The sequence below is a fragment of the Natrix helvetica genome (genome assembly GCF_964273705.1).
Source record: "Natrix helvetica genome assembly, chromosome: 1".
In the NCBI taxonomy this organism is placed as follows: domain Eukaryota; kingdom Metazoa; phylum Chordata; class Lepidosauria; order Squamata; family Natricidae; genus Natrix; species Natrix helvetica.
The window spans coordinates 348,049,655-348,193,833 of record NC_138548.1 but is presented as its reverse complement, the minus strand read 5'-3'; the positions used below and the strand labels follow the sequence as shown (position 1 = coordinate 348,193,833).

At 43.0% G+C, this 144,179-nt stretch overlaps 2 protein-coding genes and 1 long non-coding RNA gene across 3 annotated transcripts; 1 reads left to right on the top strand and 2 right to left on the bottom strand.

Moving 5' to 3' along the window:
* Positions 1-39,039: 39,039 nt before the first annotated feature.
* Positions 39,040-51,082, top strand: LOC309383127. The gene is made up of 3 exons (XR_014173773.1): positions 39,040-39,148; positions 39,249-39,416; positions 46,551-51,082. It is a non-coding gene; the product is annotated as an uncharacterized lncRNA (long non-coding RNA).
* A 7,767-nt stretch (positions 51,083-58,849) lies between these two features.
* On the bottom strand, positions 58,850-77,388 carry LOC309384206 (vomeronasal type-2 receptor 26-like; the record flags this gene model as incomplete). The annotated part of the gene is made up of 4 exons (XM_081937432.1): positions 58,850-59,751; positions 62,203-62,312; positions 73,114-73,283; positions 77,107-77,388. 4 exons carry the CDS (start codon positions 77,386-77,388, stop codon positions 58,850-58,852), a joined length of 1,464 nt encoding a protein of 487 aa, XP_081793558.1.
* Positions 77,389-87,731: 10,343 nt separating this feature from the next.
* Positions 87,732-132,397, bottom strand: LOC309384205 (vomeronasal type-2 receptor 26-like; the record flags this gene model as incomplete). Its single annotated transcript, XM_081937431.1, has 9 exons — positions 87,732-88,642; positions 95,699-95,825; positions 99,919-100,149; positions 101,655-101,864; positions 102,276-102,467; positions 104,684-104,920; positions 126,018-126,248; positions 128,219-128,614; positions 132,116-132,397. 9 exons carry the CDS (start codon positions 132,395-132,397, stop codon positions 87,732-87,734), a joined length of 2,817 nt encoding a protein of 938 aa, XP_081793557.1.
* Between the last annotated feature and the right edge of the window lie 11,782 nt (positions 132,398-144,179).

The window sequence follows — 144,179 nt, the reverse complement described above, 5'->3', positions numbered from 1 at the left end:
AGAGGTGTAACATGGGAGCACCTAGGTACCCCCATGACAACCCGCGCAGCCGCATTCTGGACCAGCTGAAGCCTCCGGGTGCTCTTCAAGGGCAGCCCCATGTAGAAAGCATTACAGTAGTCCAGGCGAGAAAGGACGAGGGCATGAGTGTCTGTGCATAGAGCATCCCGATCCAGGAAGGGGTGCAACTGACGTACCAGGTGAACCTGGTAAAAGGCCCCCCTGGTCACGGCCGTCAGGTGTTCTTCTAAACTAAGCCGCGTATCCAGGAGGACTCCCAGATTGCGAGCCTTCTCTGAGGGGGCTAAAGTTTCTCCCCCTATCACCAAAGATGGAACAAGATGTACAAATTGGGATGATGGAAACCACAGCCACTCAGTCTTGGAGGGATTGAGCTTGAGCTTGTTCCTCCCCATCCAGATCCCCACAGCCTCCAGGCATCGGGACATCACGTCGAGGGCATTGTTTTGGTGGTTTGGGGTAGAGATGAAATGTTGGATATCATCAGCATATTGATGATACCGTACCCCAAAACCATGGATGATCTTGCCCAGTGGTATCATATATATGTTGAACAGGAGGGGTGAGAGAACCAACCCCTGGGGCACCCCACAAGTGACGCACCTTGGGGTCGATCCCTGCCCTCCAGTCAACACAAGCTGTGACCGATCCGACAGGTAGGAGGAGAACCACCGTAAAACGGTGCCCCCCAATCCCAACCCCCCGAGTCGTCACAGTAGGATACCATGGTCGATGGTATCGAAAGCCACCGAGAGGTCTAATAGGACCAGGACAGAGGAGCAGCCCCTGTCCCGGGCCCGCCAGAGATCATCAACCAATGCGACCAATGCCGTCTCAGTGCTGTACCCAGGCCTGAAACCCGACTGAAACGGATCCAGGTAGACAGCTTCATCCAGGTACTGGGGAAGCTGACGGGCTACCATTGTCAAAAGGAAAGAAAGAAAATGCTTTTAAAAAGTGAAAAAAAGGCAACAGAAAAGAACAAAAAGTGTATCGTAACAGTAAATGTTTATTTTCTAAACATACTTATGTAATTCAAATATTCATGTCTATATATTTCTATGGTAACACACATGTGTGTGTGTATGTGTGTGTGTATGTTTCCCAAAAATAAGACAAGGTTCTATTTTTTTTTGACCCCCGAAATAAGGGCTTGGCCTTATTTTCGGGGAGGTCTTATTATTTTTGAAGTGCAGGAGGCAGCGAGCCTGGTCACCTCATGGCTGCTGCTGTGTTACAATATTTTTGGCGAGGGCTTATTTTGGGGGAGCGCTTATTTGAGTGCATGCGCTCAAAAGCCCATTTGGACTTATTATCCTGGGAGGTCTTATTTTCAGGGAAACAGGGTATTAGGCAGTGATGTGCAGTCAGGTGAGGCAAGTGAGGCACAGCCTCACCGCTCTCATCGTGAAAAGAAAAAAATGTAAAAGGAAAAAGCTGAGCTAGTTGCTGCCTCACCATGGATGACTCTGCTTAACTGTTAAAAAAAGCCTCTTAAAAAGCACCCTCTACTATGAGGCAGGAGAACTGCATGCCTCATCTAGTCTGACTTTAGGCGTTTTATGATCACTCGAGTAGAGTTAAGCAAGGGTTAAAAGCCTAAAAATTCCTGACGTAGGTGAGGCACACAGTTCTCCTGCCTCATAGCAGAGGGCGCTTTTTAGAGGCTTTTTTTAACAGTTAAGCAGAGTCATCCACGGAAGCCAAGAAAAGAGCCATGCTGTAGCACGCACACTTTCCCCCAGCCTCTTCCTTTTGGAAGGCTCGGATCGGCTCCCCTCCGGCTTCTCTGCCTCTCCTCACACCCCAGCCTGCCAGCATGAGGTGAGTGGGTAGGATTTATTGCGTTTCAGGCATTTCCCACCCAGACAGCAGACTGCATTTGCAATGGTGGAGGTGTTTGGGGAAGGCAGCAGGGGATTGGGGTGGTGGTGGCAGAGGAGCTGCTTTAAAGCCACTGGAAAAGATATCCAATCCAACTTGTGTGTGTGTGTGTGTGTGTATGTGTGTGTGTTTGAGAGTGAGTGAGAGAGGGAAGGGGGTAAGAGAGATAGTCCAAACCAACTTGTGTGGTGTGTGTGTGTGTGTGTGTGTGTGTGTTTGTTTGAGAGAGGGGGAGGAAGGGAGAGAGGGAGGAAGGAGGGGAAGGGAGAAGAAAAAGAAAATGAAAAAAGGAAACATTTTGCAAAGGAGAAAAACAAATGCTGTCGTTTTTAAATCGGAACTGAGCATGCCTGGCTGTGGAATTCTGGGAGTTGAAGTCCACAAGTCTAAAAATATTTGAAACCCACCACTGTGTCAGTGCCTCACCAGCCATAAACCTCACCGCACGTCACTGGTACTAGGGGTATATACTGTACATACATACATACATTTGAACCATCTTTCTCCCATTTACCATCTTTGCCTCTCTCCACCATTTGAGATACCTGAATACCTCCCATTTCCCCCCCCCTTCCTCTAAAGTTACCATCTAGACATCATTTACCATCTATTTACCATCTATTACTTACCATCTTCCTCTGAAGTTACCATCTAGACATTATTTATCATTATTGACCATCTAGACTTTAAGACTCTGGTCCTTCAATGAGATCCTAGCCCTGCCGGCTATTACCTATTAACTTTGTTTTATCTGCACCTTACCCTACTGGGACTTTTATTATTCAATCAATTTACTCGAGGTTAGACCTGCTCCACCTGCGAGAAGCCCCTCTCTCGCAGGTATGGCCCCTGGCCCTTTCAAGGGCCAGCCTTGATGACGGGTTTGTGAACCCCGAGAGGTGGAAGAAAAGGAAGCTGAGGGGCTTTTTATCAAAATGTTTTATTGTGTTTTTAGGGGGTTCTAGGAAGGGGAGGGGGGATAACCAGGCCAGGAGGGAAGCCAACGCCAGACGAACAGGTGAGTCTACGAAGGAAGTGAGCGGGGTGAGGGGGGAGAGGGAACAAGTTATTCCAGTAGAGGGTTGTTTTATTACAACGGTCGCGGGGAGGGGGGGATGCGAGGACAAGAAAAGATCGCAAGGTTGGTTGGGAGACCGTGGCTGCTGGCTACGCCCGGTCGTTTGTACCAACCCCCGCAGCCTAGGTGGTCGGGAACTACAGAGCCAGGGCCTGAGGCTGATGCTCTGCAATGCAAGGTCCGTGACCAACAAGGCCCCCCTCATTAAAGAGTTGATCTCGGAGGGGGAGCTGGACCTTGCAGGGATAACGGAGACCTGGTTGGGTCACGAGGGTGGTTTACCCCTCGTGGAAATGTGCCCACCGGGTTTCCGTGCATTCCATCAGCCTCGGGCCCTGGGTAAGGGTGGCGGGGTGGCGGTAGTTTTACGGGATTGTCTAGAGCCGAGGGAGTTCACTGTTCCTCAGATACCCGGGTGTGAGTCGCTGGGTATGAAATGGGGCCCAGGGAGGCAGTGGGGTCTGCTGATTGTATACTTGGCTCCTCGCTATACGTCAGCGGCCCTGCCCGAGCTCCTCGAGCTGGTCTCGGAGACGGCAGTTGAGATACCCAAACTTCTGGTTATGGGGGACTTCAACCTGCCGTCGACGGGAGCAGCGTCCGAGGTGGCTCGGGAGTTCATGGCTTCCATGACAGCCATGGGCCTGACCCAACTAATTCAGGGCCCCACACACGAAGGCGGCCACACACTGGACCTTATTTTTGTATCTGAGCAGTGGACGAGTGATCTGGGAATAGGGGATTTAGAGATTACGCCCCTGTCATGGTCAGATCACTCATGTCTCCGGCTGGACTTCCCTGGCGCTACCCTCCACCGCGAGGAGGCGGAGCCAGTTTGTTCAAGCTGGTACCGCCCCAAGCACTTGATGGAACCGGATAGGTTCCAGACGGAGCTTGGGCCTTTACCTGTAGCCCTGACCCGCGCTCGGTCGGAGGACCTAGTTGACGCCTGGAATAGGGCGACGGCGGGGGCCTTGGACCGGGTTGCGCCTCTGTGACCTCTCCTACGGCAACGACCCACCCGGGCTCCCTGGTATACCGAGGAGCTTAGGGTGATGAAGCGCCATAGGAGACGTCTAGAGAGCAGGTGGAGGTCCTCACGCTCCGAATCTGACCGAACACAGGTAAGAGCCTATTTACGGACCTACCTTGTGGCATTGAGAGCGGCCAAACGTAAACATTGTGCCGCTCTCATTGCGTCTGCGGATAACCGCCCTGCCGCCCTGTTTAGGGTGACCCGCTCTCTCCTGTCGCAGGAGACGCGGGAGGCACCCTTGCAGGGAAGAGCAGAGGAGTTTGGGGAATATCTGCAAGACAAAGTCGCTCAGATCCGAAGCGGATGGGCCCCCCCCCAGTGGACCGGACGAGCCGTCATCAGTGAGTCTTGTGAGCCCACTCTGGGAGGAGTTTGACTCTGTTGCCCCCGAGGATTTAGACGGGCTGCGTGGACGGCTGCGACCCACCACATGTTCAATGGACCCGTGCCCCTCCTGGTTGGTACTGGCATCCTGGGAGGTGACGCGAGGCTGGCTTCTGGGCCTGGTGAACGCCTCATTGGGCGAGGGTTCCTTACCGACTGCCTTGAAAGAGGCGGTGGTGAGGCCCCTGCTCAAGAGGCCTTCACTTGACCCAACGGAGCTAGCTAATTATCGTCCAGTCTCCAACCTCCCCTTTTTAGCGAAGGTTGTTGAGAATGTGGTGGCGCAGCAATTTCCACGTCACCTCGACGAATCCGTTTATCTAGACCCACGCCAGTCCGGCTTCCGACCCGGGCACAGCACCGAGACAGCCTTGGTCACGTTGGTGGATGATCTCTGGAGGGCCAGAGATAGAGGCTGCTCCTCTATCCTGGTCCTATTAGACCTCTCAGCGGCTTTTGATACCATCGACCATGGTATCCTATTGCGCCGGCTGGAGGGGATGGGAGTCGGAGGCACCGTTTTACGGTGGTTCGGCTCCTACCTCTCCGGCCGGATGCAATATGTGTTGACTGGGGGGCAGAGGTCGACCCCGAGGCCACTCTCTTGTGGGGTGCCGCAAGGGTCGGTCCTCTCGCCCCTTTTGTTCAACGCATATGTGAAGCCGCTGGGTGAGATCATCCGTGGTTTTGGGGTTGAGTACCATCTGTACGCTGATGATACTCAGTTGTACATCTCAACCCCAAGCCACCCCAACGAGGCTGTCGAAGTGATGTCCCAGTGTTTGGAAGCCGTCGGGGTCTGGATGGGGGACAACAGACTCAAACTCAACCCCTCCAAGACTGAGTGGCTGTGGCTACCGGCACCTCAGTTCAGCCAGCTGATTCCATCACTGGCCATAGGGGGCGAACAATTGCCCCCTGTGGAACGGGCGCGCAATTTGGGCGTCCTCCTAGACGCCCGGCTGTCAATGGATGATCATGTGGCAGCCGTGGCAAGGGGGGCGTTCCACCAGGTTCGCCTGGTGCGCCAATTGCGCCCCCTTCTGGACCGTGATGCCCTACACACAGTCACTCATGCACTGGTGACGTCTCGCCTGGACTACTGTAACGCTCTCTACATGGGGCTTCCCTTGGGACGCGGCCGAAGACTGCAGCTAGTCCAGAACGCAGCCGCGCGGGTAGTCATGGGGAGTACTCGGTACTCCCACGTAACACCTCTCCTGCGCGAGCTGCACTGGCTGCCTGTGGTCTTTCGGGTGCGTTTCAAGGTTCTGATCACCATCTTTAAAGCGCTCCATGACATAGGGCCTAGTTACCTGCGGGATCGCATCCTCCCACATACATCCCTGCGGCCAATCCGCTCTAACAGGGAGGGCCTTCTCCTGGTGCCATCCACGAGGCAATGCCAACGGGCGACACCGAGGAGTAGGGCCTTCTCTGTGATGGGCCTAACCCTCTGGAATGACCTCCCCCCCGACATTAGAACCACTACTGACCTCCGCTCCTTCCGACAGAAACTGAAGACACACCTGTTCCGACTGGCTGGTTTGGCATAATTTATAACGTCTACCTCCTGGCATACACATTCGTACTGGTTTTTAGAGGGATAATGTTTTAAATTTAACCTGATATTTTAAACTTTTGTATTGATTTATTTATTTAGCTGTACAGTTTGGTATATTTTATCCTCCTCTTATATATGTATTTATGTAACTATTTCTATGTTTTAATCTGTTGTATTTGGATACGGACTGTACACCGCCCCGAGTCCCTTTCGGGAGAGGGGGCGGTATATAAACGCTAATAAATAATAATAATAATAATAATAATAATAATAATAATAATAATAATAATAATGTGTATGTGTGTATATATGTATATGTATGTGTGTATGTATATGAATGTGTGTGTGTGTGTGTGTGTGTGTGATTCAGTGTCTAAGACTCTGTCGATCAGAAAGGTTGGCAGTTCAGCGGTTCGAATCCCTAGCGCTGTGTAACGGTGTGAGCTCCCGTTACTTGTCCCAGCTTCTGCCAATGCATATTAGTGCTTCTTGTTTCCCCAGCCCTCAGAGATCAAAGTGGTACACAGCGGGTTGTATTTATCAATTTTTGATGCTTTTCTATGTACAAAATGGTTCCTATTGATTGTATAGCCAAATACTGATCTGACCTGCGTAGCTTAGAGCTTAGGAAGTTGGTCTATGAAGCCATCAGATGATTATCTTGATTTTCACTAAGTAAATTGGATACAAAGCCTTCCTATTTGTGGGCAAACTTTTATTTCTCATGAAAAGCAAATTCAGCATTAATGAACCTTTACCTTTATTTGTATAATTTAATCATCAGAGACTGCCATCTACTGGGAAGATTTTAGAACTGTGATCAATCAAAAAGCTCCCCCCCCCCCAATGATCAAATCTGCAAAAAAAAAGCAGAGAATATAACTATGTCTTAAAAACATTAATACGGAAGAATATGCAAAGTGTGTTCTCTTGGATGATTTAAAGTAAAACATTTATTACCTCTGTTGGAAGTTAAAACCCACCCCTCTCCTAGAGAAATGAAATATTTTAGGATATATGAAAAGGCAGAATATTTCCCCTAAAAAGAGTAGAAACTCAAGAGAGGCAGAAACTCAGCCACCCCCACCTTTGTGAATGAGCCATTAAGGCCTCAGTCAGTCTATTCTACATAACAAAGATCTCCCCACTTCAGCTCCAGGGTGATGGGATTAAGGCATGACAGTATTAGTCCTTTACCGATCTCACTACAGGGCATCTGGGAAGATTACCCAGCAAGTCAAGCAAGCCTAGTTCCCTGCATGGCCCCATGGGAGTCTGAAAACCAATCAGAATACAAGCTCAAGATTAAAGGCCAGAGAGGGCATAAAACCAGGGACTTTCAGCACCTCTGCCCTTTTTCTTCTTCACCCAACATCTTGAAGTATGCGATTCCCCTTTTCCCCCCAGGACCTCCAACCATGTGATCCTTGGAAAATTATCTTTCCAAGCAGCCTCCATGTTTCCAGTGTCTTTTTCCCCACTTGCAACTGAACCCAGAAGGACATTTCTTTCAACACCTCTGACCATTAGCCAGATCTGGAGGACCTATTTGATTAATTGATTTTATAGTTTCCTTTTTCCGCAGAAGTAAAATATCTCAAACAAAACACTCCTTCATTATTATCTTAACAAATAACTGGGTATAATATATTAAGCTGGAAGATAATCTCTTCCTCTTTCTTAGATGTACATGTTCTTCCCTTTTCCTAGCAATTCAGTGTCATTACATTGCAATTTCCTTTATGTTATTCCCATAAAAGCAAACAAGTGAAATTATGGACAGAGACTGGATGACCAAAACCACCCAGTGAGTTTCTAAAGTACAAATAGTCCTTGACTTATGACTACAATTGAGCTCAAAATTTGTTGCAAAGCAAGACAGTTAAGTGAACTATGCTGTCCAACATTGTAAAGAGGCTTATCAACCAAAAAGGAAGGGAGGTTTAAATCCTTATGAACTGAAATATAAAACGAATTGTGTAGGATTCTCAACTTTTTTTAAGCTGTTATGCTACTACACGTTATATTAGAGAAATGGGGAAATAATTATATATTTTAATTTAAATCAATGATATATTCATTATGATCCACTATATATTCATGTGTATCGTGGATCTCACTCATAAACGTTAGGTTGTTTTACAACTGTGGTTCAACACTATCTAATATTTAGTGTGTTCATTATCTATACGACCACAATAAACTGGAACGGAATAAATCTATCAGTACTGTATAATGCTGTTCACACAATGCAGCTGTCCACATTTGCACAAAAATGCACGTGCATCCTCAGATTCTAAGCCTCTCTGACAATCTCCAAGATCCACCTGCAAAATCCGGCAACCAGGTTCTCATTACGTATCTTACAACCCCTGGCATTTGCCCAGCTTCGAAATGGAACTGAGCATGCGCCTCATGCCTGGTAGCATTGGCTGATAGACGGAGAGGGCGTGTGGTACATAAGGGGAGTTATAGAGGCGAGGAGAGGAAACAATCGCCCGGTGGAATTTATCCTCTCTAGGAAGAAGCGCTCTTTCATTTTAACCCTTCGAGTGACCGGCCTCTTGAGAAACGGGCAAGCGCTGAGAAGTGATCTCAAGCATAAAGTCCCGGCGTGTCTTTGCTCTTAGAACCAGTGACTGCCGTGTTGGCTGTCTGGAAAGAAAATACCAAAAAATTAAGTGATGGCAAATATTGAAAGGGAATCTGGGTGGCGGGAGAGCCTGGGAGGGGAGAAAGCTTCTAAGTTCTCTTTCCGTGTGGGGTGCAAGAAAGAAAAATGCACGGTGCAAAGTTAAAATCTGCACATGTGCAGCCCCATAGAATGGAGAGGATTCCTCCGTTTCTTAGGAAAATAGGAAGAGATCTGGTCGTTGCGAGGAGGAAGGGCATTCTTTTCTCTTGCAAAGTCCGGGCGAGCAAGAAAGGGGAGAGGATGCTCCTTGTGATTATTTATTTATTTATTTCATTTGGCTTGTCAAACATGTACAAGATAACAGGTAGAAGTATAAACATGTACATGAGCACAGGAAATGGGTACGAATATGAATGGATTATGAATTATGAATGGAGGATGAATGGACAGCCTACTTGCAGGCTTCAAAGTTGTTGTTAGTTGCGAACTCGTGTCCGACTCACTGTGACCCCATGGACAACTTTTCTTCAGGCCTTCCTGTCCTCTACCGTCCTCTGGAGTCCATTTAAGCTCAAGTCTACTGCTTCGGTGACTCCATTCAGCCACCTCATTCTCTGTCCTCCCCTTCTTCTTTTGCCCTCAATCGTTCCCAGCATTAGGCTCTCCTCCAGTGAGCCCTTCCTTCTCATTAGGTGGCCAAAGTATTTGAGTTTCATCTTCAGGATCTGGCCTTCTAAAGAGCAGTCAGGGTTGATCTCCAGGACTGACCGGTTGGATCACTTTGCAGTCCAAGGGACTCGCAGGAGACTTCTCCAACACCAGAGTTCAAAAGCCTCCATTCTTTGGCGCTCAGCCTTCCTTATGGTACAAGTTTCACAACCATACATTGCAACTGGGAAAACCATAGCCTTGACTATGCGCATTTTTGTTGGCAGGGTGATGTCTCTGCTTTTTAGTATGCTGTTTAGATTTGCCATAGCTTCCCTCCCCAGGAGCAAGCTGCAGTCCCCATCTGCGGTGATCTTGGAGCCCAGGAAAATAAAATCTGTCACTGCCCCCATTTCTTCCCCATCTATTTGCCAGGAATTGAGAGGGCCAGATGCCATGATCTTAATTTTCTTAATGTTGAGTTGCAAGACAACTTTTGCCCTCTCCTTCTTCACCCACCTCAAGAGGCTCTTTAGTTCCTTTTCACGTTCTACCATTACAGTGGTATCATCTGCATAGTAAAATCAGCTAAAAGTGTCCCTGACACTGGGGAAAAAACCCTCCCCGAACTACTTTGGTGTTTGCGGCAAAACTAACTTTTGTGGATTTGATTCAGGCTAATACATTGTTTATTCTTTCCTGCCACAATTTTTTTTAAATTCCTAAAGCTATGCAGAAAGATCCCTTGATTGTCTCTAGCCAGTAGGTGACAGGCAACAAAGAGTTTTAAAGTGTTTGTATCTCTGCCACATAGAACAGATTTTTTTTAAAAGTCCCTGAATCTAAAATTTCCTTTAGTCTTTTTTTTTTCTCCTTGTATGGATGTTTATTTCGATGTTGACAGTGTGAATGTTCATGGAATTGGGAGAAGAGGAGAAACTATGGGACCAGAAATAAGGTTCATATTTTCCAAACTCTGTTTAAGTTTTAAATCTCAATGTGTGGTCGTTGAATTTTCTTTTTAAATATCAGGGAAGACTGTTATTACCATAACAAATCTCCTATTAACTATTTGCAACTATTGAATGCTATTTGAGTTCAAACGCTCTGTATCACTACCCCGGAAAAAAATAGCAACTCGTTTGTTCCCCAAAGGTGCTTTTTCAAGGGGCAATTGGAAAAGGCGTCTTCTGGGGACAAGCATGATCTGGATGAATGAGAATGTCTACAGACATTTGCCAACTCGTTTCGCTTTTAATGCCGCTAAACCGAATTAAGCTGCTACCGGTAGTTCCCGCTTTCGAATCTTGAAATTCTGGCAGCTGTCTAGCTTCAAAGTCGAACTGCGCATGCGCCCCTTCTCTACCAGGCTGAAGGGGGATTTTGAACGCGAGGTCAGGAAGTGAGCTACGCTATTCCCCGCGAGGAGTGTTGCCGCTCTAGGGCGAAGCCCTCTCGTTTCATCCCCTGGAATGGAATGGAAGCTCGGGAAGTTGCTGCGGGAATAAATTTGCGTATGAGTGTAGATTTTCTTTTCTCGAAGCAATGCACCCGTCTTGGTGGCTGCAAGGAAGCAATATCCCCAACGATCAAATATCAAATGTTCATCCCCAAACATCAACATTACCAAATAGTTTTTGATATTTTATCGTTGGGTATATTAAAAATAATATCCCCAACGATCAGATTCCGGAATCTGAGCTTCAGGCTGGATGCAACTGGGAAGGGACATTATTTACCAGCGAATGATATTACTAGGAGTGATGCCAGACCCCTTGCAAGAAAAAATAAAATTTCTCTATTGGGGACAGAGAGTGCTGTTTAAAAGCTAAGCCCGCCACCTGCCGCTCAAGAGATGCAAAGAGAAATAATTTGGAGAACTACTCTACAGAGAGTTGTTCATAGATGCACATCAATTAATCTCTATCCATTTCTTAAACTGCAGGATCTGGTCTTGAGTGGGGGGAATGGGGAAGCAGATTCTTCCCTGCAAAACCTCAGAAAGCAAATCAAAAGGTCCTCTGATCTTGCTCAATTTGACACTGTTCTGCATACAGGCAGCCTCCCCCCAGAATCTAACAGATTAACAGAGTTGGAAGGGACCTTATAGGTCATCTAGTCCAACCCCCCCCTCAAGCAGGAGACCCTACACCATTTCTGACAAATGGCAGTCCAATCTCTTCTTGAAAGTGACTTCTGAAGGCAAAGCTGTTCCATTGGTTGATTGTTCTCACTGTCAGAAAGTTCCTCCTTATTTCTAGATTGAATCTTTCCCTGGTCAATTTCCATCCATTATTCCTTGTCTGGTCTTCGAGTGCTTTGGAAAACAGCTTGATCCCTTCCTCTCTGTGGCAGCCCCTTAAATATTGGAACACTGCTATCATGTCTCCCCTGGTCCTTCTCTTCACTAGACTAGCCATGCCCAGTTCCTGTAACCGTTCTTCATATGTTCACCTCAATGAACCCTGGATAATAATAGTAATTACATTCCTTCTGAAAACCTGAATTCCAGCTAACCTGGGAATGTCTCCAAGTGACTATCACTGGAGCTTAATATACCTAAAGATAGGAATTCCTGTGTGTTCTCATAACATAACTGATAATCTTTGCCTGCCAAATAAATTATCGAAAGATTTACTTTGGTGGCTAGACAACCAGAAGCACTCTTGTAGCCTATTCTGGTGTGTTGCACAGACCTGTTTTTTGTGAGAATTTCTGAAGTGCATTGCAGTAAAATTTTGCTGTTATATTTTTCTTTTTTCCGCTTCAGCCATAGGAAGTATCTGTGGAAACAAAAATGCCTAAAAATCAAAGATGCCCTATTGAGGTTTATTCATATCCAATTCATGCAATTATGGGCCCATAAATTAATGGGGGTTTTGGAGGTCTTTTGTAGCAGTTTAGAGTTCAGTTTGAAAGTGGACTAGTAGGAAAAGGATCTACTGCTTGAGTTCTGGGCAGCTTGGAAGAAGAATGGAGCAGAAGATACACAAAGAAGAAAATGTTGTTTTGGATACACCATGTCAGGACTTCGGGAATCTCCACTACCAGGAGACCCTGGGACCTCAAGAGGTTTGCAGACAACTGTACCATCTTTGTTGTCGGTGGCTGAAGCCAGAGAAGCACAACAAGGTTGAGATCCTGGAAATGGTGATCCTGGAGCAATTCCTGGCCATCTTGACTCCAGAGCTGGGAAGCTGGGTGAAGGAGTGTGGAGCGGAAACACAAATAAGATCGTAAAAATATGGGCAAAACTCACTTAACAAATGTCTCATGTAACAAATTTTGGAGTCAGTTGTGGTTTTATGTCCGAGGACTACCTATAAAGGTATATTTCGACTTTCTTCCACAGTTGGGACCAGAATTTCCGTTAACAAGCAAGGTGGTTTTTAAGTGAGCCGTGCCCGATTTTTAAGGACCTTTTTTTTGCCATGGTTCTTAAGCAAATAACTGCAGTTATTAAGTGAATCAAATGGTCATTAAGCAAATCCAGCTTCTTGCATTGATTATGCTTGTCAGAAACCAGAAATCTGTGATGCTGCAACCATCGTAAATACTGGCTGATTGCCAAATGCCTGAATTTTGATCATTTGGCCATGATCAAATGCTGCAATGGTTTTAAGAGCAAGGACCAGTTGTAAATCACTTTTTTTTTCCCAGGGCTGTTGTAGCTTCAAATTGGTCACTAAGCCATTCGCTGTAAGTCGAGGGCTACCTGTAACTCAGAAGTACATCAGTTTCTTAACAATGTGATCTGCACTTCATGTTTGGATGTTGTGATGAGGCCTAACAACCTGAAGTAAATTTATACAAGTTTAGAAGTATATCCAATATTTTTCCACAATTGTATTTTTTGGGAGCAAAGTAATGGCAATGTTCTGTAATAATACCGTTGTTAATGTATGTGGGAAAAGGATTATTTAATCTAGAAGATTATTGGGAGCTGCCCAGAATTGTGTTTTAAAGATGGGTAGCAACATAAATCATTTAAATAAACACATAACTAAAACTAGGAAAGAAAGAAAGTCGAGAGGGTTTCTTTTTTTTCCAGCACATTTCATAACAGCTGTAGAAGAAGACACACTGTCTCAAATCTCAGAGCTGTCTTGTTTTTCTTCTATTGTCTGATCAGCCAGGATGTGATATATGCGGATACGTAACAATAAATGGAATGTTAGATGAATTAAGTAGCCAAATTGGCATATCTACTGTGACCAAGGAGGCTCAGGGTTATATTTGAAAACAATGTATGTGAACAGAAAATTGTTAAGAGACAACATAAGCAAAACCAAAGCGATGCAGTTAGTCCTCGATGTACGACCAAAATTGAGCCCAAAGCTTCTGTTGTTAAGTGAGACATGTGTTAAGTGAATTTTGCTTCCATTTTACAACCTTTCTTGCCACATTTGTTAAGTGAATCACCATGATTCGTAACCTAGTAATACGGCTGTTAAGTGAATCTGGCTTCCTTATTGTTTCTGCTTGTCAGAAGGTTGCAAAAGGGGATCACATGACCCCGGGACACTGCAACTGTCATAAATATGAGTCAGTTGCGAAGCGTCTGTATTTTGATTAAGGGATTAAGGGAAATGCTACAAGGATTTTAAGTGTGAAAAACGAATCATAAGTCTCTTTTTTCCCAGTGTCGTTCTAACTTCGAATGGTCCCGAAATGAACTGTTGTAACTCGAGGACTACCTGTACATCAGAATATCCTGCCCACAAAACCTTAAAATGTTCAATAGTGTCCAGGCTGTTCCTATCCGCTAGGGGTCGCCAGACTGCATCATCAGCGTAATATTTAAGATTTTCTCATCAGTTAATACTAGAGCAGCTAAGGAGAGTTTTGAGGTGCCTCAGCCATAACAAGACAACTTTAAATTGTCTCAAACAAAGGTTGGATATGAAATGAAGGCAGGTTATGACAACATGACCCCCCAAAAAGTCATCAGGACATATGCTGCAAATAAGCCAACTACTTTTTCAGATCTTGGCAATATAACCAGTTGAGTTCTGAGGTTAAGGAAGGATGAAATTAAAACTGAAACATTTGGAGATAGGTGCAATGAAGTATACTTTATTGAAATATGCTTACAGCAGGAAAGTGACTCCAGAGCAAAGTATTCCTCAGATGATATAGGTTTGGTTAACTACATTTGAAACAGTAAGAGAAAAAGAATACAATAAAACTGCCTTCTGAATGCTTTGATGAGCTATTGAAATGATTTCCTTGTTATACTTCTTACTTGCAGTGTCCTTACTGATATTATCTTTGCTACAATATTTTTATTAAAATTTTAAAAATGCAAAAAAAAAAAAAAACCCACCCCACAACCCTAACACTAAATATATTTTTTTTAAAAAAGGAAAATATAAAATAAAAAGTGCAAAGAGGAAAAAAGGAGGAAGGGAAAAATGTATACATAGGGTTGCTTTTTTAGTATCCTTGATATTAGCTGCATGTACCTTAAACAGCAATATTGTGATTTCTTGTTGCACTGTTGCATTGCTCCTCCCTAGAAGGATAACTGTCTGGATTAGGTTATAGAATTGGGTACTAGTAAATATAAAGAAATATTCATTTTAAATACCACTACCTCTAAGCCAGTGGTTCTCAACCTGTGGGTCGGGACCCCTTTGGGGGTCGAATGACCCTTTCACAGGGGTCGCCTAAGACCATCAGAAAACACATATTTTCGATGGTCTTAGGAACCGAGATACCAATTTTATGGTTGGGGGTCACCACAACATGAGGAACTGTATTAAAGGGTCACGGCATTGGGAAGGTTGAGAACCACTGCTCTAAGCCATGATGACACAGTGGTTAGAATGCAGTATTGCAGGCTAATTCTACTCGATTTTCACCATCTCAAGGTTGACTCAACCTTCCATCCTTCGAATGATGAGGACCCAGATTGTTGGGGGCAATATTCTGACTCTAAACTGCTAAGAGAGGGCTGTAAAGAAACACTAAAGCAGTATATGAGTCTACATGCTATTGCCATGTTTAGCATCATACCTTGCAACGGGTGCACCTTGGGCCACCCACTCTTTCTCAGCCCTAGGAAGGAGACAATGGCAAAATACTTCTGAAATCTTGTCAAGAAAACTGCAGGGATTAAGTCCAGACAGTTTTCAGGAGTCAAAACTAACTCTGAGACACATAGAAACACCCATCAGTTAGATGAAAATTAGTACAATGTTTTGGAGTATAAGACGCACCTTCCCCCCCCCAAAAAGGGGGTAAAAATCTGGGTGTGTCTTATACATTGAATACATTTTTTGCCTCCTAAAACCCCGCCCCCTTCACAAAAATGGACCTGCATAGGCTTTAGGACGCTTGTAGAGTGCTCCTAGGGGCTGGGGGAGGGTAAAAATGAGCAAAAAATGGGCCATTTTTCCTCAGTTTGCTCCACCCAGCCCCCAGGAGCACAAAATCATTCACAAAAAATGAGGCGTGCAGAGGGTTTGGGAGATCTGCAGAGTACAAAAAATATTTTTTGTAATATACCTCTTCAAAATCTTGGTGTGTCTTATACTCAGGAAAATACGGTACATACATGAAGGGGTCTTTCTTGAAATGAATTTCTCCAAAGTTAACATTTTAGTTTTGTCCAGAATGTGTCCTAAAGCTCAGCCTTAAAAGAATAGTTAAATTGATTGGGTTAAGTTCAAGTACCTAAGCATCTAGTTCCTCTGCCTATTGGAAGAACCAAGTGAGTGAGTCCTGTTAGAAAAAGTTTCTAATGCAGATTTAAAACATGTGGCAATAATGACGTTCTTACAGCAATCACTGTTCAATACAATTTACCCCTCATTGAAATAGTTTTATCCCAAGTAATGGCCTCAATGAAAGGGACATCACGAACAAAATGGCAATACACGTACTACAGTTTCTAAAATCTCTGGAACGTATTTATGCAACCGCAGTATGAACCTCAGTATGAGAATAAACCAAGTACGATATATCTTAGGTTGGATGACACCATCATTGTTGAATATATCAATTCTGTTCTTCCCTTCGCCAGATTTGAAAACCATCTCTCCTTGGTCACACTCAATAATAAGGTGAGCATTCTTCTGCAAACATGATATTTCCTCACAAAATACTTCTACTGCTTTGTTGATCATGTCATGGACACGCCGAGGTACTCCCGACAGATTTCGGATTTTTGTCCGCATTTCATTCAGTTTTTCCACAGTGAGTTCATGTGTTTTGCCCTTATTCTGCTTTAAAAACGTGTCCCAAGTGTGTGATTCGAAGTTGAAATCTACTTCTCCGTCTTTACTCTGTACAATGATCTTCCAATCTTTGGAGTTTACAGATAGGTGTTGCTCATAGCAGGTGAAATCAATTTGGAGATTCTTCTTATTGATGCCAGGATATTCAGGCAACTTATCCACAAGGAGATTAAAACATGATTTGAGGCTGTCGGTGAGCAAACCCAATTGGGCTAATTCACTTTTAATTCCCCTCAATTTGCCAATGTCCAGTGTTTGAAGGGAACACGAGAAATTCTCTAGTTTGTTGTCTAAACTTGTATGTAGTTCACGGTACTGAGGTTGCCCATTGGAATGAGTAACGTCCAGTTTGTAATCTCCTTCCCCTGAGATGAATACATATTCCACATTTTCTCCATCCATGTCAAAGCTGAATTTTATCTGGGCATTATTTTGTATTTGACTCGATTTCTGGGGGAACATCTGGAGTACCAACTCAAAGCAACTCTTCTCAGCCTGAGTCAGTGGGCCAAATGTCTCCAAGTCTCTTTTCACCTTTTCTAAATGTCCAGTGCTAAGGGGTTGCTGCCGAGAGCGTAATCTGGCCAGATATCCAGATTTTGATGGGGCTTTGACGTGGAACTTGTAGTCTCCAGCAGAAACATTGATTTTCCATTCTTTTTTCCCTGAAGCAAAAGAGAGCGCTTTCCCATCATCTCCCTTGAGAACCATCTGAGCATTTTTCATTACCCACGAAGGCTCATTTGGAAAGTTCTTCATTACTTCTTCAAAACATTTCCCCATCCCCTTATCCATTCCTAAATTCTCCCATTTGTTCTTCACCTCGTTTAAACTGTCAATTTCCAAGGGATGTGTCTTTGACAGTAATTTTTGCTTCTTGAAAAAAGACACAAACAAGGCCATGCTCTTCCCACTCTGAAATAGCTCCAAATTATTTGAATGCACTACGTTCAAAAAAATACTCTTTTTCTCAGGGTTGATTGTTTGGGGGCTCTTTTATGAATCCATATCAAAATATTTATAGTCTCTTTTGTCTGAGATTTCAGGCCTTAGGTTTCAAAGGATAATCCTTCACACTGATTGTAGATTAATGCTCACAGTTCAGGATGAACATTTAGCATGCTGTTTACCTGGAATTGTTTTTTTAAAGGAACAAAACAATATTTTATTGATTTTTTTTTTAAAAATACTTGTTTATTTAGCTGCTTATTGGTTGAATGAAAGATAGATAGATAGATAGATGATAGATAGAAAGAAAGAAAGAAAGATAGATAGATAGATAGATAGATAGATAGATAGATAGACAGACACATACATATCCAGATGGTAGGTATAGGCATAGATATAGATGATGATAGCTAGATAGCTAGATAGCTAGATAGCTAGATAGCTAGATAGCTAGATAGCTAGATAGCTAGATAGCTAGCTAGCTAGATAGATAGATAGATAGATAGATAGATAGATAGATAGATAGATAGATAGATAGATAGAGCGAGCTTGATTTACAACAGTTCATTTAGTGTTCCTTCAAACTTACAACAGCACTGAAAAAAGTGACTTATGACCGCTTTTCAGTTATGACCATTTCCGCATTCCCCATAATCATGTGATCAAAATTCAGATTCTTGGCAACTGGTTCATATTTATGTCTGTTGCTGTGTACCAAGGTTCAGTGATCACCTTTTGTGACCATCTGACAAAAAAAAAAATCAATGGGAAAGCCAGATTCACTTAACAGCCTGTGGCAAGAAAAGTCGTAAAATGGGGCAAAACACACTTGTCTCACTTAACAACAGAAATGTTGGGCTCCATTGTAGTCCATTGAGCTATAAGGTAAAGGTTCACTTGCACATATGTGCTAGTTGTTCCCGACTCTAGGGGGCGCTGCTCATCTCCATTTCAAAGCCAAAGAGCCAATGCTGTCCAAAGATGTTTCTGTGGTCATGTGGTCGGCATGATTAAATGCTGAAGGCGCAGTTAATGGTGTTTCCTTTCCACCATAGGTGGTCCCTATTTTTTTTTCACTTGCATTTTTTATGTGCTTTCAAACTGCTAGGTTGGCAGAAGCTGGGACACCCCATTACGCGGTGCTAGGGATTAGAAACACTGAACTGCCAATCTTCTGATTGACAAGCTCAGCATCTTAGCCACTGAGCCACCCTGTCCCTTCGCCAGGTCCCTGAGCTATATGTGAGGCTAAAACAGAGTGACTGGTACAAAGTAACTGTCAAATGCAGGAAATCAGGAGTCCAGGCAGATTAAATAAATATAGGTTTATTGTATGCTAACGCTCGCATGAAGAGACTCGATACTGATGACATGTTTGACCCCTCCCTCAGGCTCAATCTGGTCATCTACAGAAACCTATTAAGTAATCAGGACAAACGGGCTTGATCCTGAATATCCCTCCTTCCTCATAATAACCTCTTATCACTTCTCAAGAAACTCACAATCGTGAGTTGAAACAGTGAAACTGTTAGTAAAAATAATTCAACATTAAATTTATGAATAACTATAATTAATAACTATAATAAAGAGAAAGAAGGACTAGGGGAGACATGATAGCAGTGTTCCAATATCTCAGGGGTTGCCACAAAGAAGAGGGAGCCAAGCTATTCTCCAAAGCACCTGAGGGTAGAACAAGAAGCAATGGGTGGAAACTAATCAAGGAGAGAAGCAACTTAGAACTGAGGAGAAATTTCCTGACAGTTAGAACAATTAATCAGTGGAACAGCTTGCCTCCAGAAGTTGTGAATGCTCCAACACTGGAAGTCTTTCAGAAGATGTTGGGTAGCCATTTGTCTGAAACGGTATAGGGCAGCAATGGCGAACCTTTTTTGGCTCGCGTGCCACAAGTGAAGGGAGCGCAGGGAGGTCGTGTGCGGGCGTGCCGCACCCATAATGCAATGCGCGACCCCCCAGTGCGCATGCGCGCATAACGTGCGACCCCCCATTTTTACATGCTTTTTTCGCCCTCCCTAGGGTCCAGAGGCTTTATAGGAGCCTGGGGAAGGCGAAAAGAGCCTCCCCTGCCCCTCCGGAGGCCCTCCAGAGGCTTCAGGGACCGTCCGGAGGCTTCCCTGAAGCCTTCGGAACGCTTAAAACCACCCTCTGAGCAAACCGGAAGTGGTTATAAGCGTTCCGAAGGCGTCAGGGAAGCCTCCGGATGGTCCCTGAAGCCGCCGGAGAGCCTCCGGTGGGGGTGGGGGACGCTCTTTTCGCCCTCCCCAGGCTCCTATAAAGCCTCTGGAGTCTGGGGAGGGCGAAAAATGGTTTTTAAAAAGGTGAACTCAGCTGGCCAGCGTGCGCATGCGCGCTGGCCAGCTGACAGGGCAGCGCCTCACGTGCCCTGATAAATGGCTCTGTGTGCCACTTGTGGCACGCGTGCCATAGGTTCGCCATCACGGATATAGGGTTTCCTGCCTAGGCAGTGGGTTGGACTAGAAGACCTCCAAGGTCCCTTCCAATTCTACTTTAACTTTAACTTTTATTTAATTTATAAACCGCGCCCTCTCCCAGAAGGGACTCGGGGCGGTGTACAGTCATATTAAAACACAATATAAATACATACAGATATAGATAAATATAGATAAATATAGATGGAGGAGGTAACACACAAACTGTACAATAATAATTAAAATTAAAATTAGAGATACATTAAAAACTACTCCTAAAAAACTACCCCAGAATAAAATGTTTGCCAGGAGGTTAAAAATGGGACTATAAATGGGCCAGGCCAGCTAATTGGAACAGGTGGGTCTTGAGTTTCTGTCGGAAGGAGCGGAGGTCGGTAGTGGTTCTGATATCGGGGGGGAGGTCATTCCAGAGGGTTGGGCCCATCACAGAGAAGGCTCTACTCCTGGGCGCCTCCCGTTGGGATTGCTTAATGGACGGCACCCGGAGGAGTCCCTCCCTGTGGGAGCGAATTGGTCGCAGGGATGTATGAGGTAAGATGCGATCCCGCAAGTAATTATTGTATTGTATTGTATTGTATCTGTACTAAGAACTGCAGGAACTCCTCCTGACAATTATGAGGAGTCAAGACTTGACTTGAAAGGAAGACCCCCAAAAAGAGAGGGAGCAAGAATGTAATTGATCTTAAAGTCAATCAATCAGAAACAGTGGTGGGATTCAAATTTTTTTACTTCCGGTTCTGTAGGCATAGCTTGGTGGGTGTGGCTTGGTGGACGTGGTACCAGAAGGTTACTGCAAAATCTCCATTTTCCTCCCAATCACCTGGGAGGCAGAGAATAGATGGGCGTGGAGCCAGTCAGAGGTAGTATTTACCAGTTCTCCAAACTACTCAAAATTTCCGCTACCGGTTCTCCAGAACTGGTCAGAACCTGCCGAATACCACCTCTGATAAGAATAGAGTTGGAAGTGTCCTTTGAGGTCTTCTAGTCTAGCCCCCTGCTCAAGCAGGAGACCCTATACTCTTTTATACAAGTGACTGTCCAGTCTCTTCTTAAAAACCTCAAGTGATGAAGCACCCACAACTTCTGAAGGCAAACTGTTCCACTGGTTAATTATCCTCACCGTTAGGACATTTCTTCTTAATAATTTTATGGAGGTCCTTAATATATTCAGGGAAGTGAAAGTGTAAGTTTAGTCATGTATGAAAAGTCTGAGAGATATTTCAGGAAGTATACATTGGTGTTTAGGTTGTTGTGATGATAACTAAATGGTTGAAGTAGAAACTCCTAGGTTGGTGATAGTTGCCCTTTAACTTCCAATGAAAGAAAGATGATGGAAGATTTTGAGGGGACATTTTATGACACCCTGAATTAACTTGAAGTAAGAGAGAAAAAATATTTTGCTAGAAAGCATAAGTAGATTGGTGAGCACAAGTTAAGAATAGATTGGAAAAGTGACCCTGGAATGAACAATAATTGTGACTGATTGAGGACTGGCTCAAAAACATAACTTTTGAAGACATGGTTTAAGCACAAGTTCAGATGGCAAAGGAATGCAATCAATTCACCACATGATGGTTTATGTGGAAAAAAAATTGAGGGAATCAAATTAAAATGCAAGAGTGATAAGAGAGTCTAAACAAAGGAAAAACAACTCTTTTCTCAACTTCTGAGTTTCCAGTATTTCTAGCCAAAGTCCTTTCTGATCTCTAAAACTACAATCTGTTCCACTAGCCAGTTCACTTTGTAGATGACCCTCTTGGCTAGTGGACTTCAACTCCCAGAATCCCCTAGCCACCTATGTTGAAGTTCACATATCTTTAAGCTGCCAAGGTTGAGAAACACTTTTCTTGGCTCTCTTTGGCACCTGCTGAACCTCCCACAGCAAATTCCAGGCAAGGTGTTCCCTATGATAAGCACTAAAACACAGAAGGCACACCTCCTGGATCCCACTAGATGGTGCTGTTTAATGGAAGGGACACAGAGAATATGTCAGACTAGGATAATATTGATAAACAGTTTTTGGCTCCCATGCCAAAAGCGAGGGGAGCGCAGGGGGGGGGGGGTTGTCGTCCGTGGGCGTGCCATACCCATAATGCTATGCATGTGTGCGCGACCAGCGCCCCCTCCCCCATACTTTTGGGATGTTTTTTTCGCCCTCCTCAGGCTGCAGAGGCTTTTTAGGAGCCTGGGGAGGGCGAAAGCAGCCTCCCCTCCCCCCGATGCCCTCCGGAGGCATCACAGGAGCTTCCCTGAAGACCCCGGAGGGCAAAAATCAGCCGGAAGTGACTTCCTGTTTGCCCATGGGGCCGGTTTTTCACGCTCCAGAGGGCGAAACACGGTCTCAAAAGAAGGCTGAAGTCAGCTGGCCAGCACACACATGAGCACTGCCCAGCTGACAGGGCAGTGCCTCACCTGTCCTAACAAATGTCCCTGTGTGCCACCTGTGGCATGCGTGCCATAGGTTCATCATCACGGGACTAGAATGAAGCTGCCACATCTAAAGATGGGGCAGGTAGGTAAGGAAGTAAAAAAAGGGGCAAAATTCCCGTCTAAACCCTCCCTCCCCACTAAAATCCCACCAGCAGCTACCAGTCTTGGCAATCAACTTACCCACAGCCTTCTTCATTAGGCTGCCAGGCACTAGCCACAGGGACAGAAGCTGCCAGGATCCAAAGACAAAGGATAGGCAGACTTCTGAATCAATTTTAACCCCCCAAATCCATGCTCCTGTGCAAGTAAGGAAAAGCACATCTATATTGTAACCAGTAAACTTTTGCCATTACTTTAAATTCACTGGGTTTCTCTGGGTATTCTAAATACAGCTAGTCTTCAAATTAAAACCACAGCAATTTTTTGTTGCTAAGCGGAACATTTATTAAGTGAGTTTTGCTCCATTTTACGACCTTTCTTGCCGCAGTTATTGAGTGAATGACTGCCGTTGTTAAGTGAGTTACATGGTTGTTAAGTGACTCGGGCCTCCCCATTGACCTTGCTTGTCATAAGGTCTCAAAAGGGGATCACATGACCACAGGACACTGCCACCGCCATAAATATGAGTCCGTTGTTAATGTTTGAATATTGATCACATGAACACGGGGGTGCTGCAGTGGTCCTAAGTGTGAAAAAACAGTCTTAAAAAGATACCCTTTTAATCTTAACTTCATATGCTCACAAAATGAACTGTTGTAAATCAAGAATCGCCTGCCTGAGCAGGGGGCTGGACTAGAAGACCTCCAAGGTTCCTTCCAGCTTTAATTCTGATTCTGAGGATTATCTGATCAGGTTGTCAGCTCCTTTCTTATTAAATAAAAAGGTACAAGAACCCTGCAAGTCAGTTCTAGTCTAAGGTTCTGTATCATACAGTGGCTTTTCAAATTCATTCAGGAAGCTTGAAGGCAAAAAAGGGGGAGGGGGAGAGAAAGAGAAGAAGCGAGGGAGTGAGAGAGAAAAGGAGAGAGCACAGCACTCTTCTAGGTAGACTCAATCTGAAGGCTATATGCAGCCATCAAAACTGTTAGCTTTTATAGTACAAAGCTGATTTATTGGTTCAGCATCGTCTCCAAATCAAGTCGCAGCTTCAATGTGTTTAAAAAGAGATAAGGATAAACAATAACAACAACGATACTCTTTGTCATCAGGGCACTTGGCACCATGTCCAAGAATTTTACAAAATACATCAAGAAACTGCAGCTTCCTGCAATAGCACCAGCGGAACTGCAAAACACTACGCTACTTGGAACAGCGTACATTTTAAGAAGATACTTGGGTGATACCTAGGATGTTGGCAGCAACTCATATCAACCATCAATTCAATTCAATTCAATAGCAGAGTTGGAGGAGACCTTGGAGGTCTTCTAGTCCAACCCCCTGCCTAGGCAGGAAATCCTATACCGTTTCAGACAGATGGCTATCCAACATCTTCTTAAAGACTTCCAGTGTTGGGGCATTCACAACTTCTGGAGGCATTTTCTGTTCCACTGATTAATTGTTCTAACTGTCAGGAAGTTTCTCCTCAGTTCTAAGTTGCTTCTCTCCTTGATTAGTTTCCACCCATTGCTTCTTGTTCTACCCTCAGGTGCTTTGGAGAATAGTTTGATTCCCTCTTCTTTGTGGCAACCCCTGAGATATTGGAACAATGTATCATGTCTCCCCTAGTCCTTCTTTCTCTTGGCAGTGGCAGTTCATACAGTTTTAAATGTTCAGTTGACTAAGTTTCATGAATAATAATAATAATAATAATAATAATAATAATAATAATAATAATAATAATAATAATAATAATAATATTTCTAGCTAAATGTTATACACTAGGTTTTACTTGGCCTTTTATACCACCCATCTTGTCTGCTAAACTCAAAAATACAAAGCATTGTACTCTTTCCCTGTAAAACTGCACTCCATTTCCGAATCATGTTATGTTGATTAACCTAATTTGTTGCTCTACGACAACAGTCACCTACAGCTAAACATCCACATTTCGATTGCAAATACGTATCTCAGACATCAGATCAGCACTGCAAGTGTGGCGGAAGAGAGGTGAGTAGATGAATACGCTTCGTGCAAGTTTATTTTGGAAGTTTGTATGGCTATTCCTACCTCTACAATGGCATAAGTGCGCGTTGAGGTTTACAGAGAAAGCACTCTCGGAGTGTTGTGACGCTTCTGCACAATGGGCTGTGTTTGTTTAAACAAAGCAAAAAGGTCCACACCCTGCTACACTTCCTTTGGGGAATTTCCAAGGAGCTGATTTTCAAATTTGATAGGGTTGCATTCAGCAGCAGAGACCAGGCAATTCCTGAGGCTGAGAATCATTCAGATGAGAAACCCATCTACTTTACAATCCCTGACACTCAATCCTAAAATCCCTAGGATTGAAGTATTAGAAAGACAATTAGCATTAGATAACAGTCTGTATATAATGTCAGTCTTCCAGGTCATGGTTGTCCCAAAGGTGATTTTTCAGGAGGCAACTGGACTTTTTTGGGCATGGCTGGTCTAATGAAGAGAAGGACCAGGGAAGACATGATAGCAATGTTCCAATATTTGAGGGGCTGCCACAGAGAGGAGGGGGTCAAGCTATTTTCCAAAGCACCTTAAGGCCAGACAAGGCATAACGGATGGAAACTGATCAAGGAGAGATTCAACCTAGAAATAAGGAGAAATTTTCTGACAGTGAAATCAATCAACCAATGGAACAGCTTTTGCCTTCAGAAATTGTGGGAGGTTCATCCCTGGAGGCTTTCAAGAAGAGATTTGTCAGAAATGGTGTAGGGTCTCCTGCTCAAGCGGGGGTGGGATTAGATGACCTATAAGGTCCCTTCCAACTCTGTTAATCTGCCTCCTGAAAAAGCACCTTTGGGACAGCATTAGATTATGCACATAAATGAAAGCAGCTTTTCTTGGAGCCTGGCTTGGTTTCACCGATTTAAATATTGCTTTGCAGGTAGTGCTTGACTTACGACCTCAGTTGAGCCCAATTAGCTACTTAGACAGTTGCTACTGGTGGGTGAGTGAGTTTTGAGTGAGTGAGTGAGTTTTGCCCCATTTTACGACCTTTCCTGCCACAGTTGCTAAGTGAATCCCTGCAATCATTAAGTTAGTAACACAGTTGTTGAGTCAATTCGGCTTCCCCCATTGACTTTGTATGTCAGAAGGTCGCAAAAGGTGATCACGTGACCCCCCCCCCCAACTGCCAGTTGCCCAGCATCTGAATGTCGATCATGTGACCATGGAGATGCTGCAATGGTTGTAAACATGAAAACTGGTCACAAATCACTTTTTTCAGTACCATTGTAATGGTCACTAAACGGGCTGTTGTAAGTTGAGCGCTAGCTATTGTTGGTTTGGTAGAGAAATCCCCTTCTCAAATATTCATGAACAGGGTTGGGGTTAAGGGTTATCTTCCCGATAACGGATTTACCAAATGTACATAATCGTCAAGGAGTATGATTTTTGTGGCCTACACACTACAATACAATAGTAGAGTTGGAAGGGACCTTGGAGGTCTTCTAGTCCAACCCCCTGCCCCCTGCCTACACATTTAAATAGAAATGAAACCAAATTATTGTGGAGTACTTAAGTGAAAAAGGTGGGAGATGTGCCAATCGGTGGATTAGACATAGGTGAAGGGTGCAAAAATATGCTTCCATGGAACATCCCTAACTCATATACTCTTATTATCGTCTTCCACAACAGGCAAAAAAAATCCCCTTTCCCTTATTTACTTCCCAATTAACCAGTGGAACACCTGGGCTGGATTCGCCATGTGTAGGCCATGTCCACCCCAGCTCCGTGAATGGGAAAAATGTCACATGACGGCAACATGATGAAGCGAATTTGACGTCTGTGGCCTACACTGTAGTGGGGGGATATGCAGGAGTGTCATATCTCCACCTCCACCCCACCCCACCCCCGCCGGTCTAGGATACAGGCCTAGAAGATTCTTTCGATTGCCAGAAAGGGAAGCACTGGTTTAAAGTAAGAAGGACTAGGGGAGACATGATAGCAGTGTTCCAATATCTCAGGGGTTGCCAGAAAGAAGAGGGAGTCAAACTATTCTCCAAGGCACCTGAGGGTAGAACAAGAAGCAATGGGTGGAAACTAATCAAGGAGAGAAGCAACTTAGAACTGGGGAGAAACTTCCTGACAGTTAGAACAATTAATCAGTGGAACAGCTTGCCTCCAGAAGTTGTGAATGTCCCAACACTGGAAATCTTTAAGAAGATGTTGGATAATCATTTGTCTGAAGTGATGTAGGGTTTCCTGCCTAGGCAGGGGGTTGGACTAGAAGACCTCGAAGGTCCCTTCCAACTCTGCTATTCTATTGTATTGTATTGTATAATTCAGATCTTCTTAAAGACAAACATTTTGGACTTTACCACGAAACTAAGTTGTACTCACATCCTGAACTGGCAGTCTAAATCCACTCTCCTTCCAGAACTGGAAAAGAAAAGAATTTTAGTGTTTGCCTTTTCTGCAAAAAGATAAAAAAAGATAACTAATTTGTAACACAGAGCTTTGATGGGAAGAAAGAGAGATGAAGCCTCTTATTGAAATGTTTGTCGAATAGGGAGCATGATTCTCAAATATTATGTTAATTCAGCACAACACAAAATAGGACATCTGTTTCCTGCCAGAAATTGCATTATTTTCCTTTCAGTTTCTCAGCTCCAGGCAGCAAACATCTTTAGCCAAATGATGCAGTAGACAAATAAATATCATAATATAAATATATATTATCTATATACTGTATTTACTAATTCATCCTTGGATATTAAAGTAATCCGAACTAGCCTTGAATGCAACAAACAAGCATGCAAGTCAGTAATGCCAGATGGACAACTATATAAATCGAAACAAACAAAATGTCTGCATCAAGTGTACTTAAAATGTAAGGAGGTACTGTAGGAAATTATCACCCAGCCCTCTCCCAGAAAAATGAAATATCCTAGGAAATATTGAAAAGGCAGAATATTACATTTCCCTGGATGTGAAAAGGAAGAAACATGTTTTAAATTGAGAGTAGCTCCCTGCAGCTTCCTGCCCTCACCTACTTTGTCAATGGGCCATTAAGGTGGCCAAGCCAGTCCCTTTATATAATAAAGAGTTCTCCCCTTCAGCTCCAGCGGGGTGGGATTAAGGCATGATAATATTGGCCCTTTACCCAACTCGCCACATGGCATCTGAGAACTCAACCAAACCTGGATTCAAAACGCAGCCTAGAAAGTTGCCCCTGCAACTTTCTGACAACTAATCAGAATACAAGCTGAAGATCAAAGGCCAGAGAGGGCACAAAACCAGGGACTCAGCATCGCAGCCCTGCCTTCTCTTCTTCTCCCCAACATTGAAGTAAGTGATCATCTTTTCTGTTCAGGACTCAAGCCATGTGGTCCTATCCACCATTAAACCATCTTTCCAAGCAGCCTCCGTGTCTCCAGTGTCTTTTTCCCCACTTGGAGCCGAACCCAGAAGGACATTTCTTTCAACAGTACTTTTAACTAACTCTAATAAATAACACAAAGCAGAGGGAGTCAAGCTATTCTCCAAAGCATCCGAGGGCAGGACAAGAAGCCATGGGTAGAAACTAATCAAGGAGAGAAGCAACCTAGAACTAAGGAGAAATTTCCTGACAGTTAGAACAATTAATCAGCGGAACAGCTTACCTCCAGAAGTTGTAAATGCTCCAACACTGGAGGTTTTTAAGAAGATGTTGGACAACCATTTGTCTGAAATGGTGTAGGGTTTCCTGACTGAGCAAGGGGTTGGACTAGAAGATGTCCAAGGTCCCTTCCAACTCTACTCTTCTCTTCTGTTCTTAGAATACCTTTGGCTAATCTTGTGAGGAAAAACAGTTTCCAGCCCATACCTTACATGCACATTAATTTTGTTTAATAGGAATCATTTTCTCAAAGTATGCAAACTAAGAAAAAAGAATACTTGCCTTTAAGTGCCACGGCAGGAAGTTTAGGAATCCAGTCTGAGTTAAAAATAAAACCAGTTTCTGAACAGATGAACAAAAATATGTATACAGTAATGGGTTTTCTGTTACATTTCATGCTCAAAGTATCCTGAATAGAAGTGAAATGAGTATCTTAGGAACAATTCTATAAACCTTCCTTTCCCCTCCTTTCTTTTTCCCCTCCCCGAATGGTGTCATTTACAGACTTACATTAACAAATGTGTTCATTTTAACTCTTAGTTCACTGCAAAACTCCCTGATCGTTTCAGAAGGCTAAGGGTATTATGCTTGCTTGTCTTCCTGTGCAAAAAAAAGGAGGTCTAATTTATCCTCTGAAGTGATTTGATCATGGACCTTGGATCTAAGAAAGGGTAATAGGATAGGTAGCTGGAAGGGATATTGGAGGTCTTCTAGTCCAGCCCCCTGCTCAAGCAGGAGGACCTATACCATTTCAGACAAATGGCTACCCAGTCTCTTTTTAAAAACCTCCTACGATGAAGCACCCACAACTTCTGAAGACAAGCTGTTCCACTGGTTGATTGTCCTCACTGTGGGGAAGTTTCTCCTTAATTCCAGGTTGCTTCTTTCCTTGATTAGTTTCCATCCATTGTTTCTTGCCCTACTCGATGCTGCTTTGGAAAATAAGTTGCCCCCCCCCTCTTTTTTGTGGCAGCCCCTCAGATACTGGAAAACTACTATCATGTCACCCCTAGTTCTTCTTTTCTCTAGATTGGCCATACCCAAATCCTGCAACCATTCTTCATTTGTTTTAGTCTCCAGGCTTTTAATCTTCTTAGTTGCTCTTTGCACTTCTTCCAAAGTCTCAACATCTTTTTTGTAATGTGGGGACCAAAACTGGATGCAGTATTCTAGGTGTGGCCTTACTAAGGCTTTATAAAGTGGTATTAATACTTGATGTGATTTTGATTCTATGCCTCTCTTTATAGAACCAAGGATTGTATTAGCTTTTCTGGCTTCTCCACATTAAAATTTATTTTGTGGATAGGGCCCATTGTTCAACTCTGTCAAGATCCATATTTTTTCTTATTCTTGCATCCAGGCATCTCCCTTTTGACTCCCTTTTGACCTCCCCAGCCATTCATCAACCCCTTGGATAATTCCCTCAATATTGTCCACATTTGGGACTCTGGTCTAGGCCTTTCTTCAGGGATCCACACTCAACGCAGAATAACCATTTCTCTCCTGGCACAACCAAAGAGGTTCCCTGGCACTGACATTATGGTTTTTTCCACTGCCTTGCGAAGACCATTTTATTATCTCAAGTTTTATCCTCTGTATCAGTCTTGTTTGAGACTAGGGGAGACATGATAGGGGAGACTAGGGGAGACATGATGGCATTGTTCCAATATCTCAGGGGTTGCCACAAAGAAGAGGGAGTCAAACTATTCTCCAAGGCACCTGAGGGTAGAACAAGAAGCAATGGGTGGAAACTAATCAAGGAGAGAAGCAACTTAGAACTGAGGAGAAATTTCCTGACAGAACAATTAATCAGTGGAACAGCTTGCATCCTGAAATTGTGAATGCCCCAACACTGGAAGTCTTTAAGAAGATGTTGGATAGCCATTTGTCTGAAACGGTATAGGGTTTCCTGCCTAGGCAGGGGGTTGGACTAGAAGACCTCCAAGGTCCCTTCCAACTCTACTATTGTATTGTATTGTTTGAGTCTTTTGCTGTTTTGTACTGTGATAGTTAATCAGAGGTGGGCGGCTGGGGGTTCGCAGGGGTTCAGGAGAACCTCTAGCTAAGATCCTGTTCAGTTCGGAGAACCCCCAAATCCCACTCCTCGCTGGTGCCGCCCACTCCACCTCTCCCAGGAGTCTCCACGCTGACCATTTTGGATGCAGGTAAGTGCAAGGCATGCAGGGAGGCTCGGGGAGAGTGAAAAATGGGCCTACTGGAAATTTGAGAAGGCCTCCAGAGGGCCTCCGGAGTCTGGGGAGGCCGTTTTGCCCTCCCAGAGGCTCGAGGAAAGCCTTCAGAGGCCGGGGAGGGCAAAAACGCGCCCCCCCCCCCCCCATGGTGCAGGAGGCTGACTAGGCTGTAGGTTTCAGAAATCAATCACGCAGTTTGTGTCCAAAATATCTGTCTGCCTCTCGCAGAGTTTATTTGGCTTTTATATAGTTTTTACAAGCATAGCACAGAGCAACAACACATTGTTTCGGTTTACTCCCTCAAATCTTCCCTAGTAAATCAAGAATGCTATTCAGGCCAAGGTTAACTCCTGCCTATGCTCTGGTGAGATAGTGGGATAAAAGATAACAGACTAATCGAGACCATAGCTGAAATGCGCATGTCTGTGCGTCCCCTGTCTTTATTCCCAGATCTGGTTCTGCTAATTAGGTGAGCTTGTAGGTATCCAAGATAACCAGCTATTGAGATCATGGTAGCTTCCTACTCATGTCTTTACGTAGCCTTACCTCTCATTCCTACACTAGGCCACGCCCACCATGGCTACCCAGCAACCGGGCAGAGAACCCCTTGCTAAAATTTTTGAAGCCCACCCCTGTATTTAATTATATTTACCATCGCTCCTCATTCTTAACCCATGGTATTCTCTGAATCTATATTCTCTGCTGCATTCTGTGTTCTACTGTTTCGTTTTCTTAATAAAATGTCTCACTAGATTCACAGAAGGAGAAAGTCCCCTCTTGAAAATATTTGATAGCTGGCAATAGGACAGCTGCTCTCCCTTGTTTGACTGATTTGGGAATATGAAAAGTTTCAGCGATGGTTGCTGCCCATCAGGTGTAGGGGTGTATGGTTCATAACAGCAACATTTGGTTCCAAAAATGTTTCCCTCACTCCCCCAGCTGCATTCAGCTTCGGAATAGAAAAATCCTAAGATTGAGATACTCAGTGTTTTATCTGATGAAACTCCAAGATTAGGCCAACTATTGGTTGAAGGCCATAAAAAGAAAATTGGAATTTTTCAGTGGGAACTTTGCCAAACCTTTTGTTTTTAATACCATGGGGAAGAAGCTGAGAAACGAAATGAAAGTAACTGTTTTAGAAACACACAGGAAACTCCCTCGGAGTAGATAGAAGTGCACTCTTACACACACCCATTTTTCCTTCCTTTGCCACACATTAATCTCTGGCAACAAAGCCCATGCTGACAATGTCTCTACATTCTTTATTATAAAAAAACGCCGTTTATTTCAGAAAGCCGTCCTTTAAATTCATTTAATTTCAGTATTTATAGTCTTGTTTTTGCTCTTGAATTTTCTTTTCTTAAAACAAGCCTAAAAACACAAACAAACGATGTTTCTGTTAACCCTTAGGGGCCTCTTTCACATTTACTCCTTTTTCACGTTTCCCCTTTATTTTTTCCAAGACAATAGTCCAATCCAACTTCTGTGTGTGTGTGTGTGTGTGTGTGTGTGTGTGTGTGTGCGCGCGTGCGCGCGCATGTGCGTGTGTGTGTTTGAGAGAGGGGAGAGAGAGGGAGGGAGGGAGGAAGGAGGGGAAGGGAGAAGAAAAAGAAAGAAGGAAACTTCTTTCACAAAGGAGAAAAACAAATGCTGTCGCTTTAAATCAGAACTGAGCATGCCTGGCTGTGGAATTCTGGGAGTCGAAGTCCACAAGTCTAAAAAAATTTGAAACCCACCACTGGGTCAGTGCCTCACCAGCCATAAACCTCACCTCACGTCACTGCAATATGGTCACTGCACCCATGCTATTTTATACCTTAAAAAGTCTTTCCTGCTGGCTCCATGACTATCCTTATCCTGAAAGTGGGCTTCATACCTTTATAAATTCTAACAGGCTGAGATTATTTCAACCCTCAAGTCACTTACTTAGATTTCAGTGTACTGCAGTTGCTCCCCAGGTAATGCTCAGACTTCATAGTGCTCTTAATTTGTTCTGCCAGGTCAGATAGCAATAGCAATTGCCCTTAGACTTATATATTGCTTCACAGTGCTTTTACAGCCCTCTCTAAGCGGTTTACAGAGTCAGCATATTTCCCCCCAACAATCTGAGTCCTCCTTTTACCGACCTTGGAAGGATGGATGGCTGAGTCAACCTTGAGCCTGGTGAGATTCGAACTGCCAAATTTCAGGCAGCCAGCAGGCAGCAGAAGTAGCTTGCAGCACTGCATTCTAACCACTGCGCACCCACAGCTGAGATGAGGAACAATTGGCACTCCTTCATAGACAACCATGATTTGGTAATCATGCAGCACAGTTGTGTAAATGTCAACAGCTGCAGATGCTTTAGTCGAAATGATAAAAGCAGAGTTTGTGTTGCTACGTAAAAGTTCTACCTCTTCAGGATATGTGTGTGTGTTTGTGTGAGGTCACAACACATATACTTTACAAAAGGGATGGGGCTTTTGCAGCATGAGGACAGGATGCTGTTTTTGTCAGACTAATTATTCCACCCACCACCCACCACTTCTCCCTGACACTGCTGCTAGCTTTTGTGTGGTACTCTTATCCCCATATAGAGACTAAGAATTGAGACTCCTCACTGTTCCAACTCAAAAATATTTAATCCATTTACCCTTTGTTGGTGAATTTTGCATTGCACATATAAATATTTCTTTTCTGGACATGCTGTTATGTTGGTTTCTGACTGTACTAAATGTTCATTGTTATGCCTGCTATTTTCCTACCAATATTTGCATGTTTTTAATCAACATCTATACAAATTCATCTATTTGCTCTCGTAGTGTTCATTTCACTTGTTTTGCATGCCACTTTTTTTCCAGGAACTCATGATGGTTTACAATGGATTCTTGTTTCACTTTCTCCACAACAACAATCCTGGACAGGACAAGAGGTTGTGCTAAGACAGGGGTGTCAAACTGGCCACGCTGGATGCATCACATGAAGGCCACGGCCACCCCAGCTCCACGAAGGGGGGAAAACATCACAATATGTCATGTGACAGCAATATGACGCCGTGAGTTTGACACCCGTGTGCTAAGAAAAGAGGGTTTGGTCCAACGTCATTCAATAAATTTCCATGGCTATGGAGTGACTTGATTCCAGGGTCTTAGATCAATATCTTAACTACTATGCGACAGTATAGCATACACACCTTGACCACAACACCAGATTGGTAATAATTCAGTTCATATTCACTATCCAGAATCATGAGCATGAACTTTTATATCTTAATGTATGGATCCACACTCTTTAAGGGGGTCCTTGGTCCTTCCCCACGTGTACTGCTTGAAAAGTTCTTATTTTTCCATTTAAGGATTGTTCTTTTCTCTCCAATTGTTTTGCTTTCTCAACAATTTGCACACATGGATTTCTTTATCCACATCCTTAATTCCTTTGATTCCCCAGCCCCTTTCTTTTCTTTTTCCCCTTGTGATATCATCATTGCTGCGATACAATTGTGGGAGGCCCCCTCCCCACCCCAAAGAATGAAATATTTCAGGGAATATTACAAAAGGCAGACTATTATATTTCCCTAAAGGAGAAATGGAGAAGCATGTTTTTAGAGGCAGAAAGCAGCCCCCAGCCTTTCTTAATAGCCACAGCAGATACCAGCACTTAAGATATAAATTATTGAAAGAGGAGGACAACTATCTAGAGGGCTCTATTCCTAAGGAAAGCAAATACTACCAGCAGAAGCCCATTCAAGACAAGATATTTCAAAACTCCTTGCAGCAAAGTTTGACAGCTAACAAAGGCAGAATGGTAGGATTAGAAAGCAGCCCCTCACCCAAGATCCAACATAAGATGAAAGCCATTAAGCCATAATAGCAATTCTTCGTTGCACCCCCCCCCCCCAGAAAGTTCAAACTTCAAAGTCACAGAAACCTATAAAGATCCATCCACTCATTCAACCATTTGTTCAGCTGACCCAGAACTGCTGTCGGTTCTGTTCATCATTAAACTTTCTTTCCAATCAGCCTCCAACCTCTGTTTCCAGCATCTTTCTCCCAGCTTGGAACTGGACCAGATGGATTTTCCTTCCAACACAACCAATCAAGGCAACCAAAGCACTGGCCTATTTTTCTTTCGTTTCAACTTACTTTTAGGGGTTAATTGAACCTTTCCAACAAGGAAGACCTGATAAGTGAAGCCTATAGAACTGAGGCTTTAACGCTATATAAAAGAAAAGAAAAGAAAAGAAAGAGAAACTTTGTAATACTATGGACAGGAAGTGCTAGCTAGAACATTCTTTGGCATTATTGATCAACCACAAACTATATAACTCCAGACTGATTATTTCCAGTCTATCACACTCAAATCAGAGGTGGTATTCAGCAGGTTCTGACCAGTTCTGGAGAACCGGTAGCAGAAATTTTGAGTAGTTCAGAGAACCGGTAAATACCACCTCTGACTGGCCCCTCCCACATCTATTCTCTGCCTCCTGGGTCACAGCTGATCGGCAGAAAATGGGGATTTTATAGTATCCTTCCCCTGCCACGACCACCATGCCATGCCCACCAAATCACACTCACAGAACTGGTAATTTGAATCCCACCACTGACTCAAATATATAATATAAAATATATAGATATAAATAATAATATTTGATAGCTGACAGGGTTGCTCTACCTTGTTTGACTAATTTGGGAATATAAAAAGTTTCAGCAATGGATATTGCCCATCAGATGTCAGATAATTTGGTCCTTCACAGCAACCTTTGGTTCCAAAAATGCTTCCCCCAACTGCATCCAGTTTTGGAGTAAAAAATCCCAAGGAAGAGATACTAAAGGTTGCATCTGATGCAACTCCAAGGTTACACCAACTTTCACTTTTAAGCCATGAACTGGGAATTTTTCACTGGGAACTTTGCCCAGTCTTTTGTTTTGATTCCATGGAGACGAAGCTGGGAAACAAAATAAAAAATGTTCCACAAATATACTGGAAACCCCCTCTGAGTACTAAGAGTGCAGTCTTACATGCCCCCAATTTTCCTTCCTTTGTTACATATGAATCCCTGGCAATACAGCCCATACTTAAAATCCCTGCAATACAGCCCATACTTAAAATCCCTGACAATACAGCCCATACTTAAAATCCCTGCAATACAGCCCATACTTAATATCCCTGCAATACAGCCCATACTTAAAATCCCTGCAATACAGCCCATACTTAATATCCCTGCAATACAGCCCATACTTAATATCCCTGGCAATACAGCCCATACTTAAAATCCCTGCAATACAGCCCATACTTAATATCCCTGCAATACAGCCCATACTTAATATCCCTGCAATACAGCCCATACTTAAAATCCCTGGCAATACAGCCCATACTTAATATCCCTGCAATACAGCCCATACTTAATATCCCTGCAATACAGCCCATACTTAATATCCCTGCAATACAGCCCATACTTAAAATCACTGCAATACAGCCCATACTTAAAATCCCTGCAATACAGCCCATACTTAATATCCCTGCAATACAGCCCATACTTAAAATCCCTGCAATACAGCCCATACTTAATATCCCTGCAATACAGCCCATACATAAAATCCCTGCAATACAGCCCATACATAAAATCCCTGCAATACAGCCCATACTTAAAATCCCTGCAATACAGCCCATACTTAATATCCCTGCAATACAGCCCATACATAAAATCCCTGCAATACAGCCCATACATAAAATCCCTGCAATACAGCCCATACTTAAAATCCCTGACAATACAGCCCATACTTAAAATCCCTGCAATACAGCCCATACTTAATATCCCTGCAATACAGCCCATACTTAAAATCCCTGGCAATACAGCCCATACTTAATATCCCTGCAATACAGCCCATACTTAATATCCCTGCAATACAGCCCATACTTAAAATCCCTGCAATACAGCCCATACTTAAAATCCCTGCAATACAGCCTATACTTAATATCCCTGCAATACAGCCCATACATAAAACCCCTGCAATACAGCCCATACATAAAATCCCTGCAATACAGCCCATACTTAAAACCCCTGGCAATACAGCCCATACTTAAAATCACTGCAATACAGCCCATACTTAAAATCCCTGCAATACAGCCCATACTTAATATCCCTGCAATACAGCCCATACTTAAAATCCCTGGCAATACAGCCCATACTTAAAATCCCTGGCAATACAGCCCATACTTAAAATCCCTGGCAATACAGCCCATACTTAAAATCCCTGCAATACAGCCCATACTTAAAATCCCTGCAATACAGCCCATACTTAATATCCCTGCAATACAGCCCATACTTAAAATCCCTGCAATACAGCCCATACTTAAAATCCCTGGCAATACAGCCCATACTTAAAATCCCTGGCAATACAGCCCATACTTAAAATCCCTGGCAATACAGCCCATACTTAAAATCCCTGCAATACAGCCCATACTTAATATCCCTGCAATACAGCCCATACTTAAAATCCCTGCAATACAGCCCATACTTAATATCCCTGCAATACAGCCCATACATAAAATCCCTGCAATACAGCCCATACATAAAATCCCTGCAATACAGCCCATACTTAAAACCCCTGGCAATACAGCCCATACTTAAAATCACTGCAATACAGCCCATACTTAAAATCCCTGCAATACAGCCCATACTTAATATCCCTGCAATACAGCCCATACTTAAAATCCCTGGCAATACAGCCCATACTTAAAATCCCTGGCAATACAGCCCATACTTAAAATCCATGGCAATACAGCCCATACTTAAAATCCCTGCAATACAGCCCATACTTAATATCCCTGCAATACAGCCCATACTTAAAATCCCTGGCAATCCCTGCCCCATTTTATGACCTTTCTTGCCACGGTTGTTAAGTGAATCATTGCAGTTGTTACGTTAGTAACACCATTGTGAAGTGATTTTGGCTTCCCCATTGACTTTGTGTGTCAGAAGGTCGCAAAAGCTGATCACATGACCCCAGGGCGCTGCAGCCATCATAACTATGATCTAGTTGCCAAGCATCTGAATTTTCAACCTGCGATCATGGGGATGCTGCAATGGTCGTAAGTGTGAAAAATGGTCATAAGTCACATGTCTTCAATGCTGTTGTAACTCTGAGTGGTCACTAAATGAATTGTTGTAAGTTGAGGAGCACCTGTATTTATATTCTTCGTTTTGCTCTTGAAACTTTATTATTTAGTTGTCAATTTTTTGACAACTTTCACTTTTAGGCCATGACCTGGGAATTTTTCACTGGGAATTTTGCCCGATCTTTTGTTTTGACTCCATGGAGAAGAAGCTGAGAAACAAAATTAAAAAATGTTCCACAAATATACTGGAAACCCCCTCAGAGTAGTAAGAGTGCAGTCTTACATGCCCCCACAAATTTTGACAACTCACAGCAAAGGTATAAAGCATGGGTGTCAAATTCAATTTCATTGAGGGCTGGATCAGGGTTGTCTTTGACTTTGGGTGGCTAGGTGTGTGTGGCAAAGGTGGGCGTGGCAAAGGTGGGCGTGGCCAGCTTAACATCACTCAGGGGCGCCTATGGAGGCCCAAACGCTCTGCCAGCGAAAACAGACTCCCGAGCGCTGATTTAGGCTGCGGCAGCCTCCTGCAACCCTCTACCAGTGAAAATGGAGTTCTGTTTATGCTGGCAGAGGCACTGCTGGCCGGTCCTTCACTGTTTCCAGGGGCGGCCCTGTGGGCCAGATCTAAGCACCGTATCCAGACCACGGGCCTTGAGTTTGACACCCCTGGTATAATGTATTTGTCTTTTTTTTTGTAGGGGTGTTCCCTTCTCCCTATGCTTCCTTTTTGATCTTCAAATATTTGTACACGTGAATTTCTGCATTCATTCTTCCCACACTTATCTCATTTAACACTACTGCAGACATTTTTTCTTCCCCTTGGGGTGCAATCATTGCTGTGTTGCTGCAACAATCAAAGCAATGAGAATGGCGATTAGTTTTTTTTGTTTAAACTTCTTCTTTAGGTCCCCTGAACATTTGGAACCAGGAAGAATAGATAGGACCAAGGATTTAAAGATGACAAAATAAAATAAGAAATGAGGGCCCGAAGTGCAGATATTTTCAATGGCATTAAGCCAACACTGATCAAATGTAAGAGTGTAAAAAAAAGGGGGGGGGGCTGCTGAACAGTGAAGAACATCACAGCAGTTTAAAATCCGACAGTTGTACAGGATAGTAACCAGTTAATTGAGGGGAAGGGCTGTGAAAGGCTCTGCAATCAACTAGATAAGAGCACTGGAGACCACTAATCCTGGAGGGTTTAAAACAGTTGCAGTTGGAAAGCAGCCATTTTGGATCAAAGATGGAAAAGGATTAGAATTAGAATAACAGAGTTGGAAGGGATCTTGAAGGTCTTCTCCCCCTGCTTAGGCAGGAAACCCTACACCACTTCAGACAAATGGATCTCCAGCATTATCTTAAAAACATCCAGTGTTGGAGCATTCACAACTTCTGGAGGCAAGTTGTTCCACTGATTAATTGTTCTGTCAGGAAATTTCTCCTCAGTTCTAAGTTGCTTCTCTCCTTGATTAGTTTCCACCCATTGCTTCTTGTTCTACCCTCAGGTGCCTTGGAGAATAGCTTGACTCCCTCTTCTTTGTGGCAACCCCTGAGATATTGGAACACTGCTATCATGTCTCCCCTAGTCCTTCTTTTCATTAAACTAGACACACCCATTTCCTGCAACCGTTCTTCATATGTTTAAACCGCCAGTCCCCTAAAAACAAGAGTACAGCTGCAATGGGCTAGATGTAGAAGGAGGCTTTCAGCTACTCCTTGCTCAGACAACAGTGAGTTGTCCATGCTGAGTTAAGTAGAAGTGCAGATCTGCCCTGCGTCCTACTGATAAGGAAGTATGCGAGAAAAAATAATAATCTAATACTTTGCATAAAATAAGAATTGAGCCATCAAATCAACAATTTCCTTTGAGGTGTGACGTGTTATCTTTTTCAGTCTCTGGGGTTTCTGGAAGTCAGCAGGACATGCTGTAGCTCCTCCTAACAACTACCGGAGTTTAGAAACAGAAACTCTTTTGTTTTCAGATGATGTTACTCTTTCTGCAAAGAAGAACCTCAAGTTATTCTTCTTCCAAAATATCAAATCAACTGTCTGTCTTTTCGGGTAAGTGGCTACATTTGTGTGGGTTTGGACCAGGCAGCAGAGAAAACTTTCCTAAATCCTTGCATGTAACAGGATACATTTTAAAGTATGATATGACAACCCAATATCTAAATGAAATTGGAAAGGGACCCTGTCAATGAAAGCTGTTGAAATATGTTGAGGGAAAGCCTCATTTTGTGTTATTGAATTATCTCCCCGTCCAACTCCACAAAAGGAGCAGGCAAATGCCTGATAATTCTGATTTTTAGGTAAGAGCTGCAGTTCTGGATTAATAGACAGTGTCCATGTGTTAGTGCAAAGCCATTGTGCATGTATTCCAACTTTTTCTCCCGAACAGATTTGTGTGTGGGGGGGAGGTTATGAATGCAGGGGGGAGAAGTTTTGGAAAATAGGAGAATTATAATTAAAAGTAAAGATATGTACCCTAAGAACACCCTTTAGGGGTCAATAGAATACATTTTGGGCAGTGGTGGGTTGCAAATATTTTTACTACCAGTTCGGGCACACTCCTGCCATCACTACTACGGGTTCGGCCAAACCGGGCTGAACTGGGAGCAACCCACCACTGATTTTCAGTCTTACGTTTGTAATTATTGCTTTTGTAAGTTCTGCACTATATTTAAAAGCTTAAAAATGTATTTGCAACGCAAAATGACATACAAATGCTTTGCATTTTTCTTTCATCAGTTCACTATTAAATCTCCCCAACATTTTAAAAAAGCACCTCACTGCATTTAAGCCTTTTGAGATGCAAATTTCTCTGATATTTAAATATTTGTTTGATATATCTCAGCTTTTAAAGTGCCAGGTCCCTTTTAAAACTCGTAATAAGATTTGTTTTAAAAAGTCAGTTCCTGTTCTGTGAGCTATACTGCAGCTTGCACTCGTCAATCATTTGTCTGCCTTTGGTATTTGTGTAAAAGTTATACACTTTTGCTTAAAGGAAACCAGTTCCCCTCCTTGCTCCCATTGACTCTAGTCATAACAGTGGCATCATAATTGTCTTCTTGGAATCTTCATCACTTTTGCTGCTCTGATCTTCTAATCTATTTTCTTTACGTAGTACCACAAAGACAGCTGAATGGCTAGTGCAGAAACGTTCTGTATCTGCATTGCAGCAAACAGTGATGACCCCTCAACAGATGTCACTTGTGGTGATGTCACAATGCAAATGTCCCCATTGCATGTTTGCATCCAGACATTTGATGCAAACAGACAACATGCAACATATGCTTGATGACAATCAACCAGTGGAACAGCTTGCCTTCAAAAGTTGTGGGCGCTGGAAGTTTTCCAGACAGAGATTGGACAACGGTTTGTCTGAAATGGTATAGGTTTTCCTACTTGAGCAGGGGGCTGAACTAGAACTCCCAGCCTCTATGCCTATTCCTGCTCTGCTCATCAAGCATTTTGTCATGTGTCCCTCCTCAGTGGACATACCAGTGGGGGGATTCAGCCAGTTCGCACCTCTTTGGGAGAACCGGTTGTTAACTTTCTAAGCAGTTTGGAGAACCAGTTGTTGGAAGAAATCTCCTTTTGTTTATTTCCACTTTACAGGGCTAATCCTGTAAGGAAGGCAGGAAGGAGACATTCTGGTGTTGTTTCTAGCCTAATCTTTGTTGCCCTGCTTACAGAAACTGCCTCTCCGGTTACCCCTTATTACATTGTAACAGCTAAGGCGAAGCACCCATCGACGTAACGTTGAGTTGGCCACACTCACCCAGTCACATGACCACTGAGCCACGCCTACCCAGATGGTCATTAGGGCAGAGAACCAGTTGTTAAATTATTTGAATCCCACCACTGGGACATACATATAGGTATTGTGCCATTAAAGGTGAAACAGAAGGGTCATGCAAGCAAGATAAAATTGCAGTACACAGAGGCTTCTGCCGGGGAATTACAAAATAGCCAAGGCAATTGCAGAGTTAAATTCTACTTGGAATTGTATGTATAATGAGTGAATAGCAAATAATTTATCATAATGCCCATATCTCAAACAGCAGAAATAGCATTGCTATTTTTTTTTTAAAAAAAAATCATTTTAAACTAAATACTAAATTAAACGAATGGCATTTCAACTAAAAATCATTATGGCCACAAATAATGCATCTCTGAGCTTGCTTATTTTCTGGCAGGCATTATATTGCCCAATTGTCCAGTAATGGTAATGAAAAGTCTGCAAGAAAAGAACCAAACTCAGAGAGCAGAAGGACTCGTGTTGATGAGCAAATATGGCTTTTTCAGGCTTGTGCCTCGGTGTGCATTTTTTCCAATGAGACAAACCGAAACAGGAAGATCATTTTATTACAATTTATCCGAATATTCAGACAAAAGGGATTCCTCTCATTCAAAGAGGGAACCCTGATCTTTAGCTTATATCCCCTTTTATAGATAACATAACAAAGAAGCCTGAAAGAGGAAAGTTGATTGGACAGGATAATAGCATACATGTTTATTAAAATGAGGTCTGAAGGAGAATAAATTGTAAGGAGAAAAGGTTGCTTAGGGTTCACAAGAGATAAGCCAGATCCCAATTTGTACCAACAAACTTTTCTTATCAGGAACTAGCCTCCAGCTTTTTTTACCTGTTTAGGAATGTTAAAAGCTAATAAATCTTGAACATCACTTTAAAAGAAAGAATATAAATCAGATTAAAATACAAACTATGCTGGTTAACAAATAACAAAACCCATGTTATTTGCCCCTCAATGTTAACCCTGAGCTACAAATATTTTCCTTTGTTAATAATATATCTTTTGGGGTCCATTTGACCCCAAAACTCTTCAATGTTGCTTTTTTCTGCACTTTAAAAAAAAAATCTTTATGGTTTCTTTTCCAACGGAGCTGTCATAGATTCACAAAAGATGTATTGTCCAGGTCTTTTACCGAGATAAAAACCAAAATAAAGAATACCAAATAAGGACTAGGGTTCAGATATATTGTTAAAACTATTCCTTCAGCAGCATTTTCCTCCAAAAGTCTCTTTCCTGTCCCAAAGTTACAATAGAATAGATAGAATAGAATAGAATAGAATAACAAAGGTGGAAGGGACCTTGGAGGTCTTCTAGTCCAACCCCCTGTCTAGGCAGGAAACCCTACACCACTTCAGACAAATGGATATCCAACATCTTCTTAAAAACTTCCAGTGTTGGAGCATTCACAACTTTTCGAGGCAAATTGTTCCACTTTTTAATTGTTCTGTCAGGAAATTTCTCCTCAGTTCTAAGTTGCTTCTCTCCTTGATTAGTTTCCACCCATTGCTTCTTGTTCTACCCTCAGTTGCTTTGGAGAATAGTTTGACTTCCTCTTCTTCGTGGCAGCCCCTCAAATATTGGAACACTGCTATCATATCTCCCCAAGTCCTTCTTTTCATTAAACTAGACAGACCCTGTTCCTGCAACCATCTTTCATATATTTTAGCTTCCAGTCCCCTAATCATCTTTGTTGCTCTTCTCTGCACTCTTTCTAGAGTCTCAACATCTTTTTTACATTAACTGCCAACAGTGTTGCTAATTCTTAAAAAGAGAATAGAATAGAATAGAATAGAATGGAATGGAATGGAATGAAAAGGAATGAAAAGGAATGGAATGGAAGGGAATAGAATATTGGTCAAGTGTGATTGGACACACAAGGATCTGGGCAAGAGTACAATAGGCAGATATAATAAAAGGCCAACAAGATGGGTTTGATCTGATGGCTATGGTCACCATATTGATTTGATTAACTCATCCCCCCTGATATTGCTGCTCTTGGATACTCTGAACAGAGCAGTGGTGGGTTTCAAAAAATTTTGGAACCTACTCTGTGGGTGTAGCCTCCCTTGTGGGAGTGGCTTGCCAGCCATGTGACTGGGTGGGAGTGGCTTGCCGACCATGTGACTGGGTGGGAGTGGCTTGCCGGCCATGTGACCGGGTGGGAGTGGCCAAGACGATGTCACTGAATTCTTTGCCCCAATGGATGATCTACAAAAAGAAGATATAAAAAAGGAAATTTATTATTTTGTGCACTTACTACTTAAATAAGATTAAAATAAGTACACAAAACAATAAAGGAGCTACTTACAGAAGGTAAGTAGCTTACTACTTACTACTTGTATTTCAAAGGGAATAAATACATATTTAATTTTACACATGTTAACAGCTGTTGGAATTGTGTTTGCACAACAGTGGAAAAAACAAAGATATGAAAATGAATAAATATTAGAATGTGCAGGAATGAATAAATTGACAATTAAAATCAATAAGGCTTCAAATACTTTTTCACGTGGGATTTGTTTTATCAATTGCTAACTAAAAGAAACAGCAATTAGAAATCTAAAAGTATGAAAGAAAACACCAATTATGTAAGGAAAGGTCACTAAAATGTATAAGGAAATATTATTAGTACTTGATCATTATTAATGTGTAGATAACTGCGGGACATTACACACCCACACACACAAACTATGACAGTGCCAGGAAAACACCAAAAAATAACAATTTCCCCCCAAAAGACTGCAGATGAAACCAGGTTTTTTCCCTAATCCTAAGAACAGGAAAGACAAAGCCACTGGAATAAAAACCATCAAGGCATTGTGGGAAATTATAAAGGACAGTGCCAGGAAGCTCAACAGAACCAGCAACCACCTCACAATTACCTAAACAACCAGGTATCACACAGAAACACACAAACTCTGGCAAAGCTGCCTTGCACCAACCTGGTCTGCCCATAGAAAAGCAGCCACCTTGAGACACATAAACCATGCACCAACCTGTACACTTAAAAGCAACATATTGCATCACAAATAAAACATTTGCAAAAAGAAATAATATTTCTTGTAATAAATATTCTATAAACAATAAATAAATAAAAATTCCCTAGAAATAATTCAAAACCACCAAGCTCAGGGAACACCAAGGACCCCACAGTTCTCTCCCTCCTTATCTTTTTCCTTTTTATACTTCGGCTTCTCCTCCTCCTCCTTTCCCCACAACCCCATTCCCTTCTAGCACTGATGATGTTACCTAGTTTGGTAATGAAACGTCTGTAAGAAAACCACCAAGCTCAGAAAGCAGCAAGGATCCCACTATCCCCCACCTCCTCTTTCTCCCTCTCTTTCTCCCTTTTGTCCTTTCTCCTCCCTCCCCCCAACCGCCCATTCAAAGTACGGTAGTCTAAGACACCTTCTTTTCCCCCTTTTTGAGTGGATAACATGTGATATTTCCCTAGTTGGCTATGGGAACATCTCTCACTCGCTCTCTGTCTCTCTGTCATGCACACACACATTTAAGAGCTCCCTCCCCACGCCTTCTCGCCTTCCCTCAGGTGGAACTTGCTCGCACTCACCCTCTCTCAAGGCCCTCGGCTCCTCCAGGGACGCCTTGCCGCCGCGGCTCGACAAGCTCCGGCTTCCTCCTGCTGCTGTTGCTGCTGCCGTCTGGCTCCAGCAGAACATGGCACGTGAGGGCTTGGGGACGCGGCGCGGCCAGCGCAAAATACCATCCCGTGCTCAGAAAAGGAAGCCCGGGCAAATCCTTTGCTAGCAGGCACGTTATAGGTTGCCTGCCACCACCAAAGGACCTTCCCGGAGCTATTTTCTGAGCACGGGGAGACAGAAGGCACAAAATACCATCCGTTTCCCCATGCTTAGAAAAGGACGCCCGGGTAAATCCTTTGCTAGCAGGCAGGTTATAGGACGCCTGCTGCCACCAAAGGACCTTCCCGGAGCTGCTTTTCTGAGCACGGGGAGATAGAAGGCACAAAATACCGTCCGTTTCCCCATGCTTAGAAAAGGAAGGCCAGGGAAGTCCTTTGCTAGCAGGCAGTTTCTAGCATGTCTGCTGCCACCAAAGGACCTTTCCGGAGCTGCTTTTCTGAGCACGGGGAGATGGATGGTAGTTTGCATGGTGCGGCCGGCACCTAGGAGGTCCTAGGAGACCTGCCGCGCCATGTAAGCTCCCGCCCCCACCCCCGCGCTTTCTGGCGGCCATGCAGCACTGCGCTATAAGCAAGCCCGGGATCCTTGCAAGGCCGCAAAAGGTCACTGGACTCACTTATAGTTCAGGGTCGTGGCAGGCCACTCCAGATGGCCTGCCACTGCCCCCCCCCCCACACCCCGTGCTTAGTTGCAGCTTACTTACCTCCTCGGAGTCAGCAGGCAGCAATAGAGAGCCAAGCAGGAAAAAAGGTAAGTGGGTTTAGATAGGGTTCTTAGAGGCGGGTGGGGCAATTGGTGAGCCAGCCAATCATTGAGCGGTGGGTGGGGCTAGGATAGTGCGGACGGGCAGGGGGAGTGAGCAATGGAGCGGCTTCCAGATGGGAGGGGCGAGCCAGCGACAGGGCCGGGGACAGGGCAGGCGTTCCAGAACTTACTTCTGGGTCCGGTGACGAACCGGTTCGTGAGAACCGGTGCGGACCGGCAGGAACCCACCACTGGAACAGAGTTATGTAAAAGTAGCGTAAGTAGCATCATCTTCTTTATAGTTTGAAGCTGAAAGATCCATGTGGAATTCCATCTTGTGGTGAAAGGCTGAACTTCATTTTGCAGCATCTTAAAATTACTTTGTTCATTTGTTGTTCATTTTAATCCACTGAGCACTAATCAATTACCATTTAACGATGTTAGAAGAGAATCTTAGCTAATGTTAGTCATGTTCCTCTTCCAATTCATAAATGATTCTATGGGACAGAAGCTTATTAACATAGGTAGAAAAACACTGGTGTTAATTAGGCTTTTCAATTCCCCTGGAAACAAATTATGTGCCACCATGTTGCTAATGAAGTATACGGTATGCCTGTGTGAAGACTTCACATATTTATTTTTCTTCTACCACCAAGGGTAAAATACCAAACAGGAAAAAAAAACCTAGATTAACAGACATCCAATGCTAATAATGAAAATAAGAAAAGAAAAACGAAAAAAAAGGTAAATTATTGGGTACAAAAAAGAAAAAAAACCCACAAACATCAAATAGATCTAATATTCAGTCAGGTTGTATTTTTTATGTTTAATGTTAGAAATATTCCTATGTGAGTCCTGTGTGTGTGTGTGTGTGTGTGTGTGTATACACACACACACACACACACACATACAGTATATATAGATATAGATATAGATTTTCATATATTGATAATGTGTACCTATACTTCCAGGTCTTGGAAACTGACTGTAAGAACTGCTCAAAAATTGGCAGATTTTTTTCCCCACAAAAGGTTGGGGGAAGAGGAGAACAGCTGCAGAATCATTTGGAACATGGTGCTGAATAAATCGCACTCATGTATCATGGATTATTCATCTTTTGATCATATAAACAATCCATGTTACTATGATAAGTTCATTTCAAAAGAACACGAAGTTAAGATTCCACTAATTTCAGAAAAAGACTCAGATTCATTTGGGATTCCAAGCCAATTAGAAGATTGCGATGATTCTTCAGGATCAACAGGATCTGATGATTCCTACTATCCCTGCAACGAAAGGATCCCATCTAAAAAAGACAAAAAAGATTTTTTTAAGCTTCTGAAACATTTACTTGAAGATCAGAGCATCTTAAAAGAAGGCAACAAGGAAGAATGTCCGTGTGACAATTCCAAACTGAAGCTTGAATATATGGGAAGAGATTGTAAAGCACTCATTCTGGATAAAGATGGAGAGAAAGCATGGGAGGAAATAATAGAAACAAAATATATTTACCTCAATTGGCGTGGTGATGAGGTAGAACCTCTTAGCTTAGAGAATCTCCAAACTGTGCAGAATGAATTGAAATTCCTTGGAATTCAAAACAAGAAAGTGTGTGATTGCTTCTCCCTGGCTAGAACTCAGTTTATGAAAGAGCAAAACATGGTGCAGGAGAATATGAAACTGAAAATAATTTGCTGTGAAGTTATACTGACCTTTGGTAGAGGAAAGAACGTGGCCACAGTTCTTTATGATGACATTGAGGAAATACCGAAATATGATATTGAAATAGTACATTGGTATACCAGATTATACAGGAAAGTGAAGGTATTTTTTGCTTGGTTGGCCACAATTCGTAGAACAGTTTATACATTTTTTCCCCATATTGGATGTGTCTTACAATGGCTTTGCAACCTTCTACTACTGTGCAAGAAATATAAACAGCTGTAACCAGTATACTGCTGGAGTCAAAAAGAGGGCTGTGAAAATATTTACAGACCCCTCACATCCTGGACATAAATCGTTTCAACTCCTACCCTCAAAACAACGCAATAGGGCACTGAACACCAGAACAACTAGACACAAGGACAGTTTTTCCCCCATGCCATCACTCTGCTAAACAAATGATTCACTCAACACTGTCAAACTATTTACTAAGTCTGCATTACTATTACTTTTAATTTTCTCATCGTTCCTATCACCCATCATCTCCCGCTTATGCAGAGGTGGATTCCTAGCGGTTCGGCCCGGTTCGGTTGAACTGTTTCCAGTTCAAATTAACAAGAGGATGGTTCTTTGGGGTTATCCATTTTCTGAAAATCCTTTAACTTTCCCCAATATTATCTGTACCTGCTATCAGAAAAAGGATATTCCTGTTTACTCTTAAATACTTGGTGTTTTTTTTTTTAAAAAAAGCAAATTGAAGAATTAAGTAGGAGGAATTGAGCTCTGCAGGCACCACAGCTGCTGTTTCTTCAAAACAGACTAGCTATGTTGATAGCTTGTCTTTCAGTGTTGATAAATGAGTTGAGGACTACAGAAGTATAGAAAAACAGAGTTGGAATGGACTTTGGAGATCATCTAGTCCAGGGGTGTCAAACTCACATTGTAATGGCATCCTCAGGTGACGTATTGGGACTTTCCCCCCCTTTCACTAAACTGGGCCTGGCCTTGGCCAGCACATGACACATCCGGCCCATGGGCTGGGAGTTTGATAGCCCTGATCTAGTCCAACCCCCTGCTCAAGCAGGATATCTTATACAATTTGAGAGAAATGGCTGTCCAGTCTCTTCTCCAAAACCTCCAGGGATGGAGCTCATTTCCTTAGTTCTAGGTTGCTTTTCTCCTTAGCTAATTTCCACCCATTGTTTCTAAAAAAATAAGTGGCAATCTCTGAACTAGGAGAAAGGCCACAATTTGTGGCATCTCACAGAACTACTTGAAATTAATCAATTAATCAGTGGAACAGAAGTTGCCTCCAGAAGTTGTGAATGCACCAACACTGGAAGTCTTTAAGAAGATGTTGGATAGCCATTTGTCTGAAACGGTATAGGTTTTCCTGCCTAGGCAGGGGGTTGGACTAGAAGACCTCCAAGGTCCCTTCCAACTCTGCTATTGTATTGTATTGTAAATCTTGTATCAGGTTTGTAAACCTTTCTGTAATGCCCATGCAAATGATGCTAAATAGTATATCCATTGCAAAGCTAGTAAGAAATGATTTTGTTAGCTCCTGTTGTCCAGTTGTGGGCAAGAAATCTTTTGATAGCTATTGCCCATATTTAACATGAGGGGAAGGGAAGTGTGGCACAAGGGTATGCCATCTTATGTATATGGGCATAGCTGGGAATTGACTTTTCTTTATTGTTTTCAAACTTGTTAGAACTATTTCAGGGATAACATTGCATTGCAATGTAACATTGCAAATATTTTTGTTTATTTCCTGCCTCAAAATAGTGGGAAGGTATGATATGGATTGTCAACAAGAAAAGTAGGACTAGATTCCATTAAAGGTGTTTTGGGAGCATCCAGATGTTAACCCCATATCTGTCCTGTTCTGGACAACTTTCTATTTCCAGTTTTTGCATTTCTTTGATTTTAAATGTATATTATCACATACATAAACATTTAAGAGTGGGATGCTGTGGCTCAATGGCTAGGACACTGAACTTGTTGAGAAAAAGGTCAGTAGTTCAGCGGTTCGAATCCCTAGCGCCACGTAACGGAGTGAGCTCTCATTACTTGTCCCAGCTTCTGCCAGCCTAGCAGTTCGAAAGCATGTAAAAATGCACATAGAAAAATAGTATTCACCTTTGGTGGGAAGGTAACAGCGTTCCATGCACCTTCTGCATTTAGTCATGCCGGCCACATGACCACAGAAACGTCTTCGGACAGTGCTGGCTCTTCGGCTTTGAAACGGAGATGAGCACTGCCCCCTAGAATCGGGAACGAGTAGCAAATATGTTCAAGAGGAAACTTTACCTTTACCTTTAAACATTTAAGAAATGCTCTATTACATTGTGAAATGATAGTTTGCATACCAGATTCTTCTTATAACAAGAAAGAGGCTTCATGGTTTTATCAATTTAAGATTCTTGTACCCCAATATAATGTCATTTGCAAAATGCTGCCTTTGCATTTTTAATTTTTTTTACCATAATCACTACTGTCAATAACATTATGATTTTTGATCATTTTTATTGAAAAAAGCATGTCACATATTTCTTAGATTGTGAGTTATGTATATTACACGTTTTAATTGTTTTTGTCTAAATTTTAGTGGATTTTATGTATTCTAAGTGTTTAATTGAAATGTTAATTAAAATAATGGCAACTTCCACCATTGATCTTGCTTGTTCCCTCTTAGAGATTGTAGTATCATTTTATAATTGCCATTGATATTATTTTGAGAAGGAATCAACATCAAGAACATGTAATATGTATTTCCAAAACCGATTATTTTGATGGCTTCATTGAGATGATAGAAAACAGGAGGAGGGGCAGGGAAAAAGGGAAAAAAATGGTGTAAAGAGGGAAAAAGAAAGAAAAAGGCACCAACTTCTAACTCTCTTTAGTACAGTAGAAGATAACAACATTACACCTTCAACTTTTTACTTTTACAAAACTGTATATACTAGTCATTTCTATAACAATAAACCTATTTAATTAGCAAAAACAAAATCAAAGTTTCATATTTTTTTCATTGCAAGCACAAAATCGAGAAGCATAATATTCTCTGAAGAAATATATTTGGTATTTATTGACAATATGGTGTAAGTATCAGTGGGTAAAGAAAAACAATCCTTTTGATTTTATTGAAACAGCTGTCAGACCCGGAAGCCATCTTTTGCATTGGGCCTTCAGGCCTGCCACAATTTCTATTGTGGGAAAAGGGGAGGGGAGTTATATGGAGTATGGGTGATATATAGTAAAAATAACATTCCTTTCTCAGAGAGTTAAGGCCATCTTGTCCTGCAGCTGTGATGAGGTGATTGGGAGGCATCTCCAGTTTTGGACGGTGCCTAATTGGGCCATGTGATGGACATGTGGGTGCTGGGCAGGGACTTGAACTTTCACTTGCATGGGGAAAACCTGGAGCCTTTCAAATTCGGCTTTTCCCAGATGTGCCAATATGACATCTCTAATAAAATGGAACTGTGAGGAAACGCAAGCCTTTCGGGTCTTCTTTCATTGGGGGTGTTACTTGGAACCCTGACAACAGCTGTCTGTAATAAAGATATAACTTATTTTTTATTTTAGAATTGAGTACTGTTCCACCAGCTCAATTTTAGCATAAGACAGACTCCTTAAACTTAATGCATAAAAACAAGGGTTTCTAAGAAACCAAGGGCTCTGTTGCTTCATGAAGCAGCTTCAAAAGGGAAGACCACTTCAATGGATTTTCAATTCTATTTAGTCTTTAAGTCAGTTCAACTGTATTCACAAAAGAGTTTACAGATCCAGGGTTTACAGAAGGGTGAATCAAACTCTTGGCACAACAGGCACAAGCAACAAGAGAGGAGCTCCCCACACTGGTTGCCTTCTGGGAATAATCGGATAATGTTTTATGGATCTTGGGGAAGGTCAGGCTTATGTCTGTTGTAGCTGTGCAAGGACTCCAAGCTAGGTCCCTGTTTGACCTATCCTCCCAATCTGGGTAGCAGTTTCCCAATACAAAGTAAAGTCTCCAAGAGAGCATGGTTCTTCTTTGTTTTTAATATGTTGTTGTAGTCTAATCCAGAGGTGATATTCAGCCGGTTCGGACCGGTTCACTCAAAAGGGTAGTGCACATCGTGGGTGGGCCAGCCCACCCGCCCCAGCTCTATGCCGTCCTATTTAGGCACGTTTTCAAGCCAAAGCACATGCGTGGAAGGCTGAGCACGCGCACACTCACATTTGTGAACCAGTAGGGAAAGTAAGTTAATACCATCCTGTTGTGGCCCAGCAGGAGCCATTGGAGCTGCCACCAGACTCCGAGAGTGAGGGTCCCTATGAGTCGGCTCTGGAGGACCCTGGGCAGGGTTCTGACTCTGAGCAGGGATCGGAGAGTCTGGTCGGCCAACAGGAGGTGCCTGAGGCATGGAGCAGCGGTGTGAGCCAAAGGAGGGGGGCTCCTGATGCCATGCCTTGGAGCAGTGGGGAGGAGTCATGGGACAGTGACTCAGACATAAGCAGGGAGTTCTTAGATGCCCGTTATCGCCGCGCCCACAGGCGCAAGGAGCAAGGGCACAGTTACCAGCGGTAATTGCTCTCAGCTGCTGATAAGTAGACTCCCCTTCAGTCTATAAAAGGATTGATTGAGCATACGTCTTTGCAGAAGTCAACAAAGGAACTATTCGGAAAGTTCTGTCTTGGAAGCTTAGCATGCTGGACAGCTGCTATCGTGTCTCTGTGTCGGAGGTTTCTGAGAGTCTTGTCGTGGTGGATTGCTGCCAAGGATCTGTCTGTCGGTGCAATAAATCCTGTTGAAGTAGTTTTGGTCTGGAGTGTATTCTGTGTTTTTCGAGGGAAGAAGGGGGGTCAGAACACATCCCTGGTCTAATCCTTTAAAACCAAATGTGGTTCACTCACAATATAAACCACAATTAGACAATAAGGACTACAATGTACAACAAAATGTCATGTTGCAACCCCCTGCCTTTCTTACTTTCTGAGTCTAACCTGAGACGCACGGTTTGAATTACGAACTTGTTTTGTCATTTTTCTTTCCTTCTGCAGACACTGATGAGTGAACCACAGCTTCCCACAATCCTAAACCACTGGGCTAGACCATCTGCAATAGCTTTCATCCGTTCAATTTCTCTCCCCCAGATTTTGGCTTCCAGGAATTTAACCTCCAAAAGGACATTGAAATCTTACCTCCATCTTTGGCGGTTTGTGGTTTAAAAAAAAAAAAGGTATGTCTTGTTCCAAAAAAATCCAACCCGCCTCAAAGAATTCATTAACCAAGGAGCAGAAACGTTGCTTTTGCAGGTTGCTGAAAAAAATGCTCCAAACATCGTACTCTTTAAAGAAGGGTGAGGAGGCTCAAGATCAGTGTGATGGGAAAATCTTGTCGCTGACTTATTGGATAGAGACCTGTGAAGTGACTGTTTTGAATGCTATTGGACAAACCCAATTCTCAAAACGTTTGCCAGTACGGGAGATCTACTTACAGTATGGAGGAGGCCTAATAGAGGAGACTCTCTCTGCAGAAAATCTCCAGCATGTGGAGAATGATCTAAAGCTGCTTGGAATTCAGAGCAAAGAAATCCGTGCTTGTTTTTCTCTTGCCAAGACCAAATTCATGGAGGAGCTCCAGTGTCTCCAGAAGAGCACGATCCTGAAGATCATTTGTGATGACATTATTCTGAGTTTCCTCTCTGGCGAAGGACATAACATGGCCACCGTTTTATATGACATTAATCTAGACAAACCCGTGTATAATATCAATGTGGTGAACTGGTGGGTAAGAATAGGGAGGTGGTTTTGGATAGTTATGTGTGAATTAGGGGCTACAAGCAGGGCCCTTTCTGACCTTCTCTGTGCCACTGAATCCCTGATGAAGTCACTGACTTTGCTGGTGAAATCTTTACACCCCACGGTGAATTCTTTAAATTCTTTCATTCATTCCAAAATCTCTCAACGTGACTGACAGGATTAAGGTAAACAGTTTCTGTCTGCTTTTGGTTCAGCAGCAGATTGTAAAAGCTTCTAGATAAAACTTTGAAGAGTTTGGACAATTATTTTTTTTTTAAGCGGCCAGAACTCAAACTCAAATACCTTCTCATTGCTAAGCCTTGATTTGAAACATTCCAATATCTCAAGGGTGTACTTTCAGAGATTAAATGCATTTTAGGGACGCAGTGCTACTTTTCTTGATTTGGGGAAAGTGTGGGCGTAATATGCTTCCTTTATATGGCTATCTATTTCATAGTTATAAATATTGTTAAAGATGCAAGGAGAGGGAAAAATATGTAAGGTGTGTTCTTAATCTGCTGTCCACAAACTTTGTATTTTTAGGCATTCTTCAATTTTCATGAAAGCCATGGGAAACACCTAGAAATTTTAAATACTCTATATCAGGGGTGTCCAAACTTGGGAACTTTAAGACTTGTGGACTTCAACTCCCAGAAGCTGGCTGGGGAATTCTGGGAGTTGAAGTCCACAAGTCTTAAAGTTCCCAAGTTTGGACACCCCTGCTGTATATCAATTGTGGTGCAGACGGGTGACTGGCAGCCACAGCAGAGGGATGAAAGACCCACATGCAGCTCCAGAGCTGCAGGTTGCTGAGCCCTGAACTAGAATATCTGCAATAAATCTTGGTTCTTTGTGCATGGAAAGCCTATCGTAGATTAAATGGCCTATCTTAGATCAAATGGTCAACTTGGGTCCATGCAAAGGGGGTATTGAGGCAGGGGCTGCAGATTCCCCACCTTTATTTGCACACTTACCTACAATTATGTCCATGAAAAAAACCGAGACTTACTCAAAAATAGAATGTCAACTAGGGATCTCAGGAAGCAGACGTAAAGGAAGGTCATGGTTGAGGAAAGGGCTTGAACCTGCCAGGAAGAGAACAAGAATGTGGACTTGTCTGCGAAATACAAAAAAGAAATCCAGTATTTAATACTACATATAACAACGGCGGCAAGGATTGCCTATGCCCAGAAATGGAAAAACAAACTAACTCCAAATGAAGATGAAATAATAAGAAAGATTATGGACTGTGCTGAAATGGACAAACTAACTAAAGAAATTCGGGGAAAAGAAGAATCAGAATTCTACCAGATATGGGATAAATGGTATAGGTGGATGGAGGAAAGAAACAAGAATCAATGAAGGAATGTAACAAAACTCAAAAATAATAGCTATGGGTAAAATAAGAAAGTTAAGAATGATGAAACCCAAATAAAACACAATTGAATGGGGAAAAATAATAATAAAAAAAAACCTTAGTTAATTTTTGGTGATTAATAAGTAGAACGTGGTAGATGCTTATAGAATGTTTTTGTTTTCAAAATGTTTATTCATTAACAGATAACCTATCATGACAATAATAATGAAATAATAACTCTAACTGGTAAAAACAATTTGGATATAAACTATAATATGGGACCTGGGGAAAAGATTTACTAATTTTATTAATATGGTTTTTTTTTTGTTTAGATTTTGTTATAAAGATGTAATCTTTCCTGTGTACTTATACATTCTAGTAATAAATTTTTGTCTAGATTTATTATAATATAAATGATTCTAGACAAAAGCATGTTTAAACAAATATAGTTAAATGAGAATGGTGGTATATTGATGGTATAAAGATTTCTGATTTAAAATGTACAATTCAATATGAATGAAATATAAAGAATGATTGTAGTAACGCACGAAATTTATTTGTAACCAATCGACATGCTTTCTGGAAGATGTAATGAAGAATGTTTTTGTGTGTGTGTTTTTTGTTTAATTAAAACAATAAAATAAATAAATAAATAAATCAAAAGAATGTGGACTTGTGCCCAGGTATTTCTGACTTAATAGCATACAGCCATGCACTAACAACCCATTCTCAAGGAGAAACCAGCCAGATTCAAGATTGCCCAGAAGTATTCTTGCTGCTTGTTGGAAGAAAATGTCCCTCTGGCTTCAGTTCCAAGTGGGAAAAAAAGACACTGGAAACATGGTGGTTGATTGGAAAGATGGTTTAATGGTGGACAGGACCACATGCTTTGAGGTCCTGGGCAAAATAAGAGCACATGGGTCAGAGAGGGAGAGAAATTTATACGTTGGGCTTTGAACTTGCTTCTTGTGCCTGTATCCTGATTGGTTGTTGGTTGGCTTGGTTGAATCTTGCTGAGTGATGATGTAATGAAGGGGCTTTGGGCAATTCATATTATGGTTTAATGGCTTTGTCCTGATTTGGATCTTTAGTGAGGGCTAATCCTATCATGTCCTGAGGGCCATGTCAGAGCTGTGGCTCTGAGTTTACATCTTTAGAAACATGTTTCTCCTTTAGGGAAAATATAACATTCTGCCTTTTTAATATTTCCTAGAATATTTCATCATTTTAGGAGAGGGGTCGGTGCTAACTACCTACATGCTCTCATATGAGTAACTTAATAGAGGATTTTAAAAGCTAGAAGGAGCATCAGGAGCAAGGGCGGTTTGCTCCCGGCATTACTGCTGGTTCAGTGTGCGCACAAATTTTGTTCATGCGCCTGCTTCACTCCTGCTCATGCCAGACGCACACTCCATGCGTGTGCACATTTGCACAAAAATAGGTCTGTGCATAGGAGTCTGGTTTAAATGGTTATTGCCAGAAGGAATGTTGATCTTTTGGGAGGGAAATAGGATTAGAATTAATACAGTACAGGAGGCGGAAGCCTTCATCGAAAAAAATTCTCTCCTCCTAGAGGACGAAATAGTGAAGGTGGGGGGAGGGCCAGCATGGTGCAGGATAAGAAGGGGGGGGGGCTGAAGGCTCCTCTGGGGGCAGGGAGGAAGAAGCAATATCGAAAAGGCTCAGATCGCAAAAATAAAAATATTTGAAATAAATAGCAATCAGTGATATTTTAGAAAGTGACAAAGGAAAATGAATGAACACATGGTTAACATTACAGAATAAGATCTTGTTTTCTGCTTATCTTTTGTATTTTGTTCTTAAGATTGTTAAAAATGTGAGTGCTGGATGGGTTACTAACACCAGTGTGGGAGCTGCCAAATTTTTTTGTACACCCATTTACCTTTTCCCATATATGTGTAAAAACCAATAAAACTTTTTGGAAAAAAATATATAGGTCCGTGCATGCACAAAACATTAAAAAAAAGAAACAAAAATAAATTTGTGCAATTACAATTGTTCTGCCATGCGCAGAACCCAAAATCAAAATAGCGGCCCCATAAAATAACTGTTTCGGGGGCGTGGCAGGCCTGGGTCGCTGCTTGCTCCAGTGACCCAGGCTGCCAAACCACTACCGATTCAGCTAAACCGGTCCAAACTGGTAGGAACCCACCACTGATCAGGAGGCTGATGTTTTCACCCAGATGTACTTAGGCAAAACTTTTATTACGGGATTCAAGCACCCTACTGGGAAGAAAGTTAATGGACCATTTCACTTAAAGGCCTGCAGACACTGCACTTCACTGTGGGGAGGAATATATTCAATCTCTTGGAATGGGATATTTTAGAATCTCCTTTCTCTTAAACATTTAAAGAGACCCCAATATTATATCTGCAGTTTTATTATTGTGAGCATGTCAGAATTATTCTACAATGGGTGGCCATGCAAATCTTTAAAATAAATAAAAAAAATTTTTTTTTAAAAAAACCTATCTTTAGCTGCGGAATTTTCTCAAAAAATGAGAATTGACCATATCACATTGCTCTCATGAGAAACCTGATTCTGGTAGAATTCTGATTCTTCTTTTCACTGAATTTATTTAGTTAGTTTGCCCATTTCAGCACAGTCCATAATCTTTCTTATTATTTCATCTTCACTTGGAGTTAGTTTGTTTTTCCATTTCTGGGCGTAGGCAATCCTTGCCGCCATTGTTATATGTAGTATTAAATACTGGATTTCTTTTTTGTATTTCGCAGACAAGTCCACATTCTTGTTCTCTTCCTGGCAGGTTCAAGCCCTTTCCTTAACCATGACCTTCCTTTACGTCTGCTTCCTGAGATCCCTAGTTGACATTTTATTTTAGAGTAAGTCTCGGTTTATTTCATGGACATAATTGTAGGTAAGTGTGCAAATAAAGGTGGGGAATCTGCAGCCCCTGCCTCAATACCCCCTTTGCATGGACCCAAGTTGACCATTTGATCTAAGATAGGCCATTTAATCTACGATAGGCTTTCCATGCACAAAGAACCAAGATTTATTGCAGATATTCTAGCTCAGGGCTCAGCAACCTGCAGCTCTGGAGCTGCATGGGGTTCTTTCATCCCTCTGCTGTGGCTGCCAGTCACCCGTCTGCACCACAATTGATATACAGCAGGGGTGTCCAAACTTGGGAACTTTAAGACTTGTGGACTTCATGAGAAACAAGACAAGAAGCCAAACTCTGAACAGAACAGGGCAAAACAAAGTAACTCCAAGACAGTAGAGAAGTGAGACAAGCCAATATTACTCTGTTCTTTTTTATTCATCCTGCATACTGAATGGCTATGAAGAGAAATTAGATTAGAAGAAGAGGAACACGGATCTACATTGGTGGAACAAACATGAATAACATCCTTTAAGCTAGCACACTTTATTTTCCAATTAAACAATCAAATCGACCCAGATGATCTGCAGGAAAAAAAGTGGGGACAGCAAATAACTGTAGTCATAATTGCCCACATAGAGGGGAAAAATATCAACCCATAACAATATGACAAGAAAATCAAACAAAACACATCAACATTTCATCAACATCAGCAACGGTTTGTCATCTCTTCTAAACATTATATAAAACTAAGGTGTGCTATAATGCTCTCTCTTAATTGGTATCAGAAAATATATGGTTACAGGTAAAGGTTCTGCGCATATGTGCTAGTTGTTCCTGACTCTAGGGGGCGGTGTTCATCTCCATTCCAAAGCCAAAGAGCCAGCGCTGTTCAAAGATGTCTCCATGGCCATATGGGCGTCATGACTAAACACCAGAGGTGCATGAACGCAGTTACCTTCGCACCAAAGGTGGTCCCTACTTTTCTACTTGCATTTTTACATGCGTTCAAACTGCTAGGTTGGCAGAAGCTGGGACAAGTAACGGGAGCTCACTCCATTACGCGATGCTAGGGATTTGAACTGCCGAACTGCCAACTTTTCTGATCGACAAATTCAGCACCTTAGCCACTGAGCCAGCGTATCCCTGGTTAGTGGTTAGTGATAGAAATAGAACTTAGACATATACTGCTTCACAGTGCTTTCCAGCACTCTCTAAGAGGTTTAGAGAGTCAGCATATTGCCTCCAAGAATTTGGATCCTCAATTCAGAAAGATGGAAGGCTAAGTTAACCTTGAGCCAAATGGAATTTAAATTGCCAAATTGCAGGCAGCCGACAGTCAGCAGAAGTAGCCTGCAGTACTGCACTCTAAACACTGCACCACCAAGGCTCATTTTATGATTCTTCCTAAATATGGATTGTGGTAAAGTAATGATTCAAAAGAAAATGACCTCTAACAGATCTCTAATATATCTTACTAAATCAATCATGATTGAAAGTTCACATGAGACAGAGGGAGTTCTTAACATATTTCACTTCCAAGTGATCTCCTAAAAATAATTTGGGTAAGGAAAAAAACTTCCAAACTCAAGAGCTCTCATTGGTTTTTTATCATTAAATGTTCCTTAGTGTTCATTTCAGGTCTCAGAATAATAATGTAACACTTGGGGACAAAAATACAGCCCAGTAAGCCCAGACTGGAGGCCAGGATGGAGAAGATCTGCACAGCTACCATGTATTTCCCTTTGGTGCTCAGGTAGGTGGGGACAAAGGAGATCCAAACACTGCAGAAGACCAGCATGCTGAAGGTGATCCACTTGGCTTCATTGAAAGTCCCTGGAAGCTTGCGGGCCAGGAAAGCCACGAAGAAGCAGATAGCAGCCAGAAAGCCCATGTAGCCAAGGGCAGTATAGAACATGATGACTGAGCCTTCATTGCATTGCAGGGGGATCTCTCTTGATTGAGAATGCAGGTCAGAATGTGGAAATGGGGGAGAAATTCCCAACCATGTAAGGCAGATGCCCACTTGAACTCCAGAACAGGACAAGACAATGGAGTTGGGAAGACTTTTCCCCAACCATTTTCTCATCCTGCTGTCTGGCTTTGTGGCCAAAAATGCCACCACCACCATAATCGTCTTGGCCAGCAAGGAAGAGACTGCAACTGAGAAAACCACACTGAAGGTGATTTGTTGAAGAAGGCAAGTCACTTCCTTGGGCTTACCAATGAATAGAAGAGATGTCAAAAAGGAAAGCAGGAGAGAGACCAGGAGAATGTAGGTGAGATCCCGGTTGTTGGCTTTGACTATGGGAGTTTCTCGGAATTTAATGAAGATTCCCAGAATTAAGGCAGTGTTTAGAGATAAAAATAAGGCTGTGAAAGCCAGGATGAGCCCTAACATCTCTTCGTAGGCCAGAAAAATTATAACTTTAGGGACACACTGATCTCGCTTCTTGTTGGAGTGCTGTTCATCTGGACACTTTTCACAATATGCTGCATCTGGAAAACATGAATTGCTGTTTATCTTGTGATTCAGTGACATTCTAGAGTGACATGACCAATTGACAAGAGCCAATAAAGCAGGAGATGGATAAAGCAATGAAATTTTTATTAGAGAAGATGGATTGAATATATTCAAAATAAATATCGGACTAAGAAATTCCAATTAGCTTATGAGTGAAAGAACAAGGATTGGTATAATTTATCTAAAGTTAATTTAACAAAAGAAGAGTTAAAGTACAAGAGGAGGAAGATGTTAAAGTTAGTTAGCTTATGTTAGCGTATGATTGTTAAAAGTTTATACCCTGCATTTTGCTCTGGGAGGTTGGGGGGAGGGAGGGTTGGAGGGGGGGTGGGATCGGGGTGGAGGGAGGGGAGGGGAAGGGGATATATTTGTAAAATTTATTAAAACTCTCTAATAAAAAAAATTATTTTTTCAAAACAATTTTTATTACTGGAATAATGAAATATAAAGGAAGAAATGATCTACATTGAGTAGTGGCAATTGAATAACACAAATAAATAATTACTCTACATGAATATACAGTGATTATAGGAAAACTTTGCCATCATCCTTTTCTCTTTATTTGCCAAATGCTGAGCTGTGTGTCATTTGTGTGTGTGTATGTGTATCCATATCCTCTGTGTATGTGTGTTTGTGCTTAATTTTAAACAATTCTTACTAACATCTATTTGAATACTTTCATCTATTAGTTTTGATTATTCTCAAACCTTTCTAAAAACTATGTTCAAAAGGTCTAAATTTGCTTTGTAATATGCAGTATGTATGGTACCCATTATTGCTACTTCTGCCATAAATACTATAGATATTGTATTTTTTCCATTGCCCCATGTTTTCCTATTTTACCTCCCATTCTGACATCCCTGACAAAATGTGTCTTTCCAATTTTGTGCTAGATTTATAGAATCATACCTAAAGAGCGTATTTGTCATTTCAGTTCATTTTTTTATGTTTAGGATCCCCCCCCCCCAACACATACTATTCTGATATCTGTCATTCCAATACTTTAAAAATTGTTGTTTTCCATAACCACCACAAATGATAAAATGATCCTTCCTTATTATGGCATTTCCAATAGTTATTGTTAAACAATGTATCGATTTTAAAATCAGTGATTGTTATAAAATACCAATTTCTCTTAACTTATAACCAGGAGTGAATTTTCTGAATTTTGGTATTCAATCGTTGATATTGGCTTTGTATCTTTCTAAAGCTTCTTCCATTTTTTAAAATGATTGCTTGTCAGGGTAATGATGCTTTAATAGCTGACCGGCTGCTGCAATACTGTAATGATGATGCAATGGGAGGAATGAGTCAGCAGAGTTATTTGACTGTTACCACTTTGAGATGTATTATAAAGAGGCTCTGTTGGGGCAAATCTCTCTCTGTATGTGTGCTTCCCTGCTGTAGCTGCTGATTGTTTGACCTTTGCCTAGTATGTGTATGTATATCCTTTTGGAGAGATAAACCACTATTTATTATTACAAACCTCTGATGTTATTGCTCCAGGATTGTATTACAGTCACACTGTGCGCATTTTGACATTGCTTATGAATGTTTCAGGAATTTCTGAAGACAATCATCCACCATGGTGAAATACTTTCAGTGAAATACCTTAGTTCTTGCTGTTGAAGAATCTAATCTGGGTCAGTCACCTGGTGTCAGGCCTGTAGTTATGTTCTTTTAGGATCTTTGGCCTGCCACACTTTTTATCAATTTCCTATGCTGTTTCATTAGTGTAGTAGTTGGGAGGGGGGAATAGAAAGGAGTAGGATTGTGGAATGTATTGTTGACATTCTTTTATAGAAGCCAAGGTCATCTTTTGTCTCCGCACCTCGACACCTGACCGGAAGCAGAGGGGTGTAGATGCCAGCGTGGAAGATGATGATTGGAACATGTGATGGATTATGGAGTGTGGGGATAGATCATGAACTTTCAACTGGGTGGAATTCCAGGAAGAACATTAGAGTTGGAATTCCATAGACGTGCTAACTTGCCTGTATGATTAAAAGGGAGCTTTAAGGATGATTTTGTCTTGGTTTCTGATGATTTCATACATGGTATTTAGAACGCTAACACCTGGGATCAGTGGTTTAGTCTTCTGAGCTTTCAGACTCATGCTAAGAGCCCATCCCTAGGGAACTTCTCTTTCACCAGAATGTGAGAGTATAGTTCCCTGAAGATGGACTCCAGTATGAGTCCGTATGCTCAGAAGACTAAACCTTTTGTCCTGGTGATCGTCTCAGATTGGACACTGCAACATTATCCTGGTACTTGTATATTTGCCTTTATTTGTGAGTTCTTGTTGTATTTTCAGTCTCTTTCCTGAGTCTGGATGCTGTATACTGGCATATGAGTTTGAATCTTGTTAATATAATTGTCCCTAGAATAAAATGCAGATGTTCCTTCCTTGCCCTTGAGCAACCTACCTTCCTGAGTGGAGATTGTTCCTTCCATACACGGAGAGCAATCATAGCAGCAAACCGGTTCGTCCTCTCTTGTGAGCTTGGTGTACCCTGGGAGGCAACTTTTAGTACACCTAGAAAAAGGGGCCTTCTAAATAGAAAGAAAATCAGGCAAATGTATGAATGAGTAGATTCCTTTTATAAGTGGAAGTCATTGCCAAGGTGGATTCATAAACTCAAGAAGAGACTTTCAAGATCTTTCCCCCAATATAACAGAAATACTTTTGTTTTGGTTGGAATCTTTCCACTCAAGAGTTTCATTTCAGCAGGATATAATCCCAGAGTGCACTTAAGGTTGATGGCTTCTCTATCCAGACATCATTATCTTTCTGAGTTTTTTCAGGCAGTGCAAGGTAACATGCCTTTGGACTCAAGTTCCCATCAGCTTCAGCATGAATTGCCAATAGTAATAAAAGATGGGAAAAACTGATCAAAGCCTAGGAAGCAGAAGACTGCTTCCTCCCCTTTAGGAAATGCTAGAATACCATATACCATAACGTATGTTCATGTCTTTGCCTTTTTCCAATATGGATCTTAATTTCCTACCATGCTATTCTCAAAACAGATTTTAGTTCTGAGGAAGCATTGAGTAAAATCCAATAGAAGACAATACATGGAGCTCAGGGGATAATTATGGTGTTTTGGGTTGCTCCCTTTGCTTGCTTGTTTCCTTGCTGATGTGTCATTAAACAACTACCCTGTTTCCCTGAAAACAAGACATCCCTAGATAATAAGCCCAATAGGACTTTTGAGGGCATGTGCTAAAATAAGCCCTCCCCTGAAAATAAGCCCTCCCCGAAAACATTGCAACAGAGCAGCAGCCATGAGGTGACCATGCTCGCCACCTCCTGCACCTCAAAAATAATAAGACCTCCCCGAAAATAAGGCCAAGCGCTTATTTCGGGAGTCTAATTTTCTGGGAAAACATGATAGGCAATATCATCAGGCTGTGATGATGATGTTATTAAGTTAGTTAGTAAAATGTGTGCAAGTAAACAACCAAGCTCACAGTGCTTCAAGGACTCCACTGAGTAAGACTTGCTGTAGAATCTTCAGGCTCTAAGGGCTTTGTGCGGTTCCTTCGTATCCTTACGGGCACAAGCACCATTGGACCCGCCAATATGATTTCCATCTTACCATAGGACAATGCTGGTATTCCCACAGCATGCAATAAATCTTTGAGGAGGCCCAGAACAAATAGTTGTGTGCATTGGTGGGATTCATTATTTTTTATTACCAGTTCTGTAGGCATGGCTAGGTGGGTGTGGCTAGGTGGTCATGTGACTGGGCGGGCATAGCCATGTGGTCATGTGGCTGGGTGGTCGTGTCTGATCATGTGGCTGGTGGGCGTAGCTGCTGGGCATGTGACTGGGTGGGCGTGGCCAACTTGAGGGTGCTTCTTTGCTTTAATATTTTAAAAAAATCTTTTAAAAAGATGTGTGTAAATGCTATCTACACCAGGGATTGCCTTTAGATATTTCTAAGATACCCTACCCTTCATGCAAACCACCTCCAAAATCTGAAATGAAATGTCTCCACACAGTCTGATTAATCCCCAGAGTTCTCCATCGATGCTGTCATATTCTTAGTGCACCACCAAAGTTTATATATGGAGATGTGTTATATGTACATGGTTTCCATATTTTCTATGTCTCTACATGCCTAAACTATTCACCAAAATCATATTTAGGTTTTGAAAAACTTAAGTGTTTGAGACTATTGTACTATCCGCCTTATTCTAATATTGATTTTTCTGCAAAATAATTAAAATGCCATTAACCTAGTTACACTCAGGAATGAAAAACAGTTTCATATTTTCCTTTGCAATTATAATGTGAACTAGTCTACAGGTGGTCCAACAGACTTGACAACAGGAAATATTTCTATTTCCATTTCTATTCAATCACTATTTTATTCTATTAAAAACTGATAGTAGATGAATAAGGTATGGATGTCATTTTCTATTTGAACTTCAAGGTGCCTCTCATTTTATTTCTGCAATAACACTGATGCAAATAAACCCCGCTTTTTTTCTAATATTTCACCCAATGTTTAACATATTCTTTAAACTGATATTTTAACCCTACTGACAAGGAATTTAGCTTTAACCTCAATCAATCTGAATCCAGATTAAGGCACAGGAATTTAATCCATGTTCTCTGATTTTATAGAACCACAAGAGTATAGTTCCGTGATGGCAAACCTATGGCACGCGTGCCAGAAGTGGCAGGCAGAGTCCTCTCTGTGGGCACACGTGCCATCGCCAGCTGCACTTCCATGTTCTGTCACATGCATGCGTGAAGATCAGCTGGTCTGCATGCATGTGCGTGCCAGAACCTGGGAGAGACTAGCTGGCTGCATGTGCATGCGTGTTGGACCAGCTGGTCTTTCTGCATGCACACGACGGAACCAGAGGTGTAGCTGGCCGCCACGCTCAAGCACATTAGCCACCTCTCTTCCAGATTTTGGTGCTCTGGCACACATGCACACTCCTTTTTCGGCACTCTGTGCCAAAAAGGTTAACCACCACTTGCATTGTTTGTTCCAAGAAACAAATCACACTCAGTTTAGATCATCTATTTGATTGCTATATCAAAATATAAGTAGAAAGAATGACATAACACAAGCTCCACCCAAAGGAACTTGCAACATCGTAACACATAGTGGGTACTCCATCACTAGAGGCTTTCATTAGTGCATCACTCCAGATTTTCTTCCAAGAATAACTCTGGCACCATCAGAGCAAAATCCTATTAATTTTTTGTCTAGGTAGTTCTTGGTAAGCCCAACATTATTTAAACTTTCCATAACTGAAGAACATATTGTCTCTGCATCTTGTTTTTCAACTAGCTCAAGGAAAATTGTTGGTGAGGTAACTGGATCCTCAACTTTCAAGAAAAGTATAACAATTGGTTTGCAAGATATCATTGAGGCCTCATCAATAATCTAATATATTTTCTGATTGTTTTTAATAATTTTAGTAAATAATTTTTTTATTTCTTTTGCAATGAAATCAACTATTTCCACTGCAGTTTTACATGAATGTAATCCTATTCCCATATCTAATCCATTTGTTATTTGCATGTCTATGTCATCTTCTATGTCTGAAAATGGTTTACGTCTCTGTGCCAGGCTGTAAACTCTATGAATAGTACAGTGGTGGGATTCAAATTTTTTTACTACCAGATCTGTGGGCGTGGCAGGGGAAGGATACTGCAAAATCCCCATTCCCTCCCAATCAGCTGTGACTCAGAAAGCAGAGAATAGATGGGGGTGGGGCCAGGGGTGAAATTCTGGAGAACCGGTAGTGGAGATTTTGAGTACTTCGGAGAACCGGCAAATGCCACCTCTGGACTGGCCCCAGACTAGGGTGAGAATCAGGGGTGGGTTTCAGCTGGTATGCACCGGTTCGGGCGTACCGGTTGGTGAAATTTAGCATGCCTCCTAGTACGTATTCTTCTGGAGGCCCAGTACTGGAACGCACTGCTCTGGGCTCCTGAAAAGCCTCTCTCTGCCCCTTCCTCCTCTTTCCCAAGCAGCTTGAAAACGGAGCTCTTCTCAAAGAGAAGGAAGGTGGGGGGGGGGAGCCCATGCTGGATTGGGCTTCTACGCTGCTCTGGCTTCCTGAAAAGCCTCTCTCTGCTTCTTCCTCCTCTTTCCCAAACAGCTTGAAAACGGAGCTCTTCTCAAAGAGAAGGAAGAAGGGAGAGGGGTGAAAGCCTATGCTGGATTGGGCTTCGGCACTGCTCTGGGCTCCTGAACAGCCTCTCTCTGCCTCTTCCTCCTCTTCCCCAAGCAGCTTGAAAATGGAGCTATTAAAAACTTCATTTATAAAGGGTACCTATGCCAATAATTCTGGAAATAAGATTATGAGGTCAGAGCAATTTACCAAAAATTAGGTGACCAGCGAAGGAAGGCAAGAGAGGATGAAAGGTAGGCTGCGTGGGGAAAGCAGGAGGAAAGGAGTCTGGAAAAATGCAGGCAGTTTAGGGCTCAGGCAGCAGAAACTTGGAGTCATGCAGGAGAGCAGAAAGGAGAGAGAGAAACGGGGGAAACATGCACACAGAGTGGAGGGAAGGAGCACAGGAGGGGAGAATGAAAGGTAGGCTGTGTGGGGAAAGCAGGAGAATAGGAGTCTGTGGGAAAAGCACATGCAGGCAGTTTAGGGCACAGGAAGCAGAAACGTGGGGCTGAGCAGTGCAAGGGAAGGGAAGGCTTGCACGTGTGGCAGAAAGGAGAGAGGGAAATGGGGGAAATGTGCATGGGAAATGGTGTGTTTCCATTGGCCCTTCTCTAGGCCTTGGGCACCACGGGGAAAGGCATCCAGAGCTTTTACTACTTGTTTGAAGGAATGATAGGTAACCTTACGTAAAGACATGCGTAGGAAGCTACCATGATCTCAGTAGCTGGTTATCTTGGATACCTACAAGCTCACCTAATTAGCAGAACCAGATGTTGGAATAAAGGAAAGGTTATGCACAGACATATGCATTACAGCTATGGTCTCGAGTAGCCTGTTATCTTTTAGCCCACTATCTCACTGAGCAGAGACAGGCCGCATCAGGGAGTTATGTGAGATTCAACCTTGGCTGGTAGAGCCTTCTGGATTCACTAGGGGAAAAATGGGGGAGTAAACCAAAAACAATACATTGTTGCTCTGTGCTTTGCTTGTTAAAACTGTATAAAAGCCAAATAAACTCTGCAAAGGCAGACAGACATTTTTGACACCACTGCTTGACGGATTTCTGAAAACCTACACTTGTTCATCCGAACCGACCCGAGCCAGCTAAATTCCACCACTGGTAATGTGATCTTCAACCTGTCATTTTGTTAGCATAGAGCCTCTATCAGAGTGACAAGATTGATAAACCACAAAGGCAGGTGGATATGTAGGAATGGATGAATAGCAATACCCACAAACTGGCAAACCTAGTTACCTGGTTAAAGGAAGATGGCCATATGATGGCATTCTCATCAATAGAGAACTTAATATCTGAAGAGACTTCTTCTTTTTCGATAGTCCCAATTTTCACCCCAGCAGAGGACTTGTTAGGAAACACTGCCCAGTCCATGATATCAAAGTCAGAAACAGGAATTCCAGCCTCATCCAAATAAACATCATCCGCAGAAAAATTGTAAATCTGGAAGTTTCTTAGAAAATGATGGAACTGAAAGAAAATGGAGAACTACCTGTAATCTTTTGACCCTTAAATCAAAATTGCAATAATCTCAGGTCACAAACATGTTTTACCTCCAGAAATCTCTCCATCTCTCTAGGGTTGTTTCCCCACATCTGGTATTAATGTTCCCTGAAACACATGTCTCCCATTTTTACTTCCCTGAACATCAACTCCTCCTTGGCTTGGAATAACCATCATCATCCTGGTGCTGATTCTTCAATCTCCTTTGGTGGATGTCCGAAGGCACTCTTCTTTTTCCTTCTGCTGTGTGGCTGCTGTCCTCTCTCTTTGTCCATGTCACGGGTATAAAACTCATGGCGTCACATTACCATCATGTGATATTTCATGGTGTTTTTCCCCTTTGTGGAACTGGGGTGGGCATGGGCTAGGCATGATGCAATCGGACCATGGGCCACCAGTTTGACAGCACTGGTCTATATCATTTCCTAGAAGGAATCATGCACTAATCTAGATGGTGTAAAAGGAAAAGGATGTCCCAAGACAACTGTCAGGTCCCATAGATCCTATCAGGATGCTGGCATTCTGTGAGGCAGGGGCCTTGATTCATTCCTCAGTTTATAATCTTTTTCCTGGTGCCTATTTATCCCATACTTTGTTTTACCTTCCTGGGAATGTAAGGGGGGGATCTGTTTTGCCTCAGCTCCAGAGCCTCCAGCAAGCAATGCCTGAGAAAAACTTCTTATCACCTTCTCAGCCTGTGATTCTCAAAACAACTTTGCACCTGTGGATTGGCTTATTCAACATCAGACTGAGGGGAAGGGTTAGGGTTATGGCATTCTGCCAGAATCTTCAGATCCTGCTTTCTTTGTCTTGCTATCACTTTCTCTCAATAAAAGTTTCCTTTTGAAATGCCAATTGTTTCAAGAGTTCTACCTTCTTGAGCAGAGAGGTTAGGCAAGTCCTTTCATCAACCTTGCTGCTTCTACTCTGCTTTGGGGTTAGGGGTATAGAAGAAAAGCCACAAGAAATAGGTTGAAGAAGAGAGGTATTTACACAGCCAGATGTGAGACGGTGATGCCAACAGAGCTGCCCCATTTCTGGTTTCCCCCTTATATGTCGGGTAATGTACCACAGATGTAAGTAGTATAGCCAAAGAAATTGCTGCCTTTGTCACATGTCTGACGCAACATAAAATGGATAAAACAGAGGCAATAGAAGCAGCACATTTCATACCAGTTCTTTATGAATATACTCATGGAAATAAGAGCAGTGCAATGTCACAATTTCTTCAGTTTTATTGTACTTGCAGAGTGACACCTGACAGCCCTGTTCAGGGTCACCCAGTCTGTCCTTGGGAAGGAAGGCTCCTACAATCACTTACAGAACTAAATTGAGGAATTTGTCAAACACCTGATGGATAAACTTGCTTGGATCCGTTCTCAGTTTGAAACCAAGTATGGAGTAGGATCATTAGACATGCCAGGGGAATGATTTGATCATGTTGGTCCTGAGGAAATGGACACAGTCCTTGGGACTGTCAGTGCAACTACTTGTTTCTTAGATCTCTTTCCCTCCTTATTGATGAAAGTCTATAGGATGGGGATTTGTTGGTGGGTCAAGGTGATAATTAATGCACTGCTGCTGGAGGGACTGTTCCCGGTACCATTCAAGGAGGACTTGGTCTGTCCCCTCTTTATGAAACAGTCATCGCATCCCACCTATCTGGACAATTTCCATGCACTCTGCCACCTCTCCTTCTTAGGGAAGGTGATGGAAAAAGAAGTTACATTGCACCTCCAGAGTTCCTTGGATGAAAGGTATTACATGTGGCCTTTCATTCATGTTTCAGTTAAGGGACAGAAATGACACTGGTAGCTCTTACAAATGACATCTGGCAAGCACAAGAGCAGGATGAGATTAATGCATCCATCCTTCAACTGTTTGACCTCACAGCGGCTTTCATTACCATTGCATCCTTTTTGGTCAGCAGTGGGATTTGTGTTTGGGTGGTGCAGTATTGTGCTGGTTCAACTCCTTTCTCTAATGCTTCTCACCCCCTTTCTGGTTTTTGCATTTGTTAATGCCACTCTGAATCACTGTTTATAGGAGTGAGAGATCTAGCCCATGGCCATTCCATTGTGGAGTGCCACAGGGCTTGGTACTCTCTTCACTCCTTTTCAACATCTACATGAAACTTTGGGGGAGAGCAGAGGTGGGTTCCTGCCAGTTCTAACCTCTTCTATAGAAGAGGTTCCACAAATCTACAGTGCCGTTTAGAACCAGTTCCAGCTCCCTTTCCCCTCCCCCCCGTCCGCACATCATCAAGATGAAGAGCAAGAGGAGGAATTCTGGGAGTTGAAGTCCACCAGTCTTAACGCTGTCAAGTTTGAACACCCCTGGAGTTTTTTTTTTCTAAAGAGTTAGGGGTGCAAGGGTCTTGTAACTTGACAGCTTTAAGACTTGCATGCTTCAAATGTCAGAGTGTCTGAGCCAACATTTTGGTTGCTAACCAAGAGCGTTGTTAAGTGAGTTTCACCACATTTTACAAGTTGGCCACGCCCACCCAGTCACATGGCTGGCAAGCCACTCCCACCCGGTCACATGGCCAGCAAGCCACTCCCATCCAGTCATATGGCCAGCAAGCCACTCCCACAAAGCAGGCCACACCTACAGAAGAGGTTCTAAAAATTTTTGAAATCCACCACTGGTTGGAAGGGACTTTGTCATACTGGAATTCAACATAGTGCAGGCACAAGTAATTGAACAAAATCAAACTACCATCTTAGACTTTAAGAAAGCTGTGTTCAACAAATTAAGAAAGAAACAATAGGCGAGATCATCTGATGTTATGCAATGAGATCTCATCAGCATGCAGATGATACTTGGCTTCACATCTCTGGAGGCTGTGAGGGGTCTGAATGGAAAACAAATGGCTTCAGCTGAACCATGGTAAGTTGGAATGATTGTGGGTTCAAGGAACCTTGGAACCCATTTATTTATCATCCCATAAACTGGGGGGGGGGGAATTCCCTCCTAAACTCAGTACTCCTGATCAAAGAGCAAGTGGCAGTAAGGGATAGAACATGGCCTTTGTGCAACGTCATGTTGTGCACCAGTTGTGCCCTTATTTGGATTGTGAAGCCCTGTGCATAGTCACAAACGCCCTTGTCATCCCTTGGTTGTTTGCTGAACCATGCTCTATATCAGGGGTGTCAAACTCACATCATCACAGTGCCATCATGTGACGTATTGGGACTTTTCCCCCCTTTGCTCAATCAGGCATGGACATGACCAGCGGGTGACTCATCTGCCGTCATGGAGCTACACTTGAAGAGCATCTGAAAGCTACATCTGGTTCAGAATCCAGTGGCACAGTCCGTTCTGGGGCCTCCAGGGTGATGCCTATAACACCGCTGCTGTGCAAACTGCTTTTGATCTCAATACCAGGAAAGATTATACCAGGAAATACCATCTCAATACCTGACCTCAATACCAGGAAAGATTCTGGAAAAAATAATCAAGCAACGAATTTGCGAACACCTAGAAGCAAACAAAGTAATAGCCAAAAGCCAACATGGATTTGTCAAAAACAGATCATGCCAGACTAATCTTATTGCATTCTTTGATAATGTGACAAAATTAGTGGACCAGAGGAATGCCGTCGATATAGTTTACTTGGACTTCAGTAAGGCTTCAGTAAGGCTTTTGATAAGGTAGACCATAACCTACTACTAGATAAAGTAGAAGAATGTGGGTTAGACAGCATCACCACCAGATGGATTCATAACTGGCTGACCAATCACACTCAACGTGTAGTCCTCAATGGAACTGCATCTACGTGGAGAGAAGTATGCAGTGGAGTACCCCAAGGCTCTGTTTTAGGCCCAGTACTCTTCAACATCTTCATCAATGATTTGGATGAGGGAATAAATGGGGAACTCATCAAATTTGCAGATGACACCAAGCTGGCAGGAATAGCCAACACTCCAGAAGATAGGCTTAAGATACAGAAGGATCTTGACAAACTTGAACATTGGGCACTATCTAATAAAATGAAATTCAATGGTGAAAAGAGTAAGGTTCTACATTTAGGCAACAAAAATGGAATGCACAGGTACAGAATAGGTGGTACCTTGCTCAGTAGTAGTAACTGTGAAAGGGATCTTGGAGTCCTAGTGGACAACCATTTAAATATGAGCCAGCAGTGTGCAGCAGCTGCCAAAAAAGCCAACACAGTCCTAGGCTGCATCAACAAAGGGATAGAATCAAGATCAAGTGAAGTGTTAATACCACTTTATAACGCCTTGGTAAGGCCACACTTGGAATACTGCATTCAGTTTTGGTCGCCATGATGTAAAAAAGATGTGGAGACTCTAGAAAGAGTGCAGAGAAGAGCAACAAAGATGATTAAGGGACTGGAGACTAAAACATATGAAGAACGGTTGCAGGAACTGGGTATGTTTAGCTTAAGAGAAAGAAGGACTAGGGGAGACATGATAGCATTGTTCCAATATCTCAGGGGTTGCCACAAAGAAGAGGGACTCAAACTATTCTCCAAGGCACCTGAGGGTAGAACAAGAAGCAATGGGTGGAAACCAATCAAGCAGAAAAGCAACTTAGAACTGAGGAGAAATTTCCTGACAGTTAGAACAATTAATCAGTGGAACAGCTTGCCTCCAGAAGTTGTGAATGCCCCAACACTGGAAGTCTTTAAGAAGATGTTGGATCGCTATTTGTCTGAAACGGTATAAGGTTTCCTGCCAGGCAGGGGGTTGGACTACAAGACCTCCAAGGTCCCTTCCAACTCTGCTATTGTATTGTATTGATATTAATTTGCTTCTAATTCCAATTGAATATATTGGGTATTTTTCCTTCGAAGCCCTATATGGCATGGCTTCAGGGTACCTGAGGACCCATCTCACCCCAATGAGACTATCCCATTCCCTCCAGTGCAAGGGCTTGCTATAGACCCTGTAGAAAAGGCATTGTGGCAAGCAGGGTCAAGAGAGAGACATGGGTGAAAATGATCTAGATCAGGGGATAGAAGGGGAACTCCCTTTCAACCATATTATTTTACGTTCTAAGGTTTACCTGCCATGGCTGTATCATCTGGGATGTCAGATGGTCACCAACACGCCTCCTCCTCTTACTCGTTTGGGAGGAAAAGGCAGCATTGAGGACCGAGGCCACAACCTGGATTGATGTGGAGAGACTGGAGCCGTCTTCAGACAGGATGCTTTCGACCAGAGCCTCCCGTGGGGTTTCCCAGCTCTCTTTTTCAAGGCACATATGCCAAATCTTCTTAGACCACAAGGGGATTGAATTGGAACACTGAAATGCTGCCTCCCCAAACTGTCCACTAGCAAAGAGATGTGAATTAAAATCATAATAGCGTGTCCTTTCCTTTGCCTGAGTTGTGAAGGACAATAAAAGATGGTTATGCTGGAGATTAACCATTCGATAAAAAAACCTCACACTTATATCGGACAAAGCTGTGGCAATCCAAACTCTTTCTCCAAAGTAGATACCAGTTTTTTCAATGTTTCGTATCAACATAGCAAGTATTAATGTGGCCTCAAAGTTCAATTGACAAACAATGCTTTTTACTTTAGTGTCTCTGACAATTTGAAGGATTTGCTCTTTTGGCCTTTTTTCAAGAATATTGGGCAACATTTCAGAGAAAGCAATACAGACACCTTTCCTTATGGCTGCTGGCACAAACGTTCTTCTGAACCTTTCCCCACTTTCATCGTCCACAGCAGAGAGGCCGATCCATGTCCATCGGAAATGCAGGAGCAATTTGACTATCGCCAAGTGAGGAGGTTCTTGCTTTGGAATCACCCGGTAGAAAAAAGGGAATTGATGTTTCTGCTCTGGAATGTGGCTGATGACCCCATAGTTGATCTAAGATGCAAGAGAAAAAAGATGGTCGATTGCTTTGCCATTAAGGACAAAATATAAGGGCTTTACGGGCTTTGGCTCCATAGCAGAGAAATTCCTTCCATCTGTCCTTGAGTTATAAAATGTGGCCTCTTATCAACTTCCTGGCAGTATCTCAGATTTTTCACATCAGTGGAAGAACGAAGGACAAAACATTGCAGAAATACCAGCTCAGCTATCTATGCCTCCATGTCGTGGCCTGTGGGAGATGGAATATTATCAGAACTGGAAGGACGCCGAGACCAAGGAGAGGCTGAACTATACATCGACTACAGCACTGACTGTATCAGATGCAAGACCAATGGTGCACATCCCAATAGCCACACTCCCAACAACCAAAACTAGGCATGCACACCCCTAACATCCGCCACATCCACTACTATAGACCTTAAATGAAAGCTACTCAATGCAAGAAGCTTTGCGAACAAAATCTCTGAATTCCTTCTCTTACTAAATGCAGCTTCATTTGACTTTATATTTGTCTGGGAGTCGTGGTTGAATGTATCTTTCTCAGACACCATTACCATAGTAAGTGACTATCATGGTTACCGGTCCAACCACAAAATCCATAGAGGGGGTGATGTTGCTATCTTCTACAAAAGGTCCCTAGATCTGAAAAAGATTCAAGTTACACAGGAGCTTGCTCTTCCTGAAACCATCCTCTGTGAACTGTCCCTAAATACCACATTTCACTTCTTATTATGTTATAGAGCCCCTGATTACAACCTTGTTTATGCAAACAAGCTAACTTCACTACTAACATGGGCAGCCTCCTGCCCTCACCCTCTTATCTTTCTTGGTGACCTCAATTTACCTTCTTATTAATTGGACCCTAAACGAATGTACAACTACTGAACCTCTACATGCAATCCTGTACAATACTGTTACTATGCTGGGACTGGAGCAATTAGTAACAAACAACACTTGACTCAACAGTTGCCTTGATCTCATCTTCTGCAACAGTTTAAACTCAATTTATGGTCTACAAATAAAAGAAATCTTTTCCAACAGTAACCACAGCATGATTGATTTTTGTCTCAATTTATGCCCTTGCAAAGAGGGTCACTTTTTTGTTTGAAGTCAAAAGAGTCATTAATCTATATATACCATTAATAACCCCCAAAGCCAGAAAAAAATAAGTTACCCATAACAATAAGGAAGCTCCAATCCACCCCCAAAAATATATTTGGTGAAAAAACAAAACTGGCTATGTAGCTAACTTTAAAAACCGCTATAAAACCTTATGCCGCCAGATAAAGGCAGAATGCACCAATTATCACTGCAAACAAGAGGAAAAGCTGTTACACACGAAATCCACCTGAGCCTTCTACAATTGTAAAACACCAAACTTAAAGACTTGAAAACAATCCCACTCCTAAAAGGGTTTAAGGGAGAAGACTGTAACGATGATGACATTAAGGCCAACCTCTTCAACGCGTTCTTCAGTTCAGTCTTCATCAACAGCAATGGCTCATTTCCTAGTTGTACCACAACTAATTGCAATGATCTGCTATATATTGATTTTACATAAGATAATGTTGAAAAGGTTACGCAACTTAAAACCATCTCTATCTATTGTGCGCCTACTTCTTGAAAAAGCTTTCCACTGCCATAGCCGAACCTCTAAGCACAATTTATGAGGTATCTTTCAGAACCAGCTCCTTGCCTGACCTATGGTCATTAGTCATGGTTATTCCTATTTCCAAAAAGGGAGACCCCAGCCTAGTTGAAAATTACAGAGCAATCTCATTATGTTCCTGCAAAGTCATGGAATTGATTATAAACCAATCCCTTACCCTCCACCTAGAGACAAGCAACCTAATATCTAATAAACAGTTTGGTTTCAGAAAAAAATTGTCTTGTAATCTGCAACTCCTACACTGCAAAAACATTTGGACTACAAATCTCAAACAGGGTAAAGCAATAGATGCAATTTACATAGACTTCTGCAAAGCCTTTGATTCAATGTACACGACAAACTACTGTTAAAACTAAGCTCTTATGGCATTTCCGGATCCCTGCACAAGTGGATAGCTGTGTTCCTGTCAAACAGGCAACAAGTAGTCAAAATAGGGAGTGCCCTATCAAACCCTGCTTAACAGCGGTGTTCCCCAAGGCAGCATTTTAGGACCCACACTCTTTCTGCTTTACATAAACGGCCTTTGTGCATTATAAGCAGCTGTGTCCTCTTCGCTGATGAAGTAAACTATTTAATATCACCCACAATACTTCTGTCCTACAAAGCAACCTTGACTATCTGTCAGAATGGTTGATCAATTGGCAAATCTCAACCAACAAATGCTCTGTCTTACACATTGATAACAAAAATCAGAACACCAAATATGAGCTGGGTGGATACAGCCTTGTAGACAACACTCACTCAAAGACCTAGGACAGGGGTGTCCAAACTTGGGAACTTTAAGACTTGTGGACTTCAACTCCCAGAATTCCCCAGCCAGCCTGGCTGGGGAATTCTGGGAGTTGAAGTCCACAAGTCTTAAAGTTCCCAAGTTTGGACACCCCTGACCTAGGAGTATTCATCTCAAATGATCTAAGCCCCAGAGCTCATTGTAACAGCATTGCCAAAAAAGCACCAAGAGTTGTTAACCTAATTTTGTGAAGCTTCTTCTCCAGTAACATTATATGGCAAACTAGAGCATACAACACTTTTGCAGACCTATTCTCAAATATAGCTCATCTTCCAGGAATCCACACTGTATAATGGACATTAATATAATCGATTGAGTCCAGAGGTATTTAACGAGAAGAATACTCCATTCCTCTGCTCACCTTATGCCAACAGGCTTGAAATTTTGGGCTTGGACAACCCAGAACTACGCCAATTAAGGTCTGAACTGAGCATAGTACACAAAATTGTCTGCTCCAACGTCCTACCGGTCAATGACTACTTCAGCTTCAACTGCAATAATACATGGGCAAACAATCAATACAAACTCAAGGTAAACCGCTTTAAACTTGATTGCAGAAAATATGACTTCAGCAACAGAGTGGTCAGTGCCTGGAATGCTCTACCCGACTCTGTTGTTACATCTCAAACCCCCATAACTTTAACTTTAAACTGTCCAGTGTGGATCTCACCCCTTTCCTAAGAGGTCTTTAAGGGGGTGTGCATAAACGCACCAGCATGCCTACTATCTCTATCCTACTGTCCCCATTTATTCATACCCATTCCCTGTGTTCATGACCATGTTTATACTTATACCTGTTATCTCATAGATGTTTGACTCAATCAATCAATCAATCAATCAATCAATCAATCAATCAACTTAGCAAAAAAAGTCAGCTGGGAGTGTTTTTGGTGCTTTAAGTGAAGGTAGAGGAAAAATCCACTTAAAATAACATTTTCCCTCTTTTCTTCCATTACTGTCCTTGAGATTCCCCCCCCCCCCCGATTTGATTGGAATAAAGACAAAGACATATTTTTGTCTCCAAAGTTATGTGACTGTTGTGATTGGAAGATAGGAAGAAAATAAGGCAAATGTTGCAAATTTCATGTACAGGATGGTTGAGAGCATTTCAGTTAAGCTATAGAGAAAAGTTTATTCAGTTGCAAAACCTCTATGAAACCTGGGTATCTTTATATTAAAAAACCTAAGATGTGCAATGATGTCAGAACAAAGAAATAATTATTTGACTGTCTGGTAGAAATATACTATTTCAAGTGTCCTTTAAGCTCCATACCTGACTTATTTTATGTATTCGCTTATCCTTTTGGGACTATTGGGAGATATTGCAAAGTGAAATCAGTTTCAGTAGTCATTCATACCTGGGGGAGTTTGTAGATGCTCAGCATGGTTGAAATGGAATTGAAAAGTTCAGAATTCATCCCTTCAAGAATTGCCAGCAAATTCTTTTCTTTTCCGCAACTATAGTTTGGAACGTTCTCTTGCCCCCTAGACAGCAAGGCCATCACGACATCATGCGTTATTCTTGCATTGAAAAAGTTCTCATAGACGCTGTAGCCCAGGGTGATGTTTGGTAACAGCCTTGGATTCTGGTTGATCTCATGAATGGCAAAGAAGAAGGGTAGGATGTGCCCGAATCTCATTATCTGTATACTGCAAGTTAAAAGATTTCAGTTGGACTTCATCTTGATTTTGGCTTTTCATGTTTGATTCATAAAATCAGATTGTATTTCCTGAAGTTGCTTCTTTAAGGAGAATTGTCGAATATATTTCAATCTGGAAAGTTCGGAAATCCTCAATCTGAAATCATTGATGGAAAGCATTACCCTAGATGGCTAGAACACTGTTTGCACTCCTTCAAGCTGTGTGTCATTGGTACCCATTCCTGGTCATTGTGACCTCCTGATTGGATTATTGCAATGCACTCTACATTGAAGCGCATGCTCAGCGAATGGATGAATAACAATACCCACAAGCTGACAGACCTGATGACCTGGTTAAAGGATGAGGGCCATAGGATGGCATTCTCATCCATAGAGAACTTGATATCTGAAGAGACTTCTTCTCTTTCCCAATTTTTCACCCCAGCAGCAGACTTGCAAACTCACCTTGCAAAATTCAGAAGAAAACAAGAATTTCCTGGCCACAACAAGGTCTCCACTCCCACTGTTTGCCATTAACTCTCTAATACTAACATTAGCATTCCTTCACCATAAAATAATAATTTACTTTAATTTTTATCATCTTTTCAAAATGTATACTTATAGAATAATATTTTATTGTATTAGCAACATTGTCAGCAGTAGACATTTAATGTCTTATATGTCAATATTCAAAATTCTACCATATATAGTTTTTATGTTCATATCAGCCATCGCAGAAATACTAATCCTTTTTCTCTGCAATGTTTCTGCAGTGTCATACGATGAATATTAATTTGATTATTTTAATATTTTTCCTCATCGTCTGTAAGTACTGATTCTTTCGTGTGAGTAGATGATACATTTAATTTTTGGTTCGTTTACACTGAATCAGTGATTGAATGTAATACTTAAAATGAGATATTGTTTTCACCATACCAAATCATCTAAACGTCTTTATGTCAAGGCATATAATAATATTAACCATATGCCAGAAAATTGATTTTTCTTTGAAACGGTTTAAATGACCTCTGCTAAAATCAATTCCCTTCTACGCCAAATGGATGTTGCTTTCCCAGTGTTTATACTGTACATACCACACCCAGAGACACTTAATGATGGTTCCTGCCAAGATATTTGGGTTCTTCACCCTTTTTAAGGATCTCATTAGTTTAAACAAAAAATAAGCAGGGAGATGGTGATCCTGCCATGGAAAGCAAAATGTCAGCCTCAACTCCTTTTGAGAGCCCAAGCTGCCCACAAGCCACCTTATGAAAGAAAGCCTGAGAGGGAAAAATGATAGATAGATGATAGATAGATAGATAGATAGATAGATAGATAGATAGATAGATAGATAGACAGACAGACAGACAGACAGACAGACAGACAGACAAAGATAGATATATAGATAGATACATAGATACATAGATGATAGATAGAGATGGATGGATAGATGATAGAAAGAAAGAAAGAAAGAAAGAAAGAAAGAAAGAAAGAAAGAAAGAAAGAAAGAGCTTGTTGATCAGAAAGGTCGGCAGTTTGGTGTTCGAATCCCTAGTGCCACATAACCGAGTGAGCTCCCGTTACTTGTCCCAGCTTCTGCCAACCTAGCAGTTCAAAAGCATGTAAAAATGCAAGTAGAAAAATAGGAACCACCTTTGGTGGGAAGGTAACAGTGTTCCATGCACCTTCGGCGTTTAGTCATGCCGACCACATGACCACGGAGACATCTTCAGACAGTGCTGGCTCTTTGGCTATGCAAGGGAAACCTTTACCATTACCTATAATGCTGGGTAATGGGCTCCTCAGACTGGGCGGGGACTCAACAAGCATTTGAAGAAGAGCTGGGGATCTTGACCCTTCTGCTTTTACCTCTTCTGGTGAGCTTTCTTCTGCTTACCTTAATAGTTCCAAACTTCTTTCCTTTCTTCTTTCTCTCTCCCCTTTTCTCTTTTGTTCCTAGCCTTCCTAGGTAAACCAGATGGGAAACCAAAGTAGATGGGCTAATTCTACCTTACTGCAAATTATATTAACAGAACCTTGCAAACCCGAAGGCTTAAATAGGATACAAAACACTGTTCCAGGGGTTTCCAAACTCTTCAGCCCACTGACTCCTTCTTGAAGTTTCAGATTGTTCATTGACCATCACATATCTATTATATGAAAATAATTGAATAAATGCCACTTTAACGAATAATACTAAAAATAATAGCTAAATGAGCCCAATAACAAGACACAGCTATAAAGACAATTGAGGGCCACTCTTGCTGGTAGCTGATCATCTAACCTTTTTTTTTTTTTTTTTTGCGCTCTGAACCGGCAGTAATGTCGGCAGCAGCCCACCCCTGAAATGAAGAGAGGGAAAGATGACGGAAACCAGGCATTGGGAAATGGGAATCATCCATATTCATAAGAAGGGAGGATAAAATTAATCACCAGGGCTAAGTACACTTCAGGAGTTACCTTGTAAATCTGTTACTCGGGGGCTGAAAGAAAATGTACGGTTCAAATACAGTGCTAGACGTAGATATGATTCCACTAATCAGGACATCTCCTGGTTTGTAGTAATTAAAATGTTCTTTCTCTTTTTGCACACTCAATGGGCATTTGGTCACCATTGTGCCACAGGGAAAATGAGACACCAGGAGAAGCAGCATCAGCAGAATGTCACATATCATGATGGAGATCTTCTGCAGTTCTCTGAACCAGGCAACCATCATCTTTGGTCTCAGAGCTCTCTAAAGGAGAAGCATCGTTTTCTTATCAAAGAACACAGATGCACTGACTTGGTCATGTGAGATGAATTGAAGTCTGGCACATTAAAATGCAGCATCAGATTTCAGAACTGCACAGTTCCAACTTCAGGAGTCTCCCCATATGCTCTTTGGCACCCATGTGGTCCTTATGAACCAGATTTTCATATCTTTTATCAGTGTTACTAAATAGTTGTTCATGAGAGTTAGTAAGCATCCCTACCTAGGTTTCAAAGTGACTATGAGGAGTCCCTGGGAAGAAAAAGAAATAATAGTAATTTTGATAATTATAGAGGGATGTAGGGATCACAGTTGACTCTCTGAATAACTTCATTTACCGGAGTGCAAATGGGAAAATTTTCGCCTGGCTCATGGGCAATTTAACCATCATCAAAATAACAATTCAGGAAACATTTTTATTTTCTTTACCCAAGAAACATATTTTTGAAATATTGAAGTTGAAATACCGTTTTTTCCACCAATAGGGAGGTGAAGTAGTGCCTATAGTGTAACTTTCCTCCCTTGAGACATCCAGGAAGTAGTAGTAGTAGTGGTAGTGGTGGTGGTGGTGGTGGTGGAGGTGGAGGAGGAGGAGGAGGAGGAGGAGGAGGAAGAAGAAGAAGAAGAAGAAGAAGAAGAAGAAGAAGAAGAAGAAGAAGAAGAAGAAGAAGAAGAAGAAGAAGAAGAAGAAGAAGAAGAAGAAACTGGGATGTGTGCATGCCAGAACCCGGAAAAGAGTAGCTGGCCAGTGCTCATGCGTGTGACTGTTAGCTGCACTTCTGGATTCTGTCGTACATATGTGTCAGTTGAGGTATTTGGTGCCAAAAAGATTGAACATCACTGGTATAAAGAAAAAGGTGCCCTCTGTGATGGCACATGTGCCATCACCAGCTGCTCTTCTGGGTTCTGTCGCATTCATGTGCCAGCCAGCTGGTCTGGTATGCATGCACACCAGCTAACTGCTCTCTTCTGGGTTCTGGCATGCGCATATGCACTGGCCAGCTGGTCTTTGTGTGAAGATGGAACCTGGAAGACAGCAGCTGGCTGCCGGGCGCATGCATGTCAGACCAGCTGCCTGGCGCATGTGTGCAACAGAACTCAGAAGAGCAGCTGTCGATGGCACATATGCCCAAAGAGAGGGCTCTGTGTGCCACCTCTGGCACGTGTGCCATAGGTTCGTCATCATGACTTGATACCCTTAAAAAGCCTATGCACATTTATTCATTTAGTGTATGGCATCTCATATACACACTTGCAATATGTATTAACTTTTCCCCTAGATTAAAACCACAGTAAAATATGAATGTTGAAAGTATCTATATTCAGATACCAATGTCTAGGTCATCTAACTTTTGAAGCACAGAATCATTTATTTGAAAGAAAATCAGAAACTGGACTGGTATATGCCCTCAACCTATAGCCCAGTCATGATATGATCTACAGTTTGACATGGGACCACAGCAGAGGTGGGTTCCAGTAGGCACTACTGCCGGTTCACTCATGTGAATATTGTTTAGGATTCTTATCATATGCTCTCCGTCATCCTTGACGTCTTTTTGAACTAGACCTTCAGATCTTTTATCAGAGTTATTAAATATTAGTAAAACCTGTTGATGAGAATTAGTAAGAAAGTCCCTACCTACAGTAGGTTTCCAAAAGGCCATGAGTTGTGAGGAGTCCCTAGGAAGAAAAAATAATAATTGTAATTTTGATAATTATGCAGGAATGTAGGGATCTCAACTGATTCTCTGGATTACTTTATTTACTGGTATGTATGGGGAAAACAAAACTCTGCATGACTCATTGGCATAGTCCTTATTTAACTATCATGAAAATAACAATTCAGGAAATGCTTTATTTCCTTTACTTAAGAAACCTATTCTTGAAGGACTAAAGTTGCAATATCTTTTTTCATCAGTAGGGTGGCGAAATGGGGTCTATAATGTGACTTTCCTCCCCCGGGACATCCAATAATAATAATAATAATAATAAAAAAAAATCCTGTCTGTAATTGTGAACCTTTGGCAGCCTTTTCTTCACATCTCTAAAGAGCCTGTATAGACCCATGACGCAATACCATATCTGAAGGCAAATCATTCCACTCCAAACTCGATTGCAGAAAATACGACTTCTGCAACAGGGTGGTCAATGCCTGGAATGCAGTACCTGACCCCGTTGTTACATCCTCAAATCCCCATAACTTTAACCTTAAACGGTCTACTGTAGAATTCACCCCATTCCTAAGAGGTCAGTAGGGGCATGCAAAAGTGCACCAGCATGCCTAAAGTCCCTGTTCTACTATTCCCATTTATTTGTACCAATTTCCTGTGTTCTTATTCATGTTTATTCTTATTCCTGTTATCTTGTATATGACTGACTGACTGACTGACTGACTGACTGACTGACTGACTGACTAACTAATTGTTCTAATGGTCAGGACTAGTGCTATCATGTCACCCCAGTCAATTTCTTCATTAGACTAGACATAGTCTATTCCTGCAACCATTTTTCATCTGTTTTAGCCTCCAGAGACTTAGTCATTTTTGCTGCTCTTCTCTGCACTCTTTTTAGAGTCTTGACATCTTTTTTATATCATTGGGACCAAAACTGGATGCAATAGTTCAAGTGTGATTCTTACTAAAGAATTATAAAGTGGTACTAACACTTCACATGAACTAGATACTATCCCTCAGTAATGCATCATTGGACTGTGATGGCTGTATTGTGCTGTCTAACCCACATTTTTTCTCTCTGGCAGCTGCAGCTCACCAGTGGCTAATACCTAAGTGGGTGTCCACTAGAATTCCTAGATCCTTCTCACAGTTTCTGTTCTTGAGCCAGGTACACCCTATTCTATACCTGTGCATTTGGTTTTTCTTGCCTAAGTGCAAACCTTACTTTTCTCATCATTGAAATTAATTTCATTGGACAGGGCCCTATGTTTATATCTGTTGAGATATTTCTGGATCTCGCAAATCGATCTTGTGGACTGTTGGCTTGGTGTCATCTGAAAATTTAATGAGTTCCCCTTTTATCCCCTAATCTAAATCACTTCTGAAGATGTTGAAGGGTGGTGAGCCTAAGGCAGAACCTTGAAGTACACCATTGCATGCTTCTCTCCATGTAGATGTACTTTATTTTTTGAACTATAAGACGTACCGGAGTATAAGACGCACCAATATTTTGAAGAGGTAGATTTAAAAAAGCTTTTGCACTCTGCAGGCCTCCCAAATCCTCTGCATGCTTGATTTTTTGTGTGAAAAAGAGAGCATGCAGAGAGTTTGAGAGGCCTGCAAAGTGCTCCCGGGAGCCTGGGAGGGCAAAAACAAGCAAAAAAGGCACATTTTCACTTGCTTTTGCCCTCCCCAGCCCCCAGGAGCACTTTGCAGGCCTCCCAAAGCCTATGTACATCCATTTGTGTGAAGGGGGCAGGGTTTTGGGAGTTCAAAATTGCTGCATTCAGTGTATATGACGCACCCAGATTTTCACCCTCTTTTTGGGAGGGAAAGGATGCATCTTATACTCCAAAAGTATGGTAGTTCCATTAAGAATTATACATTGAGTGTGTTGATCAGCCAGTTATGAATCCATCTGATAGTGATGATGTCACACCCACAGTTTTCTATCTTCAATCAAGTAGTAAGTTGTGTGTCAGGCCTGCAGCCATATTCCTTTTGGATCTTTGTCCTGCCACACTTTCTATTATTCAACTATGTGGTTTCGATTGTGGGGAAATGGGAGGGGGGATGGTACAGAGTTAAATGCTATGTAACCAAAATATAATTCCTTTCTAGAATGCCAAGGTCATCCTTTGTCTCTACAGCTCTGCACCTGACTGGAACTGGATGGGTGGAACTGCCAGCATGGCAGTGGAAGATTGGACTATGTGATGGATTTGTGGGTGTGGGGGCAAGATCTTGAACTTTCAACTAGGTGGGGAAGCTTTCAGATTCGGGTTTTACCAGATGTGCCAACATGACGCTCTTAATAAATTGGAACTTTGAGCAATATTTTGCCTTGGACTCTGATTTAATTTTGGATGCTATTTGGAACCCTGACATTGTGGTCTACTTTCTTACTGAAGTCCAAGAAAGTTATGTCTACAATATTTCACTAATTTAGGCAATTTGTCAAAGAATACAATAAGATTTGTCTGGCATAATCTATTTTTGACAAACCAATGTAGTCTTCTGGCTGTAACTTTGCTTTCCACTAGGTGTTAATGGATTCATAGCTTCATTATCTTTTCCAGGATCTATATCTGGAAAAGAGTGACTATAACACAGCGAAACACATATTTATTTATTTTATTTATTTATTTAATTAAACTTATTAGTCGCCCCCTCTCCCCACAGGGACTCGGGGCGACATACACAAGCAACAGTCAACACAGTGTCATACAGAGGAGGTAAAAAATAAATAAATAATTACAATACTGAAAAAGGTTAAAACCTCAATAACATTAATAGTTTAAAAACTAAAATTAACAATTAAAAATGACCTAGGGGTGGATAAGTTGTCGAGTTATGCCAGGCCGGCTAGCCGAAACAGGTGGGTCTTCAGTTTAATGCGGAAGGAGCGGAGATCGGTTGTTGTTCTAATGTCTGGGGGGAGGTCGTTCCAAAGGGTAGGGCCCGCCACAGAGAAGGACCTACTCCTGGGCACCGCCCTCTGACAATCTCTAGAGGACGGCACCCGGAGGAGACCCTCTCTGTGTGAGCGAATGGGCCGCAGGGATGTATGGGGCAGGACACGATCCCACAGGTAACTAGGCCCTATGCCATGGAGCGCTTTGAAGATGGTAACTAACACCTTGAAGCGCACCCGGTAGGCCACAGGAAGCCAGTGCAGCTCGCGCAGGAGCGGTGTTATATGGGAGAACCTCGATCTCCCCATAATTACCCGCGCGGCTGCATTCTGGACCAACTGCAGCCTCCAGGTGCACCTCAAGGGGAGCCCCATGTAGAGAGCATTACAGTAGTCCAGGCGAGACGTCACCAGCGCGTGAGTGACTGTGTGCAAGGCCTCCCGGTCCAAAAGGGGTCGCAATTGGCGCACCAGGCGAACCTGGTGGAACGTCCCCCTCGCCATGGCTGCCACATGATCTTCCATAGCCAGCCGGGCATCAAGGAGGACGCCCAAATTGCGTGCCCATTCCACCGGGGCTAATTGTTCATCCACGATGGCCAGCGATGGAATGTGCTGGTTGTACCGGGGTGCCGGAAGCCACAGCCACTCTGTCTTGGAGGGGTTGAGCCTGAGCCTGTTGTCACCCATCCAGACCCGCACGGCTTCCAGACAACGGGACATCACTTCAACAGCCTCGTTGGGGTGGTTTGGGGTGGAAATATACAGCTGAGTGTCATCAGCGTACAGATGATATCTCACCCCAAAACCACGGATGATCTCGCCCAGCGGTTTCATATATGTGTTGAACAGGAGAGGCGAGAGGATCGACCCCTGTGGGACCCCACAAGTAAGGAGCCTCGGGGTCGACCTCTGCTCCCCTGTCAACACACATTGCGTCCGGCCAGAGAGGTTTATTTGTTGTTGCAGCTCTTTTAATTGATCCTACCTGAGTGTGTAAGGAAAGTCTATCTAACATTAGATTCAAATTGTCAATTTGGGTATATTTAAAAGGGAGTTGGAAAAAAGAGCTGAAGATTTCAATGAGCATGCTGGCAATAAGCAGGAGACCTCTTAACAGAACAAAACAAAACAAAACAGAATAAGAGAGTTGGAAGGGACCTTAGGGGTCTTCTACTCCAACCACCTGCTTAGGCAGGAATTCCTACACCACTTCAGACAAATGGTTATCCAATCACTTATTAAAAACTTCCAGTATTGGAGCATTCACAACTTCTGAAGGCAAGTTGTTCCACTGATCAATTGTTCTATCAAGCAATTTCTTCTTAGTTCTAGGTTGCTTTTCTCCTTGATCACCCATTGCTTCTTGTCCTACCCTCAGGTGCTTTGAAGAATAGCTTGACTCCCTCTTCTTTGTGGCAGCCCCTGAAATATCGTAACACTGCTACCATGTCTCCCCTAGTCCTTCCTTTCATTAAAATAGACATACCCAGTTCCTGCAACTGTTCTTCATGATTTAGTCTCCAGTCCCCTAATCCTCTTTGTTTCTCTTCTTTGCACTCTTTCTAAAGTCTCCACATCTTTTTTACACTGTGGCGACCAGAACTGAATGCAGTATTCCAAGTGTGGCCTTATCAAGGCATTATAAAGTGGTATTAACACTTCACATGATCTTGATTCTATTCTTCTGGTTATGCAGTGTAGAACTGTGTTGGCTTTTTTGGCAACTGCTGCACACTGCTGGCTCATATTAAAATAATGGTCCACTAGGACTCCAAGATCTCTCTCACAGTTACTACTATTGAGGTATATATACCTGTGCATTTTGTTTTTCTTGCCTAAATGTAGAAACTTACTTTTAGATCTAACCAATCTTAGATCTTACCCATCACTTTTTACATGAAGTGCCTTAGGCTAGTTATCTTATTCCAGAATATAATACAATGTTACATCTGCAGTTTTATTGGTGTAAACCAGGCAGAATTATTCTAAGATGGGTGGCCATAACAATATTTTAAAATAAAATATAATTAAAAGAAACTATATTGAGATGTAGAATGTCTTTGAGAAATGAGAATCATACAATATCAAATTGTTCTCATGAGAACCCTACACACAGGACAAGGAGCCAGACCAGTGGTGGGTTGCTGCGGGTACAGCTCGGTATGGTGAGAGCGTACTGGTACGGTGGCTCATTTGGCCCACCTGCCCGCCCGCGCTCTATAGACATGTGCTCAAAAAGCACACTGTGCACACACACACGGTGTCTGCATGTGCCTCAACAAGCAGCTGGATGTCACAGGGGTGATGGATTGCACATGCATGCCAAGCGCATGTCAGGCGCATGCACAATGCACGTCAGGCTCGTGCATGGACAGACCATGATCAGCGTACCGGTAGCGATGGTAAGAGCAACCCACCTCTGGGCAAAACTAAGTAACTTCAGGATGGTAAAGACTTGAGACAAGGCAGTATGACTCTGTTCTTATTTATTCGTGCTCTTTATTGAAAGGATATTAAGAGAATTTGCATTAGAAGAAGAGGAACAAGGTCCTACATTGGTGGAACAAACATCAATAACCTCCTCAAGTCTAGCACTTTTTTTTTGAAATAAACAATTACATTGGCCCAGTTGATCTACAAAAAGAAAGTGTTGGCATAAAATAAATCATTGCCCAGACAGAGTGTGAAAAAAACAAAACACATCAAAACTTCATCAAGATTAGCAAATGATTGCCATATCTTCTAAACATTAAATAAAGCAAATGTGTTTCTATAATGCTCCCTTTAGTGGGTTTTAGTCTGTGTGTATGTATGTGTATGTGTGCGTGCGCTCACATTCAAAAGAACATGATATCTTACATACTGTATCTTTAGTATACATTATTTTATTAGTCATAATTGCGAGTTCATGCAAAAGAAATTTTTTTTAGAACATATAACAAAGATTTTACTTCCAACTATCCTACTTCATCTTAACAATAATTTGGGTAACTACTTTGAAAATTAAGAGCCCTCATTGTTTTTCATTATTAGATGCTCCTTAGTGTTCATGTCAGGTCTCAGAATAAGGATGTAACACTTGGGGACAAAAATACATCCCAGTAAGCCCAGACTGGAGGCCAAGATGGAGAAGATCTGCACAGCCACCATGTATTTCCCTTTGGTGCTCAGGTAGGTGGGGACAAAGGAGATCCAAACACTGCAGAAGACCAACATGCTGAAGGTGATCCACTTGGCTTCATTGAAAGTCCCTGGAAGCTTGCGGGCCATGAAAGCCACCAAGAAGCAGGTGGCAGCCAGAAAGCCCATGTAGCCAAGGGCAGTGTAGAACATGATGACTGAGCCTTCATTGCATTGCAGGGTGATCTCCCTTGTTTGAGAATGCAGGTCAGAATGTGGAAATGGAGGAGAAATTCCCAACCATGTAAGGCAGATGCCCACCTGAACTCCAGAACAGGACAAGACAATGGAGTTGGCCAGACTTTTCCCCAACCATTTCCTCATCCTGCTGCCTGGCTTTGTGGCCAAAAATGCCACCACCACCATAATCGTCTTGGCCAACAAGGAAGAGACAGCAACTGAGAAAACCACACTGAAGGTGATTTGTTGAAGAAGGCAAGTCACTTCCTTGGGCTTACCAATGAATAGAAGAGATGTCAAAAAAGAAAGCAGAAGAGAGAGCAGGAGAATGTAGGTGAGATCCCGATTGTTGGCTTTGACTATGGGAGTTTCTCGGTATTTAATGAAGATTCCCAGAACTAAGGCAGTGTTTAGGGACAAAAATACGGCTGTGATAGCCAGGATGAGACCGAACATTTCTTTGTAGGACAGGAAAGTTATCACTTTGGGGACACACTGATCTCGCTTCTGGTTGGAATGCTGATCATCTGGACACTTTTCACAATATGCTGCATCTGGAAAACATGAATTGCTGTTTATCTCGTAATTCAGTGAGATTTTATACCTCATGACCAACTGATAGAGGCAGGATGTATATACACTAGTGAAGGTGATCTTTCTGCCTTTTTTAAAAAAAATAAAAAATATTTATATCATTAAAATAATGAGATTTAAAGGAAAAATGATTTACATTGAATATTGACAGTTAAATAACACAAAAATATAGTTACTAAGCACGAATAATGTAGAAAATGATTGCAAAAAAACCATTGCCACCATCCCTTTTCTTTATTTTCCAACAGCAGAATTGTCTTTCCAGAAACTATGTTCAAAATTTCTAAATTCTCTGTGTCATGTGTGGTATGTATATTAGTTCTATCATAATTACTTTCAAAATTGTAATTTTTGCCATTGTAGCAAATTATCTCATTTTACCTTCCAATCACTGACAAAATGTGTCGTTCCAATTCTGTACCATATTTGTAGAATTATAGGTCAAAAAATATTAGGGGTTTCAATTCAATGTTTGTTTAGTTTTTTTTCTGAATATTCTGATGCATTAAATTCTCTGAATTATTTTTAGTTTGTTTGATTAAGTACCACAAATGATAAAATATTAATTCTTTGTTATAAGATTACTAACATTTATTCTTCTGTGGTTTGTCTGTTTTATCAATTGTTGATATAATTGTATACTGCAGTGATGGGATTCAAATATTTTTACTACTGGTTCTGTAGTAAAGGCTTTATGGGCATGTAGTAAAGGCTTTATGGGCGTGGCAGGGGAAGGATACTGCAAAATCCCCATTCCCTCCCTGTTGTGGCCCAGCCGGTTCCGGTGCCGCTGCCACCAGACTCCGACAGCGAGGTGTCCTCTGAGTCGGCTCAAAAGGAGGTGGGGGACCCTGGACAGGGTTCCGACGCTGAGCAGGGCGCAGAGAGGCTGGTTGGCCACCAGGGGGCGCCTGAGGCATGGAGCAGTGGTGAAAGCCAAAGGAAGGGGGCTCCTGATGTCATGCCTTGGAGCAGTGGGGAGGAGTCACAGGACAGTGAGTCAGACAGCAGTGAGCTATTAGATGCTTGTTACCGACATGCTACCCGGTGTAAGGAGCAATTGAGCAATTACCGGAGGTAATGGCTCTCAGCTGCTGATCATTAGACTCCTCTCCAGACTATAAAGGGACTGCTTGTGGACACACCCTTTGCAGGAATCAACTGATCATTGGAGTTGGAGAAGCTCAGATCTGTGTCGTACTTTGGCAGGCTGGATTGCTGCTAAAGGTTTTACCTGGTTTACTGTCAATCTGTTCCCTGGACCTTGGCTGCTAAGGTGATTATCTGGAGCTTGGTAGCTGGATTGCTGCCAAGGGGTGTCGCTGTAGCTGGATTGCTGCCCAGAGTGCTATCTTGACCTTGGCAGGCTGGATTGCTGCCAAGGTGGAACCTGTATGTCTATAAACATCTTTGAAGAGACTTTGTGTCGGAGTGTCTTGGTATACAAGAGGAGGGGGTCAGAACAGATTGATTCCTGCCCCAAACAAAACTCCATTAAGTTGCAATGGAGCACCTACAGGCTGAGACGGCCCAGTTGGCTCAACTGATTGCTTTGCTGGCTGGTCAGGTCTCTCAGCTCCAGGGGCTTGCAAACCCCCCCCCCCAGCCAAGGAGGAAATGTCCAGTGGCTACACCAGACAAGTTTGATGGCAAACAAACAATGTTTGCAGCGTTTTTGGGCCAATGCCAGCTGTTTATCAGCTTGAGAGCGGAGGACTTTCCCACCGACCGGACGAAGGTGGGATTTATCATCAGCTTGCTCTCAGGCACAGCAGCGAGGTGGGCCACTCCATTGCTCTCTCAACCGAGCCCCCTGCTGGACGATTTTCAGGGTTTTTGTAACCATCTCCGGCTGATGTTTGAAGATCCCATTAAGGGGGAAACAGCCACCAGACTCCTGAAAGAATTGCACCAAGGGCGTGGTTCTTTGCAGGATTATGTCAGCGAATTCCGGCTGCTTAGTCAGGACTCTGCTTGGAATGAGCCAGCTCTTATGGACACTTTCCAGGACGGCCTATCAGATGGCCTGCAGGATGAGCTTGTGAGGGTGGACAGGCCTCCAACGTTCGACGCGTTGGTTCATTTGTGTCTCCGGATAGACGCCCGGCTGCAGAGGCGGAGGCCTCGCCGCGTGTCCCAGGAGACCAGTAGGGTGCCGGTCCCTCACGAGACTGCAGTTGCACGGGAGGAGCCCATGGAGTTGGGTGCCGCCAAACCCCGCTTGTTGTGCACGGAGATGGACAGACGGCGTGCAGGGGGGTTGTGTTTCTACTGTGGGGATTTTGGACACTTGGCTTTGGTTTGCCCCAAAAAGGGTAGGGGGGCTGTGCGGACTGCGGCCTCCCCTCAGCAACGTGTCAGGAAACGGGCGGGGCCCAATCTGAGGGAGACTTCAGGTCGGGCACAGGCCGGAACAGAGGCGGAGGGGCCTCCACGACATCTGATTCTTGCAGCGCACATTCTCTTGTCGGGTAGTCCGCAGGGAATTCCAGCCCATGCCTTGGTCGATTCCGGGGCTACCACGAATTTTATGGATGCAGCGTTTGTCACGAAATATCACGTCCCTCTGTGCCCGGTAGACCCTCCGATGCGAGTGGAGACCATTGACGGTCGGGTGCTTCTGTCTGGGCCCATCAAGAACGCCACGCAACCTTTGTGCCTGATCCTCGGGGAGCATGAGGAGGCCATTCAATTTTACGTGGCTTCGGGTCTGCATTTCCCCGTGGTGTTGGGCTTGGCTTGGCTGCGGGCGCACGATCCCCAGATCCACTGGTCGCAGAACCGCATCTCGTTCCCGTCCTTGCAATGCGTGGACCATACCCGTCATGTTTGCGCGGCTCAGGTGCCCAGTTCGGCCGAGGTGACAGTGCCGCCGGATTTAGCGGAGTTCGCGGATTTAGCGAGCAGGAGGCGGACCAACTGCCACCGCACCGGCCTTACGACTGTCCCATTGACCTGGTACCTGATGCGAAACTCCCGACGGGCCGCCTATACTCCATGTCTGAACCGGAGTTGGCCGCATTGCGGGACTTCCTTGACAAGAACCTTGCCCGGGGTTTTATCCGGCCTTCGTCTTCGCCCTTGTCTGCCCCGGTTTTGTTTGTCAAAAAGAAGACCGGGGATCTAAGACTTTGTTGCGATTACCGGTGCTTGAACGCCATCACGATCCGTAATCGCTACCCGTTGCCGCTGATTCCCGAGTTGTTGGAGCGGCTCCGGGAGGCCGTGGTGTTTACAAAACTGGACTTACGTGGAGCTTACAATCTGGTTCGAGTCAGGGCGGGGGACGAATGGAAGACAGCCTTTGGCACCCGATACGGACATTTTGAGTATACGGTCATGCCCTTCGGGTTGACCAATGCCCCAGCTGTCTTCCAACATTTTATGAACGATATCTTTCGGGACCTTTTGGATCAGTTTGTCGTCATCTACCTGGACGACATCTTGATCTACTCTACGTCTCGGAAGGATCATCAACAGCACTTGCGTCAGGTCTTGCAGCGCCTTCGAAAGCATCGCTTATTTGCCAAGCTGGAGAAGTGTCAGTTATGGCAGACCACCATCGAGTTCCTGGGGCACCGTATATCCCCTGAAGGAATTGCGATGGAGCCAGGCAAGGTGGAGGCGTTACGAAGTTGGCAATCTCCTTGACGGATGAAAGACGTTCAGAGACTCCTCGGGTTTGCCAACTACTACCGGTCCTTCATCCCCGGCTTTGCTTTCTTGACCGCGCCCCTCACTCGGCTCCTGCAAAAGAAAGTGCCGTTTCACTGGGGGTCCCCGGAACAACAAGCGTTCGTGGCCTTGAAGCGCGCTTTTACAAAGGAGCCGATCTTGAAACACCCTGATCCCCATCGCCCCTTTGTAGTCGAGGCGGATGCGTCCGACATCGCGGTGGGGGCGGTGTTATTGCAGGCTCATGCCCCTGATGGCACCCTTTTCCCTTGCGCCTATTACTCTCGGAAACTCAATCCTTCCGAGCGCAATTATACCATCTGGGAGAAGGAGTTGCTGGCTATCAAGGCGGCGTTCGAAGCCTGGCGACATCACCTGGAGGGGCCAGGCATCAGGTCGAAGTCCGGACAGGCCATCGGAATCTGGAGTTTTTGACAACAGCGCGGAAGCTCAATCAACGCCAGATCCGGTGGTCTCTGTTTTTTGCCCGGTTCTACTTCAAGGTCACGTATATCCCCAGTGCCTTGAACCAGAGGGCGGATGCCCTGTCTAGAAAGCCGGAGTTCTCAGACCCTGCTGACTCACTGCCCCCCCGGACGGTCCTACCCGTCGAGTCCTTCGCTGCAATCCAGGAACCCGTGGATTTACGGTCGTTGATACGGAATGCGCAGCGAAATGACGAGTGGGTGGAACAACGGCGGGCAGAGGTAGGGCCGACATCCCCGTGGACCTTTGACGAGGACCTTTTGAGGTATCGGGATCGGCTCTACGTGCCTGCAGGACCGCTCCGTGGATTGGTTCTCTCCCAATGTCATGACACTCTGGCAGCGGGACACTTTGGCCTGTTCAAAACTTTGCACCTGGTTTCCCGTACGTTTTGGTGGCCTCGCCTGCGACACGATGTGCAGACGTACGTCACGTCATGTGTGCAGTGTCGACAGGCCAAATCAGCGACGGGAGCTCCTCCAGGCTTGCTACAGCCATTGCCGACCACGGACAGACCCTGGGGAGCCGTGTCCATGGACTTCTTGACGGAACTGCCTCCGTCGTCCGGTTTCACTACGGTCCTAGTGGTGGTGGACATGCTCACCAAGATGGCGCATTTCATCCCCTGCCGGAGATTGCCGACAGCCCGCGCCACCGCCCGCATGTTCATCCAGCACGTGTTCCGGCTGCACGGCCTACCTGACCGGGTCGTCTCCGATCGTGGTACACAATTCACGGCCCAGTTCTGGAAAGGGCTGATGGCCGCTCTTGACGTCCAAGTTTGTCTGTCCTCGGCGCACCATCCCAAAACCGATGGAGGGACGGAGAAGGTGATTGGGATTCTGGAACAATATCTGCGCTGCTTCATGAACCAGCAGCAGAACAATGGGGCGGAGTACCTCGCCGTGGCGGAGTTTGCGTTCAACAACTCGCAGCACTCCTCCACACGGATGACGCCTTTCATGGCGAACGTCGGGTACCACCCTCGTTTTTTCCCTCTCACCCCCGTGGACTCTCCGGTCCCTGCAGCGCAGGATTTCCTCTCTGAGCTTCAGGCGGTTCACCAGATGGTGCGCCGCTACTTGAATCAGGCGAAGGAGGATTACAAGCGGGTGGCAGACAGGTCTCGCCGTGCGGTGCCGGAATTGGCCGTGGGTGATCGTGTGTGGTTGTCCACACGGCATCTTCCGTCCCACCGGCCTACGAGGAAGTTGGACCACCAGTATGTGGGGCCGTTCCCTGTGGAGGCCGTTATCAATCCGGTGGCCTATCGCCTGACCCTCCCGCGCTCGATGCGAGTACACCCGGTGTTCCATCGCTCGCTCCTGATCCCTGAGCGGTCGGATTGTCCTCTCCGACGTCCCTCTTCGCCCGTGCCGTCGTCGCCTGAGGTGCACGCACGGCCATCGCACAGAGTGACCCGGATCCGTGACTCGAGATGGCTCAAGGGTCGGTTCCAGTATTTGGTCGACTGGGCGGACGAGGCCTCGGACGGGGGGACCTGGACCGATGCGACGGCTGTGCATGCTCCAGCTTTGGTGCGGGCCTATCATGGACGTTTTCCCTCCCGACCGCATCCCGAGTGTCAGGCCCGGGGGAAGGGCCCTGCGGTGAGGGATAGTGTTGTGGCCCAGCCGGTTCCGGTGCCGCTGCCACCAGACTCCGACAGCGAGGTGTCCTCTGAGTCGGCTCAAGAGGAGGTGGGGGACCCTGGATAGGGTTCCGACGCTGAGCATGGCGCAGAGAGGCTGGTTGGCCACCAGGGGGCGCCTGAGGCATGGAGCAGTGGTGAAAGCCAAAGGAAGGGGGCTCCTGATGTCATGGCTTGGAGCAGTGGGGAGGAGCCACAGGACAGTGAGTCAGACAGCAGTGAGCTATTAGATGCTCGTTACCGACGTGCTACCCGGTGTAAGGAGCAATTGAGCAATTACCGGAGGTAATGGCTCTCAGCTGCTGATCATTAGACTCCTCTCCAGACTATAAAGGGACTGCTTGTGGACACACCCTTTGCAGGAATCAACTGATCATTGGAGTTGGAGAAGCTCAGATCTGTGTCGTACTTTGGCAGGCTGGATTGCTGCTAAAGGTTTTACCTGGATTACTGTCAATCTGTTCCCTGGACCTTGGCTGCTAAGGTGATTATCTGGAGCTTGGTAGCTGGATTGCTGCCAAGGGGTGTCGCTGTAGCTGGATTGCTGCCCAGAGTGCTATCTTGACCTTGGCAGGCTGGATTGCTGCCAAGGTGGAACCTGTATGTCAATAAACATCTTTGAAGAGACTTTGTGTCGGAGTGTCTTGGTATACAAGAGGAGGGGGTCAGAACACCTCCCCACCCCACTAACCTGCTTTCCAGCTCCGTTCTCCTGTTCAGGGCAACAAAAGAAGGTCAACTGGGAGGCTGGGAGGCAGTGTGAACGGGCCAGCCTATTTGCTGGTTCTCCTAACTACTCAAAATTTCTGCTACCGGTTCTCCAGAACCTGTTAGAACTGGCTGAATACCACCTCTGGTACACTGTCTGTAAAATATTTTCCCTTATATTATAACTTGGTGTGGATTTTCTAGATTTTGTTTTTCCAAAGGTGCTTTCATTTTTGTATTGCAATTATTTCTTTGATTTTTGCATCCTTTATCATGCAATTGTTTAGTTGTTCCATCTCCATGTCCTTTTACTGTTTCAACAGTTTCTGAAAATATCCACTGAGGTAAAATCCTACTTTTATTGAACACTAAACACTGCTGTGTCTTTCTTTCTTTTCTTTCCTGGGCATGGATGCAGCAAACTGGCATATGAGATTAAATCTTGGTTACTCTGAATAAAAGACTGATGCACATTTTTTGCCCTTGAGCCACCTACCTTCTTGCGTGGAGATTGTTCCTTCCATGCATGGAAAGCAGTCATAGCAGCACACTGGTTCTCCTTCTCTTGTGAGCTTGGTGTATCCTGGGAGGCAACTATTGGTACATCTAGAAAAAGGGGCCTTCTAAACAGAAAGAAAATTATGGAAACATATGGATTAGGGAATTCATTTTAAAAGTGGAAGTTAATGCAAAGATGGGTTCGTGAACTCAAAAGTTACTTTTAACATGGTATTAACATGGATGAAAGAATGGATTGCATTGAGACATACTATTGACTCTGGAGGGACACGACTTACAATTGGGTTGGCATGCTTTCTTGTGGTATGGAAAAAGTAAGTTACATGATTACTTTCAAAGACATTATATAAGGAATGTATTATTTTTAGTATGAGAGAAAATTGGAGAACAACATTACTTGAGAATACTAGTTGAGCTTTCAACAATGGAAGCACTGATCCACCCAAACATTAATAACATGGGAAATATTGTTAGATATAAAGATATTCTGAATGAAAAGGGGAAACTCTAAACAAGAACTGAGTGATCAAGGAATCGACATGGAATGTTATTCCCAAGTGCAGGATCATTCTAGATATGAGAAAGATGCTAAATTATATGGTTTCTATTAAAAATTAACAGAATTAGATAAGATATTAACAGGGGCAGAAGAACGATTGATTAAAAAAGCTGTATAAATACTTATTGGCTATTAAACTGGAAGATGAACAAGTGAAGGAGACAATGATAGCATTGTCTTTGTGTAACTTTGGTTACACAATAGAATTAGATAAATGGCAGAAGTTGTGGGACAGGAACTATAAATGAACAATGTGAACTGCATAAAAAGAAAATGCGTATAAGATGTTTTATAGAATGTACCTTGCACCAGCGAGGTTGGCAAAGATGTTTAAAGGTAAGTCAGCTAAATGTTTAGGTGATTTCTGCAGCATATGATCCCAGAGTCCTCTTAATATTTAGCAAAGATTAATGGCTCTCCTGTCCAAACATTTTTAGTCTCTGTTTGTAGACTACCGAAATGCTATGGACATATCATACTTAGGTTTCAGCATAAGTGCACCAGTGAGCCTAATGTCCCTGTCCTATTGTCCGTATTTATTTGTACCCATTTCCTGTGTTCTTGTTCATGTTTATTCTTATCCCTGTTATCTTGTACATGAGTACTAACTAGATGATAGATAGATAGATAGATAGATAGATAGATAGATAGATAGATAGATAGATAGATAAAGTTGACTGAAACCTACTTCTTGTAAACTAGAAAAATGTGAGATAGACAGCATCATCACCAGATGGATTTGTAGCTGGCTCACAAACTGCACTCAACGAGTACTACTTCTACATGTAACTTCATCTACGTGGAAGAAAGTAAGCAGTGGGGTACCACAAGGTTCCTTAGGCCCAGTACTCTTCAATGTCTTTATAAATGACTTGAAGCAGGTATTCCAGTATTTGAGGGGCTGCCACAAAGAAGAGGTGGTCAACTTATTTTCCAAAGCACCAGAAGGCAGGACAAGAAAAAATGGATTGAAACTCATCAAGGAGAGAAGCAAGCTAGAATTAAGGAGAAACTTCCTAACGGTGAGAACAATTACCGTATATACTTGAGTATAAGCCGAATTTTTCAGCCCACTTTTTGGGCTGAAAAATCCACTTCGGCTTATACTCCAGTGAACAAAAAAAAAAAAAAGAACACCGAGGCTTCGGTGCTTCCGGGATCGCTCCCACCCCCTCCGCCACCTTCCTACTGGCTCCCACGGCCTCATGGCTCCTCAAAAGCACGGCGACGAAGGAGGGGGCAGGGGTAACACACCCTTCCCTCCACGCTGCTGGTGCCCTTGCTTTATTTGAGTGCATCGCTGCTGCTTTCCTTTCTCGTCCCCACTTATGCCATTCTGAGTCCTCGCTTTCCTTGCCCTGTGCGCGTTTTGTATTTTACGCCCGCCGCTGCAACGCCACCGCATCCTCCCGCTCTGCCTGGAGCGCCCTGGGAAGCCGGCGGCGCTGCGCTCCGTCTGCCCACCGCTGCAACGCCACCGCGTCCGCCTGGAGCGCCCCGGGAAGCCGGCGGCGCTGCACTCCGTCTGCCTGCCGCTGCAACGCCACCGCGTCCTCCCGCTCCGCCTGGACCTTTTCCCTCTCCATGCTGGCCTCCTGCCTTCCTCCCGAGGAGGAGCTCGAAGGGCAGCGGGAAAAGGCTCGAGTGAAGGGAAGCAGGTGCCGCGGGAGTGGGAGGCGCACCGGGGGCTTCGGGAAGGCGCCGGCTTCCCGGGGCGCTCCAGGCGGAGCGGGAGGACGCGGTGGCATTGCAGCGGCGGGCAGATGGAGCGCAGCGCCGCCGGGTTCCCGGGGCGCTCCAGGCGGAGCGGTAGGACGCGGTGGCGTTGCAGCAGTGGGCGTAAAATACAAAATGCACACAGGGCAAGGAAAGCGAGGACTCAGAATGGCATAAGTGGGGACGAGAAAGGAAAGCAGCAGCGATGCACTCAAATAAAGCAAGGGCGCCAGCAGCGTGGAGGGAAGGGTGGGGGACACAAATTACCTCCTCTCTGAGTCAAAAAATGATTCAAAAATTTGGCTTTTCAAAATCAGTAAGTTTGATTAATTTGATTAGTTACAAACTCATTATTTCTTTACCTACCCAAATGTATGCTAGCTGAAAAATAAAAATTCACATGAGATCTGGGCTTCATTCTATCAATTTTAAAGTTATTGTTAATACTTTAATGTTATATATTGTTTTTGTTGAATATACTGATAATATATTGTTTTTGTTGACCCTCTTTTCCACATGCCTCAATTAAAGCAATTTTATTGTTATCTACCTGTATTTTTATTTTTGAAATTTACTGTGAGCTGCTGCATTTCCCAGCCTCGGCTTATAGTCGAGTCAATAACTTTTTCCAGTTTTTGGGGGTAAAATTAGGGGTCTCGGCTTATACTCGAGTCGGCTTATACTCAAGTATATACGGTAACCAGAGGAACAGACTGCCTTCAGAAATGGGTGCTTCATCACTAGAGGGTTTTTAAGAAGAGACTGACAGCCACTTTTCTGAAATAGTATAGGGTCCCCCTTTTGAGCAGGGGATTGGACTGGAAGATCTCCAAGGTACTTTCCAGCTCTATTCTGAAATGGTAATTTGAACAAGCACTGAGTAAGATCCAGTGAAATAAATAGGTGTAGTTCAGGGTTGAACTGTGGAGTCCTTGGTGTACTCTGATATGGTTGTTTCCCAGCAGACATTTTATTATCGGACTAGATGACATCATCTATGCTATCAATGGGCCTATAGGAAGCTCAGAAATAATCCGTTTTTGGCTTCTGGATGGCTTCTGGGGGGCTGGGGGAGGCTGTTTTCACCCTCCACCAGTTCTGTGGGGTTACCTGGAGTCTGGGGAGGGTGGAAATGGCCTCTCTTGAACCCTCAGAGGAAATACCAAGCTCAGTGTCAATGTCTAAAGCATTTCCATGACTACTATCAACTTGAGAAGGGGGGAGATGCCATGCATACTTTTGGCCAGAGTAAAAAGTCTCATATTTCTGTAACTGGGATGTGAATGCGGATGTCTGTTGGAGAATGTGATTGATGACTTCAGGCAGAGGGGAGGGGATACAGGGGTAAAGTTCAGAAGCCATTAAGTGGGATTTAGTTTCGGCTCCACAGAAGTCCGTGCCAAGATGTTAGTCCTAATAAATGAATGGGTTTTTAAAAACTTTGTCTTAAGGCTCGCAAATTAATTAGGTCAGCTCTTAGAAACTTCGCACTCAGCTTGGAGGTGAGCAGTGCAGCACACACGGGGGGAAAGGGGGGGTTGTGCATGCATGTGCATGTGGGGATGTGCTTTGTATTATGGGTACTGGCACATACGTGTGCTAACACACAAACACATTTTTGGCACCCAACAGCAAAAAGGTTAGCCATCCCTGGTCTAAGGGTTTTGCGTGGTTGCTTAGCTTCCTTTCAGGGAACAAGCATCACTGGACTAGCCAACATGCTTTCCATCCTAACTTAGAAAAATGCTGGCATTTCCACAGTTAGCAATACGGGAGACATCTAACAGAAATAGTAGCATCTCATTCAACCAGTTTTTTCATTAGCAAAGAGCCTCCATCAAAATGAGAAAACTGATACAAAAGCAGGTGGATACCTAGGAATGGATGAATAATAACATCCACAAACAGGCAGACTTGGTTACCTGATTAAAGGTTGTTGGCCATATTATGACACTCTCGTCAATAGAGATCTTGATATCTGAAGAGACGACTTGTTTTTCAATATTCCCTATTTTCACCCCAGCAGAAGACTTGTTAGGAAATACTGCCCAGTCCGTAATATCAAAGTCAGCAACAGGAATTCCAGCCTCATCCAAATAAACATCATCCACAGAAAGATTGTAAACCTGGAAGTTTCTTAGAAAAGGATGGAGCTGAAAGGACATGGAGAATCACACTTGCCATGTATACATTCTCTTTTGAGCCCTAAGCCAGAAGCGGGATATTCCGCTCAGAGCCTCTGTCTGTCTGCAACAGGAATATTATTCTCTTTCTCACTTCTTTCTTCCCTCCTTCTCTAAATCTCCCTTTCTCTCTCCCACTCCCTCTCCCATTCTTTCTGTCTCTTTCTCTCTCATACATAAACACATATGCATAAACCTTTTCTGATGATTATTTTCGCCTGCTTTGTTTTATGAGATTTTTAATCATCTTCCTTTAATGACCCCATAATTCCTTGTGGGATGGAGTCTGGGCAACTGAATGGAGCTGAGTGTTTACTGGCCAGACGCCCTTCCTATCGCCAATATGGAGTTATATTCAGCAGATATATTCTCATCATGCTCAGAGAGATAAATATTTGCCTCTACCTAGAATTGAACTCACAGCCTCTGGATTGTGTGGTGAGAGCTCCACTTCTAGGCCACTGCACCCACTCGTTTTATGTCATTTTTAATCTCAGGTCAGAAACATGTTTTAACTGCAACAATATCACCATCTTTCTATGGTTGTTTCCCCACCTCTTGTTTTTGAACTCCCATTTTTTTGGACTTTTGGAAGGATATCAAAACTCAGTTTTTCTAATTGCCTTGTATCCTTGATGTGGGGCGCTCACCACTGGAGGCCATTGTTGGGATAAGAAGCTCTCATTCCAGTGCTGTCCGTCTCCTTGTTTCTTGTTTTTCAAAATAGCTTTTAATTTTTTAATTGTTTTCCTATTTACCTTTTCACTGTTTGTAAGCCACCCAGGCGCCCCTGACATGAGTGATGTCTAGCTGGCCACGCCCATCTTGGCCACGCCCACCCAACCCCTCCAAAGATCCTTGGTCTAGAAGATTCAGTAACAGAATCTGTCTCTTTCTCTCTAAGCCTCCACATCTGGTCAGAAAAAGTATTAGAGACTGACTGTTGTTATTGAAATTCCCCCAATGCCCATCTATCCCAGCAACAAAGATGATTAGGGGACTGGAGGCTAAAACATAGGAAGAACGGTTGCAGGGACTGGGTATGTCTAGTTTAATAGAAAGAAGGACTAGGGGAGACACGATAGCAATGTTCCAATATCTCAGGGGTTGCCACAAAGAAGAGGGAGTCAAACTATTCTCCAGGGCACCTGAGGGTAGAACAAGAAGCAATGGGTGGAAACTAATCAAGGAGAGAAGCAACTTAGAACTGAGGAGAAATTTCCTGACAGTTAGAACAATTAATCAGTGGAACAGCTTGCCTCCAGAAGTTGTGAATGCCCCAACACTGGAAGTCTTTAAGAAGGTTGGATATCTGTTTGTCTGAAGTGGTGTAGGGTTTCCTATCTGAGCAGGGGGTTGGACTAGAAGACCTTCAAGGTCCCTTCCAACTCTGTTATTCTATATTCTATACATCTAACATATCATTTAAGAATGGAAAGGAAACCATTAGTGGAATTTTGCAATAGAAGTCTTACCTGCCATGGCTGTACTATCTGGGGTGTCTGATGGTCCCCAACACGCATCCTGCTTTTACTCATTTGGGAGGAAGAGGCAGCATGGAGGACCCAGGCCACAACCTGGATTGTTGTGGAAATACTGGAGCCATCTTCAAACAGGATTCTTTCAACCAGATCCTGGGACGGGGTTTCCCAGCTCTCTTTTTCCAGGCATGTATTCCAAGATTTCTTCGACAACAAGGGGATTGAATAGGAACACTGAAAAGCTGCCTCCCCAAAATTCCCTGTGGCAGAGTAATGTGAATTAAAATCATAATATTGTGTCCTTTTCTTTGTCTGAGTTGTGAAGGACAATAAAAGATAGTCACGCTGGAGATTAAGCAGGCGATTGAAAAATCTCACACTTATATCGGACAAAGCTGTGGCAATCCATACTTTTTCCCCAGACAGGATATTATCCCTTTCAATTTCTCGTATTAGTACTGCTAGTATTAATGTTGCCTGAAAGTTCAAGTGACAAACAAGACTTTTCACTTTAGGGTCGCTAAAATATTGAAGAAAGTGCTTTTCCCTCCCTGTTCTAAGAACCATGGGTAAGCTTTCTGAGAAGGCAACACAGACCCCTTTTCTTCTGGCTACTGGCATAAAAGTTCTTCTGAACTTTTCTCCACTTTCATTGTCCGGAGCAACGAGGCCGATCCACGTCCATCGGAAATGCAGGAGCAATTTGACTATCGCCAAGTGAGGAGGTTCTTGCTTTGGAGTCACCCGGTAGAAAAAAGGGAAATGATGTTTTTGTTCAGGAATGTGGCTGATGACCCCATAGTTGATCTAAGATGAGATAGAAAAAAAGATGGTGGATTGCTTTGCCATTAAGGACAAAAGTAAGTGCTTACACATCAGGTCTCCATGGAAGAGAACTTCCTTCCCTCTGTTCTTGAGTTTGTACCATGAAATGTCACCTCAGTGTCTGGTATCACTTGCCTGTATTTAGGGGTAGAATCAAGACCATGTGAAGTGTTAATACCACTTTACAATGCCTTGGTAAGGCCACACTTGGAATGCTGCATCCAGTTTTAGTCGCCATGATGTAGAAAAGATGTGGAGATTCTAGTATGAGTGCAGAGAAGAGCAACAAAGATGATTAGGGGACTGGAGGCTAAAACATATGAAGAACGGTTGCAGGAACTGGGTATGTCTAGCTTAAGAGAAAGAAGGACTAGGTGAGACATGACAGCAGTGTTCCAATATCTCAGGGGTTGCCACAAAGAAGAGGGAGTCAAACTATTCTCCAAAGCACCTGAGAGTAGAACAAGAAGCAATGGGTGGAAACTAATCAAGGAGAGAAGCAACCTAGAACTGAGGAGAAATTTCCTGACGGAACAATCAATAAGTGGAACAACTTGCCTCCAGAAGTTGTGAATGCTCCAACACTGGACGTTTTTAAGAAGATGTTGGATAACCATTTGTCTGAAATGTATAGAGTTTCCTACCTAGGCGGGGGGTTGGACTAGAAGACCTCCAAAGTCTCTTCCAACTCTGTTATTCTATTCTATTTTAATTACAATCATCACCTATTAGCAACTTTCTGCCAAAATTATGACATTTTTTTCAAATCTTCAACAGTGCAAAAAACGAAGGACAAAATACTATTATAAAATCAGCTCAGTCATGCATGCCTCAGGAATGCCCTGGGGGTGATGGAATGATATGTGAACTCAGCAGACAAAAAAAATTTGGGTGGGATGTGAGGGGTTTTTGTTTTGCCTTTATGTACAAATAGGGAAACAAAAAACCTTAACATAATATTTTTCTTTCTTTTTCTTCCAGTACAGTCCTTGACATTTTCTTTCAATCTGTTTCAAATAAGATTGAAAAGATGTTTTTTCTCTCCCAAGTTATATGACTGAAAGACATCGAGAAATGACATAACAAGGATTGGCAAAGAGGTTGCAAATTTCATGTGCAGGATGATTTAGAGCAGCTGTCAGCACCAAATGGTGGTCCATGAGAAAATTTTGGTTATCCGCAGAAAAATTATTTTCATTTTTTATATTGAACCAAATCAGGGGTCCTCAAACTATGGTGCCTACATGCAATGAACGCTTGTTTTGCTGCAGAGTCTCCTGGTGCACAATGGCCTGGAACTGGCTGATCACCTCAACCCACTGAGCCCACTGAGCCTGCAGGCACCAGTACCTGGCCTTGCACTCCCACAGGCCTTCCCTCTGCTTGGAAAGCCTATGCTCATAGTCCTCAGTGAAGTGCTTCTGCTGGGCCTCCTTCTCGGTCAGATCCAATTTGAACTGAGCCAGCTGTTTTGCCAACTCTTTCTCGTGGTGGCTGCTTAGCTCCAACAACTGCTTCCTGTTGGGGCCCTAAGGAGCCCAGTCAGGCAGGTGAGGAGTGGCTGGGAAGGGAGAGGTGAATAGAGGCCGGCGAGGTGCCCCTCAATGTGAGTGACATCAAGTTGGCCACACCCACCCAGTCACATGACCACCTAGCTACACCCACCCAGCCAGTCAAGGCAGATCCTATTAGTGGTCCATGGGATATAAAATTATGAATTTGGTGGTCCCAGAGATCCAAAAGGTTTGGGACGCCTGGTTTAGAGCATTTCAGTTGAACTGTGAATGAAGGTTTGTTCAACTGCAAAAAGGATATGAGAATGAAAAAAAGAATTATTTGAATGCCTGATACCATTTCAGGGCATTTTTAAACTTCATTGGCTCACTAATTTTATTTATTATTTGAGCTTTTGAGCCGTGGTGGCTCAGTGGTTAGAATGCTGTACTGCAGGCTCCTTCTGCTGCCTGCCGACTGCCTGCTGTTTGGCAGTTCAAATCTCACCAGGCTCAAGGTTGATTCAGCCTTCCATCCTTCTGAGGTCAGTAAAATGACAACCCAGATTGTTGGGGGCAATAGGCTGACTCTGTAAACCACTTAGAGAGGGCTGTAAAAGCACTGTAAAGTGGTACATACGTCCAAGTGCTATTGCTTTTGGGGGCTATTTGCAGAGTGAGATTAGCTTCAGTATTCATTCATACCTGTGGGACTTTGTAGATGCTCAACATGGTGGAAATTTGACCAAAGAGATCAGAATCTGTCCCCTCAAGCAAAGGCAACATACTATTTTGCTTTCCACAACTGTAGTTTGGGACATTCTCCTGCCCCGTAGAAAGCAAATCCAGCATAGCCTCGTATGTTAACCTTGCATTGAAAAAGTTCTCATTGATGCTGTAGCCCAGGGTGATGTTTGGTAACAGCTTTGGATTCTGGTTGACCTCATGAATGGCAAAGAAGAAGGGTAGGATGTGCCAGAAGCTCATACTCTGTATACTGCAAGATAAGAGACTTCAGTTGGTTTCATCTCAATGTGGGGTTTTCATCTTCAATTCATCAGATCACTTCATATTTCCTGAAGCTGTTCTTTTATGACATTTATAACTAATCAGTTGGATTGCTGTCTCATGAGTCTAATCTGGAAACAGGACAATTCAACAATCTGAAGTTAGTTATGGAATGCATCACCCTTTCGTGTATCTCTAATGCTGTAGCCCAGGGTGATGTTTGGTAACAGCTTTGGATGTTGGTTGATCTCATGAAGAGCAAAGAAGAAGGATGGGATGTGTCACAAGATCATACTGGGTATACTTCAAGTGAAGAGATTTAATTTTGAGTTTTTCATGTTCAATTCATTAAAAAAAATCAGATTACATTTCTGAAGCTGTTTCTTTAAAAACATGTATAAGAAATAATTTGTATGAGCCGCGGTGGCGCAGTGGTTAGAGTGCAATAGTGGAGGTTACTTCTGCTGTTTGCCAGTTGCCTTCAATTTGGCAGTTCCAATCTCACCAGGCTCAAGGATGACTCAGCCGTCCATCCTTCTGTGGTCGGTAAAATAACGACCCAGAGTGTTGGGGAAAATATGCTGACTCTGTAAACTGCTTAGAGAGGGCTGTAAAGCACTGTAAAGCAGTATAAAAGTCTTAAGTGCTATAGGACAGGATCACATCAGAAGCTCAATACCTGTATGCAATGCAGCAAATATTGCCAGAAATTCATTGTTCAATGGGGAAAAAAAGTGAGATACCTGTATCATTCATTTACCGTGATGGACTTTCCTTGGGGCTTGATCTTAGAAGATCACCCCCATTGCCACCCCATTGACACAAGCGGGACCTTCTTTTCCATTCTTTTCTTCAGGGTCAAAGTGACCCCAATTAGAAGTTCTAGACCTGATCCCAACTTTTATTTTCTCTAAATGACTCAGAAGGGCACTCCTGTGGTATGGACAGAACAATCTTGGGCTGAAGACACTCAAAACTGTAGAAATGATAGTAAATTTTTGGAGAAACCCTCCTTTACTACCACATCCAGACAACACAGTAGAGACCTTCAAGTTTCTAGGTTCTATAATATCTCAAGACTTAAATGGATACCTAACATCAAAAAAGTTATCAAAAAGCACAACAAAGAATGTTCTTCGTGCACCAACTCATAAAGTTCACAGTATCTGTATCATTCGTTTACAGTGATGGATTTTCCTTGGGTCTTGATATTAGAAGATCAGCCCCACTGACACCCCATTGACACAAGGAGGACCTTCTTTTCCATGCTTTCTTCAGGGTCAAAGTGACCCCAATCAGAAGCTCTAGACCTGATCCCAAATTTTATTTTCTCTAAATGAGTCAGAGGGGCATTCCTGCAGCAAAACTATATTATTCTAATCATGGATAAAATGTCTGAGCAACTGGATGCTTTTATTTAAAATTCACATTAGAAAACCATATTCATATGAAAATAAAGTTTCTTGCCTTTTTCTTGAGGATTTTTTCCAGGATTTCTTTGATTTCTAATTGTTAAGGATATCTCTATGGTCTTTTTCTGGTAAGTACCAGCCTGTTCTGATGACTTTTACATCACTTTTACATAGTGTTTGTAAAAATTGTCTCTCAGCGTGCAAAACTCAGAAGAAAACAAGAATTTGCTAGCCATGACAAATTCAAAGCTATAGAGCACTGCACACCAAGACAACTAGACACAAGAACAGTTTTTTCCCGAACGCCATCACTCTGCTAAACAAATAATTCCCTCAACACTGTCAAACCATTCACTAAGGGTACATTACTATTAGTATTAGTCTTCTCATGATTCCTATCACCCATCTCCTCCCACTTATGACTGCATAACTGTAACTTTGTTGCTTGTATCCTTACGATTTATATTGATATTGATTGTTTCCTGATTGCTTATTTGTACCCTATGACTATCATTAAGTGTTGTACCTTATGATTCTTGACGAATGTATCTTGTCTTTTTATGTACACTGAGAGTATATGAACCAAAGACAAATTCCTTTTTGTCCAATCACACTTGGCCAATAAAGAATTCTAATTCTCTAATTCCCTTGCCCCTTTCCATTCTTACTCATTAAATCCTTAATATTAAACTTAATATCCCTTTGCCATAAAATGATTTACATTGATTGTTATTATCTTTTCAGACAGTATACATAGAATAATCTATTTCCATAATTTTCAAAAATAGATGGCTAATGACATATATGTCAATATTAAAAATTGTAGCACAAAAAGGTTTTGTTATATATTAGCCATGACAGATATTAATCATTATACCTTGCAATAAATAGTATTACATACTATTAATATTAATGTTTTAAATATTTTTATCATTATATATAAGAATTAATTGTTTCATATGGGAGGATTGTAAATTTTAATTTTATTGTTAATTTATACTGGTTCAGTCATAGAATCAAATGCATGAAATAAGGTATTATTTTCACCTCATCAAATCACCAAACATTTCTATGTCAAGACATATATTAACACAGTAACAACCACTTACCAGAAATGGATTTTTAAAAAACAGCTGAAATGGCCTCTACCACATGGTGTTTTCTGTGTCTTTAAATAAAATACGCCCAAGGCTGTGTTTTTCCTGCCATGGACCTTGGCTTTTTTTAAAAAAGGATTTCATTAATTTAAACAAAAAAGTAAGCAGGAAGATGATGCTGCTGCCACACAAAGCAAAATGCCAGCCTCCTCTTGAGAGACCAAATTGCTCACAAGCAATCTTATGTTGCCCACAACTCATCTTATGAAAGAAAGCTGAAAGCCAACAAATGAGGACTTGCCCAGGAAGGAAAAAGACAAGAGATGAAAAAGAGATAGAGACAGATAGACAGATTGAGAGAGAGAGATACAGTAGATAGAGGTAGAGATAGAGATGCAGAGACAGAGACAAAGAGGTATGTAGGTAGGTAGGTAGGTAGGTAGGTAGGTAGGTAGGTAGGTAGGTAGATAGATAGATAGATAGATAGATAGATAGATAGATAGATAGATAGATAGATAGATAGATAGATAGATAATAGATGATGACGACAGACAATAGAGTAGTAATTCTTCCTGGCACCACAGAGAGTTGTTTTGTGAAGAGTTACCTCCATCCTCAGTTTAAGTCTTTTCCTTAAAAGAAATGAAGATGGGAAATAGATCTGGTACCAGGAAATGGAAACCATCAATATTGTTTTTTTAAAAAAAAAATGACAAGAAAGGATAAAATGAATCACTAGGTTTACATAGGTATCAGGAATTACCTTTGAAATCTGTGGTTTGGCGGCTCAAAGAAAATATATGGTTGAAATATAGTGCTCATTGTAGATATGATTGCCTCAATCAGGAAGTCACCTGGCTTGTAGTAATTAAATCTGTGTTTTTCTTCTTTCAGCACACTCAATGGGCATTTGGTCATCATTGTGCCACAGGGAAAATGGGACACCAGGAGAAGCAGCATCAGCAGAATTTCACATATCATGATGGAGATCTTTTTTAGTTCTCTGAGGCAGGCACCACCATCTTTGGCCTCAGAGCTCTCTAAAGGAGAAGCACAATTCTCTTGCCAAAGAGCCCACTGACTTTATTCATAAAGATAAAATGAAATCTGGCACATCACAATGAGCAAGATTACATTCAAACTTGCACAGTCCTGCCTAAAGGAGTCTCATATAGTCCTTGAGGAACTGGTGAACCACATTTTTAGATGTTTTTCATAAGCATTCATAAATGTTTGTCAAATCTGTTGTTGATGGGTGAAGCATATGAGGGATTTACTACTGTGCATGAGGGAGAAAAACTTTGTATGACCCATGGGGATAGTTCTAATTTAAGACTTATCGAAACAACAATTCAGGTAACTTTTTATTCCCTTCACTCAAGAGACTTATTGCTAGCAGAATAACAGAATCTGAGAGACATGTCTTTGAAAGAAATACAGAAATTAATTGAGTAAACTTTTAATCAGCCAAAAATTCTTTATTGATAGAAAAGAATACCAGTTTCCTGCTGGAAATGATTTCGTCCTTTTTCTTCTCTGCTTCAATGATCACTACAAAGTTCAGGCCTGCAGCCATCTTTTCTTTGGGATTTTTGGCCTGCCACACTTTCTATTATTCTACTATGCATTTTCTATTGTGGGAAAATGGGAGTGGGGGATTGTATGGAGTGAGATGCTATGTAGCCATAACAAAATTCTTTCTAGAAGCCAAGATCATCCTTTGTCTTTGCATCTCTGCACCTGGCCGGAACTGGATGGGTGAAACTGCCAACATGGCAGGGGAAGATTGGACCATGTGATGGACTTGTGGGTGTCGGGGCAAGTGTTTGAACTTTCAACTAGGTGGGGAAAACCATGAAGCTTTTGGATTCGGGTTTTCCTAGATGTGCCAACATGGCTCTCTTAATAAATTGCAACTTTGAGCAGTACTTTGCCTTGGATTCTGATTTACTTTTGGATGCTATTTGGAATCCTGACACTAAGATCTGATTCCCAAACTCAGGAATGCCCATGAACATCTCCAACTCAAAAGACTGAGCTTTGTGGCTTGGATGCAGGATCAGGGTTTGGATAGTGCTCCTGTCAACCCTAGAGCCATCTTTGAACATCTTCAAGGTTGCCACAGCCACACTTCCGTTGTCTTCATGTACTTTGAAATTTGACTCCACCCACAGAAGTTGCTGGCATCTTGTCTTTGTCTCCGTGGCACTCAGAGAAGTCTCGTGTTACATTTTATCCTGGACTTGGAACAAAGGACTTTACTGCGTTATTGCCTAGGTCCCTATTTGCCTGGGCTCCCTGCCTCACGTTCTCTCTCGGCTACCCACCTCCCCAGTTGCTTCTTCTCTGTACTGACATCTTCATCTCTGAGCTTTGATTACCATAATGCCACCCAAAAGACCACCACCAGGGAAGCCGGGATTTGCGGGCTCCGCCCCAACATCCTCAACGTCCACCCCTAGCGGACAACAGACACTAACTTCTTTGTTCCAGCCTAAGCCCTCTGAGGTGGACTTTCAACAGATGTTTGAACAACTCTTAAAGGGGCAGGAGGAATTAAAAAATCAATTGAAAGAAATGAATGAGCAGCTCAGAGAGAATAAAGACCATGTGATCCAAAACTCACAGAGACTGGAACTTTTGGAGGAGGGGACGGCTGAGATGAGGAGAGAGGTGAAGGGGGTGCAGAGAGGAAATCAAGAACTTGAGAACCACCAGATAAAAACGGAATTTGAACGAATGTCCTTCTTTCTTAGGTTTCAAAATGTAATTGAGGCTGATGATGAAAATTTGAGGGATATTATGGCAAATTTATTGGCTGAATTTATTAAAAAAGACAGACAACAGATGGGGTGGGACATGGACCTGGTTTATAGAGTAAACTCAACATATGCTAGAACACACAATGTTCCAAGGGAGGTACACATCAAATTTCTTATAAAGACCACAAGAGACGAGATTCTGAGTGCACAAAGGGGGCAAACATTAAAATACAAGGATAGAGAAATAGCCATTCTGAAACAGATCCCAAAGAAAGTTAGAGATAAAAGAAAAAAATAGTCGCATTTAGTGAATAAATTATACCAGAAAGGGGTGTGGTTTAGATGGCTGTTGCCAGAAGGTATGCTAATATTCTGGGATGACACGAGAGTTAGAATCAACACAACCACTGAGGCTGAGGCCTTCATGGAAAAAAATTAAGTCCTCCTAGATAAACCTGATGGTTGGTTTATGGTTTATGGTTTATTTAATTTATAGACCGCCCCCTCTCCCTGTAGGGACTCGGGGCAGTGTACAGACCATTCATAATCAAAACAACAAAAAATAACATAAGGCATAGAACAAAAACACACAGACACACTGTCTGTATATAAAACCCCAAAACCAATTTAAATAATTAAAAACAATTTTAAAACCCGTTTAAAACCCCAATATAAAATTTAAAAAGCCATCCAGGAAAGTTAGTAATAGATGTTAAATACAGTTACGATTATAATTATAATTAGGCCAGACCAGCTACTCGAAACAGGTGGGTCTTGAGTTTCTTGCGGAAGGAGTGGAGATCAGAGGTGGTTCTAATATCGGTGGGGAGGTCGTTCCAGAGGGTTGGGCCCATCACAGAGAAGGCCCTACTCCTAGGCACCGCCCGCCCGCACTGTTTAGCGGAAGGTACCCGGAGGAGGCCCTCTCTGTGAGAGCGGATTGGTCACAGGGATGTATGGGGTAGAATGCGATCCCGCAAATAACTAGGTCCTGAGCCATGGAGCGCTTTGAAGATGGCGATCAACACCTTGAAACGCACCCGAAAGGCCACAGGTAGCCAGTGCAGCTCGCGCAGGAAAGGTGTTACATGGGAGTACCTAGTACTCCCCATAATAACCCGCGCGGCTGCATTCTGGACCAGCTGGAGCCTTCGGGTGCATCTCAAGGGGAGCCCCATATAGAGAGCATTACAGTAATCAAGGCGAGAAGTCACTAGGGCATGGGTGACTGTGCAAAGGGCGTCCTGCTCCAGTAAGGGACGCAATTGGCGCACCATGCGAACCTGGTGGAACGCCCCCCTAGCCACGGCCGTCACATGATCATCTAGTGACAGCCGGGAATCTAGGAGAATGCCCAAATTGCGTACCCTATCCACTGGGGGCAGTTGTTCCCCCCCAATGGCCAGAGATGGAACACATTGGCTAAAGCGGGGCGCAGGTAGCCACAGCCACTCCGTCTTGGAAGGGTTGAGTTTGAGTCTGTTGTCGCCCATCCAGACCCGCACGGCTTCCAGACACCGGAACATCACCTCGACGGCTTCGTTGGGGTGGTTCAGGGTAGAAATGTACAACTGAGTGTCATCTGCATACAGATGGCACTCAACCCCGAATCCTCGAATGATCTCGCCCAGCGGTTTCATGTATGTGTTGAACAGGAGAGGGGAGAGGACCGACCCCTGTGGCACTCCACACGTGAGCGGCCTCAGGGTTGACCTCTGCTCTCCCGCCAACACACATTGCGTCCGACCGGAGAGGAAGGAGGAGAACCACCGCAAAATGGTGCCCCTCACCTCCATCCCCTCCAGACGACGCAATAGGATACCATGGTCGATGACACTACACACTGATGACACTACACCGGACATACAGGACATGGGAGGTGCCGGAGCTCTGCCCGGGGGGGGGGGGGAGAAGAGGCAACATTGAGAAAACTCAGATCACAAAAATGAACTTGAAAATCTGTGTGATATAAAATGATTGAAACTATTTTAAGATAAAAGTTTATATGCTGACAAAATAGTATTAAGTAATAACAAACTAATGTATTAGTAAATGAAAGTTATGAGAATGGGGGGAGGGCCATTTCCTGCATAATGTAACTGTCAAAATTTGTACTTTATCCATTACCCCTTTCCTTGAATATTTTTTTTAAAAAAAACGATAAAATTTTGTTTAAAAAAAAAAAGGTTGCCACAGCGAGGCTGGATGGAGCTGTGGGAAAGAAAGGGGGAAGTAGAGTTAGCTGGAGGACTATGTAGCCAAAATAACATTCTTTCTTCTGGGAACCAAGGACATTCTCACCAACACAGGGAGGGGTGTGTGGATGGAAGTCATCTGGGATGGGGAGGGTGGCCTGATTGGGGCATGTGCAAGGGTGGGATTCAGCCGGTTTAAATCAGTTTGGGCGAACGAGATGCTAATTTTGCATATGGTTCGCTGAACTGTTTGTTGCAAGGACTGGATAGCCCAGCACAGCCCTCCCCTCCCTGAGTCTTCACACAGCCTGTTCATCATGCCAGGTAAATACGGGGCCCACTCAGAGGCTCTGGGAGGGTGAAAAATGGGCCTACCGGAAGTTCTGGAAGGCCGGAAACGGGCCTATTTCCGGCTTCCAGAGGCCTCAAGACCCCGAGTGAAGCTGTTATTGCCCTCCCAGAGGCTCAAAGAAATCCTGGATTGGTTGAAAATGCCCCCCCTTGCTGTGAGGAGGTCGAGGAGGCCACCTCCCATGGCCACGCCCACCCAACAACTGGGCAGAGAACCGGCTGCTAAATTTTTTCAATGGGCATGTGATGGTTGTGTGTAATGGAGGGGGGAGAGAACGTGGACTTTGACTTGGGTGGAGAAAACCTGAGGAACTTCAGAGTCGGGTTTTCACCAGCTGTGCCAAAATGAGATGCCTAATAAATCTATACTTTGAGAAACCATCTGGGCTTGGAGTTTTGATTTCATCTGGGCTGTTACTTGGAACCCTGACAGCTCTTTCTTTGGTCCCGAGCCATTTACCTTCGTGGGTAGAGTTTGTTCCTTCCATATATGGAGAATAGTCATAACAGCAAACTGTTGTTCCCTCTCTCTTGAGTTTGTGGTGTCCTGAGAGGCAACTTGAAGTACATCTAGTTCAGTGGTGGGTTCCTGCCGGATCGCGCCGGATCGCACGCTCCCTTTCGGCGCTAAACCCGGAAGTACGGTCTTGCCCCGCCCCTGGCGACGCAACGACGCTTGCCTGCGCTCCACCAGCTCGGCTGGGAACGGAGACGTTTCCTCAGCGGAGCGGAGCGCCTGAAAGGGACGCAGGCTCAGCCTGCCAGGCTGCCACCACTCCACTGAAGACATTGCTGAGCAGAGAAACGTCTCCGTTCCCAGCCGAGCTGGTGGAGCGCAGGCAAGCGTCGTCGCGTCGCCAGGGACGGGGCCAGAACGTACTTCCGGGTTTAGCGCCGAAAGGGAGCACGCGATCCGGTGCGATCCGGCAGGAACCCACCACTGATCTAGTTATTCTAAACATGAAGAAAATACAGGATGACCTAGTTTATTTCTATGAATGGAAATTAATTAGAGGCTGGATTCAAAAGCTAGGCTAAACCATAGTTTGTTTTAAGCTTGTGCAAAATGATCCGCAAATCTTGCAAATTCACAAAAAAAAATTGTTCCTGCTCTCATAAAATCTTTTGAGTGGAAAGTAACCAAATCTCAGGATGTCTTAGTGGAATGGATGAAGCCAGCTACTAAGATGAGTTTATCCTTCACGGATTTGTTTGCAGAATCCACTTGATATTCATGAGCAGTTGATGGTTTGTTACTCAGGGTAATTCTCAGGGTAATTAACTTTAGATATGATCCTACTATTCTAAAAGGAGGTAACATGTAGTTTGGCCTTCGAGTCCAAAAAGCCTCAGCTTGAATGACCAATTTTAAGAGACTGTGGGAAGTGCAAATCAAAGTAGGAAAAGTAGAAGGTTGCTTACTTTTACTTACTAATTAGCAACGAGCATGACCTCTGCTTGATCCCTCTGCTTCTTCCAACATACATCTTCCCAATCTCTATTTAAACCTCTAATTATGTTCTAATTCTAAAAAGGCTGTAGCTACTTGCCACCTAATTAGTTCTTTTGCCTTCTAAATAAGTTGCTGGCCTACAAACAGCCTTAAGATAATCAACAAGAATTGCCATCTTGTTCCAGAAAAGCTCACAATTCCACAGTCAACAATAAGTGTTTCAGAGGTTTAGGAGAACTTGTAGATTCTCCTACAACATGCCCCTTTGCCACACTTTCTATAATTCCAATTTTCACTCCAACATGAGATTGGTTGGGAAAGAAGTACTGAAATAACTTGAGTAGACTTTTAGCAGGCGAGAAATTCTTAACTGATAGAAAAGAACATCATGTTTTTTCTGCTGGAAATGAGTTGACAACCCCCTCTCCCCCCAGTTTTATTTTCTCCTTATACAATAGGCAATTCTTCCAAGTTTTCTGCTTAATTCAAAATGCCATGAACTGCAATAGGCGTCTTCATCTCAGCACATATTTCCACCCTAACAGAAGAGTCTGTATCACATGCAGGGGGGGGCGGGCGGGGAGGACTTGAGGTTAGATCATGAGGAATCGTTGCAGGAATTGGGTATGTCTAGTTTAATGAAAAGAATGACTAGGGGAGACATGATAACAGTGTTCCAATATCTCAGGGGTTGCCAGAAAGAAGAGGAAGTCAAACTATTCTCTAAAGCACCTGAGGGCAGGAGAAGAAGCAATTGGGGGGGGATTAATCAATGAGAGAAGCAACTTAGAACTAAGGAGAAATTTCCTGACAATGAGCACAATTAATCAATAGAATAATTTGCCTCCAGAAGTTGCGAATGCTCCATCACTGGAGGTTTTTAAGAAGAGATTGGAAAACCATTTGTCTAAAATGGTATACACTTTCTTGCTTGAGCAGGAGGTTGGACAAGGTCCCTTCCAACTCTATTATTCTATTCAAAGAGGGGAACGAAATTACTAAGTCCAAGGTTATAACTGAGAAAACCAATAATATGAAATGAAAAGTATTGTGGTTAACAAAAGTGAGAACTCCATGAGGTAACCCTAAAACAAGTAATTTTTATTTAAAACAGCAAGCTAACCAGAGAACAAGTAATTCAGCACCAAGCTCTGCTTGACGGCTATTTATACAGGAGCTGTCAAGCAGAGCAACCAATAGAGAAGCTGCAAAAGTCCCTCTTTGAACCAGGCGCGCCATAGCCAATCACAGCTATCCATTTGTTGCCGGCTGCCTGGTTTTAAGTCGAGATATTGTGGCCGGTCTAAGTCGAGGACTTTGCAAAAAGTACATCTCACACTCAACCTTCAGCATGATTGACAAATGATTTCCTGTCAGGTAAAAATTATATTGAGCAAGCCTCAAGTGACCTGACATGGCTTATGCTGTTCCCCTGATGCGAGTAAACCTTTGAAGTGAATAAAGGGAGGAAAAGAAATTAAATTTCAGACTTGCAGAGCAGGTGTGCTTTGATGAGAGCTGCTGAACTGACTTTATTGCTAGTCAGGGCTGGCATGGGGATATTTTACAGACAGCAATCCTTTTATAAACAAATTAGCAGGGGTGAGCTGCTGGGGGTTCGCAGGGGTTTGTGAGAACCTCTAGCTTAGATTCTGTGCACTCAGAGAACCTCAAAATCCCACTCCTGGCTGGCCCTGCCAACTCCGCCCCTCCCTTCCCAGGAGTCCCCACGTGGCCCATTTTGGATGCAGGTAAATGCAAGGCGCACACGGAAGCTCGGGGAGGGCAAAAAATGGGTGTACTGGAAATTCTGGAAGGCCAGAAATGGGCCTGTTTCGGCCTCCAGAGGACCTCTGGAGCCTGGAGAGGACATATATCACAGCGAAACACATATTTGTCTTGTTGCAGCTCTTTTAATTGATCTTACCTGAGATAAATCTTCGTTGTTTGTGTAAGCAAAGTCTATCTAACATTAGATTCAAATTGTCAATTTGGGTATATTTAAAAGGGAGTTGGAAAAAAGGGCTGAAGATTTCAATGAGCATGCTGGCAATAAGCAGGAGACCTCTTTATAGAACAAAACAAAACAGAATAAAGGAGTTGGAAGGGAACTTAGAGGTCTTGTAGTCCAACCATCTGCTTAGGCAGAAATTCCTACACCACTTCAGACAAATGGTTATCCAATCACTTCTTAAAAACTTCCAGTATTGGAGCATTCACAACTTCTGAAGGCAAGTTGTTCCACTGATCAATTGTTCTGTCAAGAAATTTCTTCTTAGAGTTTCCAGTTTCTGTGGACGATGGACATGTTGTCCGCCACTCGCTGTCCTGGTGGGCTCCCCCTAACTTGGGGGGGGGGCACAGGGTGCCTTGTAGGGGGGTCCTGCCGAGGGGGCAGCTTGCTGAAGCCCTCTGGAGCGGCGGCGGCCGCAGGGGGGCTCCAGCTTTTCCCTAGGCACCGGGAGGCATTTGGGGGGTGCGCATGCCACGCACACCTTCGTCCTGAGGAGATCGGAAGAAAATGCTCTATGTGAAGGCAACAGCAGAAATGCGGTGAGTGGGGAGTTCCCCCAGGGTCTTTTTCTTGCTTCTTGAACAACTAAGTAAATAAGGATTAGCAGTCTTTCTAAGACTCTTTGATCTTGTGTTAAGATTGGAGAGGGGTTCCCCCCCCCCTTCTCAGAAAAGCGGCTTTATACGTTCTCACTCTCGGAGGAGAGAGAGAGAACTGGGGATTGCGAAAGAAAGAAAGTGAGCTGACCTAATAAACTATGAACGGAAACTTTTTGAATGGTTGCTCTCCGATCCCTTGAGAGGGCTGAGCCAAAATGGCGTTTCTTCCCCTGTTTTTACTGCCGTTACAAATGAACTGTCATCTTTGAAAAATCTTCTGGGTTGGAATTACAAAACCCCAGTGAACCCTAGAGGAATCTCTTTGTACAATCTTCCTTGGATTGGGAAAAATTGACTACAACTGGAGGGGAGCTGTATTGAAAGACTAATATCCCACATTGGACTTTGCCTGCCTGTGGATCCCCCCTGACGGCGCACTTCTGCAGACGCCATTTTTTCTGTCTTAGACTTATAACTTTTCTCTGACTTCTGCAATGCCTGCGAAAAAGGCCCCCCTTCCTAAACCAGCCTCGGCTCCATCTTCTTCTGTCTCAAGTCCTGTTCCCCAACAAACACAACTATCTTCCTTCTTACAACCTAAAGCCTCCGAGGGGGAACAGCAGTCTCAAGAAATGTTTCATCAAATGTTCCAGACACTCTTAAAGAGACAGGACGAAATAAAAAAGCAGTTGGCGGACTTAAAAGAACAACTCAGAGAAAATCAACAACAGACTTCACAAAACAGACAGAAAATAGACGCTCTGGAGGAGGGTGCTGTGGGGGTGGGAGAAGAGGTGAAGGCTTTACAAAAAAAAATCTTGGGTTTGAGAACTTCATGGAAAAAATGGAATTTGAAAGGATGTCTTTCTTTCTTAGATTTCAAAATATACCTGAAATAGAGGATGAAGACTTAAGGGAGACTATGATAACAATGCTAGCAGATTATATTAAAAGAGATAAACAACAGTTAGGGTGGGATATTGATCTGACATATAGAATCAACTCAGCATATGCTAGAACACACAATGTTCCAAGGGAAGTTCATGTTAAATTTTTTAGAAAGACTACAAGAGATGAGATTCTAGGGGCTCAAAGGGGGGAACCTTTAAGATATAAGGACAAAGAAATAACCATTTTGAAACAGATACCAAAAAGAATAAGAGATAAGAGGAAGAAGTTCTTCTTTCTAACTAAAAAATTGTATGAAAAAAAATATCTGGTTCAGATGGGTTGTTCCAGAAGGCTTGCTGATTTTCTGGGAGGGTGGTAGAGTGAGAATTAATACAGTGGTGGAGGCAGAAGCCTTCATGGAAAAATACAAGAACCTTCTAGACGAAACAAGAGACAGTGCACAAGATACGAAGGGGGGAGGAGCCATGGCTCAGCCAACAGACAGGGGAGAGGAGGCAGCAATGAGACTTAGGTCACAGAAATGAATTAAAAGTACATTGCAATTGTTAATATAATGAAATGGTTAGAAGTGATATAAAGTATGATTGAAGATGTTAAAGAATTTGAAGTAAACTTAAACTGCTAATATGTATGTAATAATGATATTTTGATATATATATATATATATATATATATATATATATATATAAAATAAGAGAGAGATGTAAGATATCGGGGAAGCACCATCTTCCGTATGATGTAGCTGTCAAAATTTTTCTCCACACTTATGTACCCTTTTCCGCAAAATACTCGTAAAAACCAATAAAACTTTTTTTAAAAAAAAAGAAATTTCTTAGTTCTAGGTTGCTTCTCTCCTTGATCACCCATTGCTTCTTGTCCTACCCTCAGGTGCTTTGAAGAATAGCTTGACTCCCTCTTCTTTGTGGCAGCCCCTGAAATATTGTAGCACTGCTACCATGTCTCCCTTAGTCCTTATTTTCATTAAACTAGACATACCCAGTTCCTGCAACCGTTCTTCATGATTTAGCTTCCAGTCCCCTAATCATTTTTGTTTCTCTTCTCTGCACTCTTTCTAAAGTCTCCACATCTATTTTACACCGTGGCGACGAAAACTGAATGCAGTGTTCCAAGTGTGGCTTACCAAGGCATTATAAAGTGGTATTAACACTTCACATGATCTTGATTCTATTCTTCTGGTTACGCAGTGTAGAACTGTGTTGGCTTTTTGGCAGTTGCTGCACACTGCTGGCTCATATTAAAATAATGGTCCACTAGGACTCCAAGATCTCTCTCACAGTTACTACTATTGAGGTGTATATATCTGCGCATTTTGTTTTTCTTGCCTAAATGTAGAACCTTACTTTTAGATCTAACCCATCTTCAATCTAACCCATCACTTTTTACATGAAGTGCCTTAGGCTAGTTATCTTATTCCAGAATATAATACAATATTACATCTGCAGTTTTATTGGTGTAGACCAGGCAGAATTATTCTAAGATGGGTGGCCATAACAATATTTTAAAATAAAATATAATTAAAAGAAACTATATTGAGATGTAGAATGTCTTTGAGAAATGAGAATCATACAATATCATATTGTTCTCATGAGAAACCTACACACAGGACAAGGAGCCAGACCAGTGGTGGGTTGCTGCAGGGACAGCTCGGTATGGTGAGAGCATACCGGTACGGTGGCTCATTTGGCCCACCTGCCCGCCCATGCTCTATAGACTGCTTTTATGCGAAAAGGCACACTGTGCACACGCACACAGCAAGCGGGGTCTGCATGTGCCCCAACAAGCAGCTGGATGTCACAGGGGTGGTGGATTGCACATGTGTGCCCAGCACATGTCAGGCGCATGCACAATGCACGTCAGGCTCATGCACGGACAGACCACGATCAGCATATCGGTAGCGATGGTAAGAGCAACCCACCTCTGAGCCAGACAGGATAGGATAGGGCAAAACAAAGTAACTCCAGGATGGTAAAGAATTGAGACAAGGCAGTGTGACTCTGTTCTTATGTATTTGTGCTCTTTATTGAAAGGATATTAAGAGATTTGCATTAGAAGAAGAGGAACAAGGTCGTACATTGGTGGAACAAACATCAATAACCTCCTCTAGTCTAGCACTTTTTTTTCAAATAAACAATTACATTGGCCTAGTTGATCTACAGAAAGAAAGTGGTGGCATAAAATAAATCATTGCCTAGGCCCTAGGCAGAGTGTGAAAAAAACTAAACACATCAAGATTAGCAAATGATTGCCATATCTTCTAAACTTTAAATAAAGCAAATGTGTTTCTATAATGCTCCCTTTAGTGTGTTTGTGTGTGTGCACGCATGCTCGCTCGCTCGCGTGCACATTCAAAAGAACATGGTATCTTACATACTGTATCTTTAGTATACCTTATTATATTAGTCAAAATTGTGAGTTCATGGAAAAGAAAGCATTTTTAGAACATATAACAAAGATTTTACTTCCAACTATCCTATTTCATCTTAACAATAATTTGGGTAACTACTTTGAAAATTAAGAGCCCTCATTGTTTTTCATTATTAGATGCTCCTTAGTGTTCATGTCAGGTCTCAGAATAAGGATGTAACACTTGGGGACAAAAATACATCCCAGTAAGCCCAGACTGGAGGCCAAGATGGAGAAGATCTGCACAGCCACCATGTATTTCCCTTTGGTGCTCAGGTAGGTGGGGACAAAGGAGATCCAAACACTGCAGAAGACCAGCATGCTGAAGGTGATCCACTTGGCTTCATTGAAAGTCCCTGGAAGCTTGCGGGCCAGGAAAGCCACCAAGAAGCAGGTGGCAGCCAGAAAGCCCATGTAGCCAAGGGCAGTGTAGAACATGATGACTGAGCCTTCATTACATTGCAGGGGGATCTCCCTTGTTTGAGAATGCATGTCAGAATGTGGAAATGGGGGAGAAATTCCCAACCATGTAAGGCAGATGCCCACCTGAACTCCAGAACAGGACAAGACAATGGAGTTGGCCAGACTTTTCCCCAACCATTTCCTCATCCTGCTGCCTGGCTTTGTGGCCAAAAATGCCACCACCACCATAATCGTCTTGGCCAACAAGGAAGAGACAGCAACTGAGAAAACCACACTGAAGGTGATTTGTTGAAGAAGGCAAGTCACTTCCTTGGGCTTACCAATGAATAGAAGAGATGTCAAAAAGGAAAGCAGAAGAGAGAGCAGGAGAATGTAGGTGAGATCCCGATTGTTGGCTTTGACTATGGGAGTTTCTCGGTATTTAATGAAGATTCCCAGAACTAAGGCAGTGTTTAGAGACAAAAATAAGGCTGTGATAGCCAGGATGAGACCTAACATTTCTTTGTAGGACAGGAAAGTTATTACTTTGGGGACACACTGATCTCGCTTCTGGTTGGAATGCTGATCATTTGGACACTTTTCACAATATGCTGCATCTGGAAAACATGAATTGCTGTTTATCTCGTGATTCAGTGACATTTTATACCTCATGACCAAATGATAGAGGCAGGATGTATATACACTAAGTGTTCTTTGCTCATTTTCTGCCCTTTTTTTAAAAAAAAATATTTATATCATTAGAATAATGAGATTTAAAGGAAAAATGATTTACATTGAATATTGACAGTTAAATAACACAAGAATATAGTTACTAAGCACAAATAATGCAGAAAATGATTACCGAAAAAACATTGCCACCATCCCCTCTCTTTATTTTTCAAGAGCAGAACTGTCTTTTCAGAAACCATGTTCAAAATTTCTAAATTCTCTGTGTCATATGTGGTATGTATATTAGTTCTATCATAGTTACTTTCGAAATTGTAATTTTTCCCATTGTAGCAAATTATCTCATTTCACCTTCCAATCACTGACAAAATGTGTCGTTCCAATTTTGTACCATATTTGTAGAATTATAGGTCAAAAAATATTAGGGGTTTCAATTCAATGTTTGTTTAGGTTTTTTTTCTGAATATTCTGATGCATGAAATTCTCTGAATTATTTTGAGTTTGTTTGAATAAATGCCACAAATGATAAAATATTAATTCTTTGTTATAAGATTACTAACATTTATTCTTCTGTGGTTTGTCTGTTTTATCAATTGTTGATATAATTGTATACTGCAGTGATGGGATTCAAATATTTTTACTACTGGTTCTGTAGTAAAGGCTTTATGGGCATGTAGTAAAGGCTTTATGGGCATGTAGTAAAGGCTTTATGGGCATGGCAGGGGAAGGATACTCCAAAATCCCCATTCCCTCCCCACCCCACTAACCTGCTTTCCAGATCCGTTCTCCTGTTCAAGGCAACAAAAGAAGATCAACTGGGAGGCTGGGAGGCAGCGTGGACGGGCCAGCCTATTTGCCGGTTCTCCTAATTACTCAAATTTTCTGCTACCGGTTCTCCAGAACCTCTTAGAACTGGCTGAATACCACCTCTGGTACACTGTCTGTAAAATATTTTCTCTTATATTATAACTTGGTGTGGATTTTCTAGATTTTGTTTTTCCAAAGGTCCTTTCATTTTTGTATTGCAATTATTTCTTTGATTTTTGCATCCTTTATCATACAATTGTTTAGTTGTTCCATCTCCATGTCCTTTTACTGTTTCAACAGTTTCTGAAAATATCCACTGAGGTAAAATCCTACTTTTATTGAACACTAAACACTGCTGTGTCTTTCTTTCTTTTCTTTCCTGGGCATGGATGCAGCAAACTGGCATATGAGATTAAATCTTGGTTACTCTGAATAAAAGGCTGATGCACATTTTTTGCCCTTGAGCCACCTACCTTCTTGCGTGGAGATTGTTCCTTCCATGCATGGAAAGCAGTCATAGCAGCACACTGGTTCTCCTTCTCTTGTGAGCTTGGTGTATCCTGGGAGGCAACTATTGGTACATCTAGAAAAAGGGGCCTTCTAAACAGAAAGAAAATTATGGAAACATATGGATTAGGGAATTCATTTTAAAAGTGGAAGTTAATGCAAAGATGGGTTCGTGAACTCAAAAGTTACTTTTAATATGGTATTAACATGGATGAAAGAATGGATTGCACTGAGACATACTATTGACTCTGAGGGACACGACTTACAACTGGGTTGCCATGCTTTCTTGTGGTATGGAAAAAGTAAGTTACATGATTACTTTCAAAGACATTATATAAGGAATGTATTATTTTTAGTATGAGAGAAAATTGGAGAACAACATTACTTGAGAATACTAGTTGAGCTTTCAACAATGGAAGCACTGATCCACCCAAACCTTATTAACATGGGAAATATAGTTAGATATAAAGATATTCTGAATGAAAAGGGGGAACTCTAAACAAGAACTGAGTGATCAAGGAATCGACATGGAATGTTATTCCCAAGTGCAGGATCATTCTAGATATGAGAAAGATGCTAAATTACATGGTTTCTATTAAAAATTAACAGAATTAGATAAGATATTAACAGGGGCAGAAGAACGATAATGTTGTATAAATACTTATTGGCTATTAAACTGGAAGATGAACAAGTGAAGGAGACAATGACAGCATGGGCAAAAAACTTTGGTTACACAATAGAATTAGATAAATGGCAGAAGTTGTGGGGCAGGAACTGTAAATGAACAATGTCAACTGCATAAAAAGAAAATGTGTATAAGATGTTTTATAGAATGTACCTTGCACCAGCGAGGTTGGCAAAGATGTTTAAAGATAAGTCAGCTAAATGTTTGTGTGATTTCTGCAGCATATGATCCCAGAGTACTCTTAATATTTAGCAAAGACTAATGGCTCTCCTGTCCAAACATTTTTAGCCTCTGTTTGTAGACTACCGAAATGCTATGGACATAGCATACTTTGGGTTCAGCATAAGTGCACCAGTGAGCCTAATGTCCCTGCCCTATTGTCCCCATTTATTTGTACCCATTTCCTGTGTTCTTATTCATGTTTATTCTTATCCCTGTTATCTTGTACATGAGTGACAAAACAAACAAACAAACAAGACTGAAACCTACTTCTTGTAAACTAGAAAATAAATAAATTAATAAACAAACTAGCTAGCTAGAATTAAGGAGAAATGGTAATTTGAACAAGCACTGAATAAGATCCAGTGAAATAAATAGGTGTAGTTCAGGGTTGAACTGTGGAGTCCTTAGTGTACTCTTGGTTGTTTCCCAGCAGACATTTCATTATCGGACTAGATAACATCATCTATGCCAGTGATGGCCAACCTATGACCATTTGTCAGGGCACACGAGGGGAGGGCGAAAAGAGCCTCCCCCACCCCCCCAGAGGCCCTCCGGAGACTTCAGGGACCATCTGGAGGCTTCCCTGACGCCTTCGGAGCTCTTAAAATGACCCTCGGAGCAAACCGGAAGTCACTTCCAGTTTGCTCGGAGAGTGGTTTTAAGCATTCTGAAGGCTTCAGGGAAGCCTCCAGATGGTCCCTGAAGTCTCCGGAGGGCCTCTGGGGGGGGCGGGGGAGGCTCTTTTTGCCCTCCCCAGGCTCCTATAAAGCCTCTGGAGCCTGGGGAGGGCGAAAAAAACATGTAAAAATTGGGAGGGGTGTCACGCGTTGCATTATTGCTGTGGCACGCCCGCACACAACCCCCCTGCGCTCCCTCCACTTGTGGCACGCGAGCCAAAAAAGGTTCGCCATCGCTGATCTATGCTATCATCAGGCACATGATACTATCATCATTGCACTGATAATGTTATCAGGCTGGGTAATAAAATATCTGTAAGCAACCATGATGATAGAGCACCAAGGACTGTACTGAGTTACATGCCCTGAGGTAAGTCCCTGAGGGTCTAAGGCAGTGATAGCAAACCTATGGCATTTGATGATATGCAGATGATATGCCGGCATTTGAGCCACCAGTTCCATTGCGCATGTATCTGCCATCCAGCTGATTTTTGGTCTTCCGGAGGGCCCGGAGCAGTGGTGGTTTCTGGCAGAGACTACTGCCAGTTCGCTCAAGGGTGCGTCATGCATGTGTACTTGATGCGGGCGGCACTTGCATGCACACTACAACTAAAATTGCTCTGCGCATGTGCAGAAGCAAAAAGCAGATGGTGGATAACTGGTTCAGGGGTGTGACAGGCCTGGGTCACTGTCAGTTCCAGTGACCCAGTCCACCAAGCTACTACCAGTTCGGCCGAACTGGTCCAAACCAGTAGGACCCCACCACTGGCTGTGGGTCGGAGACTGTTTTTGCCCTCCCCAGGCTTCAGGAAAGCCTCTGGAGCCTGGGGAGGGCGCCCAACGGGCCTATAGGAAGCTCAGAAATGATCCGGTTTCGGCTTCTGGAGGGCTTCCGGGGGGCTGGAGGAGCTGTTTTCACCTGGAGCCTGGGGAGGGTGAAAACGGCCTCTCTTGGTCCCCCGGAGGAAATACCAAGCTCAGCTTGGAGGTGAGCAGTGCAGCACACATGGGGGGGGGGGCAATGTGGAGGGAGTATGTGCATGTGGGGAGGTGCTTTGTATTAATGGTGCCGGCCAGGGGTGGGTTCCTGCCAGTTCTAATCTCTTCTATAGAAGAGGTTCCACTAATCTACAGTGCCTTTTAGAACCGGTCCCAGCTCCCTCCCCCCGCCCGTCCGCACATCATCAAGATGAAGAGCAAGAGGAGGAATTCTGGGAGCTGAAGTCCACAAGTCTTAAAGCTGTCAAGTTTGAACACCACTGAGGTTTTTTTTCTAAAGGGTTAGGGGCGCAAGGGTCTTGTAACTTGACAGCTTTAAGACTTGTGTGCTTGAAAAGCCAGAGTTTCAGAGGCAACATTTTGGTTGCTAAGCAAAAGCGTTGTTAGGTGAGTTTCACCACATTTTACAAGTTGGCCACACCCACCCAGTCACAAGATACTCCCACAAAGCAGACACACCTACAGAAGAGGTTCTAAAAAAAATTGAAACCCACCACTGGTGCCGGCACATATGTGCGCTAACACACGTACACATTTTTGGCACCCAACAGCAAAAAGGTTAGCCATCCCTGGTCTTAGGGTTTTGTGTGGTTACTAAGCTTCCTTTCAGGGAACAAGCATCACTGGACAAGCCAACATGCTTTCCATCCTAACTTAGAAAAATGCTGGCATTTCCACAGTTAGCAATACAGGAGACATCTAACAGAAATAGTAGCATCTCATTCAACCAAAGAGCCTCCATCAAAATGAGAAGACTGATACAAAAGCAGGTGGATACCTAGGAATGGATGAATAATAACATCCACAAACAGGCAGACTTGGTTACCTGATTAAAGGTTGTTGGCCATATTATGACACTCTCGTCAATAGAGATCTTGATATCTGAAGAGACAACTTGTTTTTCAATATTCCCTATTTTCACCCCAGCAGAAGACTTGTTAGGAAATACTGCCCAGTCCGTAATATCAAAGTCAGCAACAGGAATTCCAGCCTCATCCAAATAAACATCATCCACAGAAAGATTGTAAACCTGGAAGTTTCTTAGAAAAGGATGGAGCTGAAAAGACACGGAGAATCACACTTGCCATGTATACATTCTCTTTTGAGCCCTAAGCCAGAAGCGGGATATTCCGCTCAGAGCCTCTGTCTGTCTGCAACAGGAATATAATTCTCTTTCTCACTTCTTTCTTCCCTCCTTCTCTAAATCTCCCTTTCTCTCTCCCTCTCCCTCTCCCATTCTTTCTGTCTCTTTCTCTCTCATACATAAACACATATGTATAAACCTTTTCTGATGATTATTTTCGGCTGCTCTGTTTTATGAGATTTTTAATCATCTTCCTTTAATGACCCCATAATTGCTTGCGGGATGGAGTCTGGGCAACTGAATGGAGCTGAGTGTTTACTGGCCAGATTCCCTTCCTGTCGCCAATGCGGAGTTATATTCAGCAGATATATTCTCATCATGCCCAGAGAGAGAAATATTTGCCTCTACCTAGGATTGAACTCACAGCCTCTGGATTGTGTGGTGAGAGCTCCACTTCTAGGCCACTGCACCCACTCGTTTTATGTCATTTTTAATCTCAGGTCAGAAACATGTTTTAACTGCAACAATATCACCATCTTTCTATGGTTGTTTCCCCACCTTTTGTGTTTGAACTCCCATTCTTTTGGACTTTTGGAAGGATATCAAAACTCAGTTTTTCTAATTGCCTTGTATCCTTGATGTGGGGCGCTCACCACTGGAGGCCGTTGTTGGGATAAGAAGCTCTCATTCCAGTGCTGTCCGTCTCCTTGTTTCTTGTTTTTCAAAATAGCTTTTAATTTGTTAATTGTTTTCCTATTTACCTTTTCACTGTTTGTAAGCCACCCAGGCACCCCTGACATGAGTGATGTCGAGCTGGCCACGCCCATCTTGGCCACGCCCACCCAACCCCTCCAAAGGTCAAACACAACCCTGATGTGGCCCTGAATGAAATCGAGCTTGACGTTCCTTGGTCTAGAAGATTCAGTAACAGAATCTGTCTCTTTCTCTCTAAGCCTCCACATCTGGTCAGAAAAAGTATTAGAAACTGACTGTTTTTATTGGAATTCCCCCCATGCCCATCTATCCCAGCAACAAAGATGATTAGGGGACAGGTGGCTAAAACATAGGAAGAACGGTTGCAGGGACTGGGTATGTCTAGTTTCAGAGAAAGAAGGACTAGGGGAGACACGATAGCAGTCTTCCAATATCTCAGGTGTTGCCACAAAGAAGAGGGAGTCAAACTATTCTCCAAGGCACCTGAGGGTAGAACAAGAAACAATGGGTGGAAACTAATCAAAGAGAGAAGCAACTTAGAACTGAGGAGAAATTTCCTGACAGTTGGAACAATTAATCAGTGGAACAAGTTGCCTCCAGAAGTTGTGAATGCCCCAACACTGGAAGTCTTTAAGAAGATGTTGGATATCCATTTGTCTGAAGTGGTGTAGGGTTTCCTATCTGAGCAGGGGGTTGGACTAGAAGACCTTCAAGGTACCTTCCAACTCTGTTATTCTATATTCTATACATCTAACATATCATTTAAGAATGGAAAGGAAACCATTAGTGGAATTTTGTAATAGAAGTCTTACCTGCCATGGCTGTATTATCTGAGGTGTCTGATGGTCCCTAACACGCATCCTGCTTTTACTCATTTGGTAGGAAGAGGCAGCATGGAGGACCCAGGCCACAACCTGGATTGTTTTGGAAATACTGAAGCCATCTTCAGACAGGATTCTTTCAACCAGATCCTGTGGCGGGGTTTCCCAGCTCTCTTTTTCCAGGCATGTATTCCAAGCTTTCTTCGACAACAAGGGGATTGAATAGGAACACTGAAAAGCTGCCTCCCCAAAATTCCCTGTGGCAGAGTAATGTGAATTAAAATCATTATATTGTGTCCTTTTCTTTGTCTGAGTTGTGAAGGACAATAAAAGATAGTCACGCTGGAGATTAAGCAGGCGGTTGAAAAATCTCACACTTATATCTGACAAAGCTGTGGCAATCCATACTTTTTCCCCAAACAGGATTTTATCTCTTTCAATTTCTCGTATTAGTACTGCTAGTATTAATGTGGCCTGAAAGTTCAAGTGACAAACAAGACTTTTCACTTTAGGGTCGCTAAAATATTGAAGGATGTTCTTCTTCCTCCCCACTTCAATAACCGTGGGTAAGCTTTCTGAGAAGGCAACACAGACCCCTTTTCTTCTGGCTGCTGGCATAAAAGTTCTTCTGAACTTTTCCCCACTTTCATTGTCCGGAGCAGTGAGGCCGATCCATGTCCATTGGAAATGCAGGAGCAGCTGGACAATTGCCAAGTGAGGAGGTTCTTGCTTTGGAGTCACCCGGTAGAAAAAAGGGAATTGATGTTTCTGCTCTGGAATGTGGCTGATAACCCCATAGTTGATCTAAGATGCAAGAGAAAAAAGATGGTGGATTGCTTTGCCATTAAGGACAAAAGTAAGTGCTTACATATCAAGTCTCCATGGAAGAGAACTTCCTTCCCTCTGTTCTTGAGTTTGCACCATGAAATGTCATCTCAGTGTCTGCTGTTACTTTCCTGTATTTAGGGATAGAATCAAGACCATGTCAAGTGTCAATACCACTTTATAATGCCTTGGTAAGGCCACACTTGGAAAGCTGCATCCAGTTTTGGTTGCCATGATGTAGAAAAGATGTGGAGACTCTAGAAATAGTGCAGAGAAGAGCAACGAAGAAGAGGGAGTCAAGCTATTCTCCAAGGCACCTGAGGGCAGAAAAAGAAGCAATGGGTGGAAATAATCAAGGAGAGAAGCAGTGACATGCGGTCAGGGGAGGCAGGGGAGGCAGAGCCTCACCTCTCATCATGAAATAATAATGTATAATAATAATATCCACAAGGGAGTTTCATATATATAAGAGGAAGAGGAGGGAGGAGGAAGAGCGCACGTGGGGTGGTGCCAGCTGGGCAACCGGCGGAGGCAGGAGGGTTCTCGGAAGCGCCAATAACCTTCCTGCCTCTGCTGTACTTTGCGCCCTCCTCGCGACTGCAATAGACGTCCAGAAGTGGCAGGGGCTTGATGACGTTGCCGCAGCTGCCATGCACGGACGGACGGAAGTAGCCAGAGTAGCGCCGAGGCAGTCTGGAGGATGAGCGACCGAGGATCAGGGTGCCTGATCCTCCATCGCTCGCTCGCTCGCTCGCTCTTTCATCCACCCGGACCCCATGGCGCCACTCTGGTTACCTCCGTCCAGCTGCACCCAGCAGCGACGTCGACGATGTCATCAAGGCGAAGTGGCTTGGAGGCGAAGTGCTTTTCAGTGGTTTTCTGTGCGTCTGGTGTTTAGGTAGATAGCCGGATGACCTAAACGCCAGACGCACAGAAAAGCACTGAAAAGCAGCTGCTGTTGGGGATCGTGGAGCGCGAGCTGGCGGAGCACGCTCAGGAAGGCGGGGAATGGGATCACGTGTGCTGGAGGCTGAGTCAAGTTGTTCCACTGATTGATTGCTCTGTCAGGAAATTTCTCCTTAGTTCTAGGTTGCTTCTCTCCATTCCCCGCCTTCCTGATGACATCACCAGCCTCACCAGCCATAAACCTCACCGCACGTCACTGGAGAGAAGCAACCTAGAACTAAGGAGAAATTTCCTGACAGAGCAATCAATCAGTGGAACAACTTGACTCCAGAAGTTGTGAATGCTCCAACACTGGACATTTTAAAGAAGATGTTGGATAACCATTTGTCTGAAATGTATAGGGTTTCCTACCTAGGCAGGGGGTTGGACTAGAAGACCTCCAAGGTCTCTTCCAACTCTGTTATTCTATTCTATTTTATTTAAAATCATCACCTATTAGCAACTTTCTGCCAAAATTATAGTAGGAGAAATATGACATTTTTTTCCAAATCTTCAACAGTGCAAAAACGAAGGACAAAATACTATTATAAAATCAGCTGAGCCATACATGCCTCATGAATGCCCTGGAAGTGATGGAATGATATGTAAACTCAGCAGACAAAAGATTGGATTGGATTTGGATTGGATTTATTAGATTTATATGCCGCCCTTCTCCCAAGGACTCAGGGCGGCGTACAGCATTAAAAAACACAGAGTACAAAAGTTAAAAGGAAATTAGAAACAGTCCAAAAAACAAACCCAATTTATATAACACTCACATTTTAAAAATAAAATAAAATTAACAGGCCAGGCCAGCTTGCTGGAAAAGCCAACTTTTTAGGGCGCGTCGGAAGGACCGGAGGTCAGGGATTATGCGAAGCTCCGGAGGCAGCTCATTCCAGAGGGAAGGCACTCCCACAGAGAAGGCTCTCCCCCTGGGGGTCACCAGCCGACACTGTTTGGCCAACGGCACCCTGAGGAGGCCAACTCTGTGGGATCATACTGGACGGTGGGAGGCTATTGGTGGCAGTAGGTGGTCTCGCAGGTACTCTGGGCCTAAGCCATGGAGCGCTTTAAAGGTCATAATTAGTACATTGAATCGCACCCGGAAGACAACCGGTAACCAGTGCAGGCCGGCTAAAAGGGGTGTAACATGGGAGCACCTAGGTACCCCCATGATAACCCGCGCAGCCGCATTCTGGACCAGCTGAAGCCTCCGGGTGCTCTTCAAGAGTTGGAGTGGGATGTGAGGGGTTTTTGTTTTGTCTTTATGTACAAATAGGAAAACAAAAAGCTTAATGTTATATTTTTCTTTCTTTTTCTTCCAGTACAGTCCTTGACATTTTCTTTCAATCTGTTTCAAATAAGATTGAAAAAATGTTTTTCTCTCCAAAGTTATGTGACTGAAAGACATCAAGAAGTGGCATAACAAGGATTGGCAAAGAGGTTGCAAATTTCATGTGCAGGATGGTTTAGAGCAGCTGTCACCACCAACTGGTGGTCTGTGGACCACTGGTGGTCCATGAGAAAATTTTGGTTATCCGCAGAAAATTTATTTTCATTTTTTATATTGAACCAAATCAGGGGTCCTCAAACTATGGCGCCTACATGCAATGAACGCTTGTTTTGCTGCAGAGTCTCCTGGTGCACAATGGCCTGGAACTGGCTGACCACCTCAACCCACTGAGCCTGCAGGCACCAATACCTGGCCTTGCACTCCCACAGGCCTTCCCTCTGCTTGGAAAGCCTATGCTCATAGTCCTCAGTGAAGTGCTTCTGCTGGGCCTCCTTCTCGGTCAGATCCAATTTGAACTGAGCCAGCTGTTTTGCCAACTCTTTCTCATGGTGGCTGCTTAGCTCCAACAACTGCTTCCTGTTGGGGCCTTAAGGAGCCCAGTCAGGCAGATGAGGAGTGGCTGGGAAGGGAGAGGTGAATAGAGGCCGTCGAGGTGCCCCTCAATGTGAGTGACATCAAGTTGGCCACACCCACCCAGTCACATGACCACCTAGCTACACCCACCTAGCCAGTCTAGGCAGATCCTATTAGTGGTCCATGGGATATAAAATTATGAATTTAGTGGTCCCAGAGGTCCAAAAGGTTTGGGACGCCTGGTTTAGAGCATTTCAGTTGAACTATGAATGAAGGTTTGTTCAACTGCAAAAAGGATATCAGAATGAAAAAAGAATTATTTGAATGCCTGATACAATTTCAGGGCTTCTTTAAACTTCATTGGCTCACTAACTTTATTTATTATTTGACCTTTTCAGCCGTGGTGGCTCAGCTCCTTCTGCTGCCTGCCGACTGCCTGCTGTTTGGCAGTTCAAATCTCACCAGGCTCAAGGTTGATTCAGCCTTCCATCCTTCTGAGGTCAGTAAAATGATGACCCAGATTGTTGGAGGCAATAGGCTGACTCTGTAAACCACTTAGAGAGGGCTGTAAAAGCACTGTAAAGTGGTACATACGTCCAAGTGCTATTGCTATTGCTTTTGGGGGTTATTTGCAGAGTGAGATTAGCTTCAGTATTCATTCATACCTGTGGGACTTTGTAGATGCTCAGCATGGTGGAAATTTGACCAAAGAGATCAGAATCTGTCCCCTCAAGCAAAGGCAACATATTATTTTGCTTTCCACAACTGTAGTTTGGGACATTCTCCTGCCCCGTAGAAAGCAAATCCAGCATGACCTCATATGTTATCCTTGCATTGAAAAAGTTCTCATAGATGCTGTAGCCCAGGGTGATGTTTGGTAACAGCTTTGGATTCTGGTTGACCTCATGAATGGCAAAGAAGAAGGGCAGGATGTGCCAGAAGCTCATACTCTGTATACTGCAAGATAAGAGACTTCAGTTGGTTTCATCTCAATGTGGGGTTTTCATCTTCAATTCATAAAATCACTTCATATTTCCTGAAGCTGTTCTTTTATGAAATCAATAACTAATCAGTTGGATTGCTGTCTCATGAGTCTAGTTTGGAAACTGGACAATTCAACAATCTGAAATTACTTTATGGAATGCATCACCCTTTCGTGTATCTCTAATGCTGTAGCCCTGGGTGATGTCTGGTAACAGCTTTGGATGCTGGTTGATCTCATGAAGAGCAAAGAAGAAGGATGGGATGTGTCATAAGATCATACTGGGTATACTTCAAGTGAAGAGATTTAATTTTGAGTTTTTCATGTTCAATTCATTTTTAAAAATCAGATCACATTTCTGAAGCTGTTTCTTTAAAAACATGCATAAGAAATAATTTGTATGAGCTGCAGTGGTGCAGTGGTTAGAGTGCAATAGTGGAGGTTACTTCTGCTGTTTGCCAGTTGCCTGCAATTTGGCAGTTCCAATCTCACCAGGCTCAAGGATGACTCAGCCATCCATCCTTCTGTGGTCGGTAAAATGAGGACCCAGAGTGTTGGGGGCAATATGCTGACTCTGTAGACTGCTTAGAGAGGACTGTAAAGCAGTATATAAGTCTAAGTGCTATAGGACAGGATCACATCAGAAGCTCAATACCTGTATGCAATACAGCAAATATTGCCAGAAATTCATGGGGCTTCCCTTGAAATGCACTCGTAGACTACAGTTGGTCCAGAACGCGGCCGCGCGGGTAATTATGGGGAGTACAAGGTACTCCCATGTGACACCTTTCCTGCGCGAGCTGCACTGGCTCCCTGTGGTCTACCGGGTGCGTTTCAAGGTCTTGATAACGATCTTTAAAGCGCTCCATGGCTCAGGACCTAGCTACTTGCGGGATCGTATCCTGCCCCATACATCCCTGCGACCAATTCGCTCGCACAGAGAGGGACTCCTCCAGGTGCCGTCCACCAGACAATGTCGGGGGGCGGCGTCTAGGAGTAGAGCCTTCTCTGTTGCGGGCCCAGCCCTGTGGAATGACCTTCCCCCGGATATTAGGACTACCTCTGACCTCCGCGCCTTCCGGATAAAGCTCAAGACCCACCTATTTCAAGTAGCTGGCCTGGCTCAATCATAGTTCATTCACACTGCTCCTGACGGGTTTTTTAATTTTGTGACTTTTGGAATTTTATTAGGGGATTTTAAATTGTGTTTTGACTGTCTTTTTTCATCTTCCTACCTCCTCCATGTACATGTATTCGTTTATTTTGTGTGTGTACTGTCCATATTGTTTTTATGTGTTTTATTGTACGCCGCCCCAAGTCCTTCGGGAGAGGGTGCGGCTAAGAAATAAATTTTATTATTATTATTATTATTATTATTATTATTATTATTATTATTATTATTATTATTACTATTATTATTGTTCAATGGGGAAAAAAGTGAGATACCTGTATCATTCATTTACCAAGATGGACTTTCCTTGGGGCTTGATCTTAGAAGATCACCCCCATTGCCTCCCCATTGACACAAGCGGGACCTTCATTTCCATGCTTTTCTTCAGGGTCAAAATGACCCCAATTAGAAGTTCTAGACCTGATCCCAACTTTTATTTTCTCTAAATGACTCAGAAGGGCACTCCTGTGGTATGGACAGAACAATCTTGAGCTGAACATACTCAAAACTGTAGAAATGGTAGTAGATTTTTGGAGAAACCCTCCTTTTCTACTACATCCAGACAACACAGTAGAGACCTTCAAGTTTCTAGGTTCTATAATATCTCAAGACTTAAATGGATACCTAACATCAAAAAAGTTATCAAAAAGCACAACAAAGAATGTTCTTCGTGCACCAACTCATAAAGTTCACAGTATCTGTATCATTCGTTTACAGTGATGGATTTTCCTTGGGTCTTGATATTAGAAGATCAGCCCCACTGACACCCCATTGACACAAGGAGGACCTTCTTTTCCATGCTTTCTTCAGGGTCAAAGTGACCCCAATCAGAAGCTCTAGACCTGATCCCAAATTTTATTTTCTCTAAATGAGTCAGAGGGGCATTCCTGCAGCAAAACTATATTATTCTAATCATGGATAAAATGTCTGAGCAACTGGATGCTTTTATTTAAAATTCACATTAGAAAACCATATTCATATGAAAATAAAGTTTCTTGCCTTTTTCTTGAGGATTTTTTCCAGGATTTCTTTGATTTCTAATTGTTAAGGATATCTCTATGGTCTTTTTCTGGTAAGTACCAGCCTGTTCTGATGACTTTTACATCACTTTTACATAGTGTTTGTAAAAATTGTCTCTCAGCGTGCAAAACTCAGAAGAAAACAAGAATTTGCTAGCCATGACAAATTCAAAGCTATAGAGCACTGCACACCAAGACAACTAGACACAAGAACAGTTTTTTCCCGAACGCCATCACTCTGCTAAACAAATAATTCCCTCAACACTGTCAAACCATTCACTAAGGGTACATTACTATTAGTATTAGTCTTCTCATCATTCCTATCACCCATCTCCTCCCACTTATGATTGCATAACTGTAACTTTGTTGCTTGTATCCTTACGATTTATATTGATATTGATTGTTTCCTGATTGCTTATTTGTACCCTATGACTATCATTAAGTGTTGTACCTTATGATTCTTGACGAATGTATCTTGTCTTTTTATGTACACTGAGAGTATATGAACCAAAGACAAATTCCTTTTTGTCCAATCACACTTGGCCAATAAAGAATTCTAATTCTCTAATTCCCTTGCCCCTTTCCATTCTTACTCATTAAATCCTTAATATTAAACTTAATATCCCTTTGCCATAAAATGATTTACATTGATTGTTATTATCTTTTCAGACAGTATACATAGAATAATCTATTTCCATAATTTTCAAAAATAGATGGCTAATGACATATATGTCAATATTAAAAATTGTAGCACAAAAAGGTTTTGTTATATATTAGCCATGACAGATATTAATCATTATACCTTGCAATAAATAGTATTACATACTATTAATATTAATGTTTTAAATATTTTTATCATTATATATAAGAATTAATTGTTTCATAAGGGAGGATTGTAAATTTTAATTTTATTGTTAATTTATGCTGGTTCAGTCATAGAATCAAATGCATGAAATAAGGTATTATTTTCACCTCATCAAATCAGCAAACATTTCTATGTCAAGACATATATTAACACAGTAACAACCACTTACCAGAAATGGATTTTTTAAAAACAGCTGAAATGGCCTCTACCACATGGTGTTTTCTGTGTCTTTAAATAAAATACGCCCAAGGCTGTGTTTTTCCTGCCATGGACCTTGGCTTTTTTTAAAAAAGGATTTCATTAATTTAAACAAAAAAGTAAGCAGGAAGATGATGCTGCTGCCACACAAAGCAAAATGCCAGCCTCCTCTTGAGAGACCAAATTGCTCACAAGCAATCTTATGTTGCCCACAACTCATCTTATGAAAGAAAGTTGAAAGCCAACAAATGAGTACTTGCCCAGGAAGGAAAAAGACAAGAGATGAAAAAGAGATAGAGACAGATAGACAGATTGAGAGAGAGAGATACAGTAGATAGAGGTAGAGATAGAGATGCAGAGACAGAGACAAAGAGATAGGTAGGTAGGTAGGTAGGTAGGTAGGTAGGTAGGTAGATAGATAGATAGATAGATAGATAGATAGATAGATAGATAGATAGATAGATAGATAGATAATAGATGATGACGACAGACAATAGATTAGTAATTCTTCCTGGCACCACAGAGAGTTGTTTTGTGAAGAGTTACCTCCATCCTCAGTTTAAGTCTTTTCCTTAAAAGAAATGAAGATGGGAAAGAGATCTGGTACCAGGAAATGGAAACCATCAATATTGTTTTTTTTAAAAAAATGACAAGAAAGGATAAAATGAATCACTAGGTTTACATAGGTATCAGGAATTACCTTTGAAATCTGTGGTTTGGCGGCTCAAAGAAAATATATGGTTGAAATATAGTGCTCATTGTAGATATGATTGCCTCAATCAGGAAGTCACCTGGCTTGTAGTAATTAAATCTGTGTTTTTCTTCTTTCAGCACACTCAATGGGCATTTGATCATCATTGTGCCACAGGGAAAATGGGACACCAGGAGAAGCAGCATCAGCAGAATTTCACATATCATGATGGAGATCTTTTTTAGTTCTCTGAGGCAAGCACCACCAACTTTGGCCTCAGAGCTCTCTAAAGGAGGAGCACAATTCTCTTGCCAAAGAGCCCAGACACACTGACTTTATTCATAAAGATAAAATGAAATCTGGCACATCAAAATGAGCAAGATTACATTCAAACTTGCACAGTCCTGCCTAAAGGAGTCTCATATAGTCCTTGAGGAACTGGTGAACCACATTTTTAGATGTTTTTAATAAGCATTCATAAATGTTTGTCAAATCTGTTGTTGATGGGTGAGGCATATGAGGGGTTTACTACTGTGCATGAGGGAGAAAAACTTTGTATGACCCATGGGGATAGTTCTAATTTAAGACTTATCGAAACAACAATTCAGGTAACTTTTTATTCCCTTCACTCAAGAGACTTATTGCTAGCAGAATAACAGAAGCTGAGAACCATGTCTTTGAAAGAAATACAGAAATTAATTGAGCCACACTTTCTATTATTCTACTATGCATTTTCTATTGTGGGAAAATGGGAGTGGGGGATTGTATGGAGTGAGATGCTATGTAGCCATAACCAAATTCTTTCTAGAAAGCCAAGATAATCCTTTGTCTTTGCATTTCTGCACCTGGCCGGAACTGGATGGGTGAAACTGCCAACATGGCAGGGGAAGATTGGACCATGTGATGGACTTGTGGGTGTCGGGGCAAGTGTTTGAACTTTCAACTAGGTGAGGAAAACCATGAAGCTTTTGGATTCGGGTTTTCCTAGATGTGCCAACATGGCTCTCTTAATAAATTGCAACTTTGAGCAGTACTTTGCCTTGGATTCTGATTTACTTTTGGATACTATTTGGAATCCTGACACTAAGGTCTGATTCCCAAACTCAGGAATGCCCATGAACAACTCCAACTCAAAAGACTGAGTTTTGTGGCTTGGATGCAGGATCAGGGTTTGGATAGTGCTCCTGTCAACCCTAGAGCCATCTTTGAACATCTTCAAGGTTGCCACAGCCACACTTCCGTTGTCTTCATGTACTTTGAAATCTGACTCCACCCACAGAAGTTGCTGGCATCTTGTCTTTGTCTCCGTGGCACTCAGAGAAGTCTCGTGTTACATTTTATCCTGGACTTGGAACAAAGGACTTTACTGCGTTATTGCCTAGGTCCCTATTTGCCTGGGCTCCCTGCCTCACGTTCTCTCTCGGCTACCCACCTCCCCAGTTGCTTCTTCTCTGTACTGACATCTTCATCTCTGAGCTTTGATTACCACAATGCCACCCAAAAGACCACCACCGGGATTTGTGGGCTCCGCCCCAACATCCTCAATGTCCAGCCCTAGCGGACAACAGACACTAACTTATTTGTTCCAGCCTAAGCCCTCTGAGGTGGACTTTCAACAGATGTTTGAACAACTCTTAAAGGGGCAGGAGGAATTAAAAAATCAATTGAAAGAAATGAATGAGCAGCTCAGAGAGAATAAAGACCATGTGATCCAAAACTCACAGAGACTGGAACTTTTGGAGGAGGGGACGGCTGAGATGAGGAGAGAGGTGAAGGGGGTGCAGAGAGGAAATCAAGAACTTGAGAACCACCAGATAAAAACGGAATTTGAACGAATGTCCTTCTTTCTTAGGTTTCAAAATGTAATTGAGGCTGATGATGAAAATTTGAGGGATATTATGGCAAATTTATTGGCTGAATTTATTAAAAAAGACAGACAACAGATGGGGTGGGACATGGACCTGGTTTATAGAGTAAACTCAACATATGCTAGAACACACAATGTTCCAAGGGAGGTACACATCAAATTTCTTAGAAAGACCACAAGAGACGAGATTCTGAGTGCACAAAGGGGGCAAACATTAAAATACAAGGATAGAGAAATAGCCATTCTGAAACAGATCCCAAAGAAAGTTAGAGATAAAAGAAAAAAATAGTCGCTTTTAGTGAATAAATTATACCAGAAAGGGGTGTGGTTTAGATGGCTGTTGCCAGAAGGTATGCTAATATTCTGGGAGGACACGAGAGTTAGAATCAACACAACCACTGAGGCTGAGGCCTTCATGGAAAAAAATTAAGTCCTCCTAGATAAACCTGATGACACTACACCGGACATACAGGACACGGGAGGTGCCGGAGCTCTGCCGGGGGGTGGGGGAGAAGAGGCAACATTGAGAAAACTCAGATCACAAAAATGAACTTGAAAATCTGTGTGATATAAAATGATTGAAACTATTTTAAGATAAAAGTTTATATGCTGACAAAATAGTATTAAGTAATAACAAACTAATGTATTAGTAAATGAAAGTTATGAGAATGGGGGGAGGGCCATTTCCTGCATAATGTAACTGTCAAAATTTGTACTTTATCCATTACCCCTTTCCTTGAATATTTTTTTTAAAAAACCAATAAAATTTTGTTTTTTTAAAAAAAAGGTTGCCACAGCGAGGCTGGATGGAGCTGTGGGAAAGAAAGGGGGAAGTAGAGATAGCTGGAGGACTATGTAGCCAAAATAACATTCTTTCTTCTGGGAACCAAGGACATTCTCACCAACACCTGGAGGGGTGTGTGGATGGAAGTCATCTGGGATGGGGAGGGTGGCCTGATTGGGGCATGTGCAAGGGTGGGATTCAGCCGGTTTAAATCAGTTCGGGCGAACGAGATGCTAATTTTGCATACGGTTCGCTGAACTGTTTGTTGCAAGGACTGGATAGCCCAGCACAGCCCTCCCCTCCCTGGAGTCTTCACGCAGCCTGTTCATCATGCCAGGTAAATACAGGGCCCACTCAGAGGCTCTGGGAGGGTGAAAAATGGGCCTACCGGAAGTTCTGGAAGGCCGGAAACGGGCCTATTTCCGGCTTCCAGAGGCCTCAAGACCCCGAGTGAAGCTGTTATTGCCCTCCCAGAGGCTCAAAGAAATCCTGGATTGGTTGAAAATGCCCCCCCTTGCTGTGAGGAGGTCGAGGAGGCCACCTCCCATGGCCACGCCCACCCAACAACTGGGCAGAGAACCGGCTGCTAAATTTTTTCAATGGGCATGTGATGGTTGTGTGTAATGGAGGGGGGAGAGAACGTGGACTTTGACTTGGGTGGAGAAAACCTGAGGAACTTCAGAGTCGGGTTTTCACCAGCTGTGCCAAAATGAGATGCCTAATAAATCTATACTTTGAGAAACCATCTGGGCTTGGAGTTTTGATTTCATCTGGGCTGTTACTTGGAACCCTGACAGCTCTTTCTTTGGTCCCGAGCCATTTACCTTCGTGGGTAGAGTTTGTTCCTTCCATATATGGAGAATAGTCATAACAGCAAACTGTTGTTCCCTCTCTCTTGAGTTTGTGGTGTCCTGAGAGGCAACTTGAAGTACATCTAGTTCAGTGGTGGGTTCCTGCCGGATCGCACCGGATCGCACGCTCCCTTTCGGTGCTAAACCCGGAAGTACGGTCTTGCCCCGCCCCTGGCGACGCAACGACGCTTGCCTGCGCTCCACCAGCTCGGCTGGGAACGGAGACGTTTCCTCAGCGGAGCGGAGCGCCTGAAAGGGACGCAGGCTCAGCCTGCCAGGCTGCCACCACTCCACTGAAGACATTGCTGAGCAGAGAAACGTCTCCGTTCCCAGCCGAGCTGGTGGAGCGCAGGCAAGCGTCGTCGCGTCGCCAGGGGCGGGGCCAGAACGTACTTCCGGGTTTAGCGCCGAAAGGGAGCACGCGATCCGGTGCGATCCGGCAGGAACCCACCACTGATCTAGTTATTCTAAACATGAAGAAAATACAGGATGACCTAGTTTATTTCTATGAATGGAAATTAATTAGAGGCTGGATTCAAAAGCTAGGCTAAACCATAGTTTGTTTTAAGCTTGTGCAAAATGATCCGCAAATCTTGCAAATTCACAAAAAAAAATTGTTCCTGCTCTCATAAAATCTTTTGAGTGGAAAGTAACCAAATCTCAGGATGTCTTAGTGGAATGGATGAAGCCAGCTACTAAGATGGGTTTATCCTTCACGGATTTGTTTGCAGAATCCACTTGATATTCATGAGCAGTTGATGGTTTGTTACTCAGGGTAATTCTCAGGGTAATTAACTTTAGATATGATCCTACTATTCTAAAAGGAGGTAACATGTAGTTTGGCCTTCGAGTCCAAAAAGCCTCAGCTTGAATGACCAATTTTAAGAGACTGTGGGAAGTGCAAATCAAAGTAGGAAAAGTAGAAGGTTGCTTACTTTTACTTACTAATTAGCAACGAGCATGACCTCTGCTTGATCCCTCTGCTTCTTCCAACATACATCTTCCCAATCTCTATTTAAACCTCTAATTATGTTCTAATTCTAAAAAGGGTGTAGCTACTTGCCACTTAATTAGTTCTTTTGCCTTCTAAATAAGTTGCTGGCCTACAAACAGCCTTAAGATAATCAACAAGAATTGCCATCTTGTTCCAGAAAAGCTCACAATTCCACAGTCAACAATAAGTGTTTCAGAGGTTTAGGAGAACTTGTAGATTCTCCTACAACATGCCCCTTTGCCACACTTTCTATAATTCCAATTTTCACTCCAACATGAGATTGGTTGGGAAAGAAGTACTGAAATAACTTGAGTAGACTTTTAGCAGGCGAGAAATTCTTAACTGATAGAAAAGAACATCATGTTTTTTCTGCTGGAAATGAGTTGACAACCCCCTCTCCCCCCAGTTTTATTTTCCCCTTATACAATAGGCAATTCTTCCAAGTTTTCTGCTTAATTCAAAATGCCATGAACTGCAATAGGCGTCTTCATCTCAGCACATATTTCCACCCTAACAGAAGAGTCTGTATCACATGCAGGGGGTGGGTGGGCGGGGAGGACTTGAGGTTAGATCATGAGGAATCGTTGCAGGAATTGGGTATGTCTAGTTTAATGAAAAGAATGACTAGGGGAGACATGATAACAGTGTTCCAATATCTCAGGGGTTGCCAGAAAGAAGAGGAAGTCAAACTATTCTCTAAAGCACCTGAGGGCAGGAGAAGAAGCAATTGGGGGGGGATTAATCAATGAGAGAAGCAACTTAGAACTAAGGAGAAATTTCCTGACAATGAGCACAATTAATCAATAGAATAATTTGCCTCCAGAAGTTGCGAATGCTCCATCACTGGAGGTTTTTAAGAAGAGATTGGAAAACCATTTGTCTAAAATGGTATACACTTTCTTGCTTGAGCAGGAGGTTGGACAAGGTCCCTTCCAACTCTATTATTCTATTCAAAGAGGGGAACGAAATTACTAAGTCCAAGGTTATAACTGAGAAAACCAATAATATGAAATGAAAAGTATTGTGGTTAACAGAAGTGAGAACTCCATGAGGTAACCCTAAAACAAGTAATTTTTATTTAAAACAGCAAGCTAACCAGAGAACAAGTAATTCAGCACCAAGCTCTGCTTGACGGCTATTTATACAGGAGCTGTCAAGCAGAGCAACCAATAGAGAAGCTGCAAAAGTCCCTCTTTGAACCAGGCGCGCCATAGCCAATCACAGCTGTCCATTTGTTGCCGGCCGCCTGGTTTTAAGTCGAGATATTGTGGCCGGTCTGAGTCGAGGACTTTGCAAAAAGTACATCTCACACTCAACATTCAGCATGATTGACAAATGATTTCCTGTCAGGTAAAAATTATATTGAGCAAGCCTCAAGTGACCTGACATGGCTTATGCTGTTCCCCTGATGCGAGTAAACCTTTGAAGTGAATAAAAGGAGGAAAAGAAATTAAATTTCAGACTTGCAGAGCAGGTATGCTTTGATGAGAGCTGCTGAACTGACTTTATTGCTATTCAGGGCTGGCATGGGGATATTTTATAGACAGCAATCCATTTATAAACATATTAGCAGGGGTGAGTTGCTGGGGGTTCGCAGGGGTTTGTGAGAACCTCTAGCTTAGATTCTGTGCACTCAGAGAACCTCAAAATCCCACTCCTGGCTGGCCCTGCCAACTCCGCCCCTCCCTTCCCAGGAGTCCCCACGTGGCCCATTTTGGATGCAGGTAAATGCAAGGCGCACACGGAAGCTCGGGCAGGGCAAAAAATGGGTGTACTGGAAATTCTGGAAGGCCAGAAATGGGCCTGTTTCAGCCTCCAGAGGACCTCTGGAGCCTGGAGAGGACATATATCACAGCGAAACACATATTTGTCTTGTTGCAGCTCTTTTAATTGATCTTACCTGAGATAAATCTTTGTTGTTTGTGTAAGCAAAGTCTATCTAACATTAGATTCAAATTGTCAATTTGGGTATATTTAAAAGGGAGTTGGAAAAAAGAGCTGAAGATTTCAATGAGCATGCTGGCAATAAGCAGGAGACCTCTTTATAGAACAAAACAAAACAGAATAAAGGAGTTGGAAGGGAACTTAGAGGTCTTGTAGTCCAACCATCTGCTTAGGCAGGAATTCCTACACCACTTCAGACAAATGGTTATCCAATCACTTCTTAAAAACTTCCAGTATTGGAGCATTCACAACTTCTGAAGGCAAGTTGTTCCACTGATCAATTGTTCTGTCAAGAAATTTCTTCTTAGAGTTTCCGGTTTCTGTGGACGATGGACATGTTGTCCGCCACTCGCTGTCCTGGTGGGCTCCCCCTAACTTGGGGGGGGGCACAGGGTGCCTTGTAGGGGCGTCCTGCCGAGGGGGCAGCTTGCTGAAGCCCTCTGGAGCGGCGGCGGCCGCAGGGGGGCTCCAGCTTTTCCCTAGGCACCGGGAGGCATTTGGGGGGTGCGCATGCCACGCACACCTTCGTCCTGAGGAGATCGGAAGAAAATGCTCTATGTGAAGGCAACAGCAGAAATGCGGTGAGGGGGGAGTTCCCCCGGGGTCTTTTTCTTGCTTCTTGAACAACTAAGTAAATAAGGATTAGCAGTCTTTCTAAGACTCTTTAATCTTGTGTTAAGATTGGAGAGGCGTTCCCCCCCCCTTCTCGGAAAAGCGGCTTTATACGTTCTCACTCTCGGAGGAGAGAGAGAGAACTGGGGATTGCGAAAGAAAGAAAGTGAGCTGACCTAATAAACTATGAACAGAAACTTTTTGAATGGTTGCTCTCCGATCCCTTGAGAGGGCTGAGCCAAAATGGTGTTTCTTCCCCTGTTTTTACTGCCGTTACAAATGAACTGTCGTCTTTGAAAAATCTTCTGGGTTGGAATTACAAAACCCCAGTGAACCCTAGAGGAATCTCTTTGTACAATCTTCCTTGGATTGGGAAAAATTGACTACAACTGGAGGGGAGCTGTATTGAAAGACTAATATCCCACATTGGACTTTGCCTGCCTGTGGATCCCCCCTGACGGCGCACTTCTGCAGACGCCATTTTTTCTGTCTTAGACTTATAACTTTTCTCTGACTTCTGCAATGCCTGCGAAAAAGGCCCCCCTTCCTAAACCAGCCTCGGCTCCATCTTCTTCTGTCTCAAGTCCTGTTCCCCAACAAACACAACTATCTTCCTTCTTACAACCTAAAGCCTCCGAGGGGGAACAGCAGTCTCAAGAAATGTTTCATCAAATGTTCCAGACACTCTTAAAGAGACAGGACGAAATAAAAAAGCAGTTGGCGGACTTAAAAGAACAACTCAGAGAAAATC